This window comes from Rutilus rutilus, assembly GCF_951802725.1.
Source record: "Rutilus rutilus genome assembly, chromosome: 20".
Lineage (NCBI taxonomy): Eukaryota > Metazoa > Chordata > Actinopteri > Cypriniformes > Leuciscidae > Rutilus > Rutilus rutilus.
Window position 1 is genome coordinate 20,586,795 of NC_140225.1, and position 132,822 is coordinate 20,719,616.

Genomic DNA, 132,822 nt, shown 5'->3' on the forward strand with positions numbered 1-132,822 from the left:
TGTTGTATTCGAAAGGAGATGCAAAGAAATTACACATTGCTGGGTGTTAGATTTTTTTAGAGTCACTTATTTGCTTTAAAAAGTCTTTTAAAGTGTCAATGACGTCATACACATCGTACGACCAGAGATACTGCTTTACGGCAATCCTTCAGTCACTCTGGTGCTTTCGCGCTCTGCACTTTCTTTTCTCTCGAGGCATCGACAACACAGCTGACACAGGTAAATACGTGCTAGAAGAGTTTTTGTTTTGTTTGTTTCTGGTCCCGCTTCAGATGCCACGATGCCATCAAGTGGTGTCTCTGGTCGTAATCAGTCCTTCACTGACCAATCAGCGTTCATTAGCAGAATGCTAGCGTGTTATGGGCAACAACAACTCAACCTGTAAGAAATCGAAAGGACATAAGTACTCGTTCATTCAACTTTCGACCTATAACCCATGTTGAACTTGCAAAACCTACAATCAAATCTGAGATTTCTCAACGCCAATCGGGTGAAAGAGACAAATTTAGCCGTCTAGCCCCATAGACTCCCATTCATTCTGCACTCATGGGCGATCGCCCCCAGTGGAACTCTGGTGGAACTACAACCAAAATTCGGTACAATAGGACTTAATAGGGAGTGGGCAGGCTCTCCGTAGACGGGCTCTGGCAAAACCATAGACTGGGGCAAAACCCAGAGAGACATAAAGGGTGACCAATAGTAATGATGTATGAAAAAGTAAAATAAAATGATGCAATATGGAGATATGAGGTTTTGCCCAACAGCGACAATAATGAATTAAAGTTTCATGACTTTCATAATAAATAAATAAAATGAGCGAATGTCTATTCACTAATGAACTTTTTAAATACCGTTTATACTGCTTCCGTATGAACTGTTACGATATCTCATAAAGTAAACATAAATATCAAGAAAACTATGTCAGGACATGTTTATAGTTTGTAATATTTTGACACATAAAGAAATTCAGACGTTTCCTTCCAATTATTACGGTCTTATAACACAAAATCAATGTGAAATTACCTTAAAATATAAAAGGAGACTGGATTCACACACTGTGACTAACATTTTCCCAAAAGCTCTTTTAGAATTTCAGAATTTTTTAAATCTTAAGATATCGGTTTTATTTACTGCTTTTCTTTAACCTAAAGCCATTGTACCGATATACAGATTATGCCAGTGATCACAGCCAAAGCAATGAATGACTGCACTTAATTTATATAAAAAAAACATTACTGATTGGCAAACGTAGCCATGTGGTCCAGTCACAGTATCGTCTCATGATGGCGATTTTATTGGCCGGGAAATTTCGTCCCCAGATCACATGAATATGAGTTCATGCCCCAGATACACCATGCACTTCATTCCATCCTTCTCATAAAAGAATATCATCAGTCACTCAGGTACAGGACATATTTATGCATTGTCTTTATTTGTCCTGTAAATGAAAAACAATATAACAAAATGTAAATACAATAATAAATATTCAAAGCCAAATCTTTATACAGACACATTTATATATTCATACATAACTACATGTGGTTAAAAACCACTTCTGTCCTCAAGCTAAAGAAAAAAAGTCAAAATGGCAGAAAAGAATGTGTCGATTTCGCATTTTGCATTCCAAAGGCAACGGTAACCATGGCGATTTAAACCGTGGAGGAATAAATAATGTGTGATCTTAGAAAGTAGTGCACAGCTGCAAATCAAAAACAAAAATAAAACAAATAGTGCAAGTTAAAGTTTCTCATAACACCTGTCTCTCAAATGGATCCTCAACAAAATAAATGAGGATAAAAAATAAGGATGACTTAAGAGAGCTCTGTACTGGAAGCACCTGCTTCCGTTTTATCATCATCATCATCATCATCATCATCCTCCTCACCGCAATCTTCTGTCTTTCTTGGCAGCTAGTAAAACAGTCTGTCACATGATTCTCACTCCATGTCCAGGGCAGCACTGTGCACCTGACTTATTTTGGCAGAAAATACAAAATAAAACTTGATTATAGCTGTAATAAAAAAAGCTGCTTTCTCTGCGTGTACATCAAGCTTGGCTTTAGTGTTCCCTGTGAGTTTGCATGTGTTTACAGACAACTGATGAGATGCATAGAAACCAAGAAACAGAATGAGACCGCAGCTGCTCATAAAGGAGAGAAAAAGAGAGAGAAGAGTTTACAGGAGCTGATCTCTCATGCAGCATATCCGAGGAACACAGAGCAAGGCAGCTTTCTGTCCAGATCCGAGCAAGTGTGCTTCTTACAGCGTGTTGAGTGTGTACGTTCTCCATTTGCACGATTCCCTGGATTCCTGCGCCCGATCAGCAGCTGGAAGTGAGTGTGGCCTCATTCTTCCTCTGGACTGACATTAGATGAGTGTGTCCTCACACCTCTGCCCCCAGTTCAATCACTCCCGTCTCTATAATGGGAACCAGTTTGTCATCCACCTGGAGCAGCAGGATGGTCTTATCAATGTGAGACCGACTAACCGGATCACGACTGCAAGGCACCCAACGATGAACCACCTATGGAGAGAGAGAGAGTAGTGGGAAATTAGGATAGTAGTAACCTTTTTTTTCTTTTTTCCCAAGATTACAAAATTTCTTTCTTTTTTTTTGCACAAGATAACTAAGAATTCTAGGGAAAATGTGCTTAATTGTCATCAATTTTTTTATATATATAATTATATAAGGGGTGTAACTGTACAGAGAAGTCATGGTTCGGTACTGTGATGGAATTGTAGAAGACTTATGTAATGTATCATGTCACCTTTGCCATGCTCCAATTCTATAAAAACTAAAGTGTTCTTTTTGCTGGTGGGATTCTCCCTGAAATTGGTCTGAGATATTCCGACCATAATTAAAGCATATTCGAAGGCATTGTCTGGAGTCTGTCTAGTTAATGCTGCGACCAGGTTAGTGGAACACTAGAGATCTTAATATCAAGTGATTGTGTTCATAAGGGACGAGACGTCGTCCATAGGCATCTTACGCGGTCAGAGTAGCTACACTTAGGCGACAACCAATGCGGTCAGAGTGGATGTCGGAGACACCTAGTTTAACTTTAGTCAGGTGCATAGGGGAATTTCTACTACTGTACATACCTCAGTTTCGGGGTCACGGTTCGGTACAACAGGAAGAAGCAACAAATCCCCAGAGCTAGGTTTCTTTTCATTTATTTTGAACAGACAGTAGTGCAAATTACAGATTGTTCCACCTAGCAGAATTTAGTCCCCCCTGAGGTAGTTGGTACAGTACATCCACCTTTAGTGTATTACCTTCAAGTTGTTTAAAACCTGTATGATTTTTTTCTTCTTCTGCTGAACACAAAAGAGGATGTTTTGAAGAATGTCGGTAACCAAATAGTTGATGGACCTCATTGACTTCCATAGTATTTTTTTTCCTACTGTTGAAGTCAATGAGGTCCATCAAACTATCTGGTTGCCGACATTCTTCAAAATATCTTCCTTTGTGTTCAGCAGAAGAAAGAAATTCAAACAGGTTTGAAACAACTTGAGGGTGAGTTCAATTTTTTTGAATAGTTTTATTTTAAAATAAAAACACTGTTGTGTAATATACGCACATGACCCTCCATGCCTTCTAGGGGACTCCACTCTCTCCAGAAGTTACGTCCAGATCTCAGTCTCATGCTCTCATCTGGCCACACCAGCTCCTTCCTCTTGGGATGATTCATCACGTCCAACACCTGACTCACATCAACAATCTACACACAACAAATGCATACATTTCATGATAACAACAAATTTCACAAAGGTCCAAATGCAAGCAAGCCAGACGCTCACCTGCACCCTGTAGGAGATGTCGTCCCTCCTCAGGCAGGACAGCGAGGGATTGTGATGATGATGGTGGATGTAGTGAAGATGATGATGGGGGTGAGGATGAATGTCCGTCCCCAGCCCTAAGGCTTCGTTTCCCAGCAGGCCTGCGAGCGTGTGGGCGTGTCGTTTGCAGGGTGGGATGGAGTGGGCGGAGAGAGAGCTGGATGGGCCGGGCGGGTCGGGGTTGGCGGCTGAAGCGTTGCCCAGGCGGAGTTGCAGGGAGGTGGGCAGCGTACGGAGAGATAGCTGGCTGCTGGAGGAACGTCTGCAGGGCTCCAGACCCGTGACAGATGTGCGGAGTGAAGACTGGCGGCTGCTGCTGTGCCGATACGAGGACGACTGACTCACGACAGATGCACGAGCGGGAGACTGACGCACCAAACCAGACTGAACAGACTGAGAACTCTGACTTGTACCTGAAGAGAGAGAGACTGTTACTTTTTTTATTATTTGACAATATTTATCCATCCATCCGTCTGATCTGACCTTTCCTTTTCTAGTTTTGTTTGACTGTTGCAAATGCTTCGGCAATAAACATACACTCACGTTGGACCCCCTTTTGACTTCAGTACTGCCTTAATTCTTCATGGCATAGATTCAACAAGGTGCTGGAAACATTCCTCAGAGGTTTTGGTCTGTCCATTCTATTTCGCCTACAGAACTGCCACTCACTGGATATTTTTATCTTTTTTGGACCATTCTCTGTAAACCCTAGAGATGCCATCCCAGTAGATCAGCAGTTTCTGAAATACTCAGACCAGCCCGTCTGGCACCAACAACCGTGTCACATTCATGCTGTCGGTCCAAATCTGATTATTGTAATCTGATCTAAATTATTGACTGTACACACTGTGTATCGCAACTGTACGGATCCGATTTGTATGTCCCACGGCGCTCTTTCGTTTTCCAGAATATCTGCATTGGGTTCTATGGCAATGACTTTGCATTATGTATACGCCAAAAACAACAGCAGTTGGGGGGTTTGTAATACAGATGTTGTCTTATTTACACCATGACAATGTGTAGCCGCCGCGCTGGACTACTGTGTCTTATGAGACAGAGGCAGAAATGTAGCAGACTGGTATGCGCCACTTTATTCAGTGCTGTCATCTCCGCCAGTCTTAAAATTAAATCTTTATTAGATTAGAAACCTTTATTTATCCCACAATGGGGAAATTCGTTCGAATCGCTTTATACTCTATTGTCTCCATTATATGGTAATTGTCTGCTCGACCGGCACTTTGCAACAACACAACCTTGTTTCTGCAGTGACTTTCAGGAAGTTTCCTATAACAACGTCTGACATGTTTACATTTTACGTGCCGTGTGAAAGTGACAAACCATGCGAAATCCGATTGGAGGGGTCAGACTAAACCAGATTTCCAGAAATGTTATTTGAATAGATTTTTAAACCACATTTCTAGGAATAACTATGAACCACTATGAATGTAGCTCGAAACGGATTTGTAAAAAGCGCATTTCATGTGATTTATTGTCGTTTACTCTTGCTAAATATGATCAGATTCCAATCGGACATGCACACAAATCAGATTTGGACTGACAGTCTGAACGAGGCTTAAAATCACATTTCTTCCACATTCTGATGCTCAGTTTGAACTTCAGCAGATTGTCTTGACCATGTCTACATGCCTAAATACATTGAGTTGCTGCAAAGTGATTGGCTAATTAGATATTTGCGTTAACGAGCAGTTGAACAGGTGTACTTAATAAAGTGGCCTGTGAGTGTATATTATATCTATAAAGGTGTCAGACACATCACGGTAAACCTAAAAACTCAGATAGAGGATCATTAGAATACATATTCATCATAATTATATGTGCTTAACCAGTAAATGATGTCTACGCATCGACTGTGTGTTTACCCAGAGAATGAGGTGTGTAAGCGTGCAGTGCTGTAGGTCCTGAGCTGTGCTGGGAATCACTTGCTCCTGTCCCAGAATTCCCAGAATTCCCACTGCCACACGACAAGCCACCTGCATCACAATCTTCAACATTCCCGCCACTATTACAGCCAGCACCGCAACCCTTACGCAGTCTGCAGTGAGAGAGATAGGCGCCGTTATTGTGACATCACTCAAAACACATCCATTCTTTCTCATTCAACCACACACACACACCTGTGCCACGTGTTGACGATAAAGTTTCGTATGTTGGCGATGCTGATTGGTCCTCCCAGTATGTGTCCCAGCTGGGGGTGTGTATTACAGTAAGATGTTGTCAGGGGCGACACATATATTGGGTATCCGATTGGCTGGTCGCACGAAGAGTTGATCATGTTGCGTAGTGCTTGCTTGGCATTCTGGATGCTTCCACGCTCCGGGTTTCGGTTCCGCAAAAACACCAATTCCTGCTGCTGCCCCGCCCACAGACCGCGCACACACTCCTTATTCACCTAAGAATACACATGCAAAAACAGAAAATGACTTATGTCCTAATAAAGTTGTCTTTTCCCTGTTTTCCTTTATTTTATCCTGTCTTTTTGCCCTCACCTTTATGACCCTGAAGCTGAGGTAGCGTCTATTAAGCATGATGATCTTGTATTCGTTTGTCCCTTCGTCCAACACGTGTCTGAGGGCGAGCAGAGAGGGAGAGTTGGACAGGACGGCACTGCGCCAGGCCGGGTCGCCCTCATGAGCGATCACTAGCGTCTGCTCGTGTGACGAAATCGCCTCAAACAACACAGATGATTCCTCATACTCATCAGGGGAGGTGAAGTGATCCTGCAGAGAGAGATTAACTATGGTTAAAATGTACCCCAAACGCATAAAATAATACAAGTCACATTTGATATGACACAGAGAACATATGACATAGAAATTCGTCTCAACCGCATCTCACCTGGTGCAGTTTGAGTGACATGCGAATTCCAGGCACAACCACCTTCCTCAGCAGTTCCATGTCAGTAAATATCCATTCATCTCTCACAGATGAGATCCGGAAATCTCCCTTAAACAAGGAATGCAGCCCATAGAGGAACGACTCTAGATTACTGTAAGAACCCAAACACACACCATCAGAATAGAGTGTCTTCATAACAAGCTTTTTGGAAAATCTCCAGCACAGTAAAGGATTTTTGCACCCTTACCTGGACATATGGTGAGATGCAGTTCCCAGAGCTCTCCTTCCCAAAACACACAGACCATAACACAACAAAACCAATGTAGAGTCTTTCTCACTGTCTAGTGGCTGAAAGAAAGAGAGTGAGAGAGACAGTAGCAATTTAAAATTGTGTTTACAAACTTCTATTAAAAAGTTTGGGGTCAGTAAGATTGATATTTAGATTTTTTAAAATAAATTAATACATTTATTCAGCAAGGATGCATTAAATTGATCACAAGCATGTTGTACTGCCCCCTTGTGGGAAGAGTTATTTGTGTTTTGAGTTTCTTGCGTTTTGTCCACGCAGAGCTTCCGTAGTTCAGTGATTCTCCTAACAGTCCCACAGCAAGTCGTACTCCAGAGTGTTAAAGTCTGTAAATTATTATTTTGGTCCCTAAAAAAGATCTGTCTGTAAGTATTTGTTTGATAGTGATCTTAGCTTCTTTTAGATACCAAATTTAGTAATTTTAACATGTTTTCAATTCGTAATTTGTAAGGAAATATGTGGCGCTAGTATTGTTAGCTTCCCTATGGCATTTTCCATGTATATTGGCATCGTGCTTGTCGCTCGCTAATGCGATCGTTTTTTGAGGTTTTTAGTTTATTCTAAGCTACTTATTTTATATTTGCATTGTATATTCACCCTATTGAGATTGTAATATGCATTTTCTTTGTTTCTGTATGTTACAGTTTTACAGTCTTTCCAGTAAAACACACCAACAGAGCACGTTGCTTCCTGGTTCTTTATTGGAGATTGTTAGCTATCTGTAAAGCTAGTTCACACACACTAGTAAAGGCAGAATAGTAAAAAGACAAATGGAAGGTCAGCCAAAAGTCGATACAGAAGACAACACTGCTGTCCCGGACCACCAAAGTACAGTCAGCAACGTTGGTGACCTGTGGGAAACGAGATCGAACTGTTCTAACACCTCACGTTCCAGTCAGCGGTCACGTGCCAGTCAAAGGTCCAATGCAAGCATTTTGGCAGCAAAAGCACGTGCTAAAGCAGCTGCCGCTCAAGCACAGGCATCATACGCCGAAAGAGAAGCAGAGGTGATAAAAGAAAAAGCCCACATCGAAGCTGAAGCTACTAAAAAGAAAGCAGAGCTCAGTGCTGACCTCCTCAAACTGCGTCTACAGAGTGCAGCTGCAGCCGCCAACGCCGAGGCAGAGGTCCTGGAGGCAGCAGCCGAAGGTGAAGGTGGAGATACCTGGTTTCCAAAAAACAGGGACAATGTCGTCCAGCCCATACCAGTTCCACCTCCGCCGGCTAATACCCACTTTGACTCCACACAAGCTACCACACTAGTGCTTCCAGCAGCTCAGCGAGGAAATTACAGTGGTGATTTTGTGCAAAATAAAGTCAAAGAGCACAGCGTACAAAACAGTGAGATTAGTGAATATGGGTTTCAAGAGCTACAAGTGGCGCATTCCTCACATAATGGCATCACCAGTGGAGCAGATCGTTCTTATGCCCAAAGCTCATTCAAAAATGCTTTTTTCACATCTCACTCGCAGTATCCAACCCCAGTTACTACTGACCACAGATTTCAGCCACGCTCTATCCATCAGTCTCCCCCTTTCCAGCCCAGGCTATCGTCTCCACGCCCTGCTGTCAGTGCGAACGAGCCCAATTCCCCAGCTACATCAGACTTAGCCAAATATTTGGTTCGCAGAGAGTTGGTTAGCTCAGGGCTTCTGACGTTTGATGATAAGCCTGAAAATTACTGGGCTTGGAAGGCATCTTTTTTGAATGCTATAGAAGGACTCTATTTATCCCCAAGAGAGGAGTTGGATCTCCTCTGCAAGTGGTTAGGCCCCAAATCATCAGAGCAAGCAAAACGATTAAGGGCTGTACACACCTATGATGCCACAGCTGGTGTCAAAATGGTGTGGCAAAGACTGGAGGATAGCTATGGGTCCCCGGAAGCGATAGAGAATGCTCTCCTGAAAAGGTTGGAAGATTTTCCCAAAATCGCAAACAGAGAAAACCACAAGTTGAGGGAGCTAGGTGATCTCATCTCAGAGCTCGATGCTGCCCGTGTAGATGGTCTCCTACCTGGCTTGAGTTACCTAGATACGTCCCGGGGCATCACTCCTATTGTTCAAAAACTCCCATTCCACCTCCAAGAGAAATGGATTACTTCAGCATCCTACTACAAAGAGCAACACCATGCTTCATACCCGCCATTCCCTGTTTTCGTGAAGTTTGTGTGCGACAAAGCTAAAACTCTCAATGACCCAAGCTTTGCCCCCTTGCTCTCTACTGGTTGCCCAAGTGTTTATAGGCCTGAAAGGCTGAACAAGCCCAACTTCAAAACTGCAGTATCTGTTCGAAAAACTGAAATAACTGCTCCAAAAGGCTATCGTGACTCCTCTGACCAAAAGATGGTTGATCCAGATAAACTGTGCCCGCTCCACAACAAACCACACTCCCTCCGCAAGTGTCGTGGTTTCAGAGCAAAGACCTTGGATGAGAGAAAAGCCATTCTGAAGGAAAAGAACATTTGTTACAAGTGCTGTTCCTCCGTTGACCACATGGCAAAAGACTGCGACACAAGTGTACATTGCAATGAGTGTAAAAGCGACCACCACACCACCGCGCTGCACCCTGGACCAGCACCCTGGAAAACGGAAACTCCAGGCTCTGCAGCCTCAGACGGGCATGGCGGGGAGCAACGAGAAAGTTCTGTCCAAGCCATTGTGTCCAAATGTACTGAGATCTGTGGCAAAGGTACCAGCTCACGCTCATGCTCCAAAATCTGTCTAGTAAACATTTATCCTGCTGGACACAAAGAAAAGGCAGTGAAAGCCTATGCTGTGTTAGACGAGCAAAGCAATAGGTCTTTAGCAAAGACGGAATTCTTTGAGATCTTTAACGTTAACACAGGCACCAAAGTTTACACTTTGAAAACCTGCTCAGGTGTAAGTGAGACAAGGGCACGCCGAGCTGACGGTTTCATAGTAGAGTCTCTCGACGGCAACACTAGCGTCCAGCTTCCCACATTAATCGAGTGCAACATGCTCCCAGATGATCGATCTGAGATCCCGACGCCGGAGGTCGCAATACACCACACTCACCTCAAGCATTTGGCAGCCAAGATTCCAGATTTGGACCCTAATGCTTCAATACTGGTCCTCCTTGGTCGGGACATACCAAGAGTGCACAAGGTCAGAGAACACTACAACGGCCCCCACGATGCTCCGTACGCCCAGCGCCTCGACCTTGGCTGGGTCATAATAGGTGAGGTCTGCCTTGGGGGTGCTCACGTGCCAAGCAAAATCAGTGTTTACCGCACAACAGTGTTGAACAATGGACGCACATCTCTCTTGGACTCTTGCTCCAACTCATTCCATGTCAAAGAAAAGGTCCTGAGCACTGACTCCACATTTAACTCTTTGAGCATGACCAGCTTGATTGACATAGATGAGAACGACTGTCTCACCAACAAATTGTTCATGAGAACGCCACATGATGACAAACCCGCTATGTCAGTGGATGATGAACTCTTCCTGGAGATCATGGATGAGCAGATGTTTATGGACGAGTCCAACAGCTGGGTGGCGCCACTACCCTTTAAACCAAACAGGCACAGACTACCCAACAACCGAGACCAAGCGGTCAAACGTCTCAATTCGCTGCGTCGCGTGCTTAACAAAAAGCCCCACATGAAAGAACATTTCTTGAACTTTATGCAGAAAATGTTTGAGTCAGGACACGCGGAACCCGTCCCGCCACTCGACAAAGAACAAGAGTGTTGGTACCTACCGTTCTTTGGTGTCTACCATCCTCGCAAACCTGACCAGATACGTGTAGTGTTTGACTCTAGTGCCACTCACGAAGACACGTCTCTAAACAATGTTTTGTTGAGCGGCCCAGACATGAACAACACCCTTATCGGGGTCCTCTTGCGTTTCCGCAAAGAACCTGTGGCAATCACTGCAGACATAGAGCAAATGTTCTATTGTTTTGTCATTCGTGAGGACCACCGCGACTTTGTGCGTTTCCTATGGTATGAAGGTAACGATCCCACAAAGCTCATCAGAGAGTACAGGATGACTGTACACGTGTTTGGAAATAGCCCGTCTCCCGCCATAGCAATTTATGGCCTCCGGAGGGCGGCGCTGGTTACACAAGAGGAGTACAGTGACGAGGCCAAACAGTTTGTTCTTAAAAACTTTTACGTTGACGACGGACTGGCTTCCTTTCCTTCAGACGCCAGCGCCATTCAAACTCTGAAAAGCACCAAAGAAATGCTTGCAGACTCTAACATTCGTTTGCACAAAATAGCCTCCAATAGCCCAGGTGTAATGGAAGCGTTTCCATCTGAAGAACGTGCAAAGGAACTGAAAAACCTTGACCTTGGTGCAGAGCCCCTGCCCTTACAGAGAAGTTTAGGACTGAACTGGGATTTGCAAAATGACTGTTTCACCTTCCTCGTGTCAAGAGAAGACAAGCCATTCACAAGAAGGGGCATTCTTTCTGCTGTTAACAGCTTGTATGATCCCCTGGGGTTTGTGGCCCCCATCATCATGCAAGGCAAGTCTCTCATCAGAGAATTGTGCTCAGAGAACTGTGAATGGGACACTCCACTGCCAGCAGAAAAAGAGGCACAATGGAAATCTTGGAAAAACTCGCTTGTTGACCTTGAGAAACTACAAATCCCCAGACAGTATGTGAACACGTCACTGCAATCTACCTGTCAAAGAGAGCTGTGTGTCTTTGCAGACGCCTCTACATCAGCCATATCAGCAGTTGCGTACCTTCGAGCCATAGACACCGAAGGTCACGTCTACGTAGGCTTCTGCATGGGTAAGTCCAAATTAGCTCCTAGACAAGTCCACACAGTACCTCGTTTGGAGCTATGCGCTTCAGTTCTGGCGGTGGAGCTGGCAGACATGCTACTAAATGAACTTGACATCGAAATTCACAAAGTGAAATACTACACTGACAGCCGAGTAGTCTTAGGCTACATCAACAACAACAGCCGAAGGTTCTATGTCTACGTGGCCAACCGTGTTGCTCGCATCAGAAAGTCATCTGAACCCAGTCAGTGGCACTTTGTGAGCACGGAAAGCAATCCTGCTGATCATGGAACACGGCATGTGCCAGCTTCATTACTGAGTTCTACCAATTGGTTTACTGGTCCTGAATTCTTAAGGAAAAGTGATGAAGAGTGTCCTGTGCAACCAAACAGCTTTCAACTTGTTGAACCTGCCACAGACATTGAAGTCCGCCCACAAGTCTCAACATTTGCTACAATGACTGTGACAAAATCGCTCGGCTCACAGAGGTTTGAGCGCTTCTCCAGTTGGAAACGTCTTACACAAGCTATCGCCAAACTCATTGAAAAGGTCAGATCTATCTCAAAAGCTCCTGAGTCAAATGAATCAAAGATGGACGCTCTAACACAAGCAAAGTTAGTTATTGTACGGACGGTTCAAGGCGAGACATTTGAAAAGGAAATAAAAACTTTGAACAAAGGAGAGGACATACTAAAACACAGTCCACTGAAGAATCTCAATGTGTTTTTGGACAAAGAAGGACTGGTGCGAGTAGGAGGACGTGTGACTTCTGCAGAAATAACTCAAGAACAAAGCCAACCCATTGTTATTCCAAAGAAGCATCACATTGCTGCTTTGCTGGTCCAGTTCTACCACGAGCAGGTTGTGCACCAAGGTAGACACATCACAGAAGGAGCCATCAGGTCTGCTGGACTGTGGATCCTTGGAGGAAAAAGGTTGGTGACAAATTTTCTCAACAAATGCACAACCTGCCGCAGGTTAAGAGGAAATGTACAACAACAAAAAATGGCAGACATTCCAGCTGATCGTCTCATCCAAACTCCTCCTTTCACACATGTCGGGGTGGACGTGTTTGGACCATGGAACATCAGCATCCGCCGGACAAGAGGTGGAGTGTTAGAGAACAAACGCTGGGCAGTAATGTTTACCTGTTTAGTCACACGAGCAGTCCACATCGAGGTAGTTGAGTCCCTCTCAACTTCAAGTTTCATAAATGCTCTCAGAAGGTTCCTGGCCATAAGAGGCCCCACAAAGCTCTTTCGATCAGATTGTGGAACGAACTTCGTTGGAGCGTGCAAAGAGCTTCAGATAAGTTCAGAAGATCCAGAGCTTCAATCCTACCTCAAAAATGAGGCATGCACTTGGAAGTTCAACCCACCTCACTCCTCTCACATGGGAGGGGTGTGGGAAAGAATGATCGGAGTGGCCCGACGTATTTTGGACGCTATGCTGCTGAAAGTTCACTCTCCAAATCTGACTCATGAGGTTCTTGTGACGCTCATGGCAGAGGTAACAGCCATAATGAATGGTCGTCCATTAGTACCTGTGTCATCCGATCCTCAACAACCCGACTTGCTGACACCAAGTGCCCTTCTCACTCAGAAAATCTGTCCCGTCTCTGTTCCACCTGGAGACTTTGATCCTAAGGACTTGTACCGTAAGCAATGGAAACAGGTGCAAAGTCTTGCCAACTCGTTCTGGAAACGATGGCGAGAAGAGTATCTTGCAACGCTTCAACCAAGAAGAAAATGGCAAGCAGATCAACCAAACTTAGCCATTGGTGACGTTGTTCTCCTAAAGGACACTCAGGTCAAAAGAAACGAATGGCCTACTGGACTTATTGTGGACACTTATCCTGGTCGAGATAAGAGAGTACGTAAAGTAGATGTACGGATAATTAAAGAAGGTACTGCTAAGGTGTACACAAGACCTATTTCAGAAATTGTGTTATTAGTTAAAGGTTAAGAGTGTTATAGCAGTATACCAGGCGGGGAGTGTACTGCCCCCTTGTGGGAAGAGTTATTTGTGTTTTGAGTTTCTTGCGTTTTGTCCACGCAGAGCTTCCGTAGTTCAGTGATTCTCCTAACAGTCCCACAGCAAGTCGTACTCCAGAGTGTTAAAGTCTGTAAATTATTATTTTGGTCCCTAAAAAAGATCTGTCTGTAAGTATTTGTTTGATAGTGATCTTAGCTTCTTTTAGATACCAAATTTAGTAATTTTAACATGTTTTCAATTCGTAATTTGTAAGGAAATATGTGGCGCTAGTATTGTTAGCTTCCCTATGGCATTTTCCATGTATATTGGCATCGTGCTTGTCGCTCGCTAATGCGATCGTTTTTTGAGGTTTTTAGTTTATTCTAAGCTACTTATTTTATATTTGCATTGTATATTCACCCTATTGAGATTGTAATATGCATTTTCTTTGTTTCTGTATGTTACAGTTTTACAGTCTTTCCAGTAAAACACACCAACAGAGCACGTTGCTTCCTGGTTCTTTATTGGAGATTGTTAGCTATCTGTAAAGCTAGTTCACACACACTAGTAAAGGCAGAATACATGTGTTTACCTTCTCTCTCCGTGAGTTGCAGTACTGGATCCAGCTGAGGTAGACGGAGCAGAAACTGTCTCTGGAGATTCCAGCCAGTCTGTGATCATAGTCTTCATCAATATTGGGGTTAAAGGTTGGATCCAGGTCAACATAGTTTCTCTCTCCACAGCTCTTCAAGCCCTCCAATAAGGCTTCATTCGCCAGCCACTCCTCCAGTTTAGGAGACGCGATGACATAATAAATGATGCCCTACACACATTCAAACACATATACAATAAATAAATTATTTTAAACACAATTTCAGAACGTTAAACCTCACCTAGCCAGTTTTCAACAGAGCAGTTAGGTACAGGACGGCAATACGTGTGTGCTGACCTTAACGTAGTAGGTGGTGAGGATTCGCCGCAGATCAAACACCTGCAGCATAGACGCGGCACTGTTATCGGTGATGCTGTAGCCCTCCAGGGCGTATTTAGTGACCAGAACCTCCCAGGCCAACCAGCGCTGTCCAAACGCAGCATTAAAGGACAGCAGATGGGGAAGGTGACCAGGCTCACAGCAACAACAGCTTTCATCTTCTTCAACTCCCTCTGTTATCGCCTCCACCTCCCTCTGCTGGCAATACGTCCCTAGGATAGGAATAGGAAAAGAAATGTGACAGAATCTTTTAACTAGAATCATATAATCATTTCAACATTAATAACTATGCACCAAAGCCATGGTCAGTTATGTTAATGTGCTCATGGTTGTGACATTACTAATGTAATGATTCCTGAATGACCTGTTTTTGTGGCTTAATTTCTACAAATGGTCAGGGTGGATTGGGGAGAGAGCTTTCATTTCTAAATTTAGAGTACATTGAGCAATTAACAGCTAGCAAAATCCTGTTTTTACATAATATATTACATTTCCAAGAACTATAACTTTTAAAAATGTACTCTACTGTTCAAAGGTTTGGGGTCGATACGATTTTTTAATGTTTTGGATTTATTTGAACAAAAATACAGTAAAAACAGCTATACTGTGAAATATCATTACAATTTAAAATGTAATTTCTATTTTAACATATCTTAAAATGTAATGTATTCCCTTTCAGCACCATTACTCCAGTCTTCAGTGTCACATGATCCTTCAGAAATCATTCTAATATGCTGCTTTGCTGCTCAAGAAACATTTCTTATAATCTCATGATCTCTCTTTTTGTCTTTTCCTCTCCTCACCCCTGAACTCAAGTCCTCTGAGCTGGAAGGTGATGAGGCCGTTGCCGATCTCGACGAGGTGAACGAGAGCATTGAGGTAATCAGATGCCAGGATGAAGCAGTCTCCAGTGCTGTAGTTTCCCCAGCGGCCCAGCTGCAGATCTCCACACAGAGAATGCTGCAGGGAACGCGTCAAATGCTCATAGAAGATGGAGTTCAGGTTATTATCATCTGAACCTGACAACATGAGAGATGGGATGAGACGACACAGGTTTAGAGATGTCACACAAATCTAGACCTCAAAGGGCAAGAAACTAAATTAAGAATGATTATACATTTATAACAGATACTCTATGTAAACCAGTACCTGGGTTTCTGTCAAGCTGCGACGCAAGTCTAGTGTTGGAGTGATCGACTCGCTTAGTACTGAAACACAAATTAAAATCAACAAAGCTTTGTGAGCTGGGCTAAAATGGCAAAAGAAAACGGAGACACTGATGTACACTGAGTGTCTTACTTGTATTCTCTCTCCCAGAAGCGCACAGGTCTAACATAGGAGCTGATGAAGATGGCACTGCCAAGAAAAGGGTTTAATGGAGTGGAGAACACAGCAGACACAATGGCCTGCACTAACAACATGGCAGAGTCTGGAGGGGGGCGGAGTCAAGGAAGAACACAAAGAATCACAAAGACGCCAGGGTTTGACAAATCCTGTAAAATATGTTAAATCTGAAACACAATGTGTGATAAGGATACGTGGCACTGCAAACGGCTGGGCGAAGGCATGGAAGGCAGAGCCCCAGGTAATCTGCCACGGCGCGATGTAGGTATAAACAAACTTCAGCTTATAAAAGAGCTCCCATAACTACAAAACAAAACAAAACACACAATTATACAATACGGACTTTGCAAAGTATCTAAAAAAACAACAACAAACTGGCAATTCGTGAGGGATAATGTAAGAGAAGCAGTGGGCGTTGTATCACCTGAAGGGGTCTGTGGTATTGACTGACTTTACATTATGGCTTTTTAAAATAAAATAAAATAACAAAATTAAATTAAATTAAATTAAATAAAAAATTTAATATTGATTTGATTTATAGAGAATAAAGAGAACTTTACATTATGCTGCTTAATATGGCTTTTTAAAATAAAATAAAATAAAATATAAAATAAAAATAAAACATTGATTTGAGTTATAGAGAATAAAGAAAACGTTACATTATGCTACTTAATATGGCCTTTCAAATAAACTAGAGAACATAGAGTGATATAAGAGACATGAAATTAACAATTTGGCTGCCTGGGACAAGCTGCCTGGTTAAACAGTCATCATTCACAAATATTTGATCAATCAAAATCAAGTATTCCAGAGGTCTGTCTTGTCTGATTTCTGTTGGTTAGTAATCAATCTACTAATTAGTCTAAAATGTTAGGATTCAATAACTAACAGAATCTTACAAGTGTCTTTAAATTGTGTCTGGAATGACTAGGACGTGTTGGACAATCTATTCAACTCTGTATGTCATCAGAGGGCATATCCTATATCAAACTCCCGAAAGAAAAAAAAAATCGATTCTATAGGAACGAGGACTGACCTTGCTGAAAATGATGGACATAATGAAAAGGTCCAGCAGCAATGTCTCGGAGAACTGCTGGTAATCAAACGTGAAGAACAGGACCGTGAAGAGGACAGTGACATACTGATATGTTGGACTACTGAAGGAAGAACGCAGCAGCTTCAGCCCAGCGACAGTTATCACTAGAGCTCCGACCCTGAGAGAGAGAGAGAGAGAGAGAGAGAGAGAGAGAGAGAGAGAGAGAGAGAGAGAGGGAGAGGGAGAGGGAGAGGGAGAGGGAGAGGGAGAGGGAGAGGGAGAGAGAGAGAGAATGAATTGATTTCTTGTAAATGATAGTGCAGAGCAATGTTTGGCTAATACATGACGATCAGATGCAGACAGTCAATAAAAAAAAAACAAGAACCTTAACACTGAATACAAAAGGACACAAGGCAGGAGGTTAGACAGAAGAGGGAATACTGACTCTGTGTTGAGTTTCTTGGGGCTGGCGAGCTCCTGTGCGCTGCCACTCAGCTCATTAAGCACAATGAGTGGATAGAGGATGTTTTTCTCCACGAACAGCAGCCACACATGTGCGCGCTCAAACCACATGACATGGGCAGCACCTGCACACAGAAAACACGTGCTTCAGTACAGTTAATGCTAACGGAGTCCCATTTAAATAGCAGTAAACAGAATTTTCAACGTCTGTAGTGTGACTCACCCCTGATTTCAAACTGATAGTACTCCCTGGTTTTGAGCAGAGGGTGCGAGAAGCAGTACCAGGGTAACTGCTTCCTCATCTGGGGCAACAGGTAGTGAGTTAACAGCCCAACTGCCCCAACCAGACCGTACAGAACATAGCTCAAAAATGGCTAGACGAGAAGACAGAGGGACAAGAACAGTCAAGAACTGTCTATTTATTCTACTAATATTTATCTGTAGTTTGATTATGATACAATATGTATTCTTGGAGTTTGATTTACCTGCAGCTGAACTATGAAGTGCAGTATGATCATATTTAGGGATACACAACATACTGCTAAAGATTACTGGCCGATATAAGTGTTTTTTTTTTAAAAATTTTTATTATTTATTGTCAGATTTTGGAAAGACACTATCGTTCAATCGTTTGGGGTTGTTGTTTTTTCATGCTTTTAAGAGAAGCCTCTTATGTTCACCAAGGCTGCATTTATTTGATCAAAAATACAGTAAAACAGTAATATGATGAAATATTATTACAACTTAAAAAAATGTTTTCTATTTGAATATATTATAAAATTCAATTTATTCCTGTGATGCAACGCTGAATTTTCAGCATCTTTACTCCAGTCTTCAGTGTCACATGATCCTTCAGAAATCATTAGAATATGCTGATTTGGTACACAAAATACATTTATTATTATTACAAACAGTGTTGATTAAGCATTTGTGTTGCTTAATAGGAAACCATGAAATTATTTCAGTAAAAAAAAACAGCATTTATTTGAAATAGAAATCTTTTGTAACATTCATTTCTTTACTGTCACTTTTGATGAATTGAACGCATCCTTGCTGAATAAAAATACTGATTTCTTTAAAAAAAAGTACTGACCCCAAACATTTGAATGGTAGTGTATGAGCCAATTTTGGGTATTTTATTGTGCATTCTTATTTCCCATTAACATTAGTTAAAGTAAATCTTTAAAAACATTAATCATTTAAAAATCTGTTAAATGTAATATTTAGCCAATCTCAAAATAAATATTATATTTTACTTTTTAGTGGTTTATTTTTAATATGTAAAATATTTTTTTTATATTTCCATGTATCAGTTTTTGTCCGTAACATGCAAATAATTATTGCCATATCAGTATCAGCCAGAATTTTATAAGTACTGTATTTATATTCATAGTGTTTTACCTGTAAGGCGATGAAAACGGTGCTGACATGAATGGCGAAATACAGGACAGCAATGACGACACACACAATCACATCTGACTGTAGTCTCTCATTCTGTAGCCAGGGAGAAAGAGAGACACAGACGCATCATTCAAGACAGAAGAGTCCATGTGTGTCTGTCTATGTTTGTGAGATTTATGCATGTATTGCTCACCACAGAGCTGCGGAGTTTCTCTGGTAACGGATCCTGCACTTCAGAAAGAGGATCCTCCGGATTTTTCTCTTTTACGTTAGGGAAGACCTTTGACTGCACTAATGAACTACACATACAGAAGACAGGATTAAAATCGACAAAATACAAACTAACCACTGGACTAAAAGTTCCTAAAACAAATAATAAATACTCAAAGAGCTCAATTCAAAGTACTTACAGCAGGAAAAATGCAAGAATTATTTATCAAAAGCACAAACCCACACACTCGCAGAAAGACTTACATGAGAACTGAGGGGTCACTGCTTTGGCGGCTGAGATGATATGAAACAGCAACCAACAGCCCACAAAACACAGAGAAAAGCACAGGAATGTGCTGAGGATCCCAGGAGTCCTGAAAACAAACATAATATACAGAGGAATATTCAGTGTGCTTCAACACAGAACAATCCAACATCCACACAAATACAACTGAAATCCAGAAAGTGATTCATCACCTTTAGGGCGCCATAGCAGAACCCATAGAGCATCGCTATGGTGACGACGCTGCGCAGAACACTATAGAGAGCTGAGAGCAGACTGGTGCATGCTGGGAGTGAAGACAGACATTACAATGAGTCTCTAAAACACCAATCTCATCACAAACACAACAGTTTTTACAATGGGCACATATGTTACCGTTTCCTCCGAAGGCGTGAATGTCAAGTTGCTCAAGCAGGTACATGACAAAAGTGTTAATCTGAGGGAGCAGCCCAATGAAGAAGATGATGGGAAAGCACAGGGTAAAAACTAGAGTGAGAGAGACGAAAGAGAGAGATAATGTGAAGCCGGAGTACTTGAGTCCCGTCCCATCAGCAGGATTTTCTCTGTACTCAGCTCTGGAATATTTTTCTACTTTCACAGGAATGCTGAGGAAAAAGCTTATGGCTCGCAGATTTCAATAAAAGCGCAAAACAAAAACCACTACATATTCATCTGCTGGGAATTTACGCTCAGTGCTCACCAATGAGGAGATCCCGCGCTTGAGACAACAGGATGGAGCTGGTGAGAGCGACTCCATATAGAGACACTGCACTGGAGCTGCTGTTTACACTCCCATAGTGCAACAGCCAGATCAGCCCACAGCACAGACAGAAATACACAGGCCTGCTGTAGGCGATGATACGATTATGACCCTAAACACACACAGGAGGGAAAGAAAATCATTCCATCTCTGAATTTAGACCATAAATTTCTTTTTGCAAATGTTAAAAAGGTTTGATGATATTAATTAGTATAAATATAATCATGAATATACACAACCATTTAAAGGTTTGGAGTCAGTTTGATAAATAAAAAAAAATAAAAAAAAATTTCTCTATGCTCATCAAGAGTGCATTTATTTGATAAAAAATACAGTAAAAACTGTAATATTGTGAAATATTATTTTTAATTTAAAAGAATTCTTCAGTGTCACATGATCCTTCAGAAATCATAATCTAACGTGTTGATTTGGTGAAACATTTTATATATCATCAATGTTGAAGAAAGTTGTGCTACTTAATATTTTTGTGGAAACAATGATGTTTTTTCAGGATTCTTTGATGAATAGAACTGCATTCCTTTAAAAATACAATTCTTTTGTAACATTATAAATGTCTTTACTGTCAGATTTGATCAATTTAAGTTGTCCTTAAAGTTTTTTTTTTTTTATCATACTGACACCAAACTTTTGAACGGTTGTGTATGCACAATTTGAATTTCCAAATTAATGTAGAATCTAGAATATTTTTAATACTTTTTGTTTAATGCCATCTCTCTAAACATATTCTTATAAATGCACAAGTCCCATTAATCACAGAAATGAACGCATTTATTTTCCCTGCACTAATTTATATGCGTTTGGCTCACAGTAATGGAGTGTGTGTGTTACTGTATTAGAGTGAGTGTGTGTGTGTGTGTGTGTGTGTGTGTGTGTGTGTGTGTGTGTGTGTGTGTGTGTGTGTGTGTGTGTGTGTGTGTGTGTGTGTTACTCACATGTCTGGGTGATGAAGAGTCGGGTTGTACACTCTGATTAAGGGATCAAAAGACAAATTTTCATTAAAAATGATTTATTAGATCAGTGTGTATTTAAAAAGTGTGATTCTCTCACCTTCAGCAATGAGTACTGGCAACTGGCGATAACGAGGCAGAACTGAAAAACCCAAATGTCAGTGAAGAACCCATGAACTAGCAGCACAGAACCTAGGAAGGCCACGAGAACCGCAAGAGCCACCGAGAGCATGTTCTCCAGAACTTCCCGGTTCCTGATAAACACACACACACACACACACACACACAGCTCCATCAGGATATGAGATGAAACATATCAGTACTACACATTCATGTGTGTGTGTGTGTGTGTACCTGTCGAAGAGGGCCAATAGTGTGAGTCTGTCAAAGTGCAGCCCGACCCACAGGTATGGCAGCAGCCAGAAGCGGTAGTACTGCTTGGTTTTGAGCGCGTGCGCGTGTGAGTGTGTGTGATTGTGTGTGGAGCCCTGTGTGGAGTGCGGCGCCTCCTGCAGGTCAGGACTGCCATCCACATCGTGCTGTTCCAACAGCTCTGGGTCCATGGACAGCAACCGATTCAGACGCATCTGAGGAAACGAGAACTAAGCCGGGGTGAGTTTACACACACACACACACACACACACACACACACACACAGACTGAGCTCATCATCTCAACTAGGGGTGGGCGATGTGACCAAAATCACAATGTGAGAAATGTTATTTCACGATAACATTATATATCATAATATAGTTATTTTTTGTAATTATAAAATAAGAACAAAGAAGCAAATCACAAACAATAGGACAAATACAATAGAACAAAGATACAAATTGAATAAAGTTGTTTAGGTTCAGTAGGTACAGTATTTAATGTAGTAAAAAAAATACTACAGAAATTGAATAATCAAATAAAAAAACTGCATAGTCTTCCCTGTATTAATTAAATATAAAAACAAAAGTTAATTATGGAAGCTTGTTTCCGCCACTGAATAAATAAAATAAAAAAAATTATAAACTTGCAATTGCGAGTTATAGTCCGCAATTCTGATAAAGTCGCAATTTATATTTCCAAAACTCGCAATTGTGAGGAAAAAAAAGAGTCAAAATTGTAAGATAAAAAGTCACAATTTCCTTTTATATTCTTGTGCTGTGGTGGAAATAAGCTATAATCCATACCTAATGAACAGATCTAATACACTGATACACATTCAGTTTTCACCCAACTGTTTACGTTCACTTAAGATATAACCGGCTGTTTACGTGAATACTCCACACAATGGACAATAGTGCTTCGGGTGTAAGTCAATCAGTGCAAGTGCCGCACTGAGGTGTTTTTTTTTTTTTTTTTACACTTAACTCTTTTAAACCTCATGCACATCCTGCTCTTTATTTTCTAATTCATGCATGTTTCTTTATCACACTAAAATGCCAACAACTTAAAGTAGAACTGTGCAATGCAGATATATTTACATACCGTGATTAAATTATATAGCAGAATTTCTAACTAAAGACACCTTACAGTATATTGTTGAAATTATGTATATTGTCGTATTGCCCAGCCCTAGTCTCAACTGTGCTGCCTTCTCACACAAGCACTTTTTGTGCACAATGCATAATCTCATACTGTATGTCACTATATTTTCTCACAGTCTTTATATTCTCTGTGTGTGTGTGTGTGTGTGTGTGTGTGTGTGTGTTCAGTAGCACTCACCAGGTCATGAGGGTAAAAACGAACTGAGGTAGAACTGGAGAGGTGAGAGTCTGTTTCCCTGCAGATAGAGAAAAATGTTAATTGTTGGATATTCAACAAGGGATTCTGGGTTCTGGTCGTACGTGTGCTGTAACTCACCAGAGGTTGTTGGAGGCTCGTCTGGTTGCAGGTTCAAAGTTCACCAGGGACATGTCACATCCTCCGACCTCATAGAGAGGCGGGGTCAGCTTCCCTGAGTCACACAAACACACAGAAGGTTAGGGGTCACATAACAGACGTTGCAGGGTCACATGAGCGTGGAGCCTTTTACCACAGATAGGACACTGCCCCCATAATACCTGCTGGTCTGCACTAAGTTTTCAGAACAATAACACCTCAATCTGGCAAGACTGACGCCATTATAATCAGGAAAGCCGTCTATACTGGAAATGCCCAACTCTTTTTGATTCCTTTCCTGTGTAAAGATTTTAGTTGCACAGTGGTTCTAAAAAGCTTTATTTTGCCCGTCTATCTACAATAAAACAATTGAATATTATATGATAATTGATTGCAATGAAGTTTATTTGTTATACATATAAATAACTTACAATTAACGTTCACAAGTTCTCACAAAACGGTAAGAATTTTTTGATGAATAGAAAATTCAAAAGAACGGGATTTTTTAATAGAAATCTTCTGTAACATAATAAATGTCTTTATTGTCACTTTTGATCAATTGAATGCACCCTTGCTGAGTCGAACTCGGGCACCAGAGGTTCAGTTGCACTATATGTCGGAGCGCTGCCCACAAGGCTATTGGCTCCGAAGTTGTTTTGTTCAGTTCTTTGAGTGTTAAAATTTTCTTAAAACTAGAAATATGACATTTCAGTTGAAAAGGGGTAGACGAGAACCACTGAACATGTAATACAAAAGCATAAGAAACTATTATGTAATATGATTGCAAAAATTTAATTCTAGAGAAAATTAACACACAAAAAAAAACTCTTGACAGCCTGTAACAACAGTCATTTGGTTATAATTGTTTCATTTCAAGTGATCCAATCACCAGTGGACAGCACTAAATACAGGTGTAAACGGGGTCCAGTGTTGGGACCAATTAAACCCCATTCAGACAAATCAGCCCATAAATACATGCGCATGAGTTCATGGAACGTCTTCAGTGAGATTAATACCAATGCTAATACCAGGTGTAAACAAGACAAAGAATCCTTTCTCTATCCTTCCTGACTTTATGAGCTTTTTAAGCTGATAACATTTTATTGTGTTTCTCCGTTCAAAAACAAGTGATATTTATAGATAAATATCAGATGCACTATTGATCCCGAGGGAAATAAGCCAGCATGTTCCCTGACCGGAAGCAAACCTTAACCACAGCAGTGAGAGTGCTGCATCAATACCTCTAGACCCCCAGGGAAGAGTTTGACTGACCAAAGAAAGTCCATGCCACACAAACATGCATACAAAATGTGAAGTAAAGTCATGATGTTAGCCGTATAATCAGTGTGATCCCAAACATCCTAATGTTTACAAAAATAAAATCCCACATACACATGCAGAAAAAAAGAGTAAACTGATAGAGATAAATAAAGATTAACTCCCACAGCCAATACAACCTGTCAATCTGACGAAAACCTGCTACAGATGCACACTGACTGAATATTGATTCCAGGAAATGACATGCAAATGGAATTAACAGACATGATAAGAAACAGCATGCAGATCTGACAAATAGTACTTGGTGTGACAGACACACGGGATGCAAATTTGACAGGCAGGTGTGACGGATGACAAGATGATGTGACAGACAGCAGGCAATTTTACGGTGCATACCAAAGTCATCCTGCAGACTGGTCACGCCCACAGTGGACGCCTTATCCGGACAGCCCTCCAGCTGCGCACTTCCATTCCTGACCAGCAGGGAGGCGCTAGTGCTCAATACCGTCACCTGAGACGGCGTGCGGGATGGCTGACCTCTGACCTGTGACCCTGAAGCTTGAGATACCTGACTCAGAGCCTCCTGCAGACTGGAGGAGTAGAAATAGGCATGATTCGTGATGAGTAAGAGACTGCGCATGTGTGACACAGGGATGGACATTTTGGTCACTTTGTGCACTCGACAAAGTCAACCGAGTACTCAGGGAGAACCTGAGTTCATTGCGGTTGACTATGTTGCACACTGTTCTTTCAGTGCACTGTGTCCAGTGTTGTTATTGTTAACTACTAATAGTTAACTAAAACTATTAAAGTGGTTTTTGGTGATTGAAAAAGCTGAAATAAATCAAAATATAAATATTCAATTAAAAAAAACTTAAACTCAATTGTGTCAACTTCCCAAAATGAGTCACTGAATGTTTTGGATGGTGAAAAAAGTGTTAGTCATTTGAATATTCAAGTCCCTAGAGTGAGAGTTAGTGTGTGCGTGTTTGTGTATTTAAAAGATATGGGAGACAAAAACAGAACAAGATGCTGAAAGAAAGTGCAAGGTCACATTTATAGAGAAAAACAGGCAGATGGTAGTGAGAGACGGTAGAATGAGGGCTCTGGAGGTGTTATGGGAGCTGACAGGAAGTGTAAAATGAGAGGAGTGCTGAACGGGAAGAGAAGAGGATGAGTATTGCGATTTCACCACCAGAAAAAGCAAGAGAGATTTTGAGGTTTATGTGTGTGTGTGTGTGTGTGTGTGTGTGTGCGCAAACAGAACATTACTAGGTAAAAACAGAGAGAAAGGGGAAATAGATGCCTTTGTTCAAACTGCACAAAAATCCAATTTGTTTTTTTTTATCTAATTATTCGAGATGACTACAGAGAAATCTATATTTTGAAAGTGACAATCATATACGTTTATTTGTTGTTGATTAGTTGACCATTCACTGATGCAACCATTTAAAAATGTTGTTTTGCACATTCCTAATTTCTACATTGGCTGCCACAAAAGCCCCAGCAAAACAAGTGGCATAAGAGAGTTGCTGACTGTCATTTTGGAAAGAGATGACGGAAAATTGGAAAACTGCTGAACTCATCAGTGCGTCATAAGCATTAGAGGCATCACTGTGATTAATAACACACATTCATGTGGATGATGTGTCTGTAACGTACACTTGCTTGATCATTCACTGTTCAATAGTAAACGCCACATGTGACTGTAAATGAGGCTACCCTTACAAATATTCTGGTTTGCCTTAACAGGACTATTTATTTTATTTATTTCAAGATTCAATGTAGTAAAAAAAAAAAAAAAAGTAAAATTTTGGTCATGGTGATTACGTAGGTATGAATTTAAACAAATTTGCATATCGGGACTTCACTGACAGTTTTCCAGAACTTCGTGACGCGTTCATGTGTAAGGGTGGCGCTGCCAATAACGCACCTAAAAGCTGTCACAAAGAACTGGGAAAAGTAATGATTATTAATATGTCAAATATATCAAGGAGACATTTCAATTGTTTATTAATAAACAAGTGTTTTCTGTGTCAAAAATGAAGTTGACGATGCTGACTCGCGATCTTCGCAGCAGTGAACCCGCCAGAGAGAAATGCACATTTCATACGGATTACATAAGCAGAGATCAGTCTGTTTTCTTTCATTTTGAATTGTTTTGTTTAAAAGTACACATTTCATGCTTTCTATATATATATATATATATATATATATATATATATATATATATATATATATATATATATATATATATATATATATATATATTTATTTCTCAGGTCTGTGAGGCAAGTAGCCTATACGCTGGGTTTCGGTTCATTTAAGAGACGAGCTCCAGTTCACGCGCCGGCGCCTCCGTGTCCTGATTATATTGCCTGCTATATTGATTAAATCCAGGCAATTGGTTGATAAAACATTGATAAAAATTAAGATACAATTAATACAAAACGAAATTCACTTTAAAGAAAGGCTTTCTACAAAAACAAACGTAATGAAGTGGTCAAAATCCTGCCTGCGGCCCACTCCATTTTTCTCCCGATATTTTCGGGATCATCTTATTTTATTCATGCTTTTAACTTTTCATATAATCAACATAAAATAAAAAAAATTATATATTATTTTATTTAAACATGAATATGAAACTAAATTGTTTTTTAATGACTGGGCTACAACGCATAGGCCTATTAGCCTACAGTAGGCTACAGAGAAATTTAATGTCGGAGCGTCTTGCCGGTGAGCATGTGGGGGGAGAGATACGATTTTCGATCAATCATCGAATATTATTTTGCTTGATATTCCAATCCTTAATATTTGGTGTTTTAAATGCCTGTTTGAGGTCTCTGTGAAAGTTTTAAAGCAGTCTTGTAGTGCCGCTTTCAGAGCGGTCACGTCCATAACATTGTTTCTTCCTCATAAATGCGAACACGAAAAATAAAATAAAATGAATATATTATGTTCTGTGGAGAGCCAACCCTTCTTCATCCGGTGGGTAGGCCTATATTACTTTTGGTTTGCGCAGTGTAATTCATAGAATTACTAAAAACATATTTTACCACCTAAAAGTTAAAGATTTTTTGTGTCACGTCCGGACCGTAACGCAAGTGTATTTCCCTCATATTAAATATAAAACGCATGTGTATACCGATATTTTTCTAACGTCTGGACTCCTTTATTAAGGGAGTATGGATGTATAAACAGACGTTTCAATATATTAGTATTAAACGCATTTTCTGATAATTTATATTTCAAGTTTTGACTGAAAATGTCACGTCCATACCGCTGGAACTGCCCAATAGTAATGTAAAGATGTGGGGACACAGGTTCGTGGCCACTGATCTATATAATTAATTCTATGTAGATCAGTGTCCGTGGCCCTGAGTGTCACGATTTTGGTTTCATTTCGCATATAGCCTACAGCCCTTATAATCATAGATGACGCCACGGGTTTTTATTTTTTTTTAAGAGCGTAGCCTACGTTTGTATGTAGGCCTATGGGCAATTTATATTCACAATACTTACTAAAATATAATTAATATAATTTTATTGCATTTGTATTAGTTGTTTGAAGAGTAAAAAAAAAAATCAGTCGGTCTTAACGCAAGTTTACAACCGGCAAGTCGGTCGGACTAAAAGAAAAAAAAAAAAATTAATTGGGTCGGTCCTAAATTGACAGGGTCGGTCGGGTTACGGCAAACAAGAATATTTTTAAGGATGGCCTGAGGGATTTCAGACAAAGACACTCTACTGTGCATTGTGTATGACGTTACAGTCATACATCCTGAAAAATATATATATTTGAAATCGGATCTGACCATATATAACACTTCTCAAACAAATATTCTGAATTGAACATTCAGACTGAAACATTTCTGAAATTCCATTTCAATCAGAATTCAAATTTAGTATTCAAATCACAAACACCATCGTTCAAAAGATTGGGGTCGGTAAGATGTTCTTGAAAGAAGTCTCTTTCAAAGATCAAAAATACAGTAAAAGGTTATATTGTTAAGTTTTATTACAATTTCTTCTGCTGAACACAAAAGAAGATATTTGGAAGAATATTGGTTAAAAAAAAATACTACGCAAGTCGATGGGGCCCATCAACTGTCTGGTTACCGATATTCTTTAAAATATCTTCTTACATTTTTTGGGAGAACTATCCCTTTAAAAATCTTACTGACCCAAAACTTTTGAATGTTTGTGAATGGATGTGGTTTGGTTTAAGTTTGTCAAAGTAAAACCCCACATGGTTTTTGCTCTCATCATGATCCTTCAAGAGAGACAGACATGCCCCAGGCCTGACGATGAGACAAAGCACTCAAACACTCTCTCTCCGTCTGAAGCCATGATGGCATCTATAATGGCAAGGATGGCTGTGTCTGGGGGTTATGGACAGATTTAGCATGTGAGAGAAGGGCACAGTGACCGTAACTCTCCAGGATACAGTATTAGAGACTCCAGAAGCAGCATGTGTATGTGTGTGACAGTGGGGGTGAAGTTAGACAACTTCACGTGGTGACGTGGTTTATCAGAACAGGATAACAAACCCCCAAAAGGCCCAAAAAAATAGACACTGGGAAAAAAATAAAAAGAACTCATGCAAGAACAAAATTAAGACATGAAGTGTATGGAAAGGCAACATGCAAGAACGTTGGCTTCCGGTACCAGCACATTGGTACTCTGAGGAAGGGTTAAAAGTCTGTAAAGTGGTAAGAAGAGGGAAGCAAGCAAAACTCAGCATTAAATTTCATGCAGTGCCCCAGAGAAGCGTGGAAATGACAGTTAAAGTTGTGTAAGTAAACGAGGAAGGAGAATGATGGCGTGAACATCAGGACAGGTGAGTCAAAGCTGTTGTTCTGCAATTGGCCGATCAGTCCCCGGCGAGTCGTACCTGAGCGGGGATCCGATGAGAGAGGCGGGGGGTGTGGAGTTACTTCCTGCGTTGTGCCGTCTACGCACTGCTTGCCGACGAAACGTACTACGCTCTCTGCGAAATGTGACTGTGTCGTCGTTCCCTGGGGCTGCCGTAAAAGAGAAAGGCAGGAGGGAGTCCATCAATAGGGGAGCCACCAAAAATAAGCTTTCACTGAACTAGCAGCATGCAATGCAGCATACAAGCACAAGCTGCACTCTTGGAAGACAAGTGTAGACATAAGAATCATCAAACACACCAATGCAAAATATAAAGAGCCTGATGCTTACCCATGTCATATTTAATGCAAAACAAATTGAGTTAGCCCTAAGGAGTTTATTTATAAAGTAGTATCTGATATATATATATATATATAATATAATTATAATTAATATGTATATATATATATATATATATATATATTATTTTTTTGCCCGGGCAGTGTACATTGTGTGTGTGTGTGTGTGTATGTGTATATATATATATATATATATTTTTTTTTTTATATATATATAGGCCTAGGCCCTATATCAAATGTAAATTTATGTCCGTTACACTTCATTTTCCTGTTTAAATAAACATTACAGAAAAAAGAGAGACCAAACACAATTCTATTTTAGCCTATATTTTTGGCAATAACTATGTACATTTCTATTTATTAAAACCAAGTATTCATTTCATGAAGTTAGTGTTTTTACGCATTTTTACATTTATTCCAATAATAACTAAAGGCAGTAACAATTCAAACAATGTATATTATTTGTGAACTAATGTTCAGCTGTTCTTTTTATTTTTATTTTCAGGATTCATCAAGCTTGTACACACACAAAGATGTACCTTTAATTTCACCAAGCTGATTGCTCACTAAAATCCCCCACAGTCATCATGTTTTCAGCCCATTTCAAGTTTGATTTTGACGCGACAAAGCGGTGAAATGGCCGAGTTGTTTGTTTACTTTTTTAATTAGTCTTCCCATTAACGGCCTCATTATCTTCATTCAGGCAGATGAGAACGCACACAAAAACAAGAGGTAGGATTTATCACACGAACCAATCATATCCAATCATAGCGTGATGGAGGCATTGCCTCCTCTCATGTGACTTTCCCCCATTCATTCTCGATTACCCCCCACTGAACCCATATACATATACACATATATACACAATGTACACTGCCCGGCCAAAAAAAAAATTACACTGTCAAGATTCATCAGGCTCAAATTCTGAAAAAATGGTTGGGTGGGACTGGGAGCATGAAGAATCATTTTCACACATGAATTGGCACCTTAAATTCATGTGCTGGAGGAGACTTTACAGAGTGCTTGACTCTTGCAGTGTCAATACAAGGTCTTGACCAAAAATGTATGCACCTCTTGATGGAAATAAATGCTGTGATGTTTTCAAAGTTTTGACGAACATGCAGTCAAAAAAGGCAATATTGGAAGAAACATCTTTAGGAACCGGAATACAAATGTGATTATAAGAAGAAGCATAAAAATTCAATGTAATGATGTGTTTGCAAACAGCCAGGGAAAAAAATAACTAAAACTGCTTCGTCATCTTTCTGCATCCAGATGGTTAATCACATTGCCTTTATAACATTATAAACCGTCTTTGCGAGCAGTTCTTCTAAACAAGGACTTTAACTGCAGCACTCCCACGGCTGATGAACTTTGACCTGATCTGATGATTCATCACTGAAATAAAAACTTTATTACTACAATAAAACAGTCTAAACAATCTCACGCAGGATCAGAAGGGCTATAAACAGAGGCACAATGGTTTTCTCTAGAACAATGCTTTTTCTATGTTCAGACCAGCTAATTTGTGAGTAATAAGCCTACAGAGAAGACAACAGAAGCACGACCAAGAAGAACATTAGACAATGTTCCATCAAACATGATCCAGTTACTGTTACAAATAAACAAAGCGCATCAGAAACACAGCTAAAATTTCAAACCCTCAAAGCACTAGTGCAAACACAGGAGAAAAGATATCATAACACAGACATCTAAACGTCGCACACACCTCAATATATTACACTTGTACTTCCAAACACAAAACAGGGGCCATTACGTTTTAGAATCACTGAAACAGCATCGATATCGCAATTCATTCTCACACAAGCAAAAGGTGCACAACGACTGAATGGTCACTGTAGACCAGAGGAGAGACTAAACCCTGCAGATCTCCCAGATATAGATTCAACAGGCTGTCAGAGTAACACATCAGTAATTCCGCAGGGGTTTGTGGGTCACAGCTGCACTGGCAAAACACACTGCATTAGCATCTACTAGCTTCAGGGCAAAGCTTGTTATGTGATTGGCTACATTCTGCTGAAAAACATCCATCTGAGCTCTAACCTGCTGCAGACCTCAGATGTCTAGCACTTCAGACTGACCTCAGAATCACTACTTAAAGAAACAGTTCCCCAAACATGGAAATTCATCATTTACTCACCCTCATTTCGTTTCAAACTTGTATGATTTCTTTGTATCAAACAACACGAAAGGAAATGTTAGGCAGAATGTTCACGCTGTTCTTTGCCAGACAATGAAAGTGAATGGTGACCAGGAGATTTCAAGACAAATAGCTTTGTGTGAGGAACAAAAAAAAAAAAATGTACGTCGTTGTTTACTAAAAATTTCATTTATTTGAGTTGAAAACGTGCATTTTCAAATTTCAGTTTTTTCACAATCAGTTAAAAAGCTATTGACCCTCTACATTATTGATGTCAAATCGCCACATCCTTGTCATGGAATATTTTTTTATACCATGGTCTGTCTGAATACTTCTGGCTGGAAGTGCAATAAAAGCGTTTAATGCACAGGTAAATCCAAGCCAGTTCAATCACCGTTCTATATTAATGCGCTGTTTTCATTGAAGCACACATACACACACGTCACTCACACACAGAAAGTGGAGTCCGTGCTGCACACGCACAGAAAGAGGAGCACAGAAACTTATCAATGCTGTCCCGCGACTTTTAGAAATAAAATAGCTTTGCTACTGAATCTCTAGATTATATTTCTCACCAACAAGGGGGTTACATCACTATTTTTAAGTAATTAAACTCACAGTTTTGTTGTTAATAGAGAGACGCTGAACAGACACAGGTACGTATATCTCATCTCATCTCATCTCATCTCATCTCATCTCATCTCATCTCTCTCAGAGATAGATCTAACAAGCCTTAACTGACGAAAATAACTGTCAATTTTACCCTTCCGTTCAAATATTGAGCAGCAAACAACAAGTTGTCAATGCTGGCAAACTACAGCGGTAGAAGCGGGATAATCCACGGCTAGCTGTGCATTAAACGATTTTAATGCACTCCGCAGAGGTTCTTTGTCTCCACGTCGTGCATTACAAATTTGCATGCACAGCTAGCCGAGGATTATCCCCTTACATATGCAAACATAAATTAGATTTGAAAGTAAATAATGACTTAAAGTTGGCATGAAATGGAAATTCACCCTATTTACTAAATGCACCTTTTTGATCTTACTGCGAACGATTCATCCATGAATGTTTAATTTTTTTACCTTGACATTTTTATTCAAAAAAACTTTAAACCCGACTTTCTCTGGTGATGTATGCCGGACTTCTCCAATCGTTCAGGCCCCTTAAACTCCGGCCCTTTCTTACAATCAACTGCAAGCTCGCATTCAGATCGTCCTCCATCCAATCAACAACCACTAATAGAACAAACAAAGTCCCCACCCTATTTTTTTTTCTTTTTCAATAATCCGTTTCACTTGGATGTATGTCATAATATGAAAGAAAAGATCTGTCACTACTTCTGTTACATTGCGTTCCAGACACAAAGCTTATGGGTCATATTGTTTGAGTTTATTATACTGCTTTTTATATTCAGCATTCACTTTCATTACATGGAAAAGAGCAGTGTGGACATCCTGGTAAACTTCTCATTTTGCAGGTCATGGAAGAAAGTCATGAGAATTTGGAACAACATGACGGTGAGTAAATGATGACAGAACTTTCATTTTTAGTAAGTGCATGTGCAATATCGCATTACTGTGTGCTCACCCCGTGATCCTGTCGTTGCGTCTTGTGTGTGACTGAGGGAGATGGGGCAGGGCAGGCTGTTTCTGGAACGGGTCACTGACTCAAGCTGAGAGGCCCTTCCCAGCAGGGACGCTGCATCCAACACCTCCCCCTCTTTTGCCTCCAGGTCCGACTTGGAAGTGGTAAGGGGTCTAGAACTTGCTGGTGCCCCCAAATGATGGGGGTCATTAAGGCAAGCAGTAGTGCTGCTGTCCAGGCTCAAGACCCGGGCGTGAGTTTTGGCGCTGCCTGTACTCGGAGTACGTCGCGTAGCTCTGCGCTTGCCCTTCTCCTTGTCCTTTATTCGTTCCTTTTCCTTATCTCTCTGACTGTGAGTTTGCACTCCGTGCATTTTGGCCAGTAGCGAGGGTCCGCGGCGATCCTCGGGAGAGGGGCAGGAGTGGGGTGTGCTGGATGAGGAGTCTGTGCTGAGCTGGTGGGTTGAGTGTAGGCTGGAGGCACAACTAAGTTCACTCTGATCACTGGAGTCTTCCTCTCCTTTCATGAACACTGCCGACCGAGGCTTTGCCATGCCACGTCCACAAATGTATTCCCGGTGCCTGCTGGCGTCAAAACTACTTGCACGCTGCTTACCGCTCCGTCGCCGACCACTCCGGGTGGCGGCGGACGAGGAGGCAGCCCGGTGAACAAGATTGGCTGTTTTGGATCGCACTTTGTCTGGTTCCACCTCCTGGTGCTGGTGGGAAAGACCAGCAGACACATCTACGCTAGTCCTTGACGCCATCTCCACAGTCCCCTCCCCCTGTTGACCCTCTGAGTTTGCAGGTTTGGGAGCATCACCGGTGGGCAATTTGGTGGCAAGTTCGTTGGCATGGGGGTTTTTATTAGCCTCCCCCGAGGCCACATTAGAGTTACGCGGGTCGGTGTGTCCCGCATTTACCTTCTCATCCCCAGACAGCGACAGCAGGCTTTCTACGTGGGTGGAGCTGGTCTGCTCACTGTGCAGGCTGCTCAGGGTGCTGTTGGTATCCCGGTCTGTCCCACTGCAGTAGCTCTCAGTGGAGCCGCTGCTGCGTGTGCTTAAACTCCGCAAACTTTCGGCACTGCGTCCACCTGTTCTTTCTCGACCCCCCTGAACACCCTCTGACTGGTACAGCCCAGATCCCCCTTCCCCAGCACACTCTCCTTCCCCTGCCTCTCGGGAGACAGACTGCGATATCCTGCGGCACTCCTTCGGATGATATCTGTGGAATTCGGTTACTGAAGTGCTGGGAGTTCCAGAGTCTGGCTGCTCAGAGCTCTCCGTCGCCCTCTGTGACCTGGAGGCCTCCATTTCACAGACTGGATCCAGTCCTCCCCGGCGGGGTGGAGGGTACAGGCTGAACTCGGGCAGAGAAGGATCTGGAAAAGCAGATCCTGCAGAACTTGAGGTGCGAGGCAATCCGCGAGGTCGAGATGACTCTTTGCGGAATGACTGTGAGTGGGTGGAAAGATGGGCAGTAATTTCTGTGTCACAAGAGGACAGAGACTGACTGAAAGGGTGGGGGGTGGAACCATAAAGGTCCTGAGCCAATGAGGTTGAAGGCTGCATGGAGGCAAAAGAGTCATTGGAGACAAGGCAGAACATCTTTGGGTCCGACATCAAATCTAGAGGGAAAGAGAAATATAACAGAGTGTGTAAATTATACAGACGTGGGAGTCAAAATTTACCCTATTTTTAACGGACAATCCTGGTCTTACTGCAAACGATTTATGAGTGCATGTTATGTTATCAAAACGCAATGACTTGCTTGCTTTGCAGTTGTTACATTTAAATTAAATATTGCAGTTTGGACGCTTTTATTGTGAATAGATGTCTGGGATAACAAAAGTTGATTAAATTAACAAGATAGCTGTACACTCGCTACATACACAACCCAATGTGAAGGTGTTGTAGTGTTTTGAGCAGCACTGAGCTGATTTTTGCAGCTGCGATGTTTATGCACCGTTAGGCAGTGTGGGCCATATGACAAAGTTAATAAATACCCAAATAGATCATTTTCAATCATTAAATCAATGATGAACCAGAATTGTAGTTTAAAATTTAAAAACAAGCCCTGAGACATATCGACATCCCTAATAAACACACTGTTTCCTGAGTGCTGATGCAGTGTTAATAACTGATACAGTCATCTGCTCATTTATCACTCCATTCTGCACACTATCCAAAAACCACACTGTCCATAAGGTCTTTAGCTTATGTGCTTTAGAAAGTCCGAGCCCAGAGTGCAGTGCTGATGTAACCTTTCTGTGTCATCTCATTATTCACAACAAGCTTTTGTACTGATCACAAACTTTTGGTTTTCAAAAGGCACAGACAACCTTTTTCATGTCAGTAATAATTTCAGCTATATAATACAGGTTTTCAACTTTTACGAAACATTTTACAATTGAATAAAACTGCAGTCAATAAGTGGTGATTTGCTGGTGATTTCGTTGAAGTCTATCCGTTTATAAGCACAGTTTTGATCTACATCAGTATATGTCTGGATGTTCCACGGAAAAAACAACTTCATACAGATTCGGAATGACATGATGAGTAAATAATGCCAGAATTCTTCAACTATTTCTTAAAGTGAGATCAATAGTGAACTTTCAGAGTTTCTAAAGACTAATTTGCATTGCATTATACTATAGCTGATGTTAATTAAGATTCACACCTTGGTCATGACTGCAACTCTGAGCCAAACTCAAACTAATGCCATCGGGAACCTTTCCAACACCTGTCCCTGCAAACAGACAGAGAGAGACAGAGAAGGTCAAGTTTTATAACTTATTCATTAACTTAACGTATCCGCCCTCTCTCTCTGTCTCTCTCTCTCTCCTCTCTTCCTCCTTCTCTCTCACCTTTGCAGCTTTATTCAAACACATCCCTGACGTGGCCCGCAGTACTGCAGGTCTTCTGACATATCGCTGCTGTCTGCAGAAAAACTCTTCTCTCTGATCCTGAACACTTCTATTTATAGCTAAACCTGGTTCACACTACTGTCCTCTGAGTTTTTAACAACTCAAAAAAAGTCAACTTCTACTGAACACTTGAGAACACCCTGTAATGTTCCTGCTGCTGTCAGTTGGTCTTCCTTGTTCATTCTGGAGGTGTGTGATTGATAATAATAATAATAATAATAATAATACTTCGTTACATTTATATAGTGCTTTTCTGGGTACTCAAAGCTCTTTACATGGAAGTAGGGAATCTCCTCAACGACCACCAATGTGCAGCATCCACCTGGATGATGCGACGGCAGCCATATTGCGCCAGAACGCCCACCACACACCAGCTTACTGGTGGAGAGGAGACAGTGATGAACCCAATCAGTATATGGGGATGATTAGGAGGCCATGATGGACAGAGGCCAAGGGGCAAATTTGGCCAGGATGCCAGGGTTGCACCCCTACTCTTTTTCGAAGGACATCCTGGGATTTTTAATGACCACAGAGAGTCAGGACCTCGGTTTAACGTCTCATCCGAAGGACGGGCAAGCAGGTTGCACCAGGTTTTTATGATAAGGTGAATTTCATTTCTATATATATATGTTCCACAAAACAAAGAAAGTCATACAGGTTTAAATGAAGGCGAGTAAAAAAAATAAAAATTGGGTTCACTTTTTTTTTAACTAGATACTAATACTGTAAGAGAATTTAAAAAAAAAAGGTCTCACGTTTGGTTGTGACTGAGCCTCCATGGGTTATCTGTTGGGAGTGAGAGAGAGATGAAACAAGCTCTGGTGAGTCATTTACATGAGATCATGATGTCTGTAACTTCCCATCACTGTTACTAATTTAGCAGACATGCACAAAAACACATCACAGTCATTTAATCACAACATAACCAATTAGACTTTGGTTCAACTCTATGACTTCACGATTCAACCAACAGATCCTGACCAAACACACACACAGACAGACAGTCTGGGACAAGCAGTGCTATAAGCCAGAACATAACACCCCTGAGCTTTCACCAATTATACAGCAGAAACAGACACAGACTCTAAACCAGGACAACTTCATTTAGCAAAAACTAATAATCGCATATTTTACCACAAAATGAGTGCAGTATATGCAGAAAAGTAAATAACACTAGGAATTTGTAATATTAAATATTGTAAACATTTCCAATATTTAAAAAATATGTTATTTATATTCATATATTATAAATATAATGTATATGAATAAAAATAAATATATATAAACATATTTTTATATTTAAAATAAATATGAATTATAGTTTTACTTAATAATATATATTATTTATACTCATTGTTAAAATTATATTAAATGTATTATGTTTCAATATACATATTAAAAGTATATTATAAATGACCCTAAACAAAGAAAGAATTATGTTCCGGAATATAATATAAAAAAAATGTAAGGTAACTATGGCAGGGGTGTTCATTCTTATTCATAACCACAAAGCAATTATTTCAGACTCATCTTTAACTTATTTTGAAGCAAAGAGTGTTCTGTTTACATTACAATTCATGGTAACATCTGTAGTCCTCAGCTGTTAGTGCCCTCCAAAAACTTTCTTGGCTGTGGTGGTACTAACAATGTGCGGTGGTAAGAAATCTTTGAATCTTAAAAATACAAACAAATCCAGGCAAAAAAAAGCAAAGGCCCCTTCTGGATCCCATTCCTGTGGAACTTTGTGTCCGCCACGGAATAAAACAGACAGACAGACGCACCTGATGGCTGGAGTCCATTCCTACGTAAGAGTTCCGTGAACTGCAGTCGACCGGTGGCGTTTCCTCCCGTGCAAAATCGGACAGCTCTATTCCACCCCCTGGATCCCTGCACACACACACACACACAAACACACACAAAAGGTTAGTTACCTAGCAACACACTAACAGGAACAGCCCGAGGGTTTGAGAGTTAACGATGTCATTTATGATCAAACTTGCACAGCAGCACAGGCGCCAGCAGAGAGGAGATCATTGCAAGCATCCATCTAATGTCTGCCACCCATTAGGCAGAGATCACCCTCCCTCTCTTCATTTTTTGGGAGATTATAATAATATTTTTAGGAGGTTTATTTTGATTGGCCCCACAGAGAATAAAATGTGGTGGTGAATGGTAATCCCTACGGCCAGAGCTCACCTACCAACGTTTTTGCTCTTTTTACATGAGGGTCTTTGGAAGAATTACAAACACTTGAGCTCTTCAGCTCAGGGGGGCCTCAAGCAGAAATATCATTTATTTTCTTAATTAGTGTAAGTACAGACCTGGACAAACCAGGAATGTCCCTCCAGATCTGCGTTTATAGTACATCCAGTATCAATTTCTCTTTTTCATATAAATATGTAAACACCAACATGTAAACACACAATTAAAGCAACACCAAAGCGCATTTCCTCTTCGGTCCCCCTACAGGTTGGAAGCGGAATTGTCCATTACCTTAGCCTACCGCAGCCTACCGTCGCACGCACGCTATTTGTTCATCCAGCACCGGCTTTGGAAATATCGATGTCCACAGACAAGGTAGAGTATGTTGCATGATTTTATGAAAGTATGATGTATTGCGACATCAGAAACGAAGAAAAACTAAATAATGACATTGCTTGCTGTTTTTTGCTTTTGTAACGCTTGCCGTAAAGCAAGTCAAATTTGTAGTTTGTTATGTCTCATTCGAACTACAGATCTGGCACTTGCATAGTGCGGTTATAGCCGATAGAGGGTCGCAAAGCGAATGCAGAAGTGCCGTTCACCCTGTTACGAGTTGATGAACCACTGAAACGATTTTGGAAACATTATTTTGTACGAAAGAATCTTTGGTGTTGCTTTAAAAATGCTTGATTCATGATTTGAGTAACTGTGTTTAATGTGTTCTGACTCTCTGACATTTTGCAGACTGTTTCTGACTACAAACAAACAAGAGCATCAGGTTTGTGTGTTGGTTTATAAGGCTCTATATCAGTTCTCCTGATTCACTCACTCCTTCCCCTCCTCCCTTTCTCTCTCTCTCTCAGTGGGTGATGAATGGATCCAGCATGACAGCAGATTAGCTCTCAGAAACATCCCTACCGCTGAGTAACAGCGCTGTCCCTTAATCAAAACTTCGTTGAGATGAATTAGATCCGTTTCTGAGTGGAATCAGAGCCTCCTTGTCGAGATTCGAAATCCTCCTCGAAAAACGTGACCTTCAAAAGCTTTTCTTGAGATAAGTCACTTTCCTAAACTGAATCAGAACCTTTCCTGAGAAGATTTAACCCCTAGGATGATTTATATCACAACCTTAATTGAGAGAATTCAGAACCTGAAATGATTCAAAACTGTTCTTGAGCCAAATCAGAAACTTCTTAAACTAAATCAGACTCGTTTATACAAGCTCAAAATCATTAACTGTGCAGTGGCTTTTGAGTAAACCAATAAATGATTCTTACCCAGGCCCGTTTGAGTGTTCTTGCCGGGTGCCGGTGCCCTCACGTTGGTGCTCTGCCCCCTGTACCCGCCCTTCACTCCCTTTGGCCCGCAGCTCCACCACCTCCCCTTCATCCAGCGCGGTGTGCAGCCGATAATTCACAGCCTTCAGCAGCACAAACATACCTGCTATCACCCCACAGTAGATCCCCACAATCACCATGGTGGGGGGCAAGGCCTACAGAGAGAGAGAGAGAGAGACACACAGCAAGAGATTTTACATGAGTAGAAAATAAGTCATTTTTGTGGTTTTGAGCTCATTTGCAATATCTTTCTAAATGCTGGGGTCAGTATGATTTTTAATAAAGAAATAACTACTTTTATTCGGCAGGGATGGATTCGTTTGATTATTCGAAATTCTATTCATCTTGAAAAATAAGCAGCACAACTGTTTTCAACATTGATGATAATAGGAAATGTTTCTTGAGCACCAAATCAGCACATTCAAATAATTTCTGAAGGATTATGAATAATAGCTGATGAAAATGTAGCTTTCCCATCACAGAAATACATTTAGAATTTAAAATAAAACAGTTACTTAAATGTGTAACAATATTTCAGAACATTCCAGTTTTTACTGTACAAAATGCAGCTTTGGTGAACATTAAAGACTAACATTTTTATTTAAAATGTAAAAACCTTACCGAGCACAACTTCTGAAAGATTGAGTACAATCCTTAGATCTATTATTGATCTATTGTATTTCCCCATCAATGAATTAATAAAAGAGCCACATCGTTTCAAATACTGACATTAAAGCAAACCAAGGCATTAGACGGTGTGATAGGCTCACATATTTCAGCCTATTAACATCCTTCCGTTGTATAAATATCATATACAAATATAGGACTCGGTTATACAGAGTTACGGGGTTATGAAGAGGGACAACAATATTTCAGTCGCAACCGGAGGGCAGAGGCTAAAAACAGCCTGGCACTGAACGGACATCTGTGGACTAAACACCTCTCCATATCTGACACACACACACACACACACACACACACACACACACACACACACACACACACACACACACACACACACACACACACACACACACACACACACACACACACGCATATTCATCCTCAAAAAACAGAGGAGCACATTCATCAGTTGCTTATTGATTCAGTGATTATTTCAGCACTATTGCAGGACTTTACATGATGTCGTTTAGCTGTGGTTGAAAGGCAATAAAGTACCCAAGCAGAACCTACATGGATGGACGGATGGATGGATCTGTGCAGGAAGTTAAATATGGACTGAGTGGCACCAGCCGCTCCATCACAGATCTAATACACAGACCTGAGACCTCACCCGCAGAACGGGCATGGCTTTAAAAGTTATACACACGATGCCTATTAAAAGTCTCTTTTTATAAATAGACTGCAAACAGGAGTATAATGTTTCACACTGAAGAGGGATTTTGTTGTGACATGAGTCGTTATGATAAAGATGGAATTTGACGATGTTTTTTTTCAATGCATTTTCTGTGATGACTCTGAAATAAAATCTGGGGAATTCTGCGGAATTGGTTTAAATATGGTCAAATGTGGCAAACGGCTGAGAGTACTGCACTTTTGTGGCTGAAAGCATAATAAAACACGATGGGTTCACTGTTCAGCTCATTCTGGTGATTATAATTAAAACAGATCAGAACTCACTGTAGCTGTTTTGAGAGTCACAACAATTCACTAATAAATCCTGATTAGATCAAAAGCACAATACTACCAAATATTGGCATCTGTGAAGAAGAACCTTTAATATCATTCAAACATTTGGGGTCTGTAATATTTTTCAGAGAGAAAAAACGCTGCTCTTCAAACTTCTGTTCATCAAAGAATCATGTGGAAAAAAAGTGTATATGGGTTTTCACCAAAAAAAATATTAAGCAGCACAACTGATTTCAACTGATAATAAGAAGAAATGTTTCTTGAGCATCACATCAGCATATTATGATTTCTGAAGGATCATGTGACACTGAAAACTCAGCTTAGCATCACAGGAATAAATTATGGAACCTTTACATTGTCCTGAAGGTTATTTACTGGTGAAAGGTTATTAAGATTACTAAAATGTTCTTCACATTAAGAAACAAGGGTTCTTTTAAGGACTATTCACTGAAATGTTTTTCTATGGAATCGCTGTGTACGTTGTGTATTTAAGAGAAGTTATTTTGATTATCTTTTTCCACTCAATGAAAGTCAAACAGTTTTGTTACCTATCTCCAATGCCCTTCAAAATATTATCTTCTGTATTCCACAGAAACAAAGTCGAACAGGTTTGAAATGACACGGAGAACTATCCCTTTATAGCAGAGAAAGACTAAACACGCACCAAATCTCATGACATCAGGTCTAAAATACTCAGCTGTCAAAACATGTCGTCAAAACCAAAACAAAGACTCAACAAGCCAGAACTGAACCGGTTCAGCTGTAAAAAATTATATTTCTAGGTTTTCCATGACCATGGAAACCTTTTAGGGGAGACGGATAAACAGAAACGTAGCCTGTGAGTACTGGAAATGGATGTACATGGATCATAAAGAGAGAGAGAGAGAGAGAGAGAGAGAGAGAGAGAGAGAGAGAGAGAGAGAGAGAGAGAGAGAGGGATAAAGAATGAGGAAAAGATAGAGATGATAGAGATGACAGAGATGGGCTGATAAGGACTGAGGGATGGAGAGAAGAAGAAACCCGACGGCTGCATCTCTCACCATGTAGAGCGTGAACGGGAGGCAGAGCAGCAGCAGCCACAGGTAAAGGTGAAGCGCGTTCACGAAGGTGTTCTGGTGGGGGTCGTAATACCATCCGCCCGTCACCGACGCCCACACGCCCTGCCGCAGGATCTGCAGGGTCTGCGACCCCATATTTACCCCCTATCCCCTCTCTAGCCGTCTCGGAGCAGGAGGTACGGCGCTGGCCCGTCGAGCCCCGTCGCAGCCATCTTCTTCTCTGTGGTCCTCCAGAGCTGCGCTTCCCGTCCCATCGTGCTCTGCGCGCACCCGGCAGCTCGCGCTCAGCTCGTGTAGAAAGTGGCGCTGCGCGTGCCAGAGATACGGGTTAATCTGCAGCGCCTCCGCGCGGCGAACGCGAGTATCGTCCAACAAAAACATCTGGGGCGATACTGTTGAAAGCTTTGATTTGTTTAGCTTTTTTGCAACCTGTTTACTTACATTTGATAAATAAACAATCACATCCTCTCAGTGAGTTTGTTGGATAAAAAAAAAAAAAAAGCTTATATCGTATCGTTATGTATTTATACTAAGCGCGAGTGGGTATTCGAAAAAAATAGTAAAATATTTTTAACATGATTCTTTCGTACCATTATGCATTTTTACTGTAAGCGCGGTTACTGTGCGCATCCAGGTGCAATAAATTAGGTCATGGCTGGCAGTATTTGGGTCGAGCTAATTGTCACTGTAATATGAATAACACTGAATTCTCATCAGATCAGATCATATCTGCTGCTGGCTATGAGTCTGTTTCTAAATAGAGAGCGCAGTTCACGTTTATGCAGAAGCGCAAAAGATGCGAGTGCCAATCCGAACACACGGGGGCGCTGCGCAATATATAATCTCTATAGGAAGACATAGACAATCAAAGAATTATAACTTCATTATTACGTAGTAATTGAATCACTTACAAAGAACATACAAAAACAGAGTTTTAATAGGCAGAAACAAAAGTCTGTACACTATTTGAATTATGAATGACATTGTAAAAAGGTTCTGAAAAACAACTTATTTTCACTGTGAATGATACAACTCAGAAACACTGAAATATAGAAAACGACATACAGAGATGATGACATACACACACATTTCAGTTCCCTTATTTCAAAAACTATAAAATTACAAAGAAAATTCATTTATATTATATATAATAACCGTAACAGTCCAGAGAACTGGTGCAGAGAACTGTCCACAGGTTTGTACAGCAATCAGTCCTGCAACATTAAATCAAAATTGTTTGTGACTGGCCACTGGCCAGCAAGTGTTACTGCAGACGTGCACGTTTCTCAGGTGGTGGTTTGTTGGGTGTAGTTTGTGGGGCCGGCCGGGCAGGGCCAGGAGGGGCGGGAGGTTTCGTCTCTCGTTCTTCTTGAGGCTTCACAGTCTCAACTGGCACTTCTGGCTCTTTCTTTACCTCCACTAAGGACAGACAGTGAGAGAGATATTTATATATATTGTATATATACCAAGCCACTCAGCATTTCCACTGGCCACGATTTGAATTGTCGATAGCATGGGGGAAAACTGCCATATAGATATTTTTAATATTATCTCTGTCACTTTAAAACCTGATGCACGGATTCAAGATTACACATGCATTTCTTTCTTAACTGTTTACGTTCAACTAAAACACAACTGACTGTGTTTACGTGAATACTCGCCAAGACCGGCATTTTTACATTTTTTTTGTGTGTTTGACTGTTTAAGTGCAATAAGCAGCGAAAAATTACTCAATTTAGTACTAAGAGGCAGCTTTATGTGCACACACACCGCAAATATGCAGAAATGAGTCAAATTATGCACAATACACGCAATCCCACGCCAAATTTCAAGGCCTGTAACACCAACAATATTCATCCAGAGCAAATTAAACGAGTGAGTGAGGGGAGTCGGGTTTGTGTGTAACCCCGTCGGTGAGATGAGAGAGAGAGAAAGCACAGCTAGTGACGTGTAGCCTATCTTTTCTGCAGAATATGAGTATTGGAAGTGTTTCAGATATTTCAGTAGCCTATCGAAAAATCTATATTTTTGACAATACTACATAGAATACAATAAATAGAATAATGTATATATTAAAATATTTCTATAAACCAAAGTGGCTAGTAGGAGTGATGGCGAGTGATGAGATTTTTCCAACCAAAACACAAAAATATGCTGCTTTTTCAAATATACTGCAGCACACTCTTTTTTTAAATTGCTTTGATACTGCACTGGACATTGTCATTTTTGTTCAGCATCATGTCAAACTCTACTTGACTGTGATTGCATCTGAATTTTTACATGTTTTTCAAATATGGCTTATATACAGATTCGTTTTTCATCTGTAGTGTGTGATATGGTGAGACCTAGTTGAGTATGTATTTATGAGCATTGTATGAGTATGTATTTGCGCACCTGGGACAGGCTTCTCTCCTGGTTTGGGCTGAAACAGAGACACAAAATCAGTGAGAATTTAAACGAAATTTTTCCTTTTTCTATTCAGAAACCAGTTAGAAACGTTTCATGTGTATATTAGTAATACCTGATAGAAAGTTGGGGGAAATTTATTGCGTAGATCTAGTAGCAGCGTGTCAACTCTCTGCCTCTGGAACAAAGAACTCGGCTCCTCTTTCCGCTTAGATTTAGGCTTTACCCTTTCTATAACAACACATACAACACACAAATGTAACACTTTTTGACAGGTACAGTCGTGCTTGTTGAAAGATGCTTCCTGCTTCTGTGTGTGTTCTCACCTTTCTCCTCCTGGTCTTTAAAGTGCCACCAGTACCCTTTGGACGGGTGGTACCTGCAGAACGACATTGCTTCATCAAACGCAGACTGAATCCCATGAACCGCTGAGAGCTGGGACACATCAGAACATATGTACAGAATGTTCATACTGATAAGAGAAAGGAGTTATTAAATTGTTCTAAGGTTTATAAAACGCACCACTCTGGAATTGATGACTGATCCCAGGTCAGGCGCCTGATACACCACTCCAGCTATGATATAGTAGTCAGCAAGAGGGATCACTGCAGGGAAGGGAAACAGAACATGCAAAAAGATTTTAATGTTTTGTTTTTCTGCAGAGAAATGTAATGTCAGCATATTGAATATAAAGTGAACAAAAGGAAAAATTCCTGGTGTTACTGTGTACAATTTCTCAGTGCAGATTATTACAACTTCATTCCATAATTGACTAATTTCGCAACATTGACTCGAGCTTAATAATGACACTATTGTCTCCTGTAGAGATGCTTATACAGTAGCTGAAATGAGCTTATTTCATAAATTATTAACTTTAGTTATTGAACTGAACTGAATCAACATTTAATATACACAAAATATTGATACTAATGTCTAATGTAGAACTGCTTCATAGCAAAATTTTTATTTATTTCATATTTGATAAAGTTTGTATCACTGATCCTTATTTTCCTGTTAATCACGGTAAAGCTGCTTTGAAACCATTTGTATTGTATAAAGCGCTTTATAAATAAAGGTGACTTGACTATTTCAAAATTCAAAACAGAATTGTAATATTTTATCAAAAAGTAAGAACCTCTGAAACAACTTTTTGTCATGTAAAAATGTTCTTGCAATTTAATCTCTCAATAAGAATGAACAAACAGAAGAGTGATTGCAGAATAAGGGAGACAAAGTTGTAACAAATAAGACAGCAGAAACTTTATGTATTAGTGATGAAAGCATTTAATCTGGTCAATGTTCATTTAATGGTCAGTCTTCAATCAAACCACATTTATAAAGTAAAAGTACTAAATTATGCTGCTTTTCAAAATATACTGTAACAACATTCTATGTTTCAATTTTGTTTTTCGCAGGATTTTATGACGGGCGGACCTCGGCCCCTCTAGGGAGCTCCAGGGACATGATTAGATAAGTGTGTACAATTTTTAATTTAAACGAATCAATCTGGTGCACTTTGAGAGCAAAATTAAAATCTCAAACCTATAGAATAATAAATATAAAAAAAGTACACTGACTTGTATCTGGACTCAAACCTTAGTTGTGAAAGTGTCTCAATCCACATTACATTCACAATGTTTTTAGAAAGCCAAACAATTTTAATATTATTATTATTATTGTCATTATCTCAAACACTGGCAACAACATTCCATGTTAAAACTGCTTTAACGTTGTCCTTTTTGTTAACTATGATGTCAAACGCAACTTGACCTGGATCGCAAGTCTGTCAACATTACAGTTTAGAGATGTACCGATATGAAAATATTAGCCGATACCGATCCATTATCGCCACATTATAAAAACTAAATTCTTACCATTAAAAGCCATGTCACAAGCACACAATTATAATGTTCTCATTATTTTTATTTATTTAATTTTATGTAGCTTATATGACAGACTTGCGCTGCACATGTTGCACCTAACTGTATTTTCCTTTTTTGAAGTGATTCCAATCATATTTTGAACAATTCAAAACCATCATGGTGAACAGTGCACATCTGAAGTGTCTCAGCTGAAGGAAATAATCCATTATTTATTGGCGTTAATATATGGGCCAAATTTTCTAACATAAAAAATGAACAAATATTGGCCGATAACGATATGGTGGCTGATGTATCGTGCGTCCCTATTACAGTTGATACAAAAATGTATAATCTAAAAATACAACGCAGACACCAAATCAAAAATATTCATAAATTCTGATAATGATGATACTAAAAGCAAAAAAATAGCCTCACAGACAGCAGAAACTGAACAGCAATGAAGAAACTCACCTTGTGTTGGTGATTGTCTCTGCTGCTTTCTGATGATGTACAGAATCGGCTCCTGAGCGTGAAGCAAAATATATTCCACACCCACCATCTGACTACACACACAAAACACGAAGTAAGCACGCAAACAACACACTCTACTGCAGCTCAACCTATTTTTTTTATTATTATTATTACAAAATAAAACAATCAGCAGTGTGACAGTTAAATAAAGATAACATATTGTCTGTCTGAATGTAGATTACATTCTGACACATCTACTATATACATTACCCAGATTTGAATAGCATCGTGCAGTGCTTACTTGAGGTGATCCAGGGTTAATCTCTGCATTTTCACCACCTCGTTGTTGCAGGTGCGATCATAAAAGGGATTGCTCCTCTCAGAGAAATACTCCACCACATTGCTGGGGTTCAGGATGGGTACCCAGCCACTGTCCACCCACGAGATGCCCAGCAGATTATCTGACAAACACAAAAAAACATTGTATAATAATAGATCTGAATAATATATCTGGGAGGTCACCGTTATGAAGCTCTCTTACAAGGAGCAAAAGTCAATAGTGAGGCAACCCGAGCTAATTGGGAGCAAGATTTGGGGCGCTCTCAATTAATGCAGATACTTGGACAGTATGCAGGCAAAATATAATTTTGTACAGTTGAGCTACAGTTGAAACTTTTACATCGTCTCCAAATTACCCCGTTACGCAGACATAAGTTTAACCCAAATTATTCTCTGCATTGTCTGAAGTGCAAAGTAGAAGAGGAGACTTCGTTCACTGCACTTGGAAATGTATAAATATTAAAGCCTATTGGGTACAAATTTGTAGGAGACTTATATTTATTCTATGACTTATATACTTTGTCTTATATTTTATACACGATGTGACCTCAATCCACTTTATTTTTTGTTGGGTGCTGCTGCTAATAATATAAAGAGTGCTTCCTTACTTATGCTGCCCTTAAGAGCATTTTTCTTAAATGGATCTCTGAAGTGATTTTTGATTTTCTTTCAATGGAATATATTACTTACCGGTAAAAAGGGAAAATTGATTATAGGTCTAAGTATAGAGGTCCCAGGATTTCACGTATCTTTTGCAAAACCTTGGCAGGTCAACATGAACCTATTTGTTGTTGTTTGTTTTTTGACGATGCGTATCTATGGTTTATGTTGGAACGTACTTGTGATCTGTGGCCAATGTTTTATTTTTTATGTTATGTTAAAGAATGAAAAAAAAAAAAAAAATTATATAAAAAAAAAAAAAGCAGAATTGTATTATTTTAAATAATAAAAAATCATATTCGAATGAGAATATTTCCGTCACTGAAAAAACAAGCAAACAAAAACAATAAAATACACAGTAGAAAATAACACTGCGCGCCTCCTTCAACAACAAACTACAGCGACAATGCTAAAGAGTGTGATTATGTTGGCTTGACAAAGCAAACGTTCTGTTAATCTATTTTTTTATTTCTTGTAAAGCATTTTAATGTGATGGCGAAAGGATTTGACAGGAATAAAACTGTCAACGAATAAAACATCGTTGTAAAACAATTCGTGAAAAACGTGAAGTACCTCTTAAATCCGCCGACGCCATCTTCGCAGTTCCGACTCAGGCGCAGACTGATGATGACGACACAATAATCGTCGACGCTCTATGACGATTGCTCCATGTAGTACATTAACAAAACCCAATACAAATTCTGAATTAAAAATATGCCATTTTAATTTGTTTATTTATTAAAACTCATTGTTGAAAAAATCTCGCTGCCCCTTATGAAATTCATATTTCATGGAAATGGAAATGTGTACAGTAGAGGGCATATAATAAACTTCACGAATAAAAAAATAATAATCTAAAGTCATTTTTGCTGATTCATCGAAGATCAGCAGCAAGTACATTGGCCAATAAAGTGAGATTAAAGGCATACAAATATTTGTTTTATATTTATTTATTGCAGGTTTGTAGTATTCTGATTTTGCATTTCACTGTTTTTATTCATTCTGAAGAATACTGATTATTTTTTGTGTAAGTGAGATGAGTAAATACATGCTCACATTTAGTCTAGAACTACAATAACATCATGTTCACATACAATGCCTCTGCACTTACTCCCAAATTTCTCTCAACATGGGAACAGGAGAGCTGTCAGTCAGTTAATGGAAAAACAAAGTAACTTGCGCAACTTATTTGAAACAGTAACTCAGATATTTTGCTGTAAATTTAAAAGTAATGCGTTACTTTACTAGTTACTTGGAAAAAGTAATCTGATTACGTAACTCGAGTTACTTGTAATGAGTTACCCCCCAACACTGCTGAGGATAGCCTACTTTCGTTTTAAATGAGACTATACTTTCTCTTTTGGCTCTATAAAATATTTTTTAAATAATTTTAAATACATAGTTTTCTGGTTAATTGAGTCTTTCTGGTCAATGATATTATCTTTTTGGCAACATAATACATCCATGAATGTTGACATTTACTAGTGCAGGTAAATATCTTGGCTCTCACTTAGATCACTCTTACCATGTTTACAAGTGTTCAGTCACACACACTCACACATGCACACACGCACACACACACACACACACACACACACACACAGAGAGAGACACTCATACACAATAATAATAATATACAACATTTTAGATTTTAAAGCATTAAATTAGGACAAAAATAATTATATTCTTTAAAAGGCCTATAGTCAACACAACCATGAAAGGCTTTTTTTGAATTATGTAAAGGGGCTTTCGCACCGGGTAGATGCCTTTGGACCTAATTTAAAGTACATTGGTTGAAACATCATCCCTTAAGAAGAATTCATCAGATGGGACAAATACTCACTCAGAATTCTGCAGGAATATATGAGTGCAGTGCAGCGTAAACATAATGCATGCAGATGCAGAGCAAAAACAGGATTAAACCAATAAAAAATCCACAAAAGAACCATTAAATTCCATATCCAACCCCAATTCCGGTCAAGCTCAAATGCCACACATCCTCAGCCTACCAAGAGGTGACAATATAGCATTGCCTCAAGTCAAGTGTAACGTTCTCATTACAAACTACATGTAGTATAGAATAAAGTATAGCTCCTCATTATGGCAGCTAACCTGAAAAACATGTTTCTTTTTTAAAACGAACAAAACAAAATCAAAGTTTTATATGTTCCCGAACAGAATTTTCAAATATCTGACCAACCCTAAAATAAGAAAAGTCCTGACTTGTACAAAGTCAGCGATGTACAAGCAGCTTTGCCCTAGAGACAGAAAAAGATAGATCTAATGAGGACAGATGGTGCTCTATTCTTCCACAAACTATATTGTTACTATACAAAAGGTATTGTTACTATAATGATAAATTAATGTATTATTTTAATATGTTATTAAGTGCTTTCAGAACATTTCTGGCATTTTAAAATAATCAAAAAAGAAAAGGAGCAATTGTAACATTCTTTTTTTTCTTTCTTTTTTTTACATTTTCCCTATAACTTATAAACACATTGAGAAAGACTGCTATTTATTTAAAAAAGCATCTATCATCTAACCATTTTTAACAAGCAACCAGAGATAAATGGTTAGGTTGGGGTTAGATATTCGTGATTCGTGAAATGTCCTGTTTAATGCCTTACTGTATGTAGGCTATTCATATGCTTTCATGTGGCACAGTATAAAGGCAATAAACATTTAATAAGTCTTATTCCTGGATTTTCTTTGTATGAAAGAAAGAAAGAAAGAAAGAAAGAAAGAAAGAAAGAAAGAAAGAAAGAAAGAAAGAAAGAAAGAAAGAAAGAAAGAAAGAAAGTTTTTTTTCTTCTTTTTTCTGTCAGATAGAACTCTAAGCTTAGAAATGGTCTGAATTGCACATGTGTTTGTGAGTATGAAAATGACAGACTGAGCAAAGCAGGACTCCACGTCCAGCACGATTTACCGCAATCACGACACACCCAGACACAACCATTTGCAGCACACACACACACACACACACACACACACACACACACACACACACACACCTGTGGGACACAAACATGACGTTTCAAAGAGAAACTCATTACGGAGATATTCACCATTACTTCTAAGATCAATGAATGTGGGTTAACAATAACTTGCTGTGGGCATAATGAAAGAGAGAAGAACAGTTGTTCTGAATCAAGGGAGGATCAAAAGGAAGGGGATTAAACTGTATTTAAACAGCTCTTTTCAGTGTCCGACAGCAGCTGGTTTTCTGGGGGCAGAAATCACGTCACACGAAATCATCGTTTGAGCAAATGAAATGCGTTTGTTAACGGCTGAGTTGCGCTCAGCTGGATTTCACTGGAGACGGGACGCCGGAGCAGGAGACTGACACACAGGCCGGCTACATCGCTCCATCCGCGATGACCGCATTTCTTAAGGGCAGCGCGCGCACTGTGGCTTGATGCGCGCGCTCACTCCCTTTTGAGTCATTCGGTGAGAGCAGGACGTGCCGATCCCGTTCTGCCAGACCGCTGGAAAAAAAGATAGAGGGGGAGAAAAAGAGGAAAAATTCACAGTACTGCTTGTGTGCGTGAATCATCCAGGAATCCATCTTTAAAACCGAACCGTGAAGAGCTGCGGGGCATGTAAACGCGCGAGGAGGCAACGAACGCAGCGCTAAAACGTGAGTTCCAGGGAATTGTCGAATCGGTGGGGATGAGCGTGGAGCACGGTAGATTTGAAGGAAGTATACGCAAGGGAAACAGCACGATGAGCGTCAAGAGCGGCAGCGCGAACACCACCATCATGCAGCCTCCCGGTGGCCGGAGCCGCGGAGACGCACGCTACCCGCAACACGCGCCCCACCAGAGCGGTTCGGTGGTGAAACCCCAAAACGAGCCCGCGGACCTGGTGAAACGAGCCCTGGACTTCAAGACGCAGGGCACGCAGTGCTACAAGGATAAAAAATACCGCGAGGCCATCGGTAAATACCACCGCGCGCTACTGGAAATGAAGGGTCTGTGTCGCGTGCTGGGGGACCCGGACACCAGCAAATCCCCGTCCACCGTCCTGACCAGCATCAGCAAGTCCAGCCTGACGGACGAGCAGAAAGGCGAGGTGGAGAACGCGGAGTTGGAGTGCTACAACAGCCTGGCTGGTGGGAACGCACATCATGTTTCACCACATGTTTCAATGCATTCCACCTGTTAAGACTGAATGAAAGCAGGACCACCATAATATTCAGATCAGTACTATTCGATCTGGTCCCTCCAATCCTAAATATGACTTGAAAGAATGTAATTTGTGAGTGAATGTTTTCAGTTCTGCTTGAAGAATGACGTCAAGGTTTGTCTAGATTACAGGTCATATATCTAAATTTGATTATAAACTGTAAATCATGACAACACGTCTAAAAATATCCTTATCAAAAAAAAAAAAAAAAATCGTCATTGGTGGAATTCATTTTGTCTGTGTTTGCATGTAGCTTGTCTGTTGCAGATGGAGCTTGTGAATTATGAACGAGTGAAAGAGTACTGTCTGAAGGTTTTGAGAAAGGAGGGCGAGAATTTTAAAGCCCTGTATCGCTCTGGCGTGGCGTATTATCATCTGGGAGATTTCAACAAAGCCCTGCACTACTTAAAGGAGTCCCACAAACAACAGCCCACAGGTTAGTCAGATCAAACTCTCTCACACACTATACCAGCATTTCTCAAACTGGGGACATTTAGACAAATAGTCTGAATATTCTGTGAAACCATGGCAAGCCAAATAGAGTGACATTTCAGAAAACATTTCCAGTGGCCTTGGTTCCTTTAAAAATGTAAGCCTTGGAACAAAATCAGAAATCAATCTCAATGTTTCTATTAATCATGTTAAGAGCAGTGATATTAAAATAACAAAATTCTCAATAATAAGCAGCAGCTTCTGAACCCAAATCACCCGCTCTCCAGGACGACATTGATTGTGCTGCTAAATGAATAATAAAAAATCCTAAAACTGAAAAGATGAATCTTTCACTACACCCACATTTTCAGTTAAAACAGCTGTTTCCTCCTTTTCTATGTATGTGGGACAGATACTAATGTCATCCGCTACATCCAGCTGACGGAAATGAAGATTCGACGAAACGCCCAGAGAGAAAAATCAGAAGTTCCGTAAAAACAGCTCCCGCTTGAATAGCTTTCCACTGCGGACACCCCACTATCCCCTCATCGCACTCTCCGTGGACGAGGTTCGGCATTTCATGGAAGACTTTGTTCCAGTGCGGGTCAACACACCTGTCTCAGTCCTGTCAGAAACAGTCTCAGGCTCAGATTGAAGAGCTGAATCAGGTGTGCTGTGCCCTGGAGTAGACCGTGGAGACCCGGGAAAGGAGACCACCAGGGATCTCACTGGCATTTATTATACTTTCTGAAGTACAGTAGTACTGTCAAAATGCTTGCTTTTAATCCTCAGTTGTATTTAAGTTCTGGAAAACGAACAGATGTAGGTCTCTCGCGGTGGTTGTGCTCCACAGAACACCATTTTGTGGCTGGTGAAACATACTGTAGTTTACATATTCCTGCTGCTTTTTGTTTGTATAATGTTTTCAGATCATGACAATGTTTTTTATTCGAGATTCCGAATCAGTTTTGTTGTAAACACGTAAAGCTCCTTCATTTGAAGTGCAATTAAGTGTCACTACTAGTGAAAATGATGCCAATCATAGACAACCTACTCTTCACTTAACACCCACATTCAAATCGCAGTGATCTCTCAAGATCTCACACGCACAGAGTGGGCTTAAGTGTACACACACACACACACACACACACACACGCACACAGTGAACATGAGTGTAAGCATGTGAATCAAGCACAGTCTGACTGACACGTATACAAAAGCATGTAGGAGTTAAATAAACTGTGGTCATTGTTATAAGTAGAAGTGTGTGGTTTTTGTTTTTTTTTCATGCTGTGTAATTTAGATCTGATTCTTACTGATAGTGAAAAGTGAAGACATTAATTTGACGTTAATATTTTCATTTTGACAGAGAAGGGACTTTTTCTATCTATATTTCCACTGTTTATTATGGGCTTTACTTGCAGCTTAACAGCAGGTACACAAAACAGTCCAATTCACTGCTCCATTCTGGTTGCTATGGTGAGGTTGCATGGAAATCATCCTTTGAGACAGATGGGGATGGTGTCCTAGACATGCTCGCTTAGACAAATCTGTGTAAATCAGAGGAATGAAAGATTAAACGGTTGAGCAGTCTGTCTAAATGTCTAAACTGCTGATTTAGTATTTAGTAATTATGTTCAATTTGAAGTAATGTGGACCAATGAGATCGCATTACCACAGAACCATAATCTCACTCAAAATGAAGGCAAGATACATTAAGACACTTGTTTTGTATGCAAATTAGTCATCATGGTTAAACGCTCTAATTTGCATACAATTCCATAACATAAATTTAATGGTCCACTTTTAGACATTCTTTGCAACTACATGTCAACTCTCATTATTTTTGATGCTCCCCCAAAAGATAGTTAAGTTGCAAATACGAACCCTAACCCTAATGCCTAACCTAACACAGTCTACCATAGTCTATTAATACTCTAATGAAATTTATTTGACATGTAGTTGAAAAGTTCCTTATAGTTAGTTAAGTGTCTAAAGTTGACCATCAAAAGTGTAACCTGTTGACATATTAGGGGATTTTGGATAGCTCTTTTTATCACTCCATAAATCAAATGAAAAAAAATTGTTTTAAGAATAAACATATCAGGTGAATTACATATGAATAAATCCCTCGTTAAAAACCTTCAGAATATAGATCAGAATAAAACCGAAAAGGTTTGGGAGAAAGTGTGACTGAAGAGATTTCTGTGCATGAGAAACAAAAATCATTTTGAGGAAATAACCTTTAATATATGTATTGTAATTGAACTCTATTGCTGCAAATTATAATGTGTAATACAATAAAGACTTAGATGTGTATTTTTGATGTTTTCTTTCCACTATAGTCTTAAAGAAGACATGATTGTGAAGCAAAACAGCTCAGCATCTTAATATTGACCAAAAAACACAATGAATTTATATCTTGCCTTAATGTTTATGTTAAGCGAAACAGAGAGAATGCATTTGGAAAATGAGTCTATAGTCTCATTTATTTGCCGTGATGATGATGATGATGATGATGATGATGATAAAATGTGCAAATCATCTTCTATAGTTTTGTTTTCCTATACTAAGACAGTCAGTCACAAAACACCACATCTCAGCATTTCAGGGCTTTAATCGAGCTCTTACACAAGTCTAATGTGCTCGGGTGCAAGTACAAGTTTCATAGCAGCAGCTTCTGAACCCAAAACACCTGCTCTCCAGGACAACAGTGATTGTGTGGATAAATGGCGACAGATGTTCTTGATGATAGCTACACATTCATCTAAGCCGGAAAAAAGAAAGGGTTCCTGGATTCTCAGCCAAATTTCAGGACTCAGAATTTAACACTGCAAGTTCATTTTGTTGTATGCATGACAAATGATCAAAACTTGGTTTCAAGTGACAGAAAGGGAAAGAGAGACACAAAGCCCTTCTGTGTTTTGGCTCTAAATGTTGTTTTGTCTCTAGAAGACGTTTTTGCCGGTGTAGAGATGAAAGATTGGTTTGAGAGACAACGATGCCGTAAACATGTGCAAAAGAATGTTCACCTCTGCGTGTCTGAACATGTCCAAAAATCCAGACAGAAATGTTGCTCTTAATAAATTTCATCACAGAGTAATACAAATATGAAAAAATATAAAAATAATTTAAAGAAATAAATATGTGTAAACGTAAGAAATATTGCACAAAAGGCTACTAAAAACCTGCAAAACAATTTCAACATGCATTCTCAAAAATCTCCAACAAAATTGAATGCACATTCACTTTGGAATCCACCAGTTAAACTGAATCGGATGCCTAACAGCACACACACACACACACACACACACACACTCACACCACACATACGGCACAAACACCGGAAGACTGCAGTAATGTACCTGACTATTGTATAGCTGCAAATTTAGAGCCAATAAATTCTAACTTTCCTCTTAAAGACGTTCCCTCGTGTTTAATTGTGGTAGTTTGGATGGTGAAGATGTCACTAAACGAGTATTATTGGTGAAAGACAATGTGCTTCATGCTACAGTGAAAACCACAGAACAATCAGTGATCTCGAGTGGAAGTATAACAGAACTATACATTCATGAGACCGGAAAAAGCACTTCTAAAGCAGTACAATCTCATACATGTATGACAAATAAAACCTGAAAACTCAGAAGAGTTGCGGATATAAACCGTCCAATGTTCTCCATACAACCCAGCACTATGTTCAGAGAGCTAAATCTATCATAAACATGCAGACGTGTCTACATACAGAGAGGAAGTCAATACAGCGCAGCAAGACAGCTGAGATAATACACTCAATATGAATAAAAAAAACAAGTTTGCAAATAAAAAAAAGTCTCCTGATAAATGTCTCTCAAGATCACAGCTGCAGACCCTGTACTTTTCTTAAAGCACTCAGAAATCAGTCTGGCCATTAATGAAGCATCTGGATTGTTTTTTATTGGATAGCTTATTACGCCTGGTGATGAATAGAAATGTATACTGAAGATTAGCTTATCAAGACACTTTTATACCCTACATTGCATCTGTAGTCTTGTCTTGGTTTCCAGTTCAAATATTTAAACATTTCTAAATCAAGATACAAATACCTGAGAAGCAAAATGACGTAAGATTACAAAATGTATCAAAATAAGTGACTTTACACTAGGGTAAGAAAAATAAACCCTTTCAACTAGTCACTTAGTTTTGATCCATTTTCAGACTTAATATTTTAAGTGATTCTGCTTCTCAAGTAAACGTATCTTGATGTTTATTGTACTGGGAAAACTAGACAAAAACACTGAGGAAGAAATTCATTTTTTGCAGTGTAGGACTGTATATATGTGTTGAATATTTTTTAAATATTGAACTGAACGTAGATCAGAACAGCATCTGGATTATGCAAAAACCAAACACCTTTGGTTTATGCTGGGTTATTATTCCTTATCAGTAAGGTATCAGATCCTAATATAGTATTTATATAACCTGCTAAAAAAAAAAAAAAAAAAAAAACCTTTCCAACCAGCCTAAATTGGTTTGCTGATCTTAGCTGGTCTTCCAGTACACTTGTTTGTTGGCTAGTTTATGAGTGGTTTTGGGCACTTGGGCAACAAACTGACCTCCCAGCTAGCTTGACCAGGGATGGGAGACTATCTAAGACCAGCTTAATCCTCAAGCTAAGCATCTTAGGCTGGTTTAAGCATGTTTTCTTCACCAGGGTATCCAGAACTCCCTCTTGATTAATCTGATGATAAGTGCTACATCTGAAAGCAAGTGGGTCTAACTTTGTGAGTGACATTAATACGTTTGGATGGGTGAAATCAAGAGCAGAACCCTTGTCGCACTCTGTATGGTGAGTCTCTGGGATCTGATGAGAGAGGCCGTGTCCCATCCCTGTAGTGTCCTTCATCCTGTTGGTCCAAAAGACTGTCATTCACCCAAGGGGAACAGGGGGTTGGTGGTTCCATTGGAGTGGGCAAGACGACCACACCTCCTCCAAACTCCACAGTGGACGGGGTTTCAGTGCTGGACGTGTGGGCGGGAGATTCGCCCCACTGGGATCCACAGCGTGCTCGTGGAGAAGGGCGGGGCCTAGCCAGGAAGTCCAGAGTCTTGGGACGCTCAGGTTGGAAGCGGCGACGTGGCGTAGGCGGGAAGATGAGATTTGGATCAGGAAGACGGGGCACCTCCGAGGGGTCCTCGCTTAAGGTCCATGGAGTCACTGCACATACAGCATCACAAAAGGCACACAAATGAAACAAATATAGCTATGAACTGATTGATTTCTGTCAAAGGATTTCAAATCACTATGTGTTGTGTTAGAAGATGGTCAATGATGTATAAAGAACAGGAATCTTATCTAGTTTCAAAAACATGTACCAAGTTCTCTCTAAATGTTCTCTCTGTATTCATGTTTGTTTTTATATTAAATGTTTTAAAAAGCCTTTATACCATTTCAATTCACCATTTTTATTATTATATGACAAAACGTTATGTACCTATCAAATAAGCAGTAACAATGTTTTTTATTAATGAGTGTAAACATTTTAGCTATCATTATCATTTCCGATATATATACAGTATACATATATCTGTGTGTGTTTGTGTGTGTGTGAGAGAGTATAAAGAATATTTAAATTTTAATAAACAGTGAAGTTGTTTTATTTTATTTTTCTTTAAAGTCCCCCCTGCCGTCAATAATTTGATATGTTATGTTGTATGTTTGTGATGGTAGGAATTAGGCGCGGTATTTTACTGATGAATTTGCACATGGTTTGTCTTAAAGTATATGAAAACCACCACATAAATATTAAACTTATACTAATAAGAGATTATGCCAAACCTAAAAGGCTTTCTTTTCAGGAATGTCATTCTTTTATTGAGGCTTCTTTCTTCATTATGATATCAGGACAGTGATAGATTCAGATTCGTCCCATCACTGACCCAGAGGTTTGCATGAGTTTCTCACCTGTTGTTTTGGAGGGTGTGGTAGGGGTGGGATTGTGGTTGTGGTTGTTATGGGCAGGAGAGCACCCTGTCTTTATTGCGCCATCTGAAGGTGTGCGACGAAGCCTGCAGGCTGCACTGGGTGCAGAGGGCACATGTGTGGGTGTGAGAGACTGGCGAGGGTGGCGTTTGAAGCTCTCCAGGTGAGTGTTGACCAGTGGGTTCAGGGGAGGCGGGTTGTGTCCAGAGAGGGTGGGGGGCGTTGGTGGGCATAGCACGAGCAGCTCTTCACTGTCAGAGTGCAGGAGAGAACGGGTTGAGTTACAATCAGACACAGTTGAGAGAGACAGGAGTGTGAGGGAAGTGGGCAGAGGGGGAGGGCGACGGGGGCTTTCCCGTTTGAAGATTTTGCGTGTGGGTGGGCTAGCGCCACGACTTTGACCCCCCGTACGGTGAAACAGCCCTTCCCATCGTGGACGCACACTCTCTTCCACACGCATCAGGTCCAGTAGGTTATGACCTAAACCGATAGCAGCCAGAGCTGCCCCGCAGCCCAGCAACACCAGCTCTGATCTACGGCTTCCATTGGGGCTCCGCCGCGTGTAACTGGGGGAAACATCAGAAGCCTGTCCAGTCGTGCCACTCTCCAGGCTGTTACTGTCAGATCCATCCCTGTGGAATGGGATGCAGAGGTATGATTGGCCAGGAGAGTCAGCTGACTCTGATGGAAAGCAGTCCTCGTTTTCTACAGAGAGAAAGAGAGGGGTGGGGGAGAGAAAGATTTCACAATGTTGCACCATTACCAGGCTTCACAGCTTGTCAGTTACAAGATGAAGATTTTTATATTTCTGGTTGTTTGTTCTCCTTTGTTTCTATTATTGTAATGTAAATCAAATATGTTGTGACCTACTTAGATGAGCTTAAATCAGTCTATTATTAGTGAAATAACAGAAATGCCAAAATAAAAAAAAATATTACATCAGCCTGATGCAATGATGCAAACATAATGTCAGTCACACTTTTTCACTTCTTTCAATTTCGAAAATTGGAATTCCATGCTCCTCAGGTAACAGAGTTTGGAAATTTCCAGAAGAGTAATTTATAGAATTACAAAAAAAATGAAAAAAATCAAGATTCAGACTGATTAATTTTGGTTAATTCTTTGATGGATAGAATTTATTTACTCAATTAATAAGTCATAATTCAGTACCATCAAAACAATTCACACAGTTATAAAAACAGATTTTATTTATCAACCAATCAACCAACCAACCAATCAATCAATCAAAAAAACAAAAACAAAAATATTGAAAGATTAATTATTGAACATTATTAATATAATCTGTTTCTGGAAATAACCCCTTATTTTTTATCTATGAAAACATTTTCATATGTAAACTATACAATATATATATTTATATAACTATATATATATTTATTAAAAACTAAAGTATTACAAATAATGGCACTTTCAGCAGTTACTGAAATTTTTTACTTTCATTCCATTTAATTCTACTCCTTAAATTAAAATTCTGCATCCTGGTGGCTACTTCAGTTGAAATTCAGGAACTGAACTGGTAGCTACAGTTGTGATGTAACAGAAGTAGTGACAGCTACAGCCGAGAACAACAGATTATCAAACAAAGAGAAAAAATGTAGGGTGGGGACTTGGTTCTATTCATCGGTTGTTAGTTGGATTGAGGCAGATCTAAATGCGAATTTACTATTTATTGTAAGAAAGGGGCGGAGTTTATGCTGACTAAATGATTGGAGATGCATTCGTCACCAGAGAGAATTTGGTTGTATCACTAGAAGATCCAGTTCTGACATTTTAATTAAAAACGAGCTCAAAAATGAAACCTTTTCGTAAAAAAAAGAAACGTCTTGATTTTGTTTATGGGGTGTACTAGAATATGTTTACATGCTTGATTGTTCAAAAAATAATTTTTCACATATTTTTCATTATTACAGCACCTCTTTCCCCAGTCTGGCTCGAACAAGCTGATTTCGATGAAGCCCCTCCTTATGAAATACAAAATGTGCTGTGATTGGTTAGCTGGCCCAGTGTGTTGTGATTGGCAGTGCTTAGCGCGTGTTCGGGAAATGTCCCGCCCCTCCATAACTGTGAGTTCTTCTCTAGTGTAAATATTAATGATGGGTTCAGTTTAAAACCAATTCGAGCCTGATTCAGACCCTGACAATGTTAACAAACAAGAGGAGCGTCCAGAACGAATTTCAAGCACGGATTTCACAAGACGTTTCAGAGTGGTATGTTTATTGTAATTTCTTATACATTATAGATAAGATGTTATTGGGCCCTATCTTGCACCCAGCACAATTGACTTTGTACACCGACGCATATATCATTCCTATTTTGCACCCGACGCACAGCGGACTTTTTCCTCCACAGACGCACGTCGGTAAACTAGGAAATGCATTTGCGCTCCCGGGGGCGGTTCAGCGCAAAGAGGAGGCGTGTTCCAGCGCAAACGTTCCCTGGTGCTATTTTGCAGGTTTAGAAAACAATTCCGCCACTGACCAGGAAAAACCTAGTCTAAAGGCAGTGGCGTGTTGCGCATGTTATTCATATGCTATTTTAAGGGCGCATGCTTGGCCATAACCAATGTAGCGTGTGCACAACGCGCATGCACTTTGCTTATCTCATCTACACACAGATGCAGCAGTTCTCATTTTTAGAAAACCATACATTATTACAAGGAAAAATATTAACACACGAGGGAAATCATTGTTGTGTCCATGAAGATGTGAAAAAATAGGCATAAATCTAGCTTACACATTTACTCAAATTTTTATACGCCTGTTTAACCGAAGCTAATTTGGGTGGGTTTCTCCCATCCCCATACAATGTCACTTCTCTGTCTTGTACGGCCCTGACGAGAACGTCGGTCTCCTCGGCTGTGAACCGCTCCTGGTGTGCGCCTGGCAAATCCGCCGTTATAATAGCAAACCGCCATGGAACAAGCACGCCTGCTCTTAAAGGGAATGTGAGATGACGCTCTGATTGGTTTATTTCACGTTACGCCCAAACCACACCTATGAATAATGAAGCTACTTCAGACCAACCCATTTTAGATTTGCGTCGGACGCAAGAGTCATTTATCCCGCCGGTATAATAGCAACCCCGCCAAAGACCCGCCCACAAAGTTACTTGCGTTTCAGATCGTTAAAATAGGGCCCATAGTTTTACCAGGTAATACAAACAGTAATCGATCACAAAACCCATGGTTAATTTTCCAAAGGAGCAGTGAACAGCCTTAAAAAATCGACAGCTTACAAAAGCAACAGAAAACAAGCTGTTCTCCATAAAATGTGCAGATAAACGTTTGGGGTTAAAATATTCAGGAGTCTCTTTGACATAGCGACAACACTGTCTTCTCTAATGCAGCTCAACCAGGCCTCGTCCCCTTTTTTTGCGTATTCCGTGGGTGGAGATTATTTAAATGAGGAACATTGTGACTTTTTAAGATCCAGAAAAATAGTAGTCTAAACGAGCCGTTCGTTGTAGTTGTTGAAAAGGGGATTCTGTTAAATATAAATATCTCCCTTTGGAGTGGACTTTGAGCTTTGTCACGTTGCAGATCTTTGAAACAGCAACATTACACACTAACTTAAGTTGAAAAAGTGGAAAAGCATAATAGGACCACTTTAATGTGAATGCAACAAAGATGTATTTAAATATTTAAGACTTCAAATTAAAAACATTCAGAACTGGTCAATGAAGATGCCAAACAAAGAGTAATGTGAGTGTTACCAGTCTCTGCCAGGCTGCACACTCCAGGTACAGCAGGACTGTGTCTGGGGGAGCGTCGCAGGTTTGGAGCGCTGCAGGAACGCTGTCGACTGCACTCTTTAGGAGTCCTCAAACTGAGTGACAAACACATGCACATAGAGGATTGTGATTGTACCCATACAGAAAAAAAATATATTGAAATATATTTGCATTGTTGTTCACTTATATTTATCATTTTGAAATATATTCTGAAATATAACAAAAATATATGATGTTAAGTGTGAAATATATTTACATTTCTAACATGTAATGTAAAATATATGACAAAATATATGGTCATAAAATGTTTAGCTTGCTAAAGAAGGGTCGAAAATGTATTTTGATCATAGTAATTCCTCTACCTTTTCCCCTATACACAACAGTAGGCTACCATATTTCACTACTGTATTATGACACACAGCTATAATAAATACTGTACTTACATTTAAATGACTGCAATGTAAAATGACAGATAGTTGCTTTCCTAGGACTATTAGGCCATATCAGGTGGCACGTACCTAACACTAAGTGCAATTATTAGATTTATTGTTGTGTTTTATTGACATCTTTCCTGAAGTCATTTAAATATTGAAAATATGCACAATATTTATGATGCAAGTATAACAGTGACACTCCAACAGTGAAGTACACTTAAACAATAGATAGAACTCAGTGTCTAACACTGCATACACACACTATTAAATAACTGTATTCAAATTCCACAGGCCACCAAGGGACAACTGGGGACAGCTGTCAACTCAAAAATAGCTGAACTCAGATTTAAAATGAAATAAATAAAAATGTAAAAAATAAATTGAAAATGTGTTGTTTGTTTGTGAAAATGTTAACTTTTTTAAATTTCTAAATATATTTCAAATGAAACAATTTGCAAAAGTTAAAACATATATGAACATATATGTTGTTAGTAAATATATTGACATATAAATATATTCACATATTTAACTAAAATATATTTTCAAAAAAAAAATATATATATATATATATATATTTACATATATTTAACTAAAATATATTTATTGGGCCAATTTCGAGATGGTCCTCACTGCAGACCATGAAATCCAGGGGGAGGAGTCGGATCCAGATCCAACTCCTCCCACCTTACGTATACCTAAACCTACCCATCTCCACCCCCTGATCCCTAAACCCACCCCTAAACCCACCCATCTCCACCCCTTAATCCCTAAACCCACCCCTAAACCTACCAATCTCCACCCCTTAATCCATAAACCCACCCCTAAACCCACCCATCTCCACCCCCTGATCCCTAAACCCACCCCTAAACCCACCCATCTCCACCCCTTAATCCCTAAACCCACCCCTAAACCTACCAATCTCCACCCCTTAATCCCTAAACCCACCCCTAAACCCACCCATCTCCACCCCTTAATCCCTAAACCCACCCCTAAACCTACCAATCTCCACCCCTTAATCCCTAAACCCACCCCTAAACCTACCAATCTCCACCCCTTATATCTGGATCCAACTCCGCCCCCTGAATCTTGTGTACTGCATTGAGGTGCTACTGCCAATTTCGAATATTTGCATATATTCCAAAAATATATTTCAAAATATATTCTGAAAATATATTTCAAATATATTTCTTTTGTGTATGGGTATAAACATTTGGTGAAAGTTTATGCTTTGTACAGAAACACACATACAAGCACACCTCTCATCAGCACTGTGTTCTCTTTGCGTTCTCCCTTTCTTGCGTGAAGACTTCCTCTCCTCCTCTTCATCAAACTGGAATGCAGCATTACGACCCCAGGCTTGACCTCCGACCCCAGGGGTCACTGTCGGCATGAAGGATGTTCTAAATAAGGTACCTGGCCATATATATATACAAACAAATATTCATAATAATATAAACAGAATCAATCAGATACATAAACACACTTACACTGGATCGCTCGGAGGCGTTGCAATACAGGGGGGCTGTTTGGAGGGGTGGAGTTACTGCTCAGGAGACTCCGCCTCCTGTCCAAAGAAGGAGACGCTTGGACTGTGATCTTATGCTGGAAATCTGAAACACAAACACGCCATTATATACACAAACATTCACAAGTTATTATACACTTACACACAGGCAATCCCACAATGCATTGCGTAAAAACTCCAAGATGATGGGCAAAGTGTGTGAGAAATGCTTTATGGAAATGCCTGTGGTTTATTTAATAGCAAAAAGTATAAAGAGTTCAATCTAATTAATTGCGTGCTTCACGTGAGGAGTGCTATTTGCATGATGCATTTAATACTTTGAAATACTAACCAGAAGGCAGGCTGATGCGATTCCCGTCACGCAGTTTAAGTCGACTGCGCCGGAACTTTCCGTGACGATGTTGCACTCGTGGTTTCTCCTGGTACAGCTGGTGTATGATGACATTGAGCTCTCGCTCCAGGATGTGAATTTCTCTTTCCGCCAGTTCCTGCTCCCGTCGCCGTAAAGCCTCTTCCTGGTACTTCTGCTGTAGAGCTGCACGACTCAGTTCCTCCTCCCAAGATCTCAACTCCTACAGCAAGAATGAGAAAGATCCAACTTACTCATCATTCTGATCTATGCAAGAGTGTATAATCTGGTTAATTCATCTGCCACACTTGACACCAATTCACCTGGAGTTTGACACTTCCACAGCTGTGACTGAGACTTGAGTGCAAATAAATTGTTTACTAAATCTTCAATATTATGGTACTTATTCTACAGCAAAATATATAAATAACTGGTCTAAAACCATTTTTTGGGGTGAAAATACTAAGGTGATTTTTGCACAGCACTGTATATTTCTAAAAATGCATAAAAGCATAGAGTTTGGTTTTAGGTTATTCAGTAGTATTAATGTATTTTTATAACTTCATAAAAAAAATCTCCAGGTACTTATACAGTTCAGTAAATGTGTTTTTGACTATTTTGAGAGCATACGAACCTTCTCTTTGGCTCTGAGCTGGTCGAACATCTCCTGAATCTCCAGCTTCCAGTCATCCTGCAGGGATTGGAAGGATTCTGCTGGCATTTCAAAGAAGCCCGACTCCTCGATAGCTGTCAGCTGGTCTAGAATACTGGTGAAGGAGGGTCGAGCATGAGGGTCCACATTCCAACAGTCTAGAGCAGGTGAAAGAAACATACACCACAGACTGTCAGCTGTCAACACACCACTCAGGCTGGGACAAGGAGCCTTTTGGTTAGTGAATCTATATATCCTATTCAAACTCATTCAATTCAAAAGACAGTTCATCCAAAAATGTATGACTTTCTTGGAGATGTTTGATTTGACCACATATTTTATTATGGTGGTTATCAGTAGATTTTAAGGTAAAAACCAGTTTGGTTGTTAACATACCATATCACAGACATAACATAAGCTGGAAAATATACAGACATCCCGTAATACCAGAAACATTGTCACTGTATGTTTTCTGTTGATTTCTGGCAACCAAAGGTGCCAGTGTTTTACAGTGAACTGTTATGATACTTATGTTATGATTTGTCATTTTTGGAAGGAAAGTAAATGATGACAGAAGTTTCATTTAGTTATACAGGGGAACAGTTCTTAAGTTAATAAGTTACAGTCATGGCAGCAAATGAGATTTTCTTGCCTTCCATCAGCCGGGCAAATGGCTCAGGACAGGTGGAGGGGATCGGCAGGGACAGTTTATTCATGGCCACACCGTAAGCTACAGCCAGACCATCAATGCCACGAAACGGCACCTCTCCTGTCAGCAGCTCCCACAACAAAACTCCATAACTGCGAGAAAGAGACAGACAGACAGAGAGTTTGGAGTTTAAACAGGACTACTGACAACAACAAGCTGTCACCAACTTTTTTTTTTGTGCAAAGACTAGCAGAATCCTATAAAGTAACACTATAAAATGAATGACAGGTATTATGTTCCAAAGTAAACAAAAAAAACCTCTATTAACATTTCAAAGTGTGCCTTCGCAGTGTCATGTTCTTTCAAATGTAAAATAAGTGCTTCAGTGGCCAACTGCGTAAAAAAAGGTTGACACAACACTGACAGAAAAGACAGCTCGGTATGTTTAAAAACCTTAAAAAATGCTATAAATGATAAATATTAATGTAGATTTCTTTGACTCAAAGGAACCCACACAAACACATCACGCTTTGTTAAAGTAGGTAGAGAACAAAGTATCCAAAGATCCACAGCTCTGACACTTATTGAGAGGTTTTCTATTTTTATCGCTTTACTATTCATCCCTCCCCTTCGTGTACTCTGTAATTAGGAATTGTGGTGAGAAGTGAAATTTAGACATTAATAGCTAGGCACTGCACAGCACCAAACAACACACAGACCAGCCGTAGAAACTGGGCTAATGACACCATTTTTTTGTTATATAAAATAAAACAAATAAGTATGTTCAATTTAATATCCAGTATTATTCAGTATTATTATTATTGTATACATTTTTATATATATTTCAGATTCATATTTTTTTAATTATTACAATTTTAGTTTAAGCTTTAATAATTGTGTTCATTGCTTTTGTCTTTTTAGTTCTTGTTTTTTAATATTTCTATTTAGCTTTAATTGTAGGGTTTTTTTTTTTGCATTTAAAATTTATTTCAGTTTGTTCATTTCTAACTTTCGTTTAAGTTTAAGTTTTATATATATAATTACAATTGTGATTTTCTACTTCTATTGTTCTTAAATTAAGCAGATTACAACAAATCTAATTAAGAAGATTACAACTAATCTAAACCTAAACCTAAAATTCTTTTTAATGTATTATTATATTAGTAGTGCTGAATGATAACATTTTTTATTTTAACTTATTTTGCCATATTTCTGGAGAATTAAAAAAAATTGTTTAAAGGAAACACAGGGACAGTATGGGAAGGTGAAGACTTACATGACCTACATGACAGCTACATAGACTGACTTGCCTTTGGTGTAGCTATAGGTCAGAAACACTCACACACATTTCCTGGTGCCCACCTCCAAACATCACTGCCTTTGGAGAAGGTTGAAGAGCGGATGACCTCAGGGGCCATCCAAGCGTACGTCCCAGCCGCACTCATCTTTGTGGTCCGATGCCATTCTCGTGCCAAACCGAAATCTGTCACCTTCAGAGTCTTGTTGCTCAGCTCATCGTTCTCCACACGTTCCAGAATCAGAACTGTGGGGTGGAGTTAATGTCAAATGTGAGGATTGAGTAGATGAAACAGAGGGGCAGATACTGTGGTTACTGATAGATGTCTGATAAACAGGAAGTTTTGTATGGGAGCTGTCCACCGTACTGGTGCTGAAGTCTTTACTGACATAACTTCACAAGCTCTTAACAACATCGGAACACTGGAAAAGATGAATATCCAGTGATGGTTGGTTGTGCGAGCTGTAGCAGTTCAATTTTAGATTTAGAGTTACAAATGCTTCTTGACGTACAACAACAGCTCGGCTGTAACATTCTGTGTGTGTTTATCTGTAAGTTTGTGTTGTTAAAATTAGCTGTCTTTGTTTTTCCACAACACGACCAATGAAAAGACTTATCTTTGAACTACAGCATCCAATTGTCTGCAAGGTCCTATGCTAATTTTATCCTAGTGGCCTATGAGAGCCCATGATATGTTTTGAGTAGCCAATCAAGTGGCAGGGAGTGAAGGTGAGTGCAAATCCTCTGTAATAAGCTTTGGGTTTAAAGGATCCAATCAGACAATTCAACTGCCAAACACGGGATTATAACCAACTTACACACTCAGAGAGCCAATACTCGAGCCAAGCCCTCCAATTATAAAAACACACAGCTACATGAAGAATCCCATGCAAACCATTACCACAAAACACATGTAGAAAAAGGCACATCAGGCAGGGGTTTTAAAACTAGGGGTCAAAAGGGGTGCTGAGGGGTCCATGGAGAATTTGAGAGGGAAAAGAAAAATTTTAAGGATTGTTTCAGTTAGAATTTGAATATCAAATATAAATTAAATATGTTCCGCACAATATTTACCAAATTTGATATAATTACAGTTTCTTTCTGCTTTCTAACTACTGGTAGGAAATCATCTGTTTTATTTTACTGGCAGCTGTAGTAAACAGTATGAAATAAAAACCAAGAGTAAAGGGCCTTTCACACCAAGGATGATGACTATAATGATAACTATAACTACAAAGTGTTAATTCTTTTTTTTTTTTTCTTTTTTTTTTTCTGTGAGAATAGGAGAGTCTCACACCACAACTATAACGATAATGACATAGAGGAACAATATCGTTGGAATCACTTAAAAGAACATTTTAAGTAACTCCAGTGCGTGCTTATGATAAACAGAACATTGTCATGCTTTGGTGCGAACGCTAATATAGTTATCGTTATCTTTATCTGTATATGTGAATGTTCCTTTATTCAAAGCATTATACATCTAACATTTCTCTAATAGTGAGTAGAAAAAGACACTAGATTAAAAATAATTTAAGAAATTAAAATATAACAGTCAATTATTTAATTTTGGAAACACAACACAATGTTGTTTTTATAATTGAATGCTTAATATATTCCTTACATAGTATAAATGGATCTTTCTACATGTAATTATATGGCTGCCCTTATGTTTTAGGATGAGTCCCTAGCAAGGGGATCATAATGCACTGCCTGGCCAAAAAAGAAAAGTCACACAATTTAATATTTTGTTGGACCGCCTTTTTCTTTGATTATGGCACACATTTGCTATGACATTTTTTCGATAATCTTATGCAATGTCACAACGTTTCTTTCCATTTAGAGTTGCATTAATTTGCCAAGATCTTCTACTAATGATGGGAGAGTCTGACCACTGCGTAAAGTCTTCTCCAGCACATCCCTAAGATTTTCCATGGGGTTAAGGTCATGCTCACGCATTTGAACCTGATGAATCCTGGCATTGTCATCTTGGAATTTGCCCATGCCATCAGGGAAGAAAAAATCCATTGATGGAAAAACCTGGTCATTCAGTATATTCAAGTAGTCAGCTGACCTACATTTTTTGGGCACATAATGTTACTGAACCAAGACCTGACCAACTGAAGCAACCCCAGATCGTAACACTGCCCCCCACAGGCTTGTACGGTAGGCATTATAGGCAGGCATGATGGGTGCCTCACCTGATCCACCTCTCTTCTTACCCTGATGCGTCCATCACTCTGGAACAAGGTGAATCTGGACTCATCAGACTACATGACCTTATTTCATTGCTCCAGAGTCCAAACCTTATGCTCCTTAGCAAATTGAAGCCTCTTTTTATAGGCTAGCCTCACTGATGAGTGGATTCTTAAAGGGTTAGTTCACCCAAAACTGAAATTATCCCATAATTCACTCAGCCTCAAGCCATCCTAGGTGTATATGACTTTCTTCTTTCAGCCAAACACAATCAGAGTTATATAAAAAAATATCCTGGCTCTTCCAAGCTTTATAATTATGGGTTAGTAATGGCCTTTTGAAACGAAGCGATGCATTTTTGCAATAAAAACTTCCATATTTATAACTTTATAAACTATAATCACTGGCTTCCGGTAAGTTCCAGCAAAAGAATGACCTCTGACCCGATGCATGACGTATTGATGAACGCGGAAGCGCAGAGGATAGAGCAAAACAAAACACCAGTCACAAATTAGAAGTCTAAAATTAGAATTTTGAAAGAGAAAAGTTGGAGGATTTCGAGGTAAGACAAGAGTAGCTTGTGTTTGTTGCACAGCCCTATTTGTTTGAACAGCAAGAGGCATCTACCCTTACCTAAGCTTACATCACTCCTACATCATACGTCAGGTCAGAGGTCACTCTTCTGCTGGAACTTGAGTAGCGTACGGCCATTACCGGAAGCCAGTGATTATAGTTTATGAATTTTTCTTACAAAAAAGCATCGCTTCACCTTTATTTTAGAGCCATATGGATCACTTTTAGGATGGACGGTTGCTTGAGGGTAGGGCTTGTGTATTTTGGGGTCCTTGGCATCAAAATGTTTAATATGTTAGGTCTAATAATGGTGAAAGATGTCTTACTGTTGCTGGACTTCAGGTCTCTGTGGATGACGGGTACGATGGCCTGGCAGTGCAGGTAGAGCATGGCACGTGCGATCTGTACCGCCCAGTCCACCAGCGTGTGCGGAGGGATGCGTTTCCCAGCCAGGGCCCGGTTGAGCGGCCCGCCACGGGCGTACTCCATGACCAGGCAGAGGTTGGGCTCCTGCAGGCACACTCCCAGTAGGCCCATGATGTTGGGGTGTTTCAACATGGCAAAGAGCTTGGCCTCCTGACGGACGCTCTCCAACGTCTGTGACACGTCCTCATCGGGGTCCCGTCGAGCGGCTTTCACCGCCACCTCCCTCCCTTTCCAAATGGCACGGTACACTTTTCCAAAACCTCCGACGCCGATCATTTCCTCCAGGGCCAGTTCATTGAAATCTATCTGGAGCACTGAAGAGAGAAAGAGAATTTAGGCGGTGCTGGGTAGATCACTCACAAATTGTAGTCGTTTACTGATTACAAATTACAAGATTAGACTGATCACACATTTAAGGTAATATAATCTGACTACTTTTTGATTACTTTTAGATTACTTTTGACCTAACTCATTATAAAATACCATATTTATAGAAAATAGAAAAAGAAAGAAAATATATTCCATTCTTTGTCATCAACAACATGAAGTGAATTAAATATTATATTACGTCAGGTTTTCCCAGACTGGGGTTTGTGATGAATATGCAGGGACTCGTGAGTTTAATGAAAAGCTATTAAGTAGTTAAATCATAAAAAATCTAAATAAAACACTTACTAAAAAAGATACAAAAATATTTTGTTAACCCGCATGTCATGTGACAGTTAACCAACATCAGAGAACTGTGAACTTGATTTTATGATTATTATTATTGTTGACTTCATTTTATTATTGACCTCATTTAATAACTTAAAATTTCAGGGGGTACATCAAGAAAGTATATTAGATTAAAGAGGTTATTTGAGAGACTGAATTAGAAAGGGGCAGAACATGAAAACAAACAGGAACTTGATTTATGTACCATTCATATGAGCAAAAGCTCAAATGTGTGATAGGGCCGGGAAAGATCAGCATTCATTTGCAGAAAGCAGTTTCAGATGCTGGATACATGCTTTAAAGATGATGGCTGATGTGGGAGAAAATGGAAAGCAGTAACACAAAGATGTGTGCGAGACCATTTCCTCCTCTCCCGTCATGATGACGGTGTGTCTGGGCCACCTTGTCTCTTATTAATATTGCAGTTGGCAGGAACCACATGATAAAAAGTAGGCCAGCAGCCATTCAGGAAAAGCAGACGACCATCAGCAACACATAACATGCGACTGACAACACAGGGGCACACACAGTGTGTAGACAGAATGTCTAATAACAGCCAGTATGAGAGATACAAAACATAGAAGATATGCACTATGTATTCCTCATCATAAGCACAAACACAACACTGAATTCAAATAAAAATAATGGAAAACCCCATATCTCAAATACACTATATGGCTTAAAGTTTGAGGACAGTCCCTTGCCGCTAATAAAATGTTGAGTCTGCCCAAAACCCAGAATCAGTGCTGGATCTGATGCACTTGTGTCTGAATGGGTGCATATCTTAAGATCTGTCAGGAGCCTGCTGGGAAATCTATTTCACAAGATCACACTTACAAATAAGTCAGATAGAATAAATGGTATGCGTATTTGGTGTGCTGTCCGAGGAGAGGGCTCAGAGCTCGGTATTTGGCCCGAACCCAGAGTACTCCCCCCGTATTCCTGGCTGTAGTAGGAACAAACCAACGAGTAAGGAGTCGCGGAGGTGGAAGGATGCTGAAAACTGTCGAGGAATGTTGGTGAGTCGACTGTGTGTATAGGCTTCCTCTCATACTGATAGGATAGACGTGGTAATTGCTGATGACGAGTTGATTGGATAGATTATTTGAACGTGCTCCTCCAGAACTTTGTTAACGAAACATCATTAAGGGAAAGTTCACCTAAAATGACAAATATTTTGAAAAATGTCTTTTTTTGTCCAAACAATGAAAGTCAATGGGGTCCAATGTTGTTTGGACCCCACTGTCTTTCAAATGATCTTCTTTTGTGTTCCACAGAAGAAAGTAAGTCATTCAGGTTTGGAGTGAATGAGGGTGAGTAAATGATGGACAGAATGCTCATTTTTCAGACTAACTTTAAGATTGTAGTTGTCTTTTGGAACATGACAACTGTTATTAGCTGGTCCAAACTGGGTTAAAGCTTGTAGACCACCATTGACCAGCAATCAGATGTTTTTTTTTTTAACTGTTATCATGTCTAAGCTTGTTTGCTGGTCTTAGTTAGTCTCCCAGCCTGGTCAGTTGGCTGGATTTAGAGGGGTTTTGGGGACTTCTCAGCTGGTCAGATTGGAGCTCCAGTTTGGCTGTTGTGGAAGGCCAGTAAACCATCTTAGACTGGTTAAAGTGTTTTTTTTTTTTTTTCAGTAGATAGAGAATATGTGCAGCACTTGATGTGTATTGATCAGTGTGGGCGAAAACAACTATACACAAAACATGGTAGATAAATATATGGTTACTCACAGTGTAACTGAGGCACCGAATAATCGCCGTAGTCTTCCGGCGTGTCCCGGATCTTCTCAGAGATACCGTTACTGCTCACGTAGTTACTTGGGAAAATACCAACCCGGTCCTCGATCATACCTGTCCACCACCCCTCATCCCCGGATACCAGCGAGTCCTTGGACAACACCTCTACCCGATCCCCCTTCCGCAGACTGAGCTCATCCTCGGCGGTAGCTTCGTAATCGAACACGGCGGTCCAGAATCCGGCTCCGGACGGGGACGCCGCCGCCGCAGGACCGAATCCGGGGTGTCGAGACCCCGGCCGGCGCTCTGCGGCTTCATCGCCGTCTTTGCTGTCCGGGCCGCTGCTGTTCAAGGGGAAACTGAAAGCATCCATACTGCCGATCCATAAGGGCGACCCGGCCCGGTTCAGCTCATCACCTGCCGCAGAGCTCAAGACCAGGCGCAAAGCCGCAGCATAAGTAGCTACTAATCCGAGCAGCTTCTCGCCTCAACGAGCTCCAGACCTGCCGCCCGCCTCAAACGGGGCCGCTCGGGCTCGTTAAATGATCTTTCGGTCCCGAACATAAGGCACTTTTTTCCTTTAATTGGCTACAACATTGTCCCGCACCCCTCAGCCGCTCCTGATCCAGCACTCGCCCCCCTCCCAGCACACGATTCCAGTGGTTTAACGTGTTAACGAATCCCGATTCGTGCGTTTTGATTGGCGAATTGACGCATCAGTCACATCTCGCCTCTTTATAGAACCCGCCCACTAAATCTCTATCACAGCAAATGCGGGAGAATCATTTCAGCACCACGGGGCTGGACAGCGCGGGCGCACTACACTAGAAAAAGGTTGAGCTGAGCAGAAAAATCAATACATTTCTATTCACCACAGCAAATATAGTCAAAATGGGGGGCAAGGAGAACCACTTAAAGGGCGACTGGGATTAGTTGTCACACATTTACACCAGTGAATAGGTTTACTTTCTCTACTGACATAGACGTTTCTAAGCCTTTAAACAGCCTTGGAAAAAACGATATAGCTCATTGGTAGGGCACATTGACCTTTTATGACAACTTTATGGGGTAAGTTATGCCATTAAACTGCCTATTACACGCTTTTAATCTACGAATAAACAGTAAAATAATAATGAAACAGCAAAATGTCACATCACTGTTTTGGCAAACAAATGTTATTAAGAAATGTGTTTCAGTATCAATAAAAATGTACTAAACCGTGAGACAACTTGCCCTCCCCTGACATTTATGAAAAATACAGTTATGAAAACAACTAAAGCATTTGGTTAAAATCTACCTTTATTATTTAGTCAACTCTTACCTGAATATATATTAGTCTTGTTTTATTGTGATACCTTACAGATATAGCATAAATATGATACTCGAATTTGTGACTGTTGTGACAATCTGACAGAAATACAGATAAAGACCAGACTGATGTCAGAGAGATTTTTCAAACGTCTTTTTATTTTTCTGTTGACCAAAAGAATTCAAAATAAATAACTCGGCGGACATAAATTAATTAAATTAAGGTCAATTTCATGCATAATTCCCTGAAAATAAAACACTTTTTTTGTGTGTGTGAGAGAAGAGTAAAAAAAAAAGATGAGAAAAAAACAGCAATAAATGAATATAACCACCATCTGCTTCATCACCAGGCTGAAGAGGAGTGTGTTTGTGTGTGTGAGAGAGAGTCAGACCCCTGATACATTTGTAAGACTTGTGTGACTTTAAGGTTATAAGTGACATCATCTGAAATCTCTATTAAACCAGTTCACCTGCATCTAAACAGCTGGAAGTGTTAGTTGGCAGTAGAAAAGTTCAAAGCTGGTGGTTTCAGCTGACTTTCATGCTCAACCATCATCCTACATGGAGGCCCACCCGCACCTTTTCATAACAGGCATCAGCAGTGTACAGTTAATTCAAGTGTGCATGTGTGAGTGCATACTATATGTCTAAGTGTGTGTGATTTGATCCAGGCAGAGGCAGGAAGAGCAATGCAAAGTCTGAAGCACTTGAGCCCAACACCGAGTGGCCGTTGGCTGATTCAGCCGAACTGGATAATAAGGTTTACAAGACTGCTACCTCTACCAAAACCCATCTCAAAGAAACACATGCTCACATGTGCACAGATATGGTGAAGATCTACTGTAGTTTAGCTGCCCTCTGACTCAGGACACATTCAACAACACATGCTGGCAGAAAACAAGAGCTCACTGAAAGTTGAATACTGTGTAAATACTGATATTTCTCTTCATAAGCATATTCTTTATCATGCCTTATACTGGTACACAGAGCAACTTATGAGGTGTGTGAGTGGCTGTGTTCCTAAACCAAACGAGCTGCCTTGCTGTCTACTGCCTACACAGGGAACATCAAAAGACTCAACTTACAATGAATTCAAATCATGTTGAAATGGCAAGGCTGCATTTATTTGAGCAAAAACAGTATCAGTTGAAATATATTTTAGGATTTAAATCTTTCTATAAAAATCGAAATCTTTAAATATTTCTATTTTAATATATTTCAAAATGTAATCTATTCCTGTAATGCAAAACAAATTTTCAGCTTCATCACTCTATGTCACATGATCCTTCAGAAATATAATTTAATCTAATAATAATAATGCTGAATTGATGCTCAAGAAACAATTCTATTATCAATGGTAATATTTTTTGTGAAAACCGTAATACATTATTTGGTGAATAGAAAATGTAAAAGAACAGCATTTATTTGAAATAGAAATCTTTTGTAACATATAAATATCTTTACTGTCACTTTTGATCAATTTAATGCATCATCGCTGAATATAAGTGTACATAACGAGTGAAAAAAACGTTATTTTTTTAATGAAAATGAGCTTAAACAATACTTTTTGGATAATACTTTTCCCCACTTTGGATAAATATTAGCTCTGAGCTCACTGCAACGCATTAAGAGGTTCTCCTAGAAGAATACAAGCAATTCTGCCTAAAATTTGGCCAAAATGAGGCATCTCAGAAGGCTGCATAATCAGTTGCATATATTAGATGTATATGATGCTGTCTATGTAGGCAGTACATGCTCATAAAATCAGTGTGTGTGAATAAAGAAAGTGTCTGTTGTGTAGCTAAGCACACACACTCCTACCTTTCTGTACAAAATCAAAAGTTTAAATGCTAAAAACGCAATGAGCATGAGCCTGCATGAGTCATAAAGAGCATGGGTTAATGTTCAGTGCGATTTGTTGTGATTTCTTCAAGTGGTTCTTTTCTGTTTTTTCTTTAAAGCACATTGATTATGAACAAAATTAGGAAGCACAGAGCAGGCTGAAGCAATGCCAGCAAGTACATTTGCAATTTGGATGAAGAGTTTCAGAGAAGAAACCCATTTTCAACTGCGCTCTCTCACACGCGCACACATAAACAGCTGTTTATGAATGTAAACAATAAAAATGGAAAACGGGTGCTGCAGGTGCTGTGATCCAAACACTGCATACAACGGATTTGGCCTGTATTTGCAAATGAGGCTAGAAAAAATACAAAACGCACATCAACATACACACTCTCACGCACACAAAATGCTCGGGTTGTGTGATGAACAGAGGAGGAACAGGGATGTGGCCCCCCTGTGGCCCAGAGAACCACTGCAGCTTGTGGGTGGCAGTCCAAGGTTCTGTTCTTTGGTTCTGGGCTCTTATTGGCCATCCTAAACAATTATTTATGACATCACTTCCCCCAGATAATACAGAACCCTCACCCACATCCTTCTTTTTCAGCTCATAACAGCAAAAATAGGCACGAAAAACACTTGAGTCCATCAGATGATTTGAAGGCTGCTCTTTAAACTGATGCAGCTCTGCCTAAAATCTCTCTACGGCTTGCTGGAACTCACAAAACCCTTCTCGCCAGGTTAAAGAAAAATCACACAACCGTCTCGAGTTGTTTGCACCGCTTCATTCTCGCTCTTTTCTACCGAAGGCCTGTAAACATTACGAACCACATTAAAAGCCCCAATGAAACGCACTCAGAATCCACCGATTTCACTTCAAACACTGTTTAGATGCACACTAAAGGAGGTAAAATGGTCATGTGATTCTATATAGAGGGACTCTCTGGGGTGAAGTGGGGGTGGGAGATCTCTTTGGGGTGCTTTATATTTGTTCGACGACACTGAAAGACTAAAATACAAACAGATAAAAAAACAACAACAACTGTTATAGCGGATGCAGTGCGCTTTCCTCCACGGTGTTGTCAGAAAATACACTAGTGATTCGTTTCGATGAACGTGTAGTGGGTTCAAATGCAAAAAGGCCTCATTTTCCTTCTTTAACGCTTTTGCATTCTGTTTTCCCGCAACTCTCTGAGGCCTCTGTGATGCTCGGAAAAACAACACTTGGCAAGGAAATACACAAAAGTACAGAAAATATATGGAAGCAGATTATATCCATACAGGGAGAAAATGCAGTGTTCAGCCATTGTTCATATTCGTCTCTCTTCTCCGTGTTCGTTTTTTTCCGAGCCAGGACTTTGGCCAGACGGTAAAAGCTGTAAGCTCTGTGAGTTCGTACCAAACTAAACAAGGAAAAAAATAAATAAAAGCTTTATGGGTCCTTCAAATGTCACTCAATAACAGATTTCATGTAGTTATATATTTTCATTTTCTGTTGAAATATTACTTCTAATCCTGGAAGCAGATTTGAAAATAGTCCTTTGAATCCTTTAATTCTTTTTGTTATTTTTTGTGTCTTTTTTTTCCCAAAATACTTCATTAGAAAAAAGTCGTTCTCAGCAGGTGTTGAGAAAAATATAGACTGTGAAAAGCTCAGACTCCAGGTTAAGACTGTCCCACCCCTCAGAGAGATGCTTCACACTCTTCATCTTCAGCACAAAGGCATCTGAAGAATGAACGTCCTCTTCAAATCCACACCTGCTTCGACCTTTCCGAATCAATCCTTAGCTCTCACTCGCATCTATCTCTCCTCAACTCCGACCCCCACCCCACCCCACCCCCATATCACTTCTCTTCAGAAGCCCTGTATATGACAGTAAGCCTCGAGACTGGAGAAAAGGATGTAGAGAAACCAGAGACTGAAGAAAAAGAGTGTCGTGAGGATGCGCTGCGCGCGCGGGCCGCCCAGCTCTCCACCGATGTGAGGCCTGCGCCGGTACAGCAGGACGCCCACCGCCAGGAAGGCAAAGATGGTGAAGAGGGTGACAGAAAATGCCAGGGAACCTGCTGGCACCTTGAACTCACGACCCTGCATGTGCCAGTAGATGGCGGCCACTGACCACGCCACACCGATTCCCAGGAAAACGTTCACGGCGTTGCTACCGGTCACGTTTCCGATAGACGCGTCCGCGTAACTGTCCTGCACCGCTGAAACTTTACTGGCAAAGGTGTCTGAGGAGAGGAGAAAAGAAAGATGCTGATGTAGATGCTTTCATAAAAAAAGATGAACATGATTAACATGCATTAAAATGAAAGGAATCCGATTTTGTACTGATTTGATGAGATCAAATAGTTAATTGAACTTTAAAAACATACTTTATCAAAACTTCCTCCCCGATCCAAAGAGCGTTTATTAAAACAAAGCAGCAAAATGTACTTTTCTGACGTCAGACAGTTCACCTCAATAAATGCGAGGGTCCGAGAGAGAAAATTTTGGCACAAAATCTTTACTAACTATAAGTGAACCTCAGGGAAAACCATAAAATAATAACAATATACAGTAATTCAAAGTTTGGGGTTGGTAAGATGTTTTTAATGTTTTTGAAAGAAGTCTCTTATGCTCACCAAGGCTGCATTTATTTGATCAGAAATACAGTAAAAACAGTAATATTGTGAAATATTATTACAATTTAGAACTACTGTTTTCTATTTTAATAAATGTGATGGAAAAGCTGAATTTTCAACATCATTACTCCAGTCTTCAGTGTCACATGATATTTTAATATCACTGAGACACTATTATAGTTTTTATTAATATTTTGAATCAGTTAATATTTTGATGTTTTGTAATTTTGTTGTGTTTTTGTCATTTTAAATGTCTATATAATTTTTATTAACTTTTATCTCAAGTTTAGTTATTATAGTACATCAAATTAAACGAAAATGTTTTTTCATGGTTTTAGTTTCAGTTAATGTTTTAGTTGACTATAATAACCAACATGATCCTTCAGAAATTATTCTAATATGCTGATTTGCTGCTCAAGAAACATCTCTTATTATTATTAATGTTGAAAACAGTTGTGCTGCTTAATACTTTTGTTTATTTCAGGATTTTTTTTATGAAAGTTTTACTGTCACTTTTTTATGTCCCTGCTGAATTAAAGTATTTCTTTAAATACTTTTCCAAGGTAGTGCATATGAAATCACCTCTTTAACAATGTATCATGTGGGCAATTTAAAAAACCTTCACAAACTCACCAGGGACGGATGTTCCCAGGGCTACAAACACCACAGCGGTGACTGAGTCCTTCAGGCCAATGGTGCAGCCGAAGTGACTGGCCAGGTCACCAATCACAGCCGTCAAAAGACCGATGATCACTATAGAAACAATGAAACACGCCCACCCGTTCCAGTATTCCGTGGGCGGGACGCAGGCAAACAGGACCTTCCAGAACACAGTCAGGAAGTGCATGACATAGTCAAAACAAGACGGCAGACGTTCTTCTCCCCCCTCATCCTCATCCTCATCTCCTGAGATAAAGGCAGAAAGACAGAAAGGAAAGCAGAATTGGGGTAGGGAAAAATAAGAAAATGAAAAATGTTAGTATTGTTATGTCACCCCACATTACACATCTTCCATACCTGACCAAAGCCCTCTCTTTGACATCATGGTGATTTGATAGTCACGGTAACTGAAGGCTAGATACTGTGACAGCAGTGTTTCTATTTCAACACAGGGTCATAAAAGACTAATATGTAGAATTCATTTTGGAAGAAAATCTGTGGGGATGAATTTAAACATGGTAGAACATATGAAACCAAGCTGATAATGCTACACTTCTATTTGTAGCTGAAATCCTTATTAAATTAGCCACATGTTTAGTAAATGAACAAGGGCAGAGGGATCAGTAGAACCGTGTAGGAGTGTTGTGGGCACAGTTTTCATGTGGGCCTGGGCACATAAGAGATATTAAAAAAATTGTGCTTGTGTGTGTGTGTGTGCAATATGAGCATGAGTGTATGTTTATATAATAACTGAGATGTAAAAATTTTGAAGACCCACACAAAATTAAAGTTTTGTTGCTTTTGGTCTTCAAAAGTTAGATTTTTTTTATGTTTTGAGCATTATCTTATGCTCACAAGGGCTGCATTTATTTAATCATAAAATATAGTAAAAGCAGCATTAATGTGAAATATTATTACTATTTAAAAAAACTGTTTTCTATTTTAATATGTTTTAAAATGTAATTTATTCCTGTGATGCAAAGCTGAATTTTCAGCATCATTACTCCAGTCTTCAGTGTCACATGATCTTTTAGGCCCTGTTTACACCTGGTGTTAAGATGCGTTTTGGTCAATCGGATCACAAGTGAACGACGCTAAATACAGGTGTAAACGGGGTCTAAAACGTTTTGAGCTTGTTCACTTTGACCACGCACTGGTTTTGGTTTCAGTGTTGATAATCACCTGCACTGACAGTTATGGCCTCCATGAATTGTTCTCTCCAGGAGTTTGTTCCCACGACCAGAGCCAGGTTAGTCTTCTTAATCAGCTTATCTACTGTACTCTACAGCAGAAACACACAACAACCACAAAACATATTAAAACTTCTTCCATAATGCAAAAGACTGCTAGTCTCCTGAATTCTGCATGTGTGTGTACCTTAAACTCGTACGACTCCTCAATGATGATCTCTATTTTTGCATGCTCGCCCAGTACAGGCTTCCCCATCTCTGCTATTCTTCTCGCTTCCTCTTCCTCCGATGACATCTTCCTCTCTGCAATATCTAAAAGAGATTAAGAGACAGAGAGAGACTTTCGCGTTGGATTGTGTCATATTAGTACATCAAATACACACACAGTAGTAAAGACTTTCAGAACATTTCAGTAAGAGTGTGCAGGGTGAAAAAAATAAATCACATGCACTCCATAATTCATAGACTTTTCATTAATATTCCTGAATATTCATTGTGCATTTAAACTGCACTAAATTCATGTGCGTGTTTAGAGTCAACGGGGCTCATTCAGGAAACACAAGCACAGGGAATTTGAGTAAAATGTTCATAAAGTCATTCTTGCGTAACTTGTCACACTGAATCGAATGTGACTACTTACGAAACATTGCTTTTACCATCAATTTATGCAGAAATTGGTTCTGCTTTTGTTTTATGAATGAGGCCGACTGTCACTTTAGTTTCTCTTATTAGAAAGACTACGCATGCAAACACACACACAACAGATTAACAGCCAAACTTTTGTTTGACTGAAACAAGTGCGAGCTGAGCTGTTGAACTGAGTGATTCAGAAGGACAACAGCACAACATCCACACACACACACCACGAATACACAAAAAAGCCTCAAAGTTAAGATGAACTTTCAAAAACCCCTGCAACCCAAAGCGTATCTTCTCGTGCACGTGTTGTAACACACACAAACCTGGAGACACACGCGTGTGTTCATCCGCAGAGTGAGGCAGACGAGACCACAATTACTGCAGATGGCCTCATCTTGCCTCACACACACACACACTGTACATACACAACTCAAACTTACCATCAGCTAATAACAGAGCTGTGTGTGGAGAAAAGAGAAAGGGAGGGGTGGAATGACATGAAGAACAAATTAGACAGATAATGGTGGAGGGAAATGCAGTGAGATGTTGGATAGGATTTATTTACTCCGATAAACATGAATAAAAATATTCGCAGCCGCTGGCGTTTCATCACCCAATACAGAATGTCCGAGCCGGACAGGTGCGACAGGTGTGACCGGCCAGATGTGATCAGATGTGATAGTGCGGGCTGATCCAGAGAGCCGGAGCGGGTGGTTGCTCCTGGCAACAGGAGTGTCTAGTAGCATTTGAGATGTAGCGACAAAACAAAGAGGTGCTAAAGCTATCCTTATTATTCACACACGTTTGCTTTCCTATCGTGATGCGGATTTTCCATTGGCTACAATTGCTTTAATATTGAGTTAATGATATTGTCTGTCCTCTAACCCTCAGAAAAACCTTTTAGCATTTTTATATTTAAATGTAAATATTTTTTGAGATAGAGAGATAGTTGACCCAAAAATGAAAATTATGTCATCCTTTATTTACCCTCATGTTGTTCCAAACTTGTATGACTTTCTTTCTTTTTTTTCTGTGGAAGATAGTATACCATGAAAGTCAATGGGGTCCAACAATAAGCAGAGGCTCCGTGATTTTTCCAGATGTTTGTGATTTTTGTGATTGATTGTAATGTTTGTGATAAGAAGTAAGGATGAGGTTTTTAAAATATATATTTTATTCAGTTTCTACCCCAAATATTTACAGCTTGGCATAATTAGAATGTATATTCATTCTAAAAATGCCAATTTGATTAATTTACATGATATTTCAGGTCTAGAAGTCACATTTTTAAAATTAGGATACCTTATATATTGAGTTTTTTTCAAGACAGCATGTACCTTATGGGGTGAATTAAAGCAAGAAACATATAGACTTAAATATATATATATATATATATATATATATATATATATATATATATATATATATATATTTTTTTTTTTTTTATAATATTAAAGGGTTAATTCAACCAAAAAGGAAAATTCTGTCATTAATTACTCACCCTCATGTCGTTCCAAACCAGTAAGACTTTCGTTCATCTTCGGAACACAAATGTAGATCATTTTTATGAAATCCGAGAGCTTTCTATCCCTCCATTGACAGCCTACGCACCAGAAAGGTAGTACCTACCTCAGTTTTATGAAGCGACCAATTTATTTACAAAAATATTCATTTCAACACGCGTTCATGAGAGAACAACGGCGCATGCGTGTTGTGCTGATTCGAGAGTAGATTCGAGAGCTTGTTGCATGACCGTGCGTCGGATATTCATATTTTGTAAACAAAAAAAAGTGGTAAATTATGTTTTTTTTTGTGTGAAACCACTGGAGTCACAAACATTAATGATGTCTTTAATACCATTCTGGGGCATGAATGTGGTAGTTGCGTAGCTGTCAATGGAGAGACAGAAAGCTCTCAGATTTCATCAAAAATATCTTGTGTTCCGAAGATGAACGAAGTCTTACGGGTTTGACGACATGAGGGAGAGTAATTAATGACAGAACTAACCCTTTAAGTCATTAAGGCTTCTTTGGAAGTTTGCTAAGGGATCACTGGACTAAATTAAATTTTCATTTTTTGGATGAGCTTTCAACTTTAAAACAATAAGGTTCCACTTGATAATGCGTTAGATATCCTGAATTAACAACAAGGATTTTTTTAACAACACTTATTAATCTAGTACCCTGACCCACACACATTTACACAAATATAAGCACCAACTACAGGAATCAATTTCTTTGTCTCTCCATTACTTTTTTTTTTTCTTTCTGTGTGTATAATGACTTTAATAGTTCTGTAATCAGTGCTGTAATTTTCTGTTGCTGAGGATGAATGAGATGGCGAACAAACAAGCTTTGATTTAGTGTGTGTGTATGTGTGCTGAGATGAAAATATCGACCCATAATGAGAAGCTGGATGTGTAAATAAGCCCATCATTTATACTCGAATGTGTCTGTGAGAAGGGGTGGGGGGTAGGGTGTCTTGATGCACATTATTATTAACCAGTAATTTATGTAGCATTGTCAGCTCTAGGCTTTTCAGCATGTCTGTTTCATGACAGCACACACAGATGTGTCAAACACACAAAGGAATTCATTTAATCTATCCATCACTTTCCCTCTCTCACTGTTCTTTCTTGGAAGCTTCGATTCAACAGTTCAGTGCAAATCTATTGCACATCAGCGCTAGCAACAGCTGATGGTACCTTAGCAACCGATACCAGACTCCAGGCTCTCTCCGCCCTACGTTCTGTGAGGTAATGGGATCGTGGGATGTAGGTGTCGATATTCAGGCGAAAACTCCCCTGTCGTTGGCTCATTCACAGCTATTCCCCTATCACACATGTGAATGCAGAGATAGCAACACACACACACACACAGACTGAGGTGATACTGGCATTTATGTGATAAAATGATTCCCTTCTGATGATCTTCTCGTTAAACATCCTCATATGGGACACGTGGGTGGGGTGTTGAGGTTTGGGCTCCACGGGATAATAATCACACACAGATATAGCATAATAGATAGTCTGCTGGATCTCCTGTCACATCTCTCTCCTCTGCTGTATCACCCCATATATATATATAATGTGAACTGCTTATAAATGAATAGTTTTCAAGTTTTTGTTAACTTAAATGTTTTGCACAAATTTTGAAAAATTAATACATATGACATGACAAAATGTTTGTTTTCTTTGACAAAAACAACAAATAAAATTCATTATCACTCACCTAGCTCTCTCTATCTTTCTCCAGTCTCACAGTTTTCCTGCTGTCTCACCCTTTTTTCATAACTGACTCTACCTCCATATTTGATATATATCCAGTTGGTGTATAAGAGGGTTCAATGCCAAAGAAAGCATCCAGTATTTCGATGTATAAAGCTGAGAATGTTTCTTTAGATCCCTTAACATATTTTGCAGCGACAGCACAGGATCAGCAGTTCTAAAGTCGTGTTTTGATGTAGGACAAGTGATGTGTCTCCTATTACAGGTTCAGTTTCAAAATCAAATACAATCCATTGATACAATCTTTTATCTATCTGCATAGAAGACAAAAAAAAAAAAAAAAAAAACTTGCGTTACTGAATCGACACAGCGAAACAAAATTATACGAGTTTGGAAAGGCATGAAGGTGAATAATTAAAAACAGAATTTTCGTTTTCAGGTGAACAATTCCTTCAATCTTACTTGCTCACTGAATTATTAGAATTGTTCACTGAATCATCAAGGAACCAGAATTTCATTCGGAGGAAACAGAATCAGAACCACAATCGCTAAATTACAAACAGCACAACATAACTACTACATTTAACAGAATGCAGTTTCCCATGGAAACAAGAATGTAAAAAAAAAAAAATTATAATCCTCATTATTGGTTGACAAAACAAATTATAGTCATGAATGCGCATATATCTGATCTGAGGAACTTTTTTTCTGGGTTTCTCTGTACATCAAAATTAAATCTTATCCAAGTTCATGTTGGCATGAAAATAAAGAAATATCTAATGAATAATTAATAAACTGCTTGTTTACAAGCACACAAGTGAGGAGGCAAGCCAACATGTTGTTTTTGTGGGCTTAGGTAAGTTAATAAGTAGGTTGTTTAATATCGTCCAGGCGAGATGAGAGCTCAAACAGAGAGGACCAGCTGTTCTTCATCTCTCATTCTTTCTGAAGGGTATAATACTGGGACAAGGACACATGCATACATGCAAACACACACACACACACACACTTTACCGCAGTGCTGCGGTGTGGGTGCTGGTAGCATTGACCATGTCTGCCTGATTTATGGAGAGGTATTGAGAGACTTGACTACTTGGTAGGTGTGTGTGTGTGTGTGTGTTTGTATTCATTTCTCACACTCTTTGAGATCCTGCACTGGCATTTAAGGTCAATGTTTACTGAAACTCCAAAGGAGTCAGTGAAAAAGCAGCACTGCTTGCTAATCCTTCACATAGTTTCCTAAACAACAGTCTTAAGGCATTTTTGAAACTATATAAAAACAGACAGACAAAGACAGGAACATTGCCATTTTTAAAGCATCACAAAAATGTCATCACAGCATTTCTCGTGTGAGTCGTAGATGAGTCAGTTTGAGAGCTGCGCCCTGTGGGTCTTCATTGGATTCGTGCGCTTTGACTAAAATTCCCAGTCCACTTGGCGGCCATCTTGGCCATGCCCATGGGTAGCTATTTTATATCTAGCCAATAGGCGTCTTATCAACTTGAATTGGGATATCTCAGAAAGTTTTGGCTAACCTTATGTCTCAATAATGTATATTAGAAATAATATCTGACAAAGATAGCTTCTTCAGCTCAAGGTAAGCAAAATAAATCATGCCGCTAAAAGACAAATGCGCTCTAGAGCAAAAGACAAAGAAGGTTCTTTTATCATTAAGACAGTTAGAATCTTTTTTTATTTACATATTTTTATATTTTAGCAAGTGAGCTACTTTCAACACCATGGCTCAAACACAGCCGCCAAATTGAGGGTTGTGACTTTTCCCATTAATTTTTATATGAGTGGTCCATCTCCTCCTTATACTGACTCTATTTGAATCTGCGGGTTCATCCTGGGTGCCCTCTACTGGTAGCAGTCATTCATACAGTCAGAAAATTTGCACAATTGTAGCCAAAATCCAGTGAAAGCTGATTATACCGACTACCATTCAAAAGTTTGGGGTTGGTAAGATTTTTTGATGTTTTTGAAAGAAGTCTGTTATGCTCACCAAGGCTGCATTTATTTAATCAGAAATACAGTCAAAACAGTAATAATGTGAAATATTATTAAAATTTTAAGTAACTGTTTTCTATTTTAATATATTTTAAAATGTCCTTAATTCCTGTGATGGCAAAGCTGAATTTTCGGCATCATTACTCTTCAGTGTCACATGATCCTTCAGAAATCATTCTAATATCCTGATTTGCTGCTCAAGAAACATGTTGTGGAAACTGTGATGCATTTCTTCAGGATTCTTTGATGAATAGCAAGTTCATAAGAACTGCATTTACTGTCACTTTTGATCAAATTAATGCATACTTTACTACTAAAATGATTCTTTCAAAAACAAATCTTACTGCCTCCAGACATTTGAGTGCACGTGAACGTACTATATAGTAAATCTCATAAAACAACAAGATGCCTGCTGCTACCGATGAAAACGTCATGAAACATGAAGACAGTAGAATAACACATATACACTGATGGTGATGGTCATATGCTCTAATGACCTGATAAAGAGCTACTGGATGAATCAAAAGGAATTTAGAAATGAATGAATCGATGAACAGCGGGATGTGGTTTTTCCATGAGTACACTGTGTGTGTTTTACCTTTCTGGAGACTCATGTCCACCATGCGTGGTTCAGCTAGCTCCAGGTAAAAGTTTTTGTTTTTTTCATACTCCTCATCATCGATAATCTTAACCTGTATGGTTTTACTGAAAGAGAAAGAGATAGAGAGAAACACAACATCAGAGGTCAGTGAGGGGTCAGTGGACTGTCCTGGGGTCAGAGGCCAAACTGTATCATCTTTCTATGATTCATTCTCCTAGCTGTCATGTACCATCAATCATGTTTGCTAACAAAAAGGTTATCTGCTAAATAAAACAGTGATGGGTTTTAGTTCAAACTCTAGACCCGGTTGTTTGTAGTATCACTACAGTACAAATAATTAAGTTAGTATTTTAATTACATTTCTCATTAGCAAGGTTGTAATATTGCTAGTAGAAATCATGTATCGATGTTCAATTTGCAAATGAATCACATTTTTCAGCTTACTTGATTGATAACTGAAACAAAACCTGTAAATGCATTCAATCATTTTACAGCTATGAAGAAAATTCAACAACTGCATGTGAAGCATGTGAATCATTTTTTTTTTAAATAATTGTTTAAAAACATTCATATATACAGTAGTTTGTATCTTAGCTAGCCTCATTGCTGTTTCCCAACACTGGCAAATTGTTGATCTGCCAACATGACTGTTTACTTCAAGGTGACCTATTATGCCCCTTTTCACAAGATGTAATATAAATCTATGGTGTACCCAGAATGTGTCTGTGAAAGCTCAAAATACCCCCCAGATGATTTATTATAGCTTGTCAAATTTGCCCCTTTTTGGGTGTGAGCAAAAACGTGCCGTTTCTGAGTGGCAATCACAAAACACGCAAATTTCAGTCAAATTTCAGAAATAACCAGTAGCGGAGTGCAGCCTTACAGAGAGACTCATGAAGAGGTTGCAACTTTTAGACTGAACCTGGACATTTCTGAATGGTTGGTGGATTCATTGATTCATCTCATCGACTTGCATGTATCGTCGTGTTTAACTTTTACACAAGTTGATAGTTCCCTGAGGTCTTTATAAGACAGCTGTGACATTTGGTCAAATAGTGTTCTGTGCAGCCAACGACAGAACAGTTTACATGCTTTTATCGAAATGTTGCTATTGCGTTAGAACTGGTTACACTGTTGTCGCTTGCGAAAACCAAATGGCAGCGCCGTGGGTGGAAACGTGCGGATTAAGGGGCGGCAATATTATAATAAGATCCCCTTTCTACGTCAGAAGGGGAGAAAAATCTGATCGGCTTATTTTTTGACATGCTTGCAGAGAAAGGCTTACCAAAACAAAGTTACTGTGTTGTCACTTTTCATGTTTTCTGGGTTGGTAGATGCACCGGGGACCCGATTATAGCACTTAAAGTCAGATTTTCATGATATGTCCCCTTTAAGGAATCAGTCTTTCATTTCCCCCCGTCACTCTTTCATTGCTAAATTCTCAGCATGTGTGTGTGTATTTATAACTCAGCATGTGATTGATGTTGACCTGGTTTCTCTGTGACTGTGAGTAACACCTGTTTCAGCTGAGATTCAATGAGAGTTTCTCTCTGTGTGTGTGCGTGTGTGTGTGCGTGTGTGTGCGTGTGTGCGTTAAACCTGTGAACATGCCCCTTCCTCCATTCGGATCAGTTACTCACAGTACAGCTGTCTACAGACCCACACCTCTTCATCTCTCTCTCTAATATGTCTTTCAGTCTAACATACTCATGTTCTCATTCCCTTTTGCTCTGCCCTGTTTCCCCTCCATTAGCGGACACATTATACTCAAACGTCCTCTCAGCCTTACTCACTCTCACACAGCGAAGAGAGAAACAACACACACACACACACACACACACACATACACACGCGCACACTGTGACAGGGCTGCACGTTTGGTCTGTGATCTGATGTAGGTCATAAAGGAACAGTAAAATTTGCTGAATTTTCAGCAGCCATTACTCCAGTATTCAGTAGCTGCGTTTACATGGACCCTAATAATCCATTTGTTATCGGACTAGCACAGTCAAAATAAAAAAAAGTCACACGTAAGTTGGAATGAATTGGCCAAATCCGATTAAAACTTCATTCAGATTGTAAGGGGTGGTTGAAACCTTTTCTGATCCGATCGAGAGGTCATGTAAACACTTGACTGGATTGAAAACCGAAACCGGAAAGTACTGCGCATGTGACATGGAAATGGCGTAACTACATGGGTTAAGGTTAGGTTTAGGGATAAGTTCAATGTTAGTACCTATTTATTACCCAGTTATTGTAATCACTATATTATGCATACATAATATGTACATGGGGAACAGGACTGTAAAATAGAGTGATACCGAAGAAACATTTATTATCATTATCAATGTTGAAAAATGTTAAAAAAAATTATTAATCTTTGCTGAATAAAAATATTCATTTATTTATTTTTTTCTTTTACTGACCCCAGAAATCAAGCGTCAGTTCTGGCAGGTCACGTTAGTCAAGCTCGCATCAGCTGACTCTCAGCTGATCCACGTCTACCTATAGGAATTTGACGCCTATCACTGTATACATATGTAAGCTCCTTCAGTATTATCAGCAGCTATCGCGTTTCTCAGGAGCTAATTACCCTCCTCCATCCCCAGCTCCTCTCGTCAGTCAGGATTTGGCATTCTGATTCCCCTTGAATCAGAATAAATTCTCGAATTATGTTGTACTTTAAAATCTTGATTAATGATATCTGCAATACATTCATGTTGGTTCTGTTCTGTTTAGCCTAAGGGGGGTTATTCCTTATCCATGCTAGGATCCCTACATGGATGCGCAGGGAGTTCTTGCCCAGAACAGAACCATACCGCCAATCCAAACTGTATGCTAATTGTCAATCGTATTTGACGATAGTGGTCCTGACAGAAGTGCAATAAAAGTACAATAAAAGAGGTCCGTGTGACTTACATTCCAAATCATCTCTAAAGCCTTAAAAAAAACATGAGAAAGTGGATTTTGTTGTTATGCCATTTGTTGGCTGGTTGTACTCTAGATATAAAATTACAGAATTCAGCATTATATAAAATAAATACATATATTCAAATTTAGTTCAAATTGACACTCTCATGGATCTCAAACCTTCATTACTGTAGCTCTTTATTTCTATTCTGTTTCATCCTCATTTTGTGTGTGTGTGTGTGCCTACCTACCTAACTATATTTTGGGGACAAATTTGTACCCAGAAGTGACCAAAACCTGACAAAATCTCCAAAAACCTCCCTTTAGGAACGTCCTCATTTGTAAATCTGGTATAAAAATAAAGTAATTAAAGGTTTTTAAAAATGTAAAAATGTGTGATGGGTAGGTTTAGGGCTAGGGTTAGTGTACAGTATAAAAACCATTACGTCTATGGAATGTCCCCATTTAGATAGCTAAGTAAACGTGTGTGTGTGTGTGTCTGGTCCTGGCAAACCCTACGTTGTGGGGACCAAATCTCAGTTGTGAGGAAATTGTTTTATCCCTATAAGGAAAACAGCCTATAAATCATACTAAATTATGTCTTGTTGAAAATGTAAAAATGCAGAATGTTTTCTATGAGGGTTGTGATTAAGGGTAGGTTTAGGGTTAGGGGATAAGAATATAGAGTTTGTACAGTTTAAAAATCATTATGTCTACGGAAAGTCCCCATAAAACATGCATGGAAACCCAACGTGTGTTTGTGTGTGTGTTTGAGTGTGCTAGAAGTAAAGGATATACAGTAAACAAGATTTATTCCTGTCTAGTGAAAAAAGCCCTTACAGTGGCTTCTCCGCCCGTTCGAGCTCCAGTGACTCGGCAGATTGCAAATGAATCTTAACATTGCACATGTGCTCAAACTCAGAAAAGACAACATTCCTCCTCTGTTCTTTTTCCACTCCGGGAATTAAACGCAATCTTAAGCCGAAACACACTTTCACGCACCACTGCGTTCTGAAATGTGATCTAGGATGACCAGACGTCCTGTTAACCCGAGATAAACCCAGTTTCACAAGGTGTGTCCTGGTGTTCTGACAATTCACTAAAAAGCATAACTGCCTCCAAGTTTCAGCTGTCAACAGTTTCTGGTTTTGTTTGCGAATGTCAATAGAATCACCGCAGAACTGTTTCATTGCCGTTGCAAGCTGATTTGCCGATACCTTCATTCTAGAACACCTATCAGCAAGTCTGCTTGAAATGTATCGGGTTGCCATAACAACTCCAGGCACTTGCTGCTGCCTCTGCTGCTCCCTGACATCCTACAAAGTACAAGCACTAGAATTCTACATGTGGAACTTAAATGTAAAAGGTTCCAAATGTTGTTTAAAAATCATTTCATGAGTTTAAGGCAATAAGCCTAAACTAGTGTATGTACTATCGCTTTAAGTAAAAAAAGTAAGATGGTTTTTGCAAGCTTTTAGATATTATATCCATCAATCTCCACTCTATTTTCCATCTCCTTTTGCTCCTCGTGTCATAATCAAAACTAAAAAAAACTAATTCCCACTGCCCACCTATTCACACCGTCTAACAGGTTTCTCGGTAAGTGTGTTTCTGAGAGAGAAAAAAACCCTGTTGGACAGTGTGAAAATGTGGGCAATAAAATCTGTGTATTTATTTTAGGACAGTACAGTCAAATGCATCCTCAAAACCCAGAGCAAACAACATCAAATCCAAACATTAAATCAATATATTTAAAGGTTTGTTATTTCTATCTGGACTAATGCTGCCCACTTCAGCCAAAGTTACTACAGACATTTCTGAAAAAATATATTTCTTAGTAGACCTGACTACTAATATTTTCCACACATGAGAGAAGGTAATGGTGCTCTAATCTCAAATGCTTTGTTCACACTGCCCCAATCTTTCTGCACTCATTTCATATATTCATTTCGCAAGGAATAAAACTGGATCAAAAAGTGTAGCCAATATCTGGTATGTTTACACTAGATGACTTACACTTCATCACAAAGGCAAGAGACAATGTAGTAGTTGTCAGATTGGAAAGAAAAGACAAAAAACCTCCATTCAAGTCTATTCATCTCGTCATGTGCGGATCGGTTAAAGAACATGCATTTAGGTTCATGCATATCCTGTGTTCAAGACCGCTTACTTGTTCACTCAGTCATCATTTATAGATAGCGAATGCCTCATGTGAGTAGAAATCAATGAATTGTGGCACATCTGTAAACATTGTGCATGATGTGTCCTGAACAACATAAAAAACTATTTGAAATCTTTAATGACTATTCAGAATAAAACTAATTCCAAAACAATACATATATATATTTTTTCAAATATTTTTTCATTTTTCATACTACAAACCAGATATAGATGCAGGGTGGATCTGCAAAATTTAGAATTCATAATTTTTTTTGCTTTTCAGACTACAAAACATTGAATGGATTTTAGTTGCGAACTTCAAAAAAACGTACTCCTGTCTGAACAAAGCTTTACCTGATGCTTAACTAAGCCTGATACAGCGATAAATGATCAAATCGTGTTCATGTTAATGAGAACTTGTGCCTTAAACAGCTGTGCCCACAATAAGCGGTAGGACATTTTGGGTGCATCTCAATCTCGCAGGTTATTTTCGTAAACGAAAACTGAAACTAAGACTAAAACTATTGGTCAAAAAACATTTGCATAAATTGAAATAAAATAGAAATTTCAACATAAATGAAAAACAAACAATTTGCAAAAGTCAAAGTGCCCTCACTGATCAGGAAGTCGGCTATTTTAAAGCCTGTCTCAATTGCAAAATCCTACCAGTGCACTGAAATGTTCGCTCCCTAAAAAAGTCCCACAATGCACGGAGAAAACCAGGGAGCATCAATGCTCACTATGTTCCCTTAACGGAAGTTCTGAAGCGCGCAACATAAATCGTGTGAGCCAAATCACTAGACACGCGATAAATGTTTTATAAAATACAAACCAATATTTAATTATATTTCAACATAAACATATATCGCTAGGCAGGTAATGAACATAATCTTGATAACATTTTTAATTTATTTACAGCTGAAACGTTGCACTATGTAATAAGCAATGTATTTATCATAATGTACTTTAACATTAGAAAATAATGTAAGAAAGATTTCAGTTCGGCTGCTGTTCATAAATACCAGTAGTGATGTTGACATTGTCACGTCGCCGGAAATAGAGTCATCAGTGTCCCGATGTGTAGTGAGCCAGTGTCCTTATTGTCCTTACCAGTGCCCGAATTCATGTCCACCATATACTGATTCTCAACCTAGAAAGCTAGGGAAGCTTTGTGTTCGAATTTCCTAATTAATTCATTCGAAGAAATCAAAACCTCAGGCATTTCAGCACACATAGAGATCCTTCTCAGCAGAGCTTAATGCCGTCTCTAATCAAACACACCTGAACCGACTAATCAAAGGTTCAACTGAAAATGTTGTGTTCAAAAACAGGTGAGGTTAAATTTCTCAGGTAAGCATATCTGCAGAGAGGGAGAAAGAAGAAAGTGGGAACAAATGGAGAGAATAAAAAATGAGAAAGAACATTATGGATGAAGGAAGGAAGAGTGGGAAAAAAGTTTTACAAAGATGACACTATGGTTAGCGTTATTTTCTTTTTTTTAACCCAATTTTATGTACAAATGTAAACCTTGAAATGAAAAGGTCAAGCTGAGTGCTTGGCATTGTGGGATACAGTATTCCATGCAATGAACTGTGTTTGGTATGTGATTGTGATTGCCGTATACAACCAAAGATCAATACACAAAAATAAGTATGCTAGTACTTTTGTTACGTAACGTGGTATATTAGAAACTTGCACAGCGAGGAATAATTACAGGAAACAGACTTTAAACACAAACACTCAGGAACCAGGAAAAACGCAGGAGAAAATCACACAAACATTGACGTGAACGGACAGAGACTAGGGGAGAACTGAGGGTTTAAGTATACAGAGCAAACAAAGGAACTTAATTAGTAAATTAACAGGGCACAGATGAATGACAGGACTAAACCAAAAACACAATGAAAACAAAGGAGACAGCCCATACATGTAACAGTACGCCCCCTCCCAAAAAGGCACGTCCATGGAGGAGTGGCTGGTGGGAGGAGCCAGTGTGGAGCCAGGAGCAGGAGGAGCCAGATGTTCAGCCAGGGACCAGCCAGGACGAGGCCCCAGCACGGATTCGAAGGCAGGAGTAGCCATGGTGCCGACTTGATGGAAGGTGCCCTGGGGACGGACGACAGAGATGCAGCTGTTGAAGAGGGAGACACAGGTGTAGAGGACGGGCTGATGAGCCCATGCGAAACTGGTGGCCCTGGAGGTGGAGCCAGTTGAGCCGCGGTGGAGCCACGGCAGCGAGAGTCCGAGGTGGAACCGGTGAACCACAGGACAGAGGCTGAGCCGGTGGTTTCGAGGACGAAGGCGTAGCCGGAGGGACGAGAGAGCCCGGAGAAGCCGTACGGCCAATGGTTTCCGGTGGAGAAGAGGGAGGGAGGAGCCAGGGTGGAGCCGATGTGCTGTATGGAGCTGGTGGCCTGAAGACACTGGGCAGGTCTTCACAGCATGTGGGAGCTGCAGAGGGACTGAAGGACATCAGTGGAGGCCGGGCTGAGGAACTGGCTGATTGAGGTGGGAGGTGGGAGAGGGAGAGGGAGAGGGAGGCCGGGCGGGCATTTTGGAGAGACAGAGGGCTCTGGAGATACAGGAGATGATAGAGAAACAGGGGGTGTTGGAGATACAGGGAGACTGGGAATAATCTCTCCAAAAAGTCCATTAAGTTAACTTCAAAAATGTCTTTAAGCTCCTCTAAATACCTTCCAGAGTCCATAATGGCTCCCCTCCATCTCATCGAACTCCACTAAAACTCCCTCCACGACGAACGCTGTTGCCGGCTCACGCACCTGGTCAGACTCTAGCGGTGGTTGGGCTCCGTGGCGATGACTCCTACCGACCTCCTCTCTGGTTTGGGCTCGCCCATCGCGACGGGCTGGTCTCTACCTTCTGCAGTGGGCACAGGCAACTCCTTCGTGTCGGGGGTAGATGGCTGGTCTCTGGCGGCTCTGGAGTCGGAGCGGGGCTGGTGAATTCTTCCTCAGCAGACGGTGAACTGGGACTCGTTGCACACCAGCACCCACTTGACGAACTCTGCGAATGTGCCCTGAGGACCCACACCGAGCCTTTGTGCACTCGTTAAGGCTGGCAAGAAAGAAAGCGCACAGGGAGCGAACGGGGAAGTCCGTTAGGCTCATCTGGTAGAGAAATCCGCTGATGTGGGCCTCGAGGCTTTACTGCTTCTGCTCGAGGCATAACATCAGTACAGCAGGTGAGGTCATGCTGTTTTCTGTTGGGTCCGTTCTTCTCCCTCCTTTAACTAATTAAACAGACTGGGAAAAACTAGGTCCCAGCACTAAACCAAAAACACAATGAAAGCATAGGAGACAGACCATACATACAACTTTCACATTGATTTACAGTCAAGTCTAAGGGGCCATTTACACAACACCGGTTTCAACTAAAAATGGAAAACTTTTTAATGCGTTTAGGCCGTTCATTTACACAACAGGTTTTTTTGGGCCTGAAAATGAACACTTCTGAAAATGGGTTTCAAAGTGCAAGTTTAGCACTACTTTAACACGAATTCGTGAAAATGGTGACGTCATGATCATGCATATTACGTGTTCAGTCTGTAGGCGCTTAGTTTTTCTTTACTAAGTGACATCGCCCACTACTGGCCTGGCATGAATAATACAGTGCTTTTATCCATTTTCGCGGATCCGTGTGAACAGGAATCGTTTTGACAAAGTTGTCGTCTATACGTGGAAAAAACTAAATAAAAAACATTTTCCGTTATTAGTATATCGTTGATAAGTAAAAAATACCCTAAGAAAGTGTTTGAATGCACAGTGCCATGAAGCAGTGTGATTATATTATTTTTATACCATTAAAGTATTTATTAATTGAATTAGCTTTTATTTTTTACATTTTCAGTTTTCATTTTAATTTTAGACATTTTCTTTTCTATTTCTATTTAGCTTCATATATATATATATTTTCAGCTTTAAAACTACTAATTCAATTTAAACTATTTCCGATAGTGCCAAGGCAAAAAAAAAGTATTTACGTTAAAGTTTTTCATCTAATATTTAATTTTTTATATTTTATTTCAGCTTTATTTCAATTAACAAACACAATTTTAATAGTTTTAGTTGACAAGAACAACACTGGTATAAAGTGGATTATAATTAGGCCCTGAACTGATTGACAGACTCCAATTTAATTAAAAACTAATATAAACTTGCATACAGACTCCCTCTCCCACGCGCTCTGTGTGTGAATGGCGTAGTGTCGTGTGTCTGTGAGGTGTTCCAGGCATATTGGTTGTATTTATGCAGTATCTTTTCGTCTATATTCAGTAATTCAGACCTGCAGGCACAGAGACACTCTCGAGCATCATTACTGCACCAGAAATATGCAACTAAGAAAACCTCTGTCTCATCCAAACCAAGAGTGAGGAGGAAGGAGAGGGAGAGAGTCTATGTTCTCCCCAGTGTCACCCTGATTATATAAGAGACACGTGCTAAAAATAAACCCTGCAGTGAAAAGGGTGTGTGTGTGTGTGTGTGTGCGAGAGCATGCATGTCTGCACTGATGGGCAAATACACACACAACCAGGGATACACGTTCACAGACTAATTTGACTCAACGCAAACACAAACACACACTGTGTTCACGCACATGCCTGCGAGCTCGTGCTCTCTGTGGTTGCCAAGGAGACACAGCTTTCTTCAGCTGAAAAGGAGCAAAGCTCTGGCTCCACACACATACACACTCCAGCCTTCCAGGATACTTTCTGGATTCAGTATGCTAACACACTCAACATGATTGTGTGTGAAAATGTCTATACAAGATAACTTACTCTTGTTAGTGTTGTTTCCTGGAGCCAATCTCAGGCAAGACTCCACTGGCGGCTATTAACAATAGACCGGAACCTAAAGCCCAGGGTGGTCAGCGCTAGTGGCGCTAATAACATGCTTAGCTAGCTACTAGCGTGACGCTGAGATTCAGATGGGGCCACTTCTGTACTCAACTGTGAGGGGCTGCGCTATTACCCTCTGATTAACCTGCAACCTACCGCCAGGGTCCGAATTAACACTCGCTAAGTGCCAAATTCAAGTAAAAATTGGTTTTGGCAAGCAAATAAAATGGTTGCTCTCCAGCGGCTGGAACTGCATGATACATTGTTTAAATTGATTGTAGTGATGATATATAGCATAAGATTAAAATAAAAAAGCTGACACCAACCAAAAAAAAAAATCTAATTTTGCCTAAAGTTTAAATATATAAATGATATATTCATTCATTTTCATTCAATTTATTACATTTCAAATAAATGCTGTTCTTTTGAACTTTAATTAAAGAATCCTGAAAATAAATGTGCATCATAGTTTCCACAAAAATATTCAGCAGCACATCTGTTTTCAACATTGATAATAATAAGAAATGTTTTCTGAGCAGCAAATCATTAGCATATTAGAATGATTTCTGAAGGATCGTGTGACACTGAAGACGTAATGATGCTGAAAATTCAAAAATTCAAATACTTTTTAAAATATATTAAAATAGAAAAGAGTTCAATTTTAAATTGTACTAATATTTCACAATATTACTGTATTTTTTATCAAATAAATGCAGCCTTGGTGAGCATAAGAGACTCTATCAATATATTATTTTTCTGAATGTTATAATTTTCTTTGTTGTTTTAAAAATATTTATGGTCTAACACTGTCTGGTGTGACAGAAAGTTCATTTTGGACCCTGCCTACAGGTGGCCATCACCATGGGAACTACTTATGGGATGGAGAGGGAGATACCTGACTCGTGTCTAATAACATCAGAACCAGAATTACAGCAGAATTGAGCTTTATGCTGCTGAGACTGGATCTTTAGACCCAGTGCACCACTGGTTTGATCAATGCAATGCTCATACTGTAGTCGCAGTGTGTTTGTTCGCAATGTCTTTAATCAGCAATTCCTCTGCGGAAAATGGCTGTAGAGGGTTCTTACGGATAGGATTTTGATTCACAGTGGAGAGTGCTGTAATCATTTCATTGATCGATCCCTGTCTGTAATGTTACTGCCAGTGTTCAGTCGAACTGTCTTGAGATTCCAAAGGGGATTCCAAAGGGCTCCACCGTCTCTTTCTGTGTATGTTAATTATAACGGCTCAGTGGTCACAATGTCAATGAAACTCGCTGATGAATATGTGCCGCATACTTCAGCCTCGACTGTGACCCAGGTTAAAGCTAACAACAACTGTAAATCGCACTATATACACACTATGTATAGTTTGGGGTCAGTATGATTTTGTTTTAAAGAAATGAATAGTTTTATTCAGCAAGGATGCATTCGATTGATCAAAATTGACAGTAAAGACCTTCAAATATTTCTATTTCAAATAAATGCTGTTCTTTTGAACTTTCTATTCATCAATGAAATCTTGAAGAAGAAAAAAAATCCTCAAATACTGTTTTCTAGAAATGTTTCTTGAGCACCAAATCATCAGTATAGGATGATTTAAACTAACGCAAATTCATCAATACCATCATCACAGGATTAAAAATGATTCAAATAGAAAACAGTTTGCGTAACATTGCAGTATGTGCATACTAAAGAGGAAGAACTAATTAAGTTGAGGATCATAAATGAGTTTCTGCTCTGAGCAGCCCATGCCCAGACTCTCCTTGATTAATTTACTTTTTTTTTGTTGATTTCATTTCCTATTTTAGTTGGAGAAGTACGTAACCACCGCCTGATATTTCACCCCAGAAAAGTACTTGTAGATCCATAATAATCTGCGACGTTTAGCTTTAGTCAAACTAAAGTCTAAATAAATTAGATGGGTAGTGAAAGAAAGAATCTCAATATCAACCTCAATCAGTGACATTCCTGTCCAAACGGAATTGGATTTCTCAGACGACCACCACTTTAGCCTAAAAATAGTAGGTAATTTCCTCTTTACCAAGGTTGTGAGAAAAACACAGATTCGTTTTGATGTCTGCAAAACACAAATATACCTAACCTCCTCAGGGAAAACTGGTCCTGTCGGACAGGAGAGAGAGAGAGAGAGAGAGAGAGAGAGAGAGAGAGAGAGAGAGAGAGAGAGAGAGAGATGAGCAAAGTGTGCTAGGATCAAACTGAATTAACACTACTGCATATTAAATTAGAGCCCTGAAGAAAAACCCACAAACATACACATACAACACTGCCACCATGCAGCTCCTCCTGGGCAGAATATTAGGCATGGACAATACCACTTATCAAGTACAATCAATATTGCCAATACTGATAAAAAATACTGATACTTAAATTTCAGTCTGTTACATACTCAAAACTGAAAAAGGAAAGTCATAGGGGTCTGGATCCTCATATGGGTGTAAAGGAAGAGAGAACTTTCACTTTTGGATGAAGAATTCCTTGAAATCCAAATTTATTTATGATTTACATCATATATTCATCCTCTTTGCTGTTCAATCCATTATTCAAGCAGCTCTCCTCATCTGCTCTCTCACTTTCTGTCACAAGGAATTTTTCCATTCACAGGAGTCACTAAGATGCTCGAGCTGATGCCTGGAGTGAATGTAGTAAAACAAGAGTGAAGTGAACACAAGCACAGTCCCTCGATATGATCTTAAATACTTGGCAGTACAATGTTTTGCATTTATTTCCCTCAACTGTGTCAAGACGGCTTGGACCACACCACAGAATTATGGTGGTCAGTTAAAAACATTTCTCGAATGCTTCATGACTGGGCTGTACAGCTTTTATGAACTGTGTTGACTTATTATTGTTAAGTGCAAGTAACTAGGCAAAGTATAGGCAGGAAACAAAATCGGTACATTAAACACGATGAACATCTTTTTAACTTTACACAGTTACCAATTAGCCAAACGCCTGCAAAGACCTCACGATAGGAGACTCTCTGCTTATTATGCTTCATAATGGCAGAACTACTCCTGATATATCTGCCAAAACAAGTCTGTGTCCTATGAAGAAACCAAAACATATTCTCAAGAAGAAGCACCTATTATTTCATCATAAAGAATTAATAATGTTTACTTTATCTAAATGATTCATTACACTGTGGAGCTCTGCTATAACTGCAGATTAAAAAAAAAAAAAAAGCACAAAGGGAAGCGAGAGACAGAAAACCAGGGCAGAGAAGAATCAGAGGAGAAGGCTAATGATACAGATCCTCTTTCTACTGTTGCTTTCCTGTCATCCTTCGACCAAATGCTGACAGAACTACATGCACAATAATTAAAGCTACTAACACACAAACTCCAGTGACTATAGTCACAGCAACTAACTCCACTGACTATAATTGTATATATGCTTTATTTAAAAAAATCTAAATAGTAATAAATAATACAAAAAACCGCATGTGAATTATACACAATAATAAAATACTTAACTCCAAGTGACTATATTTACAGCAAATTCATAAACTAGTGTCTAAAATTACAACAAGTAATTTAACCAAACTGCAAGCTACTAACTCATAAACTAGTTTCTTAAATTGTTAACTCAAATTACATAAAGTCAGAAACTACAGCAACTCAAATCTTAGCCAATTCTTAATTAACTCAAATAAAGCTTTCCACTCACAAAAACTGCATTACTACCAACCAACATAAGTGGTATAATAAATTAAAGCCGATAAAACTGGGACAGAAAGAGAGTCCTGGTGATCTGAAATAAAAATACTTGAAAGAGAAAGAATGAGAGAGAGAGAGAAGAGAGAATTGGTTCCTGGTGCATTCTGGTGCATCGTGCTGCAGCATCATGGGAATATAACCAGCCGAGAAGGAGATCCCCGACACACACACACATGCACACACACACGCACACACACACACACACACACACACACACACAAACACTCGATCACACACTCACTCACTCACAAACTCACACAGACATTGGATTTCCATGTTTTATGGGGACTTCCCATAGACACAAAAATAAAAAAAATCATAAATGAAGCTGTAAGTAAAACCTTTTAACTGAATGAAGTGCTGCACATTTCTTCTTGTTTGCGATGCAAACGTAAGTCAAGATTGAACAAGTACGGTGTTTTATTTACTCAAGAAACACTATATAGAAAGGCTAATGTTTTATGTATTTGAGGAGCAGAGAAGAGTGTCTTATTTGCAGTGTTTGGGGGGGCCCAAAACTTTGTTTTGCCAATGTCACAATATTAAAGGGTTAGTTCACCCCAAAATGAAAATTCTCTCAGTAATTACTCACCCTCATGTTGTTCCAACCCCGTAAGACCTTCGTTCATCTTCGGAACACAAATTAAGATATTTTTAATTAAATCTGAGAGCTGGATCACTCCTCCATAGGCTTCTAAGGCATTATAAGCCTTAGCCTACGCGAGTCTTTTCACGTAGTATAACTGCGCAGCGCATCTGTGTTGTACATCACACGTAGGCTCACTATTGGCCGACGCTGGTCATGTGTGTGATGTGTGTGACGTGCAACACAGACGCGCTGCGCAGTTATACAACGTGAAAAGACTCGAGGCCCAGAGAGAAGGAAATGAATAGTGGAATAAAGTCGTTATTTTTGTTGTTTTTTGCGCACATCTTTTAAACTTAAGATTGAGCCACTGTAGTCACTTGGACTATATTAACGATGTCTTTAATACATTTTCTGGGCCAGCAAGTTATAGTGTCTTAGAAGCCTATGGAGGAGTGATCCAGCTCTCAGATTTCATCAAAAATATCTTAATTTGTGTTCCGAAGATAAACGAAGGTCTTACGGGGTTGGAACAACATGAGGGTGAGTAATTACTGACAGAATTTTAATTGTTGGGTGAACTAACCCTTTAATTATTTCCGGCCCTGCCCACAATGTAGGGTTTTCCAGGACCACATACACACTCATAAACACACTCATGCATACTACATATTTTCACATAAATACTATGTACACACTCTCAATATGTACACGCTCTCAAACTCACACAATGATGTATACACAGTAAACAAAGAGATGATATAAATAGACGGAGAGGTTTAGTAGGTTACATTTTTTTCTCTAAATATCCTTGTCTCTCATCTTCTGTCTCTAACTCCAAAGGGTTAAAGGTCAGTGAAAAGGGGTCACTGTGACATAAAACTCTAGAAACCTACTACAAAGGAGAGAGAGACAGATTGTGTATATCTACCGTGCGCTGACTGTTGACCTTTATTATAGCAGAACAGAGTGAAGGATAGCTCCATATAATCTAGTTAGTGCATTGGTTTGGGTGCCTGTGATTAAAACCCTGTTGGTGGCAATGGCAGGTGCTTGGTTATGATAGATGCAGATGTCTTTACTCAACTTTCTCTCCGCAAGCAGTCCATTGACTCAACCGTCACTGAGGAATGGTGCCTGCTATTCGTGTACTAGGGTTGTCATGATACCTTCATCCCATTTTATGGTACGACACCAGCTGAAGTGTCACTCGCCAGACATGATACAACTTTACAGTGTTTGGATGCATTGTTACTTGCACAAGTTTGCAATGACAAGCAATCTGTCTGTGCGCCCCCAGATTTGTATTCCCAGTAGACTTTCAATTACTTTTTTTGTATCTTTAATAATTAAGGAGTATGTAAAACACTGTGGCAGAAATGACACATTCGTGCCTAAATTTGGTCAGTCGAATCGAGTTGCAGATCATTTGCTTAAAACTGAAAACTTTCATTATCATTATTTCATTATGCTGATTTGGTGCTCAAGAAACATTTTATCACTATTATCAATGTTGATAACATTTTGTGAAAACCTTGATAGATTTTTTACAGTATTTTTGATAAATAGAAAGTTCAGGTCTATACTGTAACATTTGATCATTATAGAAGTATTAATTTCTTTTTAAAAATCTTATTGGACACACATACACACACACACACACACACACACACGTGTTTTAAAACACTGTAATACTTTTAAACATTTACTTCATGCGGATGAATGGAGTACTTCCATTAACAGCACATGGGTAGTTGACATGAAATACTTTGGGAAAGTTGACATGTCCTACAATGTGACATGCTATACTCCATTTAAACTATTTTATTCATTATGATGCATGTTTTATGATCTCATATTAATTCAGGGAAGACATGCAATATTTGGAGTTTAAAAATTCATTGGTCTCACCACAAGACCACTTTAAATGGAAAAAAAAGTGATTAAAATGGTGAAACATAGACATACAGTAACAGTACACATTCCCTTACATTTAAATATAGATTTGAAACAAAAATCTTGATGTTAATTCAAAAGAAGAAAAAAAAGTCCATGGGCATGTGTCAGCTACTCACATACTCTTACATATAGACCGTGGGTGGGTTGGAGTGTCATGTGGAATATGCTGTGAATATTCTTACTGAACTATTAATAATACCCAGCAGCATATCTGGACCAGCACGTCTCTCTCTCTGTGTGTGTTTCTATCTGGTCTGTGTGTTACCATTATTACTTTCAAATCTCACATGAATGAACTGGATTAATTAAACACCAACATTCCTGAGAGAAATTTCAGAAACACTCCCTAAACCTCAATGGAGTGAGTGTGTATGCTAAAACAGAGAAAATGTATGCACGTAAAAGTGATTACATTTTATATCACTTAGATTGGAAGTCACAAAACATTTACAAAGTTGACAAAAAAAGTATTTCGGCAAATGTGTCCTTCTACTACAGCCATTACAACACAGCATGACCAACTCAACATTCATTGGTCTCAAACACAACTCCTTAACTACATGCATCCTACATCCCACTACATTCTTACAGTGGCCCCAAATACTATCTGAACACTTACTGTACACCACACTTAAAAATGTTCCTTGCAATACATAACAAAATAGCAAACCATGGAGGCATTTATGTGAATTAAATATAATGCAAATACACTTTTCAAGAAAAAGCATTTCACAAAAAAGTAGTATTCATGGGTTTTAAATAATACAACAATAGATGTATTGTTTAAAAGTAAGACTAAAAAGTATTTGAATTCATTCTGGTTGTCAAATGTTAATAAGACATTTCAATGTGATCAGCTATGCCTGTGGTTTCTCTTCTAGAACACCTGTGTGACTTCATACATCAGTTTTTTACACAAGCTGGTGCAAAAGTAAAATCAGAAAGGTGAAGTTATTTAGCTTTAGCATCATCTGTTTGCAAATGACACTTGGTTTGACATTTTGCAATAACAGTTTGACATCTAGTGCAACAATGGCATTTAAAAATGTATCCAAAAGTCTACAAATACTATTTGGGGCCACTGTATATCTTTGAGCTTGATTTAAAATAAAGCATATTTACCAGGTCTCGTCGTTTTTGAACTCTAGTTCACCGTAGGCGTCCTCAAAGTCCTCTCCGCCGCCCTTAGCGAGTCCCTCCATTGTGCGGAAAGGAATGATGACTGTCCCTCTCGCTCCTGATGTCCGCAGCACTTTCACTTCCATGATGCCCACACTCTCACTCGCGTGCATGGAGTCGCTTTCAAAAGTGAAGATGCCTGCGTGGTCATCATCGAGGATGGTAACTGTGGCAACAGCAGGGAATCCTAACAAGGCCTTTGGGTACGGCAGGCTACTGGGTGACAGCACCTCATCCTCGGTCTCCAGAACACGCACATTACTGAGCCGCAGGAAGAAATGCTCGTCCTCCTCAAAGATGTCGTCATCGATGATGCCAACGGCGATTTCCTTGACAACTTCACCAGGTTTGAACACCACCGTTCCCTCCGTGAACTCATAGTCCGCACCGGCATTCGCCGAGCCGTCCTCCGTTTTATAATCCACATAGATTGTATTAGCGATGTCGCCACCTTTACGCATTATCGTGAGTAGAACAGCCCCGCAGTTCTCTAGACACTGGTAAATGGCAGGCTCGAACACAATACGGGACACAAACTCCTCAGGTTCTTCTACGTGAACCTCTTGAACACTAGTGCTGCGTTTGGCCTGCTCGGCCACATGCTTCTTGAGGATGTTCCCGGCACCAGTCATCATCCTCGTGGCCTGGATACGATAAAACGCTCTGCTTTTCTGTTGGTGTGACAGTGCATAATAGTTGGCCATCTCCACTAGCTGGTCCAGCTCCTTCTCCGGGTGTTTCTGCTTCAGGTCCTTCAGGATACGGATCATATCTCTGCGAGACTCGTCCACCTCCTTGCCCTCAATCAGGCCCATCAAGTTACTAGCAGCTCCGCCATCGACAAAATGAGAATTCATCATCTTTCCGTCCATTTCGATGCCTTTGGAGCGGTCACCCTCCGTCTCGATAATGACGCCCCTGTGCTTGTCCGTGCGATATTTCTTGTGCATGAACTTGTAGAAGAGCAGGCGACGGTCAGCAACCCAAGCCAGAATGACACAGATGGGGAAAAACGCCAAGGTGAGAAGCCCTTCCCATACTTGGACTACGTTGGGCGAGATGACGGCCAGGATCATGTAGAGCCAGATGTAGGCGAACACGCTCCATGCCGCCGTCACGAAAAACACACGCAGGTGTTTCACCTTCCGGACCTCCCCCTCCGGGATCACCGACACGCACAGGCCGATGATCACAAACATGTTGAAAGCGGCACTGCCTACAATGGTGGATGGGCCGAGTTCACCGGCATGGAAATCGTGTCCGCAAACTTCGATGACGGAAAGCATGATCTCAGGGGCGGAGGAGCCCAACGCCATGAGCGTGAGGTTGGACACGGTCTCGTTCCACACACGGATTGTCGTGGTTGTCGTCTCGCCATTCGGACGCTTGATGATGATTTCCTTTTCCTGGGAGGTGATTACCTCAATGGCAGCCATGAAGCGATCTGCGATAATCGACACCCCCAGGAACATGTAAATCATAGCCACGAAGTACACAATGACCCTCGCGATCTTGTCACCCATGGAAGGGTCCTCGGGGTACCAGATGGGTAAGATGATGCCAGGTTGGCATCGACCCGTCTCCTCGAAGCATGCGGTGGTGTTCAGGGGGGGCGGGCTTGGCGTGACTCGCGCCTCTGCGCAGAGGAAGGTTTCTGCCACGGAGACCACTCCCAACCAGAGGTAGGCAGAAGTCTTTGTCCTTAAGCGATCCATGCACCCTCCTTCACCTCAAGGGTCTGTGATCTCTAGCCGTCCTTCGGGAATCCAGCACTGGGCTGTCTTTGGTTCCACACGCCACCTATGACAGAAGAAAAACAGACAGTGAATCAGAGAACAAGAAATCGGTACTGCACACCTTCCTAATGGCAGAAGAAAGACACCTGACATCAGTGGTCGGGAGTATGAGCAGTGCAGATGTAATGTAAGCAAACTCATCTGAGAATTCTGCACATAAAGCCATTATTCTTTGCTAGATTTGTGAGCAGTGCGTGTGTGATATAATATGGTGAAATACTAAAGGTCCACACAGCAGAAAGCTAAAAGGCCTCACTCAGCAGGTGTGAATGTTGCCAGAATAAGCAATGTCCAAAATGACGCACTGGGAAACATCAACAACAGCGCAAGGGCAGCGTGCTGCTCCGTTCCAACATGCTTCCTATTGAGGCAGCATTTTCAGGCTCCTATTTCAAAAGCTAAATTAATAATGCAGTCTCCCTTTTTTTGGCAAATACCGGCAAAGCAACTGGTTCGCCCTCAGTGAAAAAAAGGCGAAGATGGTGGAAGTTAAAGAAATACTGAAAAGAATTGCGAAAAATGGATTAGGGTTATAATAAAAGGATTTTCCAAAAAAAAAAAAAAAGGTGCATTTATTTATAGAGTAGACTGCTGTTAGATTAGCAACATGTTAACACCAGTCTCTATTAAAATAGTTAAATAATTTAGAGTGAGAGTGCTACAGTATGTGTGTGGCACCCATGTAGAATATTACAAACCAGATAAAGGGATAGTTCACCCAAAAATGAAAATTCGGTCATCTTTTACTCACTCTCATTTCATTCCAAACCTTTATGACTTTCTTTTTTTTGTGTGGAACACAAAATAAGATATTTTGAAGAACCTCTGATGTACAGAAGAAAGCATATCATACAGGTTTAGGATGACATAAAGGTAAGTAAATGATGACAGGATTTCCAACTATCCCTTTAACTAAGAGGTTACATGATGGTTAAAATGCCGCCAATGTAGGCAGTGAGGCGGCTTACTAGGGTGTGTAACAGAGCTTCAGTGTCTGTTCTGGAAATGAAATGTGTGCAGGTTTCACCCAGAGAGATGGGAATAATTAACTAATATGGACACTTATTATTTCATTACATTTTTATCCCACTGCACCAGTGGAGATGACAGTGTGCATGTGGGAGTGTGTGGGAGCAGCTCTGGTGAATCCACATGGAGATGGAGGTGGTGTGTGTGCAGTTCATTTGCTCTCTCTAACACAGGAACACACTCAGAGGAACTCTGTATTACTCAGGGGTTGCTCTTTGATAACTGATAATGGATGTCTCATTTAAGTATCAACCAGGTCTTATGTTTCTTATCAAATTCCTTAGGAGGAATAAAAAGTTGACTCAAATATACTACCTTTGAAAAGTTTGGGGTCAGTAAGATTTTTTAAAAGAATATTTTATTATTATTAATACAAGTATGCATTAAATTTATTAAGTGGCATTTATAATGTTTCTATTTCAAATAAAAGCTGTTCTTTTGAACTTTGTGTTTCATCCTGAACGTTTTTTTTCACTGTTTTAAAATGTATTAGGCGGAACAACTGTTTTAAACATTGATAAATAGTAATGTTTCTTGAGCACCAAATACATCAGCATATTAGAATGATTTCTGAAGGATCATGTGACACTGAATTAAATTACATTTTATAAATATTAAATTACATTTTAAATTGCAATAATATTTCACAATATTACTTTTGATCAAATAAATGCAGCCTTGGTGAGCATAAGAGACTCTTTCAAATACATAAAAAAAAATCTTACCAGCCATAATTTGGTCATGAGAGAATCTAATGAGAAATGTTTGAGTGTGTACTGACTCTCTGACTTTTTAAATGCAGACTTTGGATCTTAATTTGTCAAAGTCTGTATTTAATCTTAATTCTTCCATCCTCCAAATTAAATAACCACGAGACTAAAAAGAACCATTAAGTAACCAGAATCATTAAATATATTCCTGCAACTAATATTCAGGAAGCAGTTTAACTATGTTGCATGATCAAACCCCCAAAACTCATACACCAAAAAGATGTTGCAAGAGAGATGCTTGAACATAAGTGGACTATGCAAGAGCCATCAGGCCAGACCTGATTATAGTAAGTAAATCAAACACACTCACACTCACACATATGCAGTGGGCTGTAAGTAAACAGCACAGTGTAGAAACAGAAGGCCTAATGAGGAAAAACTGTTTTGTAAAGCAAAAGAGCCCAGCCTGAAGCCTTGAGCTGCCCCCCACAACTCTCTCTCTCTTACAAACTATACCCTCCTCTCTGTCTACACTACCATATACATACATATACAAAAAAATGGAGGAAGTGAAGAAAAGAGGAAGAGGAGGGTGCCTGTAGTCACATGTTGGTGCCTGTAGTCTCTCCTAGTTTTGTAATCTAAACGACGTTTGATTTGCAATTCGTATCACTTGACGTCTGTTATTTCATGTACCGACTCAGACAGGACTAACATCTCCGTGTTTATTACAGAGGTGGGTGTGTTTTTTTCTAGATGTGGAAGGTCATATGCTGTGCGTGCGTGCATCACATATGACGTATGTTTTTTAATTTATTATTTGTTGATTTAATTTTTTTTTTTTTTTTTAAACCCTATTTAAGTAAACTTCTCGAGTTTATAGCAGTGGCTGTTTATAATAAACTTGCATAAATTAGTATTTTGAACTATTTAAAATTGATGTTAAAATATATGTGGAAACAATATCAAAAGCAAGGAAAGCTCTACAGCTGTTTAATAGGTTTAATACGTTTTTTTTTTATGTAAAATGCCTTTCTCTTCTTTTTTTTTTCTCTCTGTTTCTCATGTATTTAGTTGTTTTACCCCTGACATGTATGGTTATAATGTACTCTTGTATGTACAATATGTTTTGTTCTTATTAACATCCAATAAAAAATTTGAAAGCGATTTGGCTCATGGAGCCCTTAAAAAGACATGGTGAAGAAAAATAATGAGATGGGAAGAAAACTTATTTGGCATTGCTTTTGCATTCCCTCGCAAATGTTTTGCTTTCCCCCAGAAACTTTGCTCGCAAAACCTTTTCAAAACTGTTCTTTGCGAGTGAACGCAAAGATCTCAGGGGAAAGCAAAACATTTGCGAGAGAACGCAAAAGCATTGCCAAATAAGTTTTCTTCCCATCTCATACTGTCACAGCCACGTTCAGTTTGTTTTGTTTTCATTCATGTCATGTGTTCCCTTTGTTCTAGTTTCCCGCCACAATCTGTCACCATGGAACCTAACACCATTCTTCACAGCTGTTCGTCGTTTTAGTTAATCATCACTGTGTAGTTAAGGGGCTGTTTACACAACACCGTTTTCAACTAGAAACGTAAAAAAATTGTATGCATTTTGGCTGTTCATTTACGCGACAACGGCGTTTCGGGTGGTTGAAAATGCAAACTTTTAAAAACGGGTTTCAAAAACGCGAATCTCTGAAGACGATGACGGCATGCACATGCGTATTATGTGTTTAGTCTATAGTGTTTCATCGCCATCTAATGGCCCGGCAGCAGAATACAGCGTTTTTGGACGTTTTTCGTGAATACGTGTGAATGGTTATTGTTTTTACAATGGTGTCGTCTGTACACGGGAAACTCAAAGGAAAAACTTCTCCGTTTTAAGCATATCGTTGTCGTGTAAGCGTACCCTAAGTTCCTCCCTTTGTCCTGTTCAATTGTCGGTTGTTGTTTTTGTGTTACACACTGTTGGCATGTTATTCTCATTCTGCAAATAAATCCTATGTTAATTCATTATCATCTCTGTCATTGGTTCCTGTGTAACAGATACACTGTAAAAAATGTGTTGTTTTAACTTAAAGTGTTTGTTTAATTTTAAGTTTAGTCAACTTAAAATGTGAAATTGTACTAAGTGACAACTTGGATATTTGAGTTGACTAAGCTTAAAATTAAGCCAGCATAAATGCTTACTTTTTACGTTGAAACAAAATGTCCCTTTAGGGGCTCTGTAATTTATACATTTTATATAATTTTTTCGTCAGATACCATCCAAATTGAAACTAAATGAAAGCATGCAGAAGATTGGTGCACAAACACACAAGGAAAATAGTTCGGATAATACAACATCAGCAATCACAGACATTCGCAATCGAACGAGATTAGATTTCTCAGAGAACCGTTGAGATTGGCAAAAAACAGTAGGTAACTTGCGCTTGAATTTGTGAGGAAAAAACACAGACTTGGCGTATTTGGACTGGATTAAAATCATGTTGATGAAACATGAATTTCTCTAACGTCCCCCAGGAAAACTAGTCCCGTCCAGAATATAGGGCTTTTGATAACACTAATACACTTTCATTTTGATTACATAATAATGTCAATAAATAGCCCTTTGACACCTGTAGTATAGAGTTTTTTTTTTGTATCAGACAGAAAAACACACTGAGACATTTCTCAAACATCTTTTGTTGTTTTTTTCTAAAGAATTTTTATTTTTGAGCAAACTATCCCTTAGTCTCGATGAGTCAAAATTATTTATCGTGGTAATCGACTGCTGTTGAAAGAACTGTTATGAATCTGACATCTAAATACCGTATGGGTACAGAGATGCTTCAACACCAGGCCGCAGTGGTCTACCATACATCTCAGCACGATGTGTGCCTGTAATTGAGAAGAAGTTCTGGAAATAGCAAGCCAATTGATTTTGGATGATTACATTTAGACTGATGTGATTTAGACTGTGTGTGTGTGTGTGTGTGTGTGTGTTTTGTGAAACCCACTATTGATAAGTTAGAAGATGTGGGGAAAATTAGTCACAGCAGGTTGTGGGTGATAGTCTGGCATAACTCCAATTTACTACAGACACACTACCACACACACACACAATCTTGTCTGTGTCGATGAGTTGTAACCTCTCTTCATCCTTAGCCGTTACTTTTAAGACACTAAAACAGGGGTTCTCACCTCCCGGCCTTGAGATTCACTTTCCTGCAAAGTTTAACTCCAACCTTGATCAAACTCACCTGCCTCTAAGTTTCTAGTAATCCTGAAGACCTCCATTAGCTTGTTCAGGTGTGTTTGATTAGGGTTGGAGTAAAACTCTGCAGGAAACCCCTGCACTACAACATGTCCCTCACACTTACAGGGCAGGCATCAGCAAACAATCCCAAACAACAACATTTAAAATCTCTGAAACAAGCTGCTCCTCTGAGAGCGTAACCAAAAGTATGTGTGTCTGAGGTGGCGCTGTGCAGCATTATATCCGAATAGCCGCTGAGTGTCTGAAGCTAAAGATCCGTCTTTTCCCTGCACATGAAGTCAGCACCTGTTACCATAGCAACACCCTGGAACGCGTGGGACAGGAATATTTTTATGAGTCTCTGAAATCATGCTCATAAAAATCAAACAAATCTCGGATGTGTATGCGTTTTGGGCCCAGGAGAGGGTTTGTATCTGCTCATCAGAGAAACTGAATCTCATCCACTGGACCACTGCGACCAGACAGTTTATTTACTGCAAAACAACCAAACTATCACACAACATTAACATCAATGCATAGCGAGCATCACATGCAGTTGACATGACGTAACTGTTGTTTCACTACTACTGTTGAATTTATATACATGCAAATGCACAAGCATTTACATAGAATTTTTTTTTTTCACTGCCAAGTTAAAAATGTATAGGAACTTATATAACCAAAATACATTTGACAAAAACAGGATCCAAGCCTCACAGATTGACCTCTTGACTGAAAGATCTCCAACCTGGAAACTTATTTTGGTGGTTTCATATCAATACAAAAGATATACAGTAATAACTACATATATTATGAAGACAGTAAGATTTTTTTAAAGAAATTAATACTTTTATTTAGCAAGGACGCATTAAATAGATTTTTTGACAGTTCCCACAAAAAAATGCTTTAAATCTACAGTAGTCAGCTGGAAAAACTGCACAAAGGTGATACTTGAAGCCTAAATTATTGTGATGTTTTGTCATGTTTTAATTTTTTATATAACTACACGTTAAATTGACAGCATTATTTAACACAATCCAGTATTATGAACTCTTTCACCACCAGCGGGGTTTTTTAAGTTGCCAGCCAACTCAAACACTTTTGATCATTTTCACAAAAATGTAATGGCACCAGAATATTTTGTATGAATATATGAACATGCCATATATTAAAAGAAAGAACAGAGCCTCTGCTTTTAAACAAAAAAAAAAATATTCTAGCTTCAATGCAATAAAAAAAAAAATTATCAACACTTAAATGTAAGTTTTAAAAAAAAGCAACATTTTGAACAAAAAGCTGAGAAAATCACATTTTTGTCAAAGACTACATCCGGATCGGATTCAGAACGATGATCAAAACATAGATGGAGTAGATTGAATCCATCAACACCCCCAAAGCTTGAACAGTCTTTACCTCTAACTGGGTCAACATTTCATTCGGTAACTTTAGGAAGTTTACATTTAAATGCTGTTTATGTATGATGATCGCGTTATTTGACATATGCACAAGCTTCTATCGCTTGTTTCTGCTTCTTCGGCTGTGTTTTGATCCAGAGATTCTGTGCTCGTTCAGAAGATGCGTAATAGCACCTCTGCTTAAAAGTGAAAACATGGATTGGCGGAAACTGGGGAAGCATTGTGTCATAAATGACGGAAAATTCCGTCAGTGGTGGGAAAAGAATTAAAGGTATAGTGGAGGATCTTTCCGAATTTTAGATAAGACCCGCCCTCTCCACTTTTTGAATAAGTTTGATTGATTCACCAGAATGATTGACAATTAGGAGGACCAATAGTATAGGTGATCCACCCGGAAGTAAAAAATCCTTTGCTATACCTTTAATGTGCCCCATTATGCTTTTTCAAATATTACCTTTCATGCAGTGTGTAATAGTTGTTTATAAATGTAAAAGGTCTGCATAGTTTTGCAGATCAAAGTGCATGACAAATGGCAAAAAGTTTTGGTCTCCAATAAGAAAGAATCGATTCTGAACTGCTGAAATGAGTCGTCAGCAATTCCACTCTTACTTCCTGTTACATAACTGCGTGATAAACTAACAAATTTGCATTATGCCCGCCTTCGGCCTTCCTTGGCTGCCCGCGAACGACACTGTAATTGTAGCTGAGGCCTGGAAGAGTTTGGTTCGTGTTGTCGACATGTCCAGAAGATGCTGTTTTCAGTGCTGCAAATCCACTTTTCAGATACGGTAACAGGCTTAAATCACAACAGACTGGGCCGTCTGACCAATCAGAGCAGAGTATGCTCTCAGAAAGGCGGGGTTTAGAGAGACTGAATCTTCGAACGAACCGTTTTCAGACTCTTTTAAGAAATGAGGTAATGTGTATTATGAGAAAATGTGTTTTTTGACCTTGGATGCCTGTAAACCTATTGTAGAAGACCTTCAAAACAAAATTAGGAACCTTTAAAATAGCATAATAGAGGGAATTTTAAAGTGGTGGACAGCATGCGACAAAATATTTTTACTTTGTTACTGTACTTAAGTAAATTTTTCAAGTATCTGTTCTTTTTATTTTAGGAAATCGCACCGAACGATTCATTGGTGAATTGGACTGATCCGATTGCATCTGTTCTCGAGTCAACAACTGATTCAAATTATCCGGTCAGAGCAAGTCTGACTCAAAATGCAACAAGAACGTGAATTCCTCAGAGCTTGAGTGCACGTGCGAATGCTGAATTTTAGGATTTATTATTGTTAATGAAAATCATATTCAGTTCACGACTGTCAGTTGTTCGTGAACTAAAAATGTCCATATTTGTCTATTACTGTCTGAACAGGGTAGGTTTTATGTAAAAACTAAACAACATTAAAACAATGCAAATTAATGCCCATGCATCTTATCAAATGATATAAAACTAGTATGTTTGCATAGCGTTCCGTTCTGCTTAAAACTTTAACACATTTGACGTCTGTGACGTCTGTTTTTATATTTAGGGCCTGTCGAACACCAAGGTGCGAGGACACTCTTGGAATTGCTCCATTTATGTGTGTTTATATTTGTCAACACACAATTACCCACATTTTGTTTTTCCTCATTTCTAGATACTATATGGTATAATTTGTTATTTTCACCTGTTTGACCACTTGAATTATCAGTAGGGTAGCTATCAATGTATGTATGACAAGTTTTGGTAATAAAATAAAACGTTTATTTTTTTTAGTGTCTGAATAATATTCCTTATTGACTAGTGCTTACTGCTTGAAAATACATAATTTATAATGATGCCAGACTGAGCTGTAACCTAAAAGCTCTATCTGTGTGTCTAGTAGTACATTAAAAAAAAATCAAGTACTTTTGTACTTTCCCTCAATACTTAATACTTTTACTGGAGTAATATTATATTAGGTACTTTTACTTAAGTTCTTGATTGATGTACTTCGTCCACCGCATGCTTACATTTTTAATAATGAGGGAAATGAACTAAAAACCTTCAGATCAAGGCATTATATTGCAAGAAGCTGCTCAGAGGACTGAAAGGAAACATCTCCTTGCCAAACACCCACACAGAAAACCTCAGGAGATCTTCTGCTCTGGTCAAAAGCACTCGTATGTGTGTAAGAGTATAATCCCAATTTGACCCTCCAAAAGCACTGTGTAATAAAACCACAATTTGATTCTCCAAGTCTCAAGCTGCAGGTCTCCTGTGTGTGTGAGTGTGTGCGTATGTGTATGCGTGTTGATGCACTCTTGGTGGTAAGCAAACACACTTAAGAACATGAAAAAGATCTTATACATTATTCCAAATACACCCATGAGATGGCAGAGTGCTGACAGAGACGACAACACACACGCATACCATCTCTTTCACTCTCTCAGCATCAGAGTCAATGCCAGCATGAAGAAGTAACGCACTAAAAATACAGTAAAGAGACGACACACACACTTTCACACAGCATTGGAAAGCCCACACAGAGAGCAAGTAGCTCTTCCCCTCTTACAATTACACATTTCTTCTTTTATCCTGCTCCTGCTCTTGGTCTGTTTTTCTCACACTTCCTCTGTGAGTTGATGAGACTTTTTATGACTGTATAACTTTCTTCTGTGAGGGAAAAAAAATATTCTGAAGTATATTGTGGTCCAAACATCACAAGACCAGTGTTATTTTAGTAGTATAGTAGTACTCGGCAAGTATTCTCATAATCAAAGTTATGTCTTAAGTGAACGTAAGCTGTTGAGAAAGAAATTGGATGTGTATCATTATACTGGATCTGTGCATTGGATCTTAAAGTGACAGCAGCTTACAGTATAAAAAACTGCTGCTGTCTATTTGATCATGTATCAAACAACAAAACACAGCTTTAACAAAGATTAATCTATATTAAATTTATATAACTTTGTTATATTTTTTAAATAATATTTGAACTTTATTAGTTAGGCTAGTCGTTTTTGCTGTGGTATCGAAGCACATAAAGTGTGCTTTAAATAATAAATGGAATTTATTTACACACTTGAGTACTTTGAGTGGAATTTATTACTTAAAGCTTCCCTATTAAGCTTCAATTTAGTTTTAGTAATTTGAATACTTAAATTTACACTTATTTATTTCAGTTAGTTGCCAACATTTCTTATTAAGTTCTTAAGTTTTTCATCTAATATTATATTTAATTTTATCTATTTTATTTTATATTAGTTTTAGTTAACAATAACAATAACAATAGGGATACACCGATATGAACATTTTGGCCGATACCAATAATTCTTTAAATTTGAAAGCCGATAACCGATATATTGGCCGATAAATCTAAATCCAAAGTTTTCTATAATTTTTGAGAGCCTGATTACAAAATAAAAGTCTCACCATTAAAAGCCATGTCCCAAGCACACAATTATAATGTTCTCATTATAATTTTATGTAGCCTAACAGCACTAAAACTGTATTTTCCAAATGTTCTTAATTGGGCCGATAACGTTAACATTAAAAATGAACATATACAATTTTTTATTTGTATAGCACATTTAAAAACAACTGGCGTTGACCAAAGTGCTTAACAAGGCCAAAAGATATACGATAACAAATACAATATAAACAGAAGACACAGAAAACAGAAGACACACACATCAAGATATATTAAAAGCTATTGAAAAGAAATGCGTTTTCAAAGTAGATTTGAAAATTGACAAAGTTTGGGCAGATCTGATGTGAGCCGGTAAGCTATTCCATAGCTTGGGTCCAAAGGCTGCAAAAGCACGATCACCCCTATTTTTTAGTCTGGTTCGAGGGACAGATAGTAAGTTAGAGTCCCCCGATCTGAGTGATCTTGACTGTGAGATTGGATGAAGCAATTCAGATAAGTACTGTGGAGACTGGTTCTCAATTCTAAATTTAACCGGTAGCCAGTGAAGCGAGATCAGAACTGGTGTAATGTATTCAAATTTACGCTTCCCTTTGAGGAGGCGTGCAGCTGCATTTTGGACTAATTGTAAACGAGTGATGCATTTCTGAGAGGCACCAATATATAACGAATTACAATAGTCCAATCTGGATGTTATTAATGCATGCATGGCAATCTCAAAGTGCTTAGAAGACAAGAAGGGCTTAACCTTGGCTAAAAGACGGAGGTGAAAGAAACAGGACTTAACCACAGCACTTATCTGCTTATCAAATTTAAGGTTGTTATCAAACCAGACCCCCAAATTCCGAACACAGGTGGTGCTATATGGTAACAACGTTTGGAGATTAAAATCATGGGTACTACGATCATTGGGGCCAAACAAGATAATTTCAGTTTTGCTCTTATTAAGACTCAAGAAGTTACTAGAAAGCCAGAGTTTCAGTTCATCCAGGCAGTCCAATAATGGCTTTAAAGCAAGCTTGTCATCACGCTTCAGAGGCAAGTCAATTTGAGTGTCATCGGTATACAGATGGAAAGAAACCCCATGTCTAGATAAAATAGAACCCAAAGGGAACATATATAGATTAAACAGTTCCGGGCCAAGAATAGAACCCTGAGGGACGCCAGACCCCAATTTCATTTTGGACGAACACTGTTGCCCGATACGGACAGAGTAACTCCTATTAGATAAATATGAGCGGAACTATTGTAGCACCGTACCCCGAAAACCCATGCACACTTCAAAACGAGAAATTAAAATATTATGATCGACCAGGTCAAAAGCAGAGCTAAGATCTAACAAGACCAAAGCCACAGATTGCCCAGTATCAGTGGTAAGCAATATATCATTCATGACCTTTAAAAGTGCAGATTCCGTACTATGACGAGATTTAAAACTAGACTGAAATTTCACATAAACTATCATTCAAAAAAGACTTGCGTTGACTCAAAACCACTTTTTCTAGAATTTTCGAGATAAAGGGTCAATTTGAAATTGGCCGGAAGTTACTCAGAATTGTCTAATCCAAATGAGATTTTTTTAGTTTAGGCAAAACCGAAGCATGTTTCAGGCTGTTGGGAACAACCCCGGTGTGAAGACATTTGTTGATAATAGACAACAAATCAGAACCGATAGCACCAAATACCTGCTTAAAAAAAATTGTGGGAATCACATCCTGAAAGCAACTAGTAGGTTTTAGAATTGCAACAATCTCATTTAGAGAGTCAAAGGAAACAGGCTCAAAGGCCTGATATATATCGGCTGATATATTGTGCATCCCTAAATAACTACACTCCTTGACTTTTTGTATGGTCACAAAAAACACACAAGAGACATTTTCAAAATATCTTCTGTTGAGTTCCACAGATATGCAGGTTTGAAATGACATGAGGATGGCTAATGAAGCCAGAATTTAAAAAAATTGTAAACGATCCCTTTAACTACTTTTAATTATGAATAGCTTACAGCTTGGACAGCCAGCCAATAGCAGTTACGAGAGTCCTACAATGAAACTCAACATTGGCAATATCTGGATCCGATCACACAGATGGTGGGTCTGAATCTCATTCATACCATGATCAGGTCAGATCTCTGAAGAAACATGACTGGCAGCATTTCAGGGTGGTGAGCCAATCGTGGGTAACCTCCTTTCCACCACCTCAGCTGTTCCCATGGCAATGAGATGCCTGTGGGTTACAGGCTAATACGATCATGTAGATCTCAGCATGCGTTAAAGTACCTCGTTGGCACCTGTAAGCAATGGGCAAAAAGCAAATAGATGCCTTGATGTGTTTCGGAGCACACAAATCCTCCACGACAAGGACTTACTAGTAAACGGGCCACACGCTAGGCGTAAATCGTGGGAAAAATGTATGTTTGGAAACTTCTGTCCTCACTCCTCCGCTCTCTCCCTCTTGTATATCACACCTCAGAACCCTCAGCAAATCCGTTCATACGCAACTGTTGACAACTGCCGCTGAGAGGCATCCTAGTGTTCTCACTTCAGACAATAAATAGACTACAAATATTCACACAAAAGGCCTATGAACAACTCAGGCTAATTAACATACTAATGAGGCCTTTAAGCTAACGAATTTTGTGTGCTCATTAGAGAAAAAATCGGAGGCAGTCAGCCATGTCTCTGAGTGTGTATACAAATGTATGTATTTTCATCATCATACACACTCACACGCACAAACAACACTGTAAAATCTAAATACAACACAAATGCACAACAGCAAGTTTGCCACTGGCAGCATATCTGTTTCCCAGAGTTCTGACTTTCACCGATCTGGAGAAGAAGTACACGTCTCTCAGGGTAACAGGAGACAGGGCGAACTAAAGACACCCACTAACACCAGCCTCCCCCACCCTATTTTAAGAAATGCCCAGTTGGGCTGACACCTGATAGGGATATAAACAGAGTGTAGGACAGTGTGGCAGGTGGCAGCTGTCCTGAATTAATCACATACCTCAGCAAATTCTCTTTACCTGTTCGGACCCCCAAAAAGAACATGAGGAACTCAGATGACTAACTCTACAATCCCATATGTAGCCTACATCTTACAAAACCCCTCTGCCTCATGTATGAGCTTTACAGTCATGTTAGTCACATAAATACAGCTCGAGGGACCAAATCTGATGTGCAGGATGCTGGGATTCTGTGAAAGCATCACGTGCTTGAGCTCGGATACACAGGGACGTGCAGATACGTAAACGTTGAAACACAAGAAACGCATTAGAAACGCACATATCCTCCGTTAAACGGCAAATGGAGGAGGAACCGTCAACAAACAGATCATAAATGGTTTCACCCGCCACGAACGACCCTTATACTCGTAAATCGTAAGTGATCCATAGGGATGGGAATTGTAAAGAACTTAATGATGCTGATAGTAGTTCCGATTCATCTACCGTTTAAAGCATTTTTAGTGCTTTTAAGTAAAAAATATATTTATAAGAAATAATTACATTTACTACCCTCAGCATCCTAATGCATAAAGCTGTACATTATGAAATTAATAACTTGGGGCTCAGTAAGCGAGTCAATAAATTCACTAATGGCTTCGAGTGATTCATGTGTTTTTGACTCACTAAAAAGAACCGGCTCATAAGAGTCATTCGTTCGGGAATCGAACTACATTGGCCGTGCTGTATGTTTTGGATTCACCAAGAACCACCGGCTCACAAGAGTCATTTGTTTGAGAATCGGGCTACATTGGTCATTAGGTTCAGTGCACTGTATAATGGTGAAGAAACACTGTCAAGTGTATTTTAGTACGGTGATCTGTCCGCATCAGCGGACGAATGCATGTCCAAAAAACCGAATGGCAGAAAAATCCTTCGTTTTTTTTTTTTTTTTTGGAACAGGTTCTCAGCCCAAACGATCTATATATGAGTCTCATACTTCACCATAAACTAAATCCACATATTTTATCGTTAAAATAAAGGCATCCCGATCATTATGGTCCTTTCTGTAAGCATTTCAAAGACGAATTCAGCACTGACAGTGATTATTTTACGGTGGCAACATGATGGAAATGATTCTGTGACGCAAATTTGGAGACATTCTCTCTCCACCACAGTTGCACGTCGCGCTGATCACATCCACTCCGAACAGCTCCTGCCGTTTACCGAGTCAAATTCGCAACATTCCAACTACTCTTAAATAAAGCCGGCGGCGCAACTACTCTTAAATTAAGCCGGCGGTGCCTCGAACTGCACTAATTATCGCTGACTAACCAATAGCGACGTACAAACGCATTGAATGGAAGGTACGTACCTGTGATTTGAGCAAATGAGGAATGCTTTCCTCCTAAATGATTTTCGGTAACGCCAAATATTTCAGCCAGATCAGTTTCCTCTCCGTTAAGCGTGCAGCTGGCTGCTCCTCGGTGTCAGAAATACCCCAGGGCCGCTTTCGCCCTCCTCACTCCTGCGCACACGCACACACACACGGACCGACTGCCGGTGCCTCTGCCCAGTTCCGGCAGATCGATGGAACCGGCGAAGTGATGCCTCTTTCCCTCGCGCGTCTCTGATGGATGCGCCGGTCACCGGGGCTGTCAGCGCGCGCTCAGATCGAAGCGCCGTTGAAAAATGGAACCTTGGAATCCATGTGATCGGTTTTTCCGCGAGCCCCGAGCAACAGCGGCGAACGAACGCTCGCTCGCGCCCCCTCCTCCTTCTCTCTCTCTCTCTGCCCGTCTCACGTTATAGCGCAGGAAACAAGTTGGTGTTCTCACAACCGAGCGGGCCTCGTTTCATTTCATGACCAAGCATCCCGATTCAGCACCAGTGCAACCGCTGCTGTGTGTGAAACCTTCCCACGTAGCAAAATTTGTCTGGCCCACCTCTGGGCCTCATCCTTGCTTCAATTCTGGCCCAGTTCTGGCTGGGTCCCCGGCCCAAAACTGGCCCAACACACTGAAAACGGACTTAAACAACTTCCTCTGGCCCAGATGTGGCCCTCACCCTGTAAAATGACTCTTATTTATTGATATGGCCCAGGTCTGGCCCAGGCACTGTAAGACAGATCTGGCTGAGAGTCGGCTGGGTCCCCGGGCCATATGTGGCCCACACCCTGTAAAATGACTCTTATTTATTGATATGGACCAGGTCTGGCCCAGGCACTGTAAGACAGATCTGGCTGAGTGTCGGCTGGGTCCCCGGGCCAGATGTGGCCCAGAAACTGTGAAACAGTGGCAGTGAAACACAAATTCAACCATTTAAACAGATTAAGGGTTTTTATTATAAAATGAACTAATACACTTTAATATAAACCTGTATTAACAATGAACAAATACACACTATTAACATTTATTTACAACACAATATGTAAACTACAAAATAACAAGTAAATTATATTTACTGTATACGATTAAAATAAAAACATCACTCTTTCACACACAAACTATCTTTCACTCTTTAACACTAAATAAATTCCTTTTGCAAATGTCAAGTCACCATTAAATATCTAGCGCTATATACAGTAATGACTGTTTCAAAGCAGCTTTACAGGGTTAAACAGGACAATGATCAATGATGCAAACAGTTCAATTTGGCTGTAAAGCTGCTCTAAAAAGAAAATAGTGTCATTGTTCAGCTGAATTCAGTTCAGTGTTGATTCAGTTCTGTTCAATAACTGTATAAAGTATATCAATTATAAAAAGAGTTCATTTTCATTATTAAACAGCTCTGCAGAAAACAGTGATGTCATCGTCCAGCTCAGTTCAGTTCTCATATAATGGTGTCAATGCAGGCAGATCAATATTATTAAGAATAAGTGTCCCCAACTAAGCAAGCCAGAGGCGACAGTGGCAAGAAGCCAAGAACCTAAACTCCATCAGTGACAGAATGGAGAAAGAAAAACAGGCTTAGTCAGGGGGGCAGTTCTCCTCTGGTCAAACAACGAACATGGTGTGTGTTAGGATTCAGGTCGCTTCACAAGTCAGATTGTGGATTGATATCATTCAGAGTATTTTATTCAGCTCCTTTTGCTTGAAGATTGGAAAAGATTACATCAAGGTAAAAGAGTAGCAAAACTCGAGAGCATGTAGATGTGAATTTGAGAACTTGTACAATAGATATTTGTACAATAAAAGTTGAAGCTGGCCGTTGGGTCTGTGCGGAGGACTGGTCTGGTTCTCGTGGATCTGATCCGATGACTGTGCTGAGGACTGTTGTGTCAAAGGGGTCTTCACAGTGTTTGTGTCTAGGTCTCGTCTAGTTGTGATGTTCTGGTCTGGCATTCAGGGCTGTTGTGGTCATCTGAGGGTCCAGGTCCATCATCTGGTCTGGATATGGCCTAGATCCGGCTGACTACAGTAACCTTGGGATAAGACTGAGACAGAGAGACTAACATTAGCATAGATGCCATTCTTCTTACGATGTAACAAGTACATTCAGTGTTATGGGAAGTGTTTCCGGTTCTGGTTGACCGAATTTATGCAGCCTAACAATCCTTTAACAGATGTGAATTTTAGAAATGTGAGAGTGTGTTATGTTTATGCTAGGTTAAAGAGGTGTGTGTTTTTACATAGATTTAAACTTATCTTGTGTCTGCCCCTCGATCTGCTGCCAGTCCATGATACCTCGATCTCCATCTCAGCAGCATTAGCTGTGAGGGTTTCTCTGAACTGCATCTGTTAAATAAAGGAATAGATATTGTGAGGTCAATATTAAATCTTAAGCATTAGTTTAAGCACATAGGTTTAACAAATGTTGTTGCCAGAGTTCACACAGCAGTTTAAAATATAGGCAACACTTTACAATAAGGTCTCAATTGTTAAAATTAGGCTAGTTAATGTGTTAACTAACATTACCAATGAACAATACATTTGTTACAGTCTTTGTTAACATTAGCTAATAAAAATACAATAAAAAAATATAATAAAAATGAGTTCACTGTGCATTAACTAATGTTAACATTAAGTAATACAAATTTTGATTTTAATAATGCATTAGCAAATGCTAAAATGAAAATGAACTAAAATGAATAAATGCTTAAGTATTGTGCATTCTTAGTCCATCTTAACTAATGTAGTTAAACTTATATTAACGAATGAAACCTTATTGTAGTGTTACAAAAATATCTGTAAAAAGTGTTGGGTCAGATTCCAAACAGTGCGTTCAGATGTTCGATCATAATCATAGTAATCCCAGTAATCCCCTCTGCAGTAAAATGTTAAGAAGAACTACCATTTTAATAACATTACACAGTGATATATAGCCTACGCTTTACATTTTTCTTTAACTCTAAAATGCTAACGCAGATTACGCTACATTCAAGAACACAAGACGTGCCAAAGACAATGAATTAAGAAGCTGCACTTATTTTGCAGCTTCTCTTGTATCTTACAGCGCTTTTCCATTTTGGAGTTCCCCACAGCAGTGTTAAAAGCAAATAAATCTTATTTTTTTATTTCAGATTGTAGCCTACACGTCTCCGCGGGTGTAAGTTGTACACTGTGGTCAGTGTAGTTCGAATCACAAATAAATGACTCTTTTGAGAGGTTAGTGAATCAAATCAGAAAGAGTCGCCTGTATAGAGAACTATGGCGCCGAAAGCGCAACGTTAGTCCGACTCCTATGATTCGACTCCTATGAACCAACTAATCACTCGTTGAATAAGACGAATTGGCTGACTAAATTTGAGCACAAGAATACCGGTATAACTCAATATCATTTCATTAGCCAAAATCACAGTGCACTGGATACAGAACAGCAGTATTTCTAATAAAAAAAAAAGACTCAAATTTATTCTAAAAAGAGACCGTAACGTTAGGCCTTCTCATCAACACTCTCTCCGGGACCGAATGGATTTTTAACGTATTATCATCGTAAACATCTGATCTAACGTTAGATATAAAACAAAACTATATTTATCTTGACAATTAATACATCAAACAGCACTAGAACAATAAATGAATTAAATTACTTACTCGTTTTTTCAGATGAATGATTCCTCTCGAAAACGTTGGTCTGCGTCTGCAGGATCTTCCTCAGGATTTAAATTAACCGCCAAAACCTTTTTTCAAGCGGCTGAGTTCCTTAATTGTAGTAGTGGCCCGCTTATGACAAAACGAACTCGGGCCGATTGTAAATACACAAAGCTATACCGAGTATGTTAACCGCCAAAACTTTTTTTCAAGCGGCTGAGTTCCTTAATTGTAGTAGTGGCCCGCTTGTGACAAAACTAACTCGGGCCGATTATAAATACACACAGCTATACCGAGTATGGACCTGACACAAGTACAACTGCTTTCAGCCGAGGCTGGCCCATACAGAAAAAGCCGTAAGTCAGCCAGATGTGTTATGCACAGTTGGCACGGATCTGGCCCATTATCTGTTCACCGGTGCCGACAGTGAGCCAACAGTGACGCATTTCAGCCGGAATCGGCCCGACTGTGCTTGCTATCTGGGTTCCCTCTATCAGCATCTGTGTGTTTCATCTACAGGCATCACAAACCTCTTGCTTAGTTACCGCTTCATTTGATCACTCAGCTAAGATACTGCTAGTTTTTCCCTGGATCACGAGAGGGGGACAAATTTAAGATGGCAAATATTGAAAATTAAAGTCACCTCTCCCCCCCCCCCCAATCTCCGCCTCCCTTCTCCAGATTTCGCCTTGGAAACACACCCTCCGCCGAACGCACGCGGACACACGCGTCTACGTCATCGCATCAGCTGGGACTGTGTGAAGATGCACCATAATTCATGTGCATGTAATATCACATCTGCGCGCGTGCCTCGAATCATTGTTAAAACGCCACGTATGATCATATGTGGAATAATTGCATGGAGCAGGAGGTCAAAAATATTATATTTGCTCTAGAGAGCCTTTAATGTTGCATGCTGTCCATGTTGTCCTTCAGCTTTCATGTGCACCTAAAATTATACTCCATACAATTTGCTTTTTTTATTATTACTTTAGATAGTGTTGTAATCTAATTTAATATCACATTCCGCACTACTGATACATCAGCCAGGCCGAATAATCAAATAATATTGGGCCATTTTGAAACTGTAGCAAATAACAGAAATGGCCATCCTGAATATAATTTGTTACAAAGTCTACTGGTAGCCATCTCAAAGAATAGAAAGAGTAAAACAAAAACAAAAAAGTATGCACAAATTACTTCATGTAGCCTACTTACTAAATGCCATCTAATTTGCTATCATCAAAGGTATAGTTCACCCATAAATAAAATCATGTAATTCCAAACCTGTATGACTTTTTCTTTCTTCTGTTGAACACAGAATTATATATTTTAAAGAACGATGGAGTCCAAACATCACTGGACCCCATTATATCTTCTTTTGTGTTCCACAGAATGACGGAAAGGATACAGGTTTGGAACAACATGATGATGTATTAATGATGACAGAATTTACATTTTGGAGTTGTTATATATAAATAAATTGTTTTTTATTATTCATATTTTTATTGGACCCTGCTCTATAGGTTTCAGTGTTGACCATTAAATAACCATTGACTTATTGTGAACTATTAATCAAATAACCAATATACCAAACCCTCTTATATTCCAAACCCTCTCTTTCCAACCACCTGCCAGAGAGAAAAGTCCTCTCTGACCCTTTTTTTCTCATTGACTATCCTGTTTCACTTTGCAATGCCTCACATTATGTAACTATTTGTTTCTGTGTCTGGTGCAATGCCAAGGTTAACTTAAATACATAAAATAATAAAAAGTACACTGAAAGATGCATTGTATTCACTTTTATTCAAAGCATCAGCTGAATGCATAAATGTAACAAAATGGGCCGCAAACACTTTTTCATGGTAACTATAAAACTCAGAGACTCTACACAGCATATTCTGAGGGCATATATTTATGGGATTTAATAGGCGTTTTGAATTTAAGCTCAATTTTGTTGACATAGTGCATAACAAATGATCTCAGATCAGCTGTTTACAAGTGAAAATCTATGAGGCCTTTTACTGACAATCAGATCCAAAACATATCAGTCACTTAATCTGTGTTCCTGGAGATATCATTAATACTGATATTATCAGTCTTACTTCCAGCCAAGGAAAGTGTGTGTGTGTGTGTGAGAGAGAAAGGGAGAGAGAGAGACTGTGCCCAGGGTAATCAGCCCACAGTAGCAGCCTCTTCTAATTATGGCTGCCCTTCACATGACCAAATCATTTATCACACGTATAACAAAAGCTAAAACAAACCAGGAAAGACATACACACAAGTAATGACCTGTTAACACACACCAGCTGTTCTGTTGGGGAGGGTTGTGGGTATTTAGAGTGAAGGACGAATCAGCTGAGGAGCGAATCAATGAATGGATGGTTCCCGAGCCGATCTCTTTGGTGTTTGTGAACCTCAACTGTTTTTTCTTCTTCTTCTTTTTTTTTTTTGCCATGCGAGTTTAGCGCTCATGTTTTCTTCAGCAGCAGACTCTGACGGACACTGAGAGGCTGATGCAGCGAGAGCCGGGGAACAGCAGATATACACCTCAGCTGTCGGTCTCCTCTTGCAGTGAGACAGGCTTGTGGCAGGCAAAAAGTCCATCAGCTGAATCAGCACGTCTGTCCACCCTCTACCTACCGGGGACAACACCTTAGTGGCCAGCTCTAATGCACACTGATGGGAAATTAACACACAGATACACACACATAACGAAGGGACATTCATCTCTTCTGTCAAACTCAAACACAGGTCAAACTGTGTGTGTATCCTCACCCTCTCCTCTGACTCCTCAAAACCACAGCTGCTCCGAAGCCAAGGCTACCTAGATTAGCGTAGGTAGGACATCCAAGCTATCGAACACACACACACACGTTGGGTTTCCATGTTTCATGGTGACTTTCCATAGACATAGTGATTTTTATACTGTACAAGCTGTATATTCTATCCCCTAACCCTAAACCTACCCCTAAACACAACCCTCATACAATTTTTTTTTTTTTTAATGTCCCCACAAGGACAAGGATGTCGGATATTTCCCTCTTTGTGGGGACATTTTGTCCCCTTAACGTAGGGTTTACCAGGACTACATACACACACACACAATAAGATGGGCAATCAGCATTTAAAGGAGAACTCCGGTCAATTTTAACATTGAGCTCATTTTTTTGTAAATTTGGAGTGCTGTCAATACTGAGAACAACGACAAAAATCGGTGTTTCCTACACCGTGTTATCCTCTTTTTAAAATTTGCACCCTGTTGACTTCAATGGGGCAAGTTTTAAACCTGCTTTTAGCCTCTTAATATCCTTGATGTGTCATTACAGGTGCACAGGTCATGTGAGTGATTCCTTCGGAGTGAACGCGGGTGAATCTGACTGCAGTAGATGTGAAAGATATTAATAAAAATGATGTTATTTCAGCCAGCGCACATACCTGTATTTTCTTCCTGTTTTCGGTCGAAGTCCATAGTAATCGATTGTCGAGTTCACGCGCGTGATCATATAGGTAACTAAACCTATGCGTGTGAACTCAACAATCGATTACTATGGACTTCGACGTAAAACAGGATGTAAATACAGGTATGTGCGCTGGCTGAAATAACATCATTTTTATTAATATCTTTCACATCTACTGCAGTCAGATTAACCCGCGTTCACCCCGAAGGAATCACTCACATGACCTGTGCACTTGTAATGACACATCAAGGATGTTAAGAGGCTAAAAGCAGGTTTAAAACTTGCCCCATTGAAGTCAACAGGGTGCAAATTTTAAAAAGAGGATAACACGTTGTAGGCAACACCGATTTTTGTCGTTGTTCTCTGTATTGACAGCACTCCAAATTTACACAAAAATTAGCTCAATGTTAAAATTGACCGGAGTTCTCCTTTAAGGAGTGTAATTACATTTGCACTGAAGAATAAAATAGTTAGCATGAGACATATTTCACATCCCTTGTGCTTCTATAACTCAGTGTTATTATCGTTTAAGAAAACTATAAAGCGAAAACTAAATAAAAACATGTTCATCACTAACCCTAACTGAAATAAAACTAAAACTATCATAACTAGGACAACTGAAATTAAACTAAAATACAATTAAAAGTTTTACAATCCACCTGCATTACGCAATGCCACTAGATACAATAACAGAATGTGAGAAATGAACAACATTAAATGAACAAAAAGGTATCACAGTTTCCACTAAAATATTAAGCAGCACAACTCATTTCAAAATTGATAATCGTAAGAAATGTTTCTTGAGCAGCAAATCAGCATATTACAATGATTTCTGAAGGATCATGTGACTGATCAGCTGAAAATTCAGCTTTTGCCATCACATACATAAATTACATTTTAAAATAGAAAAAAATTGCTGTATTGAGCAGCCTTGATGCACGCTTCAGAAACCCTAAACTTTTGAACGGTAGAGTATGTTATATATGAAATATATGACAGGAGGGAAAGTTTGAAATATGAGGGCATAGGGATGGAAAGCTGTTCAGAGGTGGAGCAAGTTATTTCAATTTGATAACATGTTTTCTGTGGAATAATGTTTACCAATGATTCAAAATAAGACCAGAAAGGCATATTAAGAGAAAACAGATTTGCTCTAGATTTCATGTTGGCTTAAAGTGATTATTCCTCTCTAAACAGCAGAATGACATCACTACTTTCCTGTGTATTTGTGACGTGTACGTGTATATGTGTAGTGATGCCATGGAGCAGCGTCTGTGCTCTGTGCGTTGTTGCCCAGCTGGCTTGTTAGTGCCAGTATATTTGTGTGTGCAAACATGATTGGCAGCTGAAATGTGTGTGTGTGTGTGTAAGTGTGTGTGTGTTTGTGTGTGTGTGTGTGTGTGTGTGTGTGTGTGCGCGTGCGTGCTGAAGTATGAATGAATCTGAGATTGTGTGTCCACTAGATAACGCATTTGTGTGTGTGCTGTGCCGTAGTTCTGCCAGAGGGTGTGTGTGTGTATTTTCTGCCTGAACAGTCCTTCTGCTGCAGAGCATCAGGATATTTATAGAACACAGAATTATGACAAAGAAAAACAATAAGCTATGCATATACAGACAGCATCTCCACACAAAAAGGGTTATCAGTCAGTAATGGTGTAGCGCGAGTATAATTTTTGGGGATATAATGGTTTATGCGTGTGAGATACTGCTGTTATCTGTTTGAGCGTGGAGGTGTGTGTGTGTCACACTAATTACACAGTACGAGCTCTAAAAGATAATTACAATACTAAGAGTTCATGTGGGTGTTTGTTCTTCGAGGGGGGAAGGAAAGGGGTTTTCCTCTAAACGTTGCCAATTTCACAGCAGAGCCCCTTGTGTAACCTACACACACACACACACACCTTACCGTCCTCTCTTCCATGTGATTTGCTAGCTCAGGAAGTATGCAGTAAATATTGAATTTGATTTCTTCTTTTCTTAGTGCGGCGATTAATAATTGATGCCGTTTTCTTGCAGTTTGTGATGAAAAATTGAAGCACACGTGTGAGGGAGTCTCAAACCACCAGTTTGAGAACACGACTGCACACTTACAAACTAGCACACTACACATGTGACATATAAGACTATATACAAGTACATATGCCTGATATACATGTAGGCATGTTTACTTGCAAAAGGCAGTTTATTAGTTAATGTGTTTGCAAGGCAGCACTATGTTCCTCAAACATTCTGAACCCCAATCCCTAAGTATTAAGGTCAGTTCACACCAAGAACGATAACTGTAACAATAAATATATATTAGTGTCCACACCAATGCATGATATCGTTAAAAGCATATTGCAGTTTTGTTGTTCAAGCTCAAGCTCTTTAAAGCAGGTTGGATTTTGACCGTTCAATGTTTTTATTGTTCATCAGCTGTAAAGTAAAAGCATTCTGAAAGTGATTCCAACTATATTATTTCTCTGTGTCGTAATTGTTAAGGTGTGGACTGGACTCTTGAGATTCTTTTATTCGTTTTTTAGAAATAATATCTTTATCGTTATAGTCCTTGGTGTGAACAGGCCTTTAAACTTCTGGCTCAACTGTTTAATATACAGACTTTATTCAAACTTGGTTTCAATTTCAGTAATAATTTCAGTCTTAGGTGTGCTATCTACTTATGTTTTTGCAAAAGACCTCAATTAGTATGTAAACAGATGTAGAAGCAAATATATTTAATATATAACCTGCATAGAATGATGTTGATATTGGTTACAATTTGAATGCTGAACATTCTACCAATGTAAATCAATGGGGGATTTTTTTAAACTTCAGTCTTAAATTCAAGATTAGCCCCCGGTTTCACAGACAAGGTAGCCTCAGACTATGCACGTGTGAGCTGTTTTAACTGAAAGCAAACCTGTCTGTAGAACCGGGCCTAAAAGTGTAAGCTTCAAAAAAGATAGGTCAGTACGATAAAAATATCATACTGACCTTAAACAACCTATATAACCACTATCGTAACAACTCTCTAAATAGTTTTAGCATGTTAGTGGACGATGTTAATGGACTTGCAAATGCTAACAGACACGCTGCTGTGAGCATGTTCGATATGCTGCTGCATTTCACATATCAGATCTAGGCAGGTGGAGCTGGGGGAGGTGGAGGATTTCAGAGGAATTCTGATTGAGCGCTACAGCAAACAATGAACCAGACTATTTCAATGTTGAACAAGCAATCTGATTAACTGCAGGATCAGCAGAGGCCAATAAGCTTGTGCCATGCGATAATGATGTGATCGCTTGCAGATTGCATGTAAAGAACCTATCAGCATGCACCCTGTAGAGTTTCATGTCTGAATTGTAGATAGATAGAATTTTTTAGAGATAGAAATCTTTACTGTCACTTTTGATCAAGTTGATCAATTTATTCAGCAAGGATACATTAAGTTCCTTACAGCTTTAATTTAGTACAGTTGTATATAATATATTAGAACAGGAACCTTAAAGTTGATGATGATTTCACTTTTCTAACTTGAGCTAGTGTGTAATGTTGCTGTTTGAGCGTAAACAACATCTGCAAAGTTACGACGCTCAACGTTCAAAGCAAAGGGAGATATTTGCTTTTAAAGAAATGGCTTTTTAAGGACTACAAACAGCTGGTAGGGACTACACGACATTCCTCCCGCGTTAGTGACATCACCAACCCTAAAATGTTCATAAACCCGCCCCCTGAACACAAATTATAGATTATCAAGACAGAATATGCTAATCAACGACTAGAAGATAACTACACATCAGCTACATAAATTCATCAACTAACCATTTAGAAATGTCCTATTGCTTCTACATGTTGTCACTTCTTCTTGAGTCTCTCCATCATTGACTCCGTTGACATCATCTGACTTCAGTTTGAACGTAAAAGGCTAAACGTTTTTGAAATTTCCAGCGCATGTCTGTGAGGTAAAAGGACAGGAGCTGTTGAAGCTCCGCCCTCTGTGCCGGGAACAGCAGCTCATTTGCATTTAAAGGAACAGACACAAAACGGTGCGTTTTTGCTCACCCTCAAAAAGTGACAACTTTAACATGCTATATAAAAATATCTGTGGGGTATTTTGAGCAAAAACTTCACATACACACTCTGGGGACATCAAAGACATATTTTACATCTTGTGAAAAGGGCATTATACCACCCCTTTAAGCCCTATATTAAAAGAGAGCACTTACGTTTCCTCTTTGATGAGGCTCTGCAGGTGAGATCTGATGGTTTTGTGGCAAACAGAGTTACATTTACAGCTTACAACTCGTATCTGATCATCTTCCACCAGTCATTGTGCATAGCTACTGGATTGATTTCCTGTGGGAATTGATTCATTTGTGCCATCATCATCCAGGTCACAAAGCTCCTACTCACCTTTTTTTGAAGGACACTGGAAGGAGAAGAGTTTTGCACGGGGAAAAAAACCCACTCATTTTATTCTGAAAATAAGGATATTCAATACATATTTCATTTTAGCCTAACAACATAGGTGAAATGAGGTGATAAAATCTCTCCGAATTGAGGGAGGAGAATCTGTCCAGCAGGGACATGTGTTCCACTGTTCATGTGTCTTTGTGTGAAGCTTGACAATGCCTAAACCAGATTTCTCAAAACACTGTTATAGATTTAATCTGCAAAACTAATTTAAGAAGCACACACACAAAAACCTGCTAGGCAACATCATACATTTAAACATTACGGGCCCATTTTGAATTTTCTCTGTGAAAGTGAAATTAATTAGGCTGACATGTTTATCTCTGCAATGAAGAATAAAATATAAAGATGCTTAACATCAATAAGTCTATAGCTCTGTGGTGAAGGTCTGACTGGAGTTCAAGAGGTCTCATTTAAATGCAAGTGCCACCCTGAGTGGAGGAGTCAGATAAATTACTCAGCGTTTCAGTGAGAAGTGGCGTCCTCACACTGCAGTAAAGGACGCTTGTCCACATAAATCTGTTTTTTTATTTTTAAATTAACGATCTGGGCGGAAGAGGTTACGGGTTCAAGTCGCCACTATATGTCAGGTTGAGGCGACTGAGGAGTTGTTTAGATCACAGTCCAGCTCTGTCATGTCTGGATTTTTGAGCAAGGGTTTTATAACATTTAGCATACTTTTTAATCCATAGCAACACACTGTGCAATATAGGCAAAAACAGGGCTAAAAAAATGAATCCACTAAAATACAAACAAGCA

The 132,822-nt window shown here is 39.5% G+C and overlaps 6 protein-coding genes across 10 annotated transcripts; 2 read left to right on the top strand and 4 right to left on the bottom strand.

The window, feature by feature from the left end:
• Nucleotides 1-1,415: 1,415 nt before the first annotated feature.
• On the bottom strand, nt 1,416-42,726 carry pcnx1 (pecanex 1). Of its 2 annotated transcripts, none has more exons than XM_084391364.1 (36): nt 42,457-42,726; nt 39,707-39,921; nt 38,009-38,114; nt 36,983-37,013; nt 35,981-36,049; nt 33,303-34,928; nt 29,233-29,362; nt 24,735-24,928; nt 23,043-23,136; nt 22,905-22,962; nt 21,546-21,778; nt 21,292-21,445; nt 21,177-21,209; nt 20,164-20,335; nt 19,839-19,949; nt 19,658-19,749; nt 19,445-19,554; nt 19,164-19,269; nt 18,971-19,063; nt 17,793-17,943; nt 17,553-17,694; nt 17,108-17,285; nt 16,266-16,374; nt 16,027-16,156; nt 15,877-15,935; nt 15,531-15,746; nt 14,686-14,939; nt 14,329-14,559; nt 6,943-7,043; nt 6,696-6,846; nt 6,347-6,577; nt 5,975-6,249; nt 5,720-5,892; nt 3,801-4,252; nt 3,581-3,721; nt 1,416-2,523 (listed from the first exon to the last, which is right to left on the bottom strand). In XM_084391364.1, the coding sequence occupies exons 1-36, from the start codon at nt 42,607-42,609 to the stop codon at nt 2,383-2,385; spliced, it is 6,915 nt and encodes a 2,304-aa protein (XP_084247490.1). In that variant the 5' UTR covers nt 42,610-42,726; the 3' UTR covers nt 1,416-2,382. The 2 variants fall into 2 exon arrangements, with proteins under 2 accessions (XP_084247490.1, XP_084247489.1); XM_084391363.1 differs by having other exon boundaries at nt 21,546-21,793.
• On the top strand, nt 7,271-14,233 carry LOC311279700 (uncharacterized protein). Its single transcript, XM_084391365.1, has 2 exons — nt 7,271-7,367; nt 7,647-14,233. The coding sequence occupies exon 2, from the start codon at nt 7,773-7,775 to the stop codon at nt 13,725-13,727; it is 5,955 nt and encodes a 1,984-aa protein (XP_084247491.1). The 5' UTR covers nt 7,271-7,367; nt 7,647-7,772; the 3' UTR covers nt 13,728-14,233.
• Nucleotides 42,727-43,393: 667 nt separating the features above from the next.
• On the bottom strand, nt 43,394-48,847 carry med6 (mediator complex subunit 6). The gene is made up of 8 exons (XM_084390657.1): nt 48,786-48,847; nt 47,515-47,674; nt 47,214-47,305; nt 45,403-45,485; nt 45,207-45,315; nt 44,996-45,111; nt 44,869-44,896; nt 43,394-43,893 (listed from the first exon to the last, which is right to left on the bottom strand). The coding sequence occupies exons 1-8, from the start codon at nt 48,805-48,807 to the stop codon at nt 43,739-43,741; spliced, it is 765 nt and encodes a 254-aa protein (XP_084246783.1). The 5' UTR covers nt 48,808-48,847; the 3' UTR covers nt 43,394-43,738.
• Nucleotides 48,848-51,212: 2,365 nt separating this feature from the next.
• Nucleotides 51,213-55,150, top strand: ttc9 (tetratricopeptide repeat domain 9). Its single transcript, XM_084390743.1, has 3 exons — nt 51,213-52,326; nt 52,654-52,836; nt 53,245-55,150. The coding sequence occupies exons 1-3, from the start codon at nt 51,885-51,887 to the stop codon at nt 53,325-53,327; spliced, it is 708 nt and encodes a 235-aa protein (XP_084246869.1). The 5' UTR covers nt 51,213-51,884; the 3' UTR covers nt 53,328-55,150.
• Nucleotides 55,151-56,245: 1,095 nt separating this feature from the next.
• map3k9 (mitogen-activated protein kinase kinase kinase 9) lies at nt 56,246-74,689 on the bottom strand. The gene is made up of 11 exons (XM_084391356.1): nt 73,096-74,689; nt 70,543-70,956; nt 67,513-67,693; nt 66,154-66,302; nt 65,484-65,659; nt 64,832-65,072; nt 64,463-64,585; nt 64,232-64,355; nt 62,524-62,636; nt 58,774-59,496; nt 56,246-58,026 (listed from the first exon to the last, which is right to left on the bottom strand). Exons 1-11 carry the CDS (start codon nt 73,472-73,474, stop codon nt 57,626-57,628), a joined length of 3,024 nt encoding a protein of 1,007 aa, XP_084247482.1. The 5' UTR covers nt 73,475-74,689; the 3' UTR covers nt 56,246-57,625.
• Nucleotides 74,690-77,836: 3,147 nt separating this feature from the next.
• slc8a3 (solute carrier family 8 member 3) lies at nt 77,837-120,920 on the bottom strand (the record flags this gene model as incomplete). 4 transcript variants are annotated; one of them, XM_084391357.1, is made up of 8 exons in its annotated part: nt 120,493-120,920; nt 104,534-106,390; nt 87,200-87,306; nt 81,806-81,823; nt 80,914-81,038; nt 80,719-80,818; nt 79,510-79,782; nt 77,837-78,483 (listed from the first exon to the last, which is right to left on the bottom strand). In XM_084391357.1, exons 2-8 carry the CDS (start codon nt 106,303-106,305, stop codon nt 78,107-78,109), a joined length of 2,772 nt encoding a protein of 923 aa, XP_084247483.1. In that variant the 5' UTR covers nt 106,306-106,390; nt 120,493-120,920. The 4 variants fall into 4 exon arrangements, with proteins under 4 accessions (XP_084247483.1, XP_084247486.1, XP_084247484.1 ...); XM_084391358.1 differs by having other exon boundaries at nt 78,107-78,483; nt 79,510-79,779; XM_084391360.1 differs by lacking the exon at nt 81,806-81,823 and having other exon boundaries at nt 79,510-79,779.
• Nucleotides 120,921-132,822: the final 11,902 nt, after the last annotated feature.

Coding starts and splice junctions, on each gene's coding strand:
- med6 (XM_084390657.1), bottom strand. CDS start 48,807: ATGGCGTCGGCGGATTTAAGAG. Junction 45,486..47,213: donor GAGACAATCACCAACACAAG/GTGAGTTTCTTC, acceptor CCTTCCCTGCAG/TGATCCCTCTTGCTGACTAC. Junction 44,897..44,995: donor TTCCCCCAACTTTCTATCAG/GTATTACTAATA, acceptor TCTCTGTTTCAG/CCCAAACCAGGAGAGAAGCC.
- LOC311279700 (XM_084391365.1), top strand. CDS start 7,773: ATGGAAGGTCAGCCAAAAGTCGATACAGAAGACAACACTGCTGTCCCG.
- map3k9 (XM_084391356.1), bottom strand. CDS start 73,474: ATGGATGCTTTCAGTTTCCCCTTGAACAGCAGCGGCCCGGACAGCAAA. Junction 66,303..67,512: donor AAAGGCAGTGATGTTTGGAG/GTGGGCACCAGG, acceptor TCTTTCTCGCAG/TTATGGAGTTTTGTTGTGGG. Junction 58,027..58,773: donor CACACCCTCCAAAACAACAG/GTGAGAAACTCA, acceptor CTGTATGTGCAG/TGACTCCATGGACCTTAAGC.
- ttc9 (XM_084390743.1), top strand. CDS start 51,885: ATGAGCGTGGAGCACGGTAGATTTGAAGGAAGTATACGCAAGGGAAAC. Junction 52,327..52,653: donor GTGCTACAACAGCCTGGCTG/GTGGGAACGCAC, acceptor GTTTGCATGTAG/CTTGTCTGTTGCAGATGGAG. Junction 52,837..53,244: donor CCACAAACAACAGCCCACAG/GTTAGTCAGATC, acceptor TATGTGGGACAG/ATACTAATGTCATCCGCTAC.
- pcnx1 (XM_084391363.1), bottom strand. CDS start 42,609: ATGGGGTCGCAGACCCTGCAGATCCTGCGGCAGGGCGTGTGGGCGTCG. Junction 21,794..22,904: donor GTTTTTACCCTCATGACCTG/GTGAGTGCTACT, acceptor ACCCCGGCTTAG/TTCTCGTTTCCTCAGATGCG. Junction 4,253..5,719: donor TTACACACCTCATTCTCTGG/GTAAACACACAG, acceptor CTCTCTCTTCAG/GTACAAGTCAGAGTTCTCAG.